Source organism: Pelobates fuscus, chromosome 6 (genome assembly GCF_036172605.1).
Source record: "Pelobates fuscus isolate aPelFus1 chromosome 6, aPelFus1.pri, whole genome shotgun sequence".
Classification (NCBI taxonomy): domain Eukaryota; kingdom Metazoa; phylum Chordata; class Amphibia; order Anura; family Pelobatidae; genus Pelobates; species Pelobates fuscus.
The window spans coordinates 281,700,944-281,818,250 of record NC_086322.1 but is presented as its reverse complement, the minus strand read 5'-3'; the positions used below and the strand labels follow the sequence as shown (position 1 = coordinate 281,818,250).

General features: G+C 40.4%; 2 protein-coding genes across 2 annotated transcripts; one reads left to right on the top strand and one right to left on the bottom strand.

The window, feature by feature from the left end:
• Nucleotides 1-2,314: 2,314 nt before the first annotated feature.
• On the top strand, nt 2,315-58,152 carry SGCA (sarcoglycan alpha). Its single transcript, XM_063425891.1, has 11 exons — nt 2,315-2,377; nt 35,446-35,659; nt 41,003-41,134; nt 41,791-41,939; nt 42,054-42,126; nt 43,518-43,716; nt 45,842-46,004; nt 49,605-49,813; nt 52,443-52,469; nt 54,267-54,499; nt 58,008-58,152. The coding sequence occupies exons 1-10, from the start codon at nt 2,315-2,317 to the stop codon at nt 54,454-54,456; spliced, it is 1,419 nt and encodes a 472-aa protein (XP_063281961.1). The 3' UTR covers nt 54,457-54,499; nt 58,008-58,152.
• A 15,848-nt stretch (nt 58,153-74,000) lies between these two features.
• Nucleotides 74,001-95,839, bottom strand: COL1A1 (collagen type I alpha 1 chain). Its single transcript, XM_063459278.1, has 51 exons — nt 95,623-95,839; nt 93,157-93,342; nt 92,869-92,909; nt 92,722-92,754; nt 92,111-92,203; nt 91,940-92,008; nt 91,490-91,534; nt 91,322-91,375; nt 90,586-90,639; nt 90,176-90,229; nt 89,792-89,845; nt 89,634-89,687; nt 89,499-89,543; nt 88,865-88,918; nt 88,699-88,743; nt 88,446-88,499; nt 87,984-88,082; nt 87,844-87,888; nt 87,531-87,629; nt 87,177-87,230; nt 86,977-87,084; nt 86,293-86,346; nt 85,878-85,976; nt 85,397-85,450; nt 85,218-85,316; nt 84,993-85,046; nt 84,169-84,222; nt 84,021-84,074; nt 83,866-83,919; nt 83,333-83,377; nt 83,032-83,130; nt 82,311-82,418; nt 81,969-82,076; nt 81,649-81,702; nt 81,503-81,556; nt 80,984-81,091; nt 80,846-80,899; nt 80,202-80,255; nt 79,834-79,995; nt 79,467-79,574; nt 78,916-79,023; nt 78,520-78,573; nt 78,309-78,416; nt 77,652-77,705; nt 77,464-77,571; nt 77,126-77,179; nt 76,878-76,985; nt 76,332-76,611; nt 75,998-76,188; nt 75,617-75,859; nt 74,001-75,348 (listed from the first exon to the last, which is right to left on the bottom strand). Exons 1-51 carry the CDS (start codon nt 95,705-95,707, stop codon nt 75,202-75,204), a joined length of 4,356 nt encoding a protein of 1,451 aa, XP_063315348.1. The 5' UTR covers nt 95,708-95,839; the 3' UTR covers nt 74,001-75,201.
• Nucleotides 95,840-117,307: the final 21,468 nt, after the last annotated feature.

Genomic DNA, 117,307 nt, shown 5'->3' with positions numbered 1-117,307 from the left:
GGCAGGCAACCTTTGGCACTCCAGATGTTGTGGACTACATTTCCCATAAGGCTCTTAGCCAGCCAAAAAAGCTGGCAAAGCATCATGGGAGATGTAGTTCCAGTATGTGGAGTCCGAAAGATTGCCTACCCCTGATCTAGAAAGTAGTTAACTGAGATTTATAGACTTGTTGTTTTTGAATTAAATATCAGGCTAATGTATTAAATCTAGCACAGGCACGTTATCATTGTCAATAATCTATGCATTTGGTGTGGTTGTAGTATTTTTTTTTTTAACTTCATATAAGTTCATTTGTCATATTTCTGAGAATTAACATCATTGGCCATTCTTTAGTAATGATCTTCCATTAATGGAAACGAGATGGTGGATATATTAGAATAAACCAGACTGTGACTATTGGTCTGTAAAGGAATACATTAAGCACAATACCCACTTCAGCACACTGTAGTGGTTATGGTGCCAGGAGTGCATTAGTGCTTTCCTATTGTAAGTAGTCAAATCATTTTAGAACGTCCTAGCCTCTTATCTGGGGTCCACCAGGCACCACTCCTCGCTTCCACTACTTCCTACAGAGAGTCTGAAGCTCTGTCTGAATGGATAAGCTCATTGGGTGAGAGTCATCAGCTCAGGGCCAATCTGGGGCAGCTACACAGAGTGCACGCACCTAGGTACCAGAAGGTGGGGGCGCTGAGAGGAGCGGGACAATGGCCTGTCACAGGGGGGCCAGGAGGTGGCTGGCTGGTCACCTTAGGGCTCCCCCGAAGTGGGTGCTTACTCGCTAAAGCACAGAGTAGGCACCTGCTTACCTGGATGGCAGATACCTACTCTGCCTAAATATTCCAGGAGGGGAGGAAGCAGGCAGGTGGCGACGGAGTGCTGATGCTCTTCCATTTCCTCTCAGGGAGCAGCAAGTAACTGAAAGAATTCAGGAGCCAATGGAACCCGGGGATAAAATGTCCACTGGGTCCCAGGGAGAAGAACCACATTAGCAATACCATAGGTAGGGAGGCTGAATGTGAAAAAAAAAAAAAAAAACACAAGAAATACAATTAATCTGTGAGTGTGTGTGCAAGAATTTGTAAATATGTGAGTGTCTGTTAGTGAGTGTGTCTGTCTGTCAGTGAGTGTGTCTGTCTGTCAGTGAGTGTGTTTTAAATCAGTGAGATTGTGTGTCAGTCATTGAGAGTGTGTGTCAGTGTGTCTGTCTGTCAGTGAGTGTGTTTCAAATCTGTGAGAATGTTTGTCTGTCATTTAGAGTGTGTGTCAGTGTATCTGGCAGTGTGTGTCTGTCAGTGACACACACAAACTGAGATTGTGTCTGTAATTGAGAGTGTGTGTCAGTGTGTCAGTCAGTGAGTGAGTCTGTCTGTCAGTGAGTGTGTTTCAAGTTAGTAAGATAGTGTGTCTGTCATTGAGAGTGTGTCAGTGTGTCTGTCAGTGTGTGTGTGTCTGTTGGTGAGAATGTGTTACTGTCAGTGAGTGTTTTAAATCAGTGAGAGTCTCTGTCTGTCATTAAGAGTGTGTGTCAGTGTATATGTCTTTGAGTGTGTGTCTGCCTGTGTTTGTGAAATCAGTGAGTGTGTGTCTGTCGGTGAGAGAGTGTGACTGTCAGCGAGTGTGTCTGATTACAATAAGGGGTGGGGTTTATTGATAGAGAGGTGGAGTCTTGCCATTGAAACATGCATGTCAGGATTGGACATTTTCAAGAGGGTTAGAAAGATGACCACAACCACCTGGGGGCACCCAAAAAATAATTCTGCACCCAGGAGTCGGTGCCAACAGGACAGACTCTGTATCAGCTGATATTCTAGAACAATGAGCTAGCTGTGCACTATGGGGCTTGGCTCTAAGAAGAAGCTGCTGGCTCTCTGTAGGAAGTAGTGGATGCTGGGAGTGACACCTGGAAAACCGCAGCTAAAAAGCTAAACTGTTGACTACTTACAATGGGGAGGGTGTCAGGGCACTCCTGGCACCATAACTACTGCAGAATGTTTGCCATTTTCTTCTAATCTATCTCTCTGTGAAGCTCCTTTCTTGACATATTGCTATTGAAAAAAATGCACTTCCACAATCACAATGTCAATTACATTCACGTTCAGCCAAAGGCAGACAAAATTGAAAACAGTCAAGTTACTGAAGTCAAGAGCAGCTTGATGTCACATACATATTGTCTATTCAGTTACTAGAGAGAATTGTGGCTGTAGTTCAGTCTGGGTTCCAGGCACCAGTAAGGTTCTCTAGAATTCTCTAAGAAAGTGATCTATATTCACAAATTAATTGAATCAGTTCTATAAAATAATTGCCAGGTGAGATGATGTCAGACAGGATTCCCAATGATTTAAACAGCTTTTCAAATGAAAGCAGCAATAAAGAACTAGTAAGTTGAATATTTGCAAGTTCTAATGAGGTGGACCATGCAGCTCTCTTGTGAATAAGTGATAACACCAAACTTAGCTCTCCATCCGTCTAACGTAGAATGGAAGGGAGTTCCACAGAAAAGGTGCAGCCATGGAGAGGTCTTAGAAACATAGAAACATAGAATGTGACGGCAGATAAGAACCATTAGGCCCATCTAGTCTGCCCAGTTTTCTAAATACTTTCATTAGTCCCTGGCCTTATCTTATAGTTAGGATAGCCTTATGCCTATCCCATGCATGCTTAAACTCCTTTACCGTGTTAACCTCTACCACTTCAGCTGGAAGGCTATTCCATGCATCCACTACCCTCTCAGTAAAGTAATACTTCCTGATATTATTTTTAAACCTTTGTCCCTCTAATTTAAGACTATGTCCTCTTGTTGTGGTAGTTTTTCTTCTTTTAAATATAGTCTCCTCCTTTACTGTGTTGATTCCCTTTATGTATTTAAATGTTTCTATCATATCCCCCCTGTCTCGTCTTTCCTCCAAGCTATACATGTTAAGATCCTTTAACCTTTCCTGGTAAGTTTTATCCTGCAATCCATGAACCAGTTTAGTAGCCCTTCTTTGAACTCTCTCTAAGGTATCAATATCCTTCAGAAGATATGGTCTCCAGTACTGTGTACAGTACTCCAAGTGAGGTCTCACCAGTGTTCTGTACAATGGCATGAGCACTTCCCTCTTTCTACTGCTAATACCTCTCCCTATACAACCAAGCATTCTGCTAGCATTTCCTGCTGCTCTGTTACATTGTCTGCCTACCTTTAAGTCATCAGAAATAATCACCCCTAAATCCCTTTCCTCAGATGTTGAGGTTAGGACTCTATCAAATATTCTGTACTCTGTCCTTGGGTTTTTACGTCCAAGATGCATTATCTTGCACTTATCCACATTAAATGTCAGTTGCCACAACTCTGACCATTTTTCTAGTTTACCTAAATCATTTGCCATTTGGCTTATCCCTCCTGGAACATCAACCCTGTTACATATCTTAGTATCATCCGCAAGAAGACACACCTTACCATCAAGACCTTCTGCAATATGACTAATAAAAATATTAAAGAGAATGGGTCCAAGTACAGATCCCTGAGGTACCCCACTGGTGACAAGCCCAAGCTTCGAATATACTCCATCGACTACAACCCTCTGTTGCCTGTCACTCAGCCACTGCCTTACCCATTCAACTATATTGGAATCCAAACTCAAAGATTGCAGTTTATTGATAAGCCTTCTATGTGCAACAGTGTCAAAAGCCTTACTGAAATCTAGGTAAGCAATGTCTACTGCACCACCCTGATCTATAATTTTAGTTACCCAATCAAAAAAATCAATAAGATTAGTTTGGCATGATCTCCCTGAAGTAAACCCATGTTGTCTCTGATCTTGAAATCCATATGTTTTTAGATGTTCAACAATCCTATCCTTTAACATGGTTTCCATCACTTTCCCCACTACTGAAGTAAGGCTTACTGGCCTATAGTTGCCTGACTTGGAGACGAGCATCAGATGTGGGAGTATGGACAGAGTATGGACAGAGGATAGACATAGGTCTTCGGCAGAGCGCAGGGGCCTCGACGGGACATATTTGTGTATTAGGGAGGATAGGTAGCTTGGAGCAGCATTATGTAGGGACTTGTAAGCAAGCACCAGAATCTTAAACTGAGCCCTATATCTAACTGGAAGCCAATGTAGGGACTGACAGAGGGGAGAGGCGTGGGAGGTGCGGGCGGACAGGAAAATGAGCCTTACCGCTGCGTTCATAATAGATTGCAGCGGTGCAATCTAGGAACACGTAAGAACACTGAGAAGGGGATTGCAGTAGTCAAGACGATAAAGAACAACGGCATGGACCAGCACCTTAGCAGCGTCTGGTGTTAAATAGGGGCGGATGCAAGCTATGTTTTTGAGATGAAAGCGGCAGGATTTGGCGATCGACTGGACATAAGGGGTGAAGGAGAGGTCTGAGTCAAAGACAACACCTAGGCAGTGAACCTGCGAGGTAGAGGTGATGGCGCCGCCGTTGACTTGGAAGGACATTTGAGGGAGGAAAGACCTGTTTTGAACAGGTTGAGTTCAAGGAAGTGAGCAGCCATCCAATTGGAAATCGCGGAGAGGCAGTCAGAGACACAAGTCAAGATTGGCGGAGAGAGATGAGGAGAGGACAGATAGATTTGCGTGTCATCTGCATATAAATGATAATGGAAGCCAGAGGAGCTGATGAGTTTACCAAGGGAGGCAGTATAGATGGAGAACAGTAGGGGACCAAGGACTGAAACTTGGGGGACACAAACAGAGAGGGGTTGGGGAGAAGAGGTAGACCCAGAGAAAGAAACACTGAAAAAGCGCTGGGAGAGGTAGGAGGAGCACCAGGAGAGAGCAGTATCTTGTAGACTGAGATTATGGAGAATGAGAAGAAGCTGTTGATGATCTACATTGTTAAAGGCAGCAGAAAGATCAAAGAGAATTTGGATAGAGTAATGGCCGTGAGATTTAGCAGTGATTAAATCGTTGGATACGTTGGTCACAGCTGTTTCAACAGAGTGATGAGCGCGGAATCCAGACTGAAGCGGGTCAAGCAGAGAGTTGAATTCGAGGAAGTCTGTCAATACACAACTCTCTCAAGGATCTTGGAGGCAAACGGCAGTAGCGATATAGAGCGGTAGTTGGATGGGGAGTTGGGGTCGAGGTTGGTTTTTTTCAGCATTGACATTATAGTTGCATGCTTGAAGGAAGGATGAAGGAAATGTGCCGGAGGAAAGGGAGAGATTGAAAAGTTTAGTGAGAGGAAGAGAAAGAGAGGAAGACAGAGTGCAGATGAGATATAAGGGAATAGGATCGAGGGAACAAGTGGTGGGGCGGGAGGATCGGAGCAGAGCGGAAACCTCTTCTGTTGTAGTAGGTGCGAATGAGCATAGAACAGTGGAGTGAGTGGGGTTGGGTGATGTATTGGAAGATTTATTGGAAGGGGAAGGAGAAAGATTCGAGATCTCTTCCCTGATTGTAGAAATCTTCTCAGTGAAGTGAGTTGCAAAGTTTGAGGCAGACAGGGTGGTAAGAGGAAGGAGAGCAACAGGGCGAAAGAGAGTATTAAAAGTGTGAAATAGGCATTTGGGTTGGCGGGATACTGTGCTTATGAGGGTGTTGAAGTAATTTACTTTTGCAGAGGAAAGAGCCGGAGCGTAGGAGCGCAGCATTAAGTCAGGTGCAGAGTTAGACTTTCTCCAACAGCATTCAGCAGTTCTAGAACATTTTTGGAGATATCAGATCAGCTTGGTGAGCCAGGATTGTAATTGGGAATGCTTGATGCATTTAAATGTAGGAGGTGCCATGATGTCTAGTTGAGAGGAGAGAGTAGAGTTGTATAGTGAGGTTGCAGAGTTAGGGCAAGTAAAATTTGAGATGGGTAAAAGGACAGTTTGGAGTTTGGTGGAGAAATGCTGGAGATCAAGGCAGTGGAAGATTTCTGCGAGATTGGAGAGTTGAGGGTGGTGAGATTTGGGTATGGGATATGCCGATGTCAAAGTTCAGCAGATGGTGGTCAGATAAAGGAAATGGAACAATGGATAGATTAGAGGTGGTACAGAGATTGGTGAAGATGAGGTCAAGAGTGTTTCCTGCTGTATGAGTTTCTGAAGTAGACCACTATGTGAGGCCGAAGGAGGAGGTTACAGAGAGCAGACGGGAGGCATCAGGGCAGTTGAGGTTGTTGATTGGGATGTTAAAGTCTCCAAGTATGAGGTAAGGAGTGCTGGAGGAGAGAAAGTGGGGTAGACAGGAAGAAAAGTGTTCAATGAATAGCCTAAGATGACCGGGGGGTGGGGGGGGTAGATGATGGCAATTCTTAAAGGAGTGGGCTTAAATATGTGGACAGTGTGAACTTCAAAGGAAGTAAAGGATAGGGCAGGGGCAGGGAGGATAGGTTGAAAAGTACATTGAGGGGAGAGAAGGATGCCTACACCGCCGCCTTTACAGTTGAGTCTGGGAGTGTGGGAGAATTGTAGTCCACCGAAACATAAAGAAGCTGGTGTAGCGGTATCAGAGAGGGAAAGCCAGGTCTCAGTGAGTGCTAGTAGTGTGAGGGAATTAGAGATGAAGAGGTCATATATGGCTGTTGATTTAATATTGCTACAGATGGAACAAACTACCATAGGTTCTGACTACAATGGATCTCAGAGCTTTCCTGACTCGCTGAAGGTTTCTTGCTTTCCTGGCTTACTGAAGGTTCTGAGCTTTCTTGATTTGCTGAAGGTTTAAAAAATTGACCACATCAGTGATTTGAAGTGGTAATGGTTCATGGAGTCTGTATGTGCAGCATTTTTTGTATGAAAATACACATACAGAGATTAACTCCTTAACTACCAAAGGTGTAACTCCACCCCTGCCAGCATCATAGGGGTGTCATCAGCAAGTTCGGAACTAGAGTTTCAGGCTGGCTAATGTCAATTTTGTGCAACGAAATGTCAGTCGTTGGCTAAAAGTGGTCAGCTAATGTTCTCAGGCAATGAAGGTTGACAACTGCTGCTTCCTCAGCTCTGCAGAATCTTGAATTGCATCAGTGGACCACCAAGGAGCATCAGAACCTGGCAAGGACACAAGAAAGGGGGAAAACTGTTTATAAATGGTTTGCCCCATAACTGGGTAACTGGTTCCGGGATCTCCTGGCATTATAACCACTACAACAGATGAATACCTCATGATACACATTCACCCTTGCCTGTAAGACCCCAGAGAACCTTAGCCCAGTGACTGGTTATTCTGCAGACCTGTTGACAGAAGCCCATCATTTAGTTCATGATTCACCTATATCCCTGCTCCATATTCCAGCTTTTGTGCCCTACCTTCTACCTTCTGATAAGTTTGACTCAAGGATTTCTGACCTTCTGCTTTTTCATTGAACCTACAAACCTTGACTGCCTGTCCTGACTCCTGGACTTGGACTTGGACATCACTCCTTCCTTCAATTGCTAACAAAACAGATTTAATTATGTGATTTAATGCAGCCTCCATGCCACTTCAACCTTCATTGGAGTCTGTTTCCACCATTAGGTCTCCCCTGATAGTGGTAAATTGCAAGGATGTGCTACCTGCCAGCAATCTGATTTCAGCACTGCAACTTAATGGTCCAGCCCAAACAATATATATGCTGGGCTGTTGTTGTATTATCGTGTGTGTTTCAGGTCTCTTGTTGTATCAGTGTGTGTTTGGAAGCTGGTGGTGTTTGACAGCTGTTGTTGCATAAGTGCATGTTTGGGGATTGTTAATGAATCAATGGGTGTGTAAGAATGTTGTTGCATTAGTATGTATTAGGGGTTGTTGATGTAAGTATCATTGTGTGTTTGGGGGCTCTTGGTGTATCACTGTGCCTGGGGGCTGTTGGTATATAAGTTCAAGTTTGGGGTTGTTGTTGATATCAGTGTCTGTTGTGGCTGCTGGCAAATCTGTGTACAATTTGGAGCAGTTGGTGGCTGAAAGTGTGTTTGATGTTTGTTGGCGCATCAGTGTTTTGTAGTCTGTTGGTTAATCAGTGTGTGTTTGGGAGACGGTAAGTCACTGTGTGTTTGAAGCTATTTTGTGTCACTGTGTGCTTGGGGCTATTCATGGATAACTGTGTATCTGAGACTGTTGGTGGTTCACCTTGTTTGCATTGAGCTATTGGTGGGTTCACAGTTTGTATGATGTTGTTGGTGAATGACTACGTGTTTGGAGTCTGTTGGTGAATCATTGTTTGTTTGGAGCTGTTGGTGGATCACTGTATGTGTTTGAGGTTATTGGTGGAACACTATTTATTTAAGGCCTGTTGGCACATCACTGTGTGCATGCAGCAATGGTTCAGTTACTGTGTGTTTGATAGATACTATTGATATGCTATTACTGGTAGATGTTTGAGGGCAGCAAGTGTATTGGTCTTAGGATTCCCAGACCCACCATGTTTCGTTGGATGCAATATTTTTTCAGTATAATGGGTAAAACAAGAATAATGAACCTCTGTAGTATGTAGCATTCATATGTTCATTTGTTGTTGGAAGGAATTGTTTCTTCCATGGAAGTTCCTCATTCCCTCACCCCAACAAATACTATTGAAGTGCTTCCTGTTCTAAGGAGATCGAAGGAGGTAAGCATGCATATACTTTCACAACAAAGCACTAACTTCAGGGTCTCTGTTTGGAGTGGTGGAAGCAGGCAGTGGTGCCAGGCAAACCCCAGGTAGGAATTCATACCGCTCCAAAATGAAATGTAGTAGTGGAAGTAGTGGAAGCAAGGAGTGGTGCCAAGTAAATCCCAGGAAGGAAATCAAACCGCTCCAAAATGAAGTGTAGGAGTGGAAGTAGTGGAAGCAAGAAGTGATGCCAAGCAAACCCCAGGTAGAAAAAACAAACCGCTCTAAAATGAAGTTTAGTAGTGGAAGTAGTGGAAGCAGGCAGTGGTGCCAGGCAAACCCCAGGTAGGAAATCAAACCGCTCCAAAATGAAGTCTAGTAGTGAAAGCAGTGGAAGCAGGCAGTGGTGCCAGGCAAACCCCAGGTAAGAAATCAAACCGCTCCAAAATGAATTGTAGTAGTGGAAGTAGTGGAAGCAAGAAGTGGTGCCAAGCAAGCCCCAGGTAGGAAATCAAACTGCTCCAAAATCAATTGTAGTAGTGGAAGTAGTGGAAGCAAGGAGTGGTGCCAAGCAAAGCCCAGGTAGGAAATCAAACCGCTCCAAAATGAAGTGTAGGAGTGGAAGTAGTGGAAGCAAGAAGTGATGCCAAGCAAACCCCAGGTAGAAAAAACAAACCACTCTAAAATGAAGTTTAGTAGTGGAAGTAGTGGAAGCAGGCAGTGGTGCCAGGCAAACCCCAGGTAGGAAATCAAACCGCTCCAAAATGAAGTCTAGTAGTGAAAGCAGTGGAAGCAGGCAGTGGTGCCAGGCAAACCCCAGGTAAGAAATCAAACCGCTCCAAAATGAATTGTAGTAGTGGAAGTAGTGGAAGCAAGAAGTGGTGCCAAGCAAACCCCAGGTAGGAAATCAAACTGCTCCAAAATCAATTGTAGTAGTGGAAGTAGTGGAAGCAAGGAGTGGTGCCAAGCAAAGCCCAGGTAGGAAATCAAACCGCTCCAAATTGAAGTGCAGTAGTGGAAGTAGTGGAAGCAAGGAGTGGTGCCAATCAAACCGCTCCAAAATGAAGTGTAGTAGTGGAAGCAAGAAGTGGTGCCAAGCAAACCCCAGGTAGGAAATCAAACCGCTCCAAAATGTAGTGTAGTAGTGGAAGTAGTGGAAGCAAGGAGTGGTGCCAAGCAAACCCCAGGTAGGAAATCAAACCTCTCCAAAATGTAGTGTAGTAGTGAAAGTAGTGGAACCAAGGAGTGGTGCCAGGCAAACCCGGGGTAAGAAATCAAACCGCTCCAAAATGTATTGTAGTAGTGGAAGTAGTGGAAGCAAGGAGTGGTGCCAGGCAAACCCAAGGTAGGAAATTAAACCGCTCCAAAATGTAGTGTAGTAGTGAAAGTAGTGGAAATAGGGAGTGGTGCCAGGCACATCCTAGGTAGGAAATCAAACTGTTTCAAAACGGTTTTACAATGGGAGGGCACCTGGTCATTCCTGGCATCATACAGTTCTCTGTTGTGGTTCTGATGCTTGGAATGGTCCTTTAAAATAGTGCAGTTGCTTTGGAATATCTGTTGACACAGAACTACAGGAGTCAGGGAGCAGGCACGAATTGTGCTGACCCTATCCCAGCATTTTATAGGTTTGTGCAATGACTGGTGGTCTGTTGTTCGCAATCCTTGCCAGGACTGGACTGGGTCACTGGGATATTTTCCAGTGGGCTGCAGAATCTGGAGTTGACTATGTATGATATCCCTGGAGTTGTAAGTTACTGTAAGTGACTGTCTTACACAGTTAGACAAGCATGTATCTTGTACAGAGGTTGCAAGGATGTATGATGATGTCACAACTAGCAACTCTTGCATTCTCCATCTGTCAAACCCATACACAACAGATTTGTGAGAAAATAAAATGCCATTCCTTTGTACTTGCCCACGTGCCAAATTGTGCCAGCCCTTCCATGGTGTTGGCATATTTCTGTGATTTTTGTTGTGTTTGGAGTATTTATTGTTGTCTACAGGAGTGTTTTTACTGTTGTGTTTGGGGTGTTTTGGAGGTGTGTATTTATCTTTGTGTTGAGGAGTGTTGGTGTACACTTATTGCTGCATTTGAGGAGTGTTTGTATGTATTGTTCTGTTTGGTGAGTGTTTAGTGTATTGGTGTGTGTTTACTGTTTTGTTTGGGGAGTGTTGTTATGTGTCTACTGCAGAGTTTTTAGAGTGTTGGTGTATTGCTATTTGTTCAGTGCTGAATGTGGGAAGAGTATTGGTGAGTGTTTATTGTTTTTATTTGGGAGTGTTGGTGTATTCGCGTGCATTATTGTGTTTGGAGCGTGTTGGTGTATTTATTGTTGGTTTTGGAGAATGCTGGTGTATGTGTTTATTGTTGTATTGAGAAGTGTTGATGTATTAGTATATTTACTGCTGCATTTTAAAACTGTTGGTGTATTGGTGTGTGTTTATTGTTTTCTTTGGGGAGTATAGTATGTGTTTACTGTTGTGTTTGAAGAGTGTTGATGTATTGGTGTGTTTTTATTGCTGCATTTGAGGAATGTTTGAGTTTCGGTTTGTATTTATTGCTCTGTTTGGTGAGTGTTGAGTGTATTGGTGTGTGTTTACTGTAGAGTTTTCAGAGTGTTGGTGTATTGGTATTTGTTATTTGCAGAATTTGGGGGAAGTTGGCGTATTGATGTGTGTTTACTGTTGTGTTTGGAGAAAATTGGTGCACTAGTATGCGTTTATTGTTGTGTTGTTTGTTTTAGGAGTTTATAGCTATGCTTGTTGATTTATGTTTATTGTTGTGTTGGAGTGTGCTTATTGTTTGCTTTGTATGTGTTTATGGTTATGGTTGTGATTTTTATTATTGTTGTGTTTTGGCATTGACGTGTGTTAATCTTTGTGTTGGTTTTTCTGTGTTTATGGTTATGCTTTTTTATTGTTGCATTGTGGTATTGACGTATTAATTGTTGTGTTGTTTTTTTGGTATTATTTTTATTTATTGTGTGTGTTAAATGCCATGCAGTTTATTGTGTGTGATTATTGTTGTGATATTTACTGTGTACATTTAATGCCATGCAGTTTATTGTGTGTGATTATTGTTGTGATATTTATTGTGTGTGTTTAATGCCATGCAGTTTATTGTGTGTGTTTATTGTTGCGTTCCTTATTGTTTATTATAATGCCATGCAGTTTATTGTTGTGATGTCTATTGTGTGTGTTTATTGTTGTGATATTTATTGTGTGTGTTTATTGTTGTGAGGTCTATTGTGTGTGTTTATTGTTGTGATATTTATTTGTGTGTTTATTGTTGTGATGTCTATTGTGTGTGTTTATTGTTGTGATATTTATTGTGTGTGTTTTATTGTTGTGATATTTATTGTGTGTGTTTAATGCCATGCAGTTTATTGTTGTGATGTCTATTGTGTGTGTTTATTGTTGTGATATTGTGTGTGTTTATTGTTGTGATATTTATTGTGTGTGTTTATTGTTGTGATATTATGTGTGTTTATTTTTGTGATATTTATTGTTGTGATATGTATTGTGTGTGTTTATTGTTGTGATATGTAGTGTGTGTGTTTATTGTTGTGATATGTATTGTGTGTGTGTTTATTGTTGTGATGTTTAATGCCATGCAGTTTATTGTTGTGATATTTATTGTGTGTTTAATGTCATGCAGTGTATTGTTGTGATGTTTATTGTGTTTGTGTAATGCCATGCAGTTTATTGTTGTGATATGTATTGTGTTTAATGTCATGGGATGTTTATTATGTTTAATGCCATGCAGTTTATTGTTGTGATATTTATTGTGTGTTTAATGTCATGCAGTGTATTGTTGTGATGTTTATTGTTGTGATATTTATTGTGTTTGTGTAATGCCATGCAGTTTATTGTTGTAATATTTATTGTGTGTGTTTATTGTTGTGATATTAATTGTGTTTATTGTTGTGAGGTCTATTATGTTTAATGCCATGCAGTTTATTGTTGTGAGGTCTATTATGTTTAATATCATGCAGTTTATTGTTGTGAGGTCTATTATGTTTAATATCATGCAGTTTATTGTTGTGAGGTCTATTATGTTTAATATCATGCAGTTTATTGTTGTGAGGTCTATTATGTTTAATATCATGCAGTTTATTGTTGATATTTATTGTGTGTGTTTATTGTTGTGATATTTATTGTGTTTGTTTAATATCATGCAGTTTATTGTTGTGATATTTATTGTGTGTGTTTATTGTCAGGGCCGCCATCAGGGGGTGACAACCGTGACGGTTGTCACGGGCCCGGCGGTCCTGGGGGGCCCGGACTGCTTTGGCAGTCCAGGGCCCCACAATTACACTCTGCACATATATATAGCGATCATCGCTATATATATGTGCACCCGCGGGCCCCCCGGCTCCCTGTATTTGCAGAGGGGGCCCAGCGGACTGCAGGAGCACTTTCCAGCATTTGCCTGTCTCTAACTCCCGCGAGATGTGCGGTCGGTAGAGCGTTGCCATGGGTTACCATGGCAACGCTCCGCGCAACGCGCAAACCACGTCTCGCGGGAGTTAGAGACAGGCAAATGCTGGAAAGTGCTCCTGCAGTCCGCTGGGCCCCCTCTGCAAATACAGGGAGCCCCAGAATGCCATCGGACCACCAGGGATCAAAGGATCTTCCCCCCTCCCTGAACCAGGTAAGAAACAGGGAGGGGGGAATAACTTTCATTACATTCATACATGCACTACTAAACACACTAACACACACTGCATCCACTACACTAACACACACACACACACTGCATCCACTGCACTAACACACACACTGCATCCACTGCACTAACACACACACTGCATCCACTACACTAACACACACACTGCATCCACTGCACTAACACACACACTGCATCCACTGCACTAACACACACAGCATCCGCTGCACTAACACACACTGCATCCACTACACTAACACACACACTGCATCCACTACACTAACACACACACTGCATCCACTGCACTAACACACACACTGCATCCACTGCACTAACACACACACTGCACCCACTGCACTAACACACACACTGCATCCACTGCACTAACACACACTGCATCCACTACACTAACACACACTCTGCATTCATTACACTAACACACACTCTGCATTCATTACACTAACACACACACTGCATCCACTGCACTAACACACACACTGCATCCACTACACTAACACACACACTGCATCCACTACACTAACACACACACTGTATCCACTGCACTAACACACACACTGCATCCACTGCACTAACACACACACTGCATCCACTGCACTAACACACACTGCATCCACTACACTAACACACACTCTGCATTCATTACACTAACACACACACTGCATCCACTGCACTAACACACACTCTGCATCCACTACACTTACACACACACTGCATTCACTACACTAACACACACACTGCATCTACTAAACACACTGTATTCACTACACTAACACACTGTATTCACTACACTGACACACACACTGTATTCACTACACTAACACACACGCTGTATTCACTACACTGACACACACGCTTTATTCACTACACTGACACACGCTTTATTCACTACACTAACACACATGCTTTATTCACTACACTAACACACACACTGCATCCACTACACTAACACACACATACTGTATTCATTACACTGACACACACATACTGTATTCACTACACTGACACACTCTGCATTCACTACACTGACACACACTCTGCATCCACTACACTAACACACACACTGCATCCACTACACTAACACACACACTCTGCATTCACTACACTGACACACACACTCTGCATTCACTACACTGACACACACACTGAATTTATTACACTAACACACACTCTGCATTCACTACACTGACACACACTCTGCATTCACTACACTGACACACACTCTGCATTCACTACACTGACACACACTCTGCATTAACTATACACACAGCATCCACTACACAAACATCCTGTATTCACAGTACACGCACTACATCCACCACACATTTAAACATTAAACCACATTCTGCATTCACTATACAGAGACACTGCGTCTAAAACACACACTACATCCACTAAACACATTGCATCTAGTACACACAAAAACTACATCCACTACACAAACACACTACATCCACTACACACACTGCATCCGCTACACAAACACACACTTTGCATTCACTGCACAAACAGTATCTAATACACACAAACACTACATCCATTACACACATTCTAATTCACTTCCACTATACACACCACATTCAGTCCTGCATCATTGTCTGCGGACTAGGTAAGAGTCCTGTGGGCGGACTCGTGGGCGGGCCTGGGGGGATGGGGCGGGGGGGCCCAGACCTTGTGCTTTGTCAGGGGCCCCAAAATGTCTGGTGGCGGCCCTGTTTATTGTTGTGATATTTATTGTGTTTAATATCATGCCGTGTATTGTTGTGATATTTATTGTGTGTGTTTATTGTTGTGATATTTATTGTGTTTGTTTAATATCATGCAGTGTATTGTTGTGATATTTATTGTGTGTTTATTGTTGTGATATTTATTGTGTTTGTTTAATATCATGCAGTGTATTGTTGTGATATTTATTGTGTGTGTTTATTGTTGTGATATTTATTGTGTTTGTTTAATATCATGCAGTGTATTGTTGTGATATTTATTGTGTGTTTAATGTCATGCAGTGTATTGTTGTGATGTTTATTGTTGTGATATTTATTGTGTTTGTTTAATATCATGCAGTGTATTGTTGTGATATTTATTGTTGTGATATTTATTGTGTGTGTTTATTGTTGTGATATTTATTGTGTTTATTGTTGAGAGGTCTATTATGTTTAATATCATGCAGTTTATTGTGTGATATGTATTGTGTTTATTGTTGTGATATTTATTGTGTTTGTTTAATATCATGCAGTGTATTGTTGTGATATTTATTGTGTTTGTTTAATATCATGCAGTGTATTGTTGTGATATTTATTGTTTGTTTAATATCATACAGTGTATTGTTGTGATATTTATTGTGTTTGTTTAATATCATGCAGTGTATTGTTGTGATATTTATTGTGTTTGTTTAATATCATACAGTGTATTGTTGTGATATTTATTGTGTTTGTTTAATATCATGCAGTGTATTGTTGTGATATTTATTGTGTGTTTAATGTCATGCAGTGTATTGTTGTGATGTTTATTGTTGTGATATTTATTGTGTTTGTTTAATATCATGCAGTGTATTGTTGTGATATTTATTGTTGTGATATTTATTGTGTGTGTTTATTGTTGTGATATTTATTGTGTTTATTGTTGTGAGGTCTATTATGTTTAATATCATGCAGTTTATTGTGTGATATGTATTGTGTTTATTGTTGTGATATTTATTGTGTTTGTTTAATATCATGCAGTGTATTGTTGTGATATTTATTGTGTTTGTTTAATATCATGCAGTGTATTGTTGTGATATTTATTGTGTTTGTTTAATATCATGCAATGTATTGTTGTGATATTTATTGTTTGTTTAATATCATACAGTGTATTGTTGTGATATTTATTGTGTTTGTTTAATATCATGCAGTGTATTGTTGTGATATTTATTGTTTGTTTAATATCATACAGTGTATTGTTGTGATATTTATTGTGTTTGTTTAATATCATGCAGTGTATTGTTGTGATATTTATTGTGTTTGTTTAATATCATGCAGTTTATTGTTGTGATATTTATTGTGTGTGTTTATTGTTGTGATATTTATTGTGTTTGTTTAATATCATGCAGTGTATTGTTGTGATATGTATTGTGTTTAATGTCATGGGATGTTTATTATGATGCCATGCAGATGTTACTGCTCTCCCTGGCCATGGTTAGTGTATAGCTATACATATGGTGTGACTATGGCTGTGTCAGTTCATTATTTTGTATAATGTGATCAGTCAGGCGCGTTTTTTACTCTTTTGTGTGTTAAACGGTCACCCAGGCATCACAGGAAACCAGGAACTACATCACCCAGAACTCTGTGCGAGCAGAGACCAGCCGGAGGGGGCGGGGCCAGAGTGGGTGAGCGGGAGGACAGGTGGGCGTGGTTGTAAGAGGGCAGGGAATGAAGGCGGAGTTGAATTGAGCATGTGTGGAGAGAGGAGGGCGGGGCTGCGTGGGCGTGTGGGAGAAGATGAGGGCGTGAATAGTGCGGGTGTTGGAGGGGCGCTAAGTGAATGGGAGGAGGGGCAGAGAGGCGGAGAGCTGTTGCCTGGTAACAGCACCAAGGGTGATTCTGAGAGTAGATCATTAAAGCCAGTGCTGTGCGTGTGTGGGTGTGTGTTTCAGTGCTGTGTCTGTCAATTATGTCTGTGTGTGTCAGTACTGTGTGTTTGTCAGTGCTGTGTGTGTTCTTTTCAGAGCTGTGTGTGTGTTTCTCAGTGCTGTCTGTTTGTGTCAGTACGGTGTGTGTGTCAGATCTGTGTGTTCTTGTCTTGCTGTGTGTGTTTCAGTGCTGTGTGTGTGTTTGTCAGTGATTTGTTTTTGTGTCAGTACTGTGTGTGTGTCAGTGCTGTGTGTTTGTGTCAGTACTGTGTGTGTTCTTGCCAGTCCTGTGTGTGTTTGTCAGTGCTGTGTGTTTGTGTCAGTACTGTGTGTGTTCTTGTCAGTCCTGTGTGTGTCAGAGCTGTGTGTGTTTGTCAGTGCTGTGTGTTTGTGTCAGTACTGTGTGTGTTCTTGTCAGTCCTGTGTGTGTCAGAGCTGTGTGTGTTTGTCAGTGCTGTGTGTTTGTGTCAGTACTGTGTGTGTGTGTTAGAGCTGTGTGTGTTCCAGTGTTGTGTGTGTCAGAGCTGTGTCTGTCAGTTCTGTGTGTGTCAGTTCTATGTGTGTGTGTCAGTACTATGTGTGTGTCAGTGCTGTGTGTGATTCAGTGCTGTGTATGTATCAGGGCTGTGTGTGTTGTTTCTGTGTTTTTGCAGAATTTGGCCATGTGTCTCTTTGTATGGCTGTGTGTTTGTATTTCACTAGGAGATGGAATCCTGCAAATCTATATTTGAGGAAAATTCCCTGTACATAGATTAGTGAACTAGGAACTACTAGGACTTATTTTGGGGGGATGTCTTATTTATTTTTTGGGGGGAAACGGTTCATATGACTCTGCATCGGACTTTGTCCACTATAAATTTATGCTGCGCTCCTACAGCATGGCTCTTTCCTCTGCAAAAGTAAACTACTTCAAAACCCTCATAAGCACACTGTCCCATTAACCCAAACACCTGTTTCACACTTTTGATGCTCTTCTTCGCCCTGTGACTACCCCTCCTTCCACCACCTTGTCCGCCACACACTTTGCATCTCATTTCACTGAGAAGATCTCTACAATCAGGAAAGAGATCTCTAATCTCTCTCCTTCCCCTATCATTATATCACCCAACCCCACTCCCCCTGCCATCCTATGCACATTTGCACCTGCTACAGCACAAGAGGTTTCTGCACTGCTCCTGTCCTCCCGCCCCACCACCTGCTCTCTCGATCCTATTCCCTCGCATCTCATCCGCACTTTGTCTCCCTCTCTTGCTCTTCCTCTCACTAGCATTTTCAATCTCTCCCTTTCCTCTGGCACATTTCCCTCACCCTTCAAACATGCAACCGTAACCCGGATTCTGAAAAAGCCCAACCTTGATCCCAACTCCCCATCCAACTACCGCCCTATCTCGCTACTCCCATTTGCCTCCAAGATCCTCGAGAGAGTTGTGTACGCCAGATTGACAGACTTTCTCGAATCCAACTCTCTGCTTGACCCCCTTCAGTCTGGATTCCGCGCTGGTCACTCTGTCGAAACTGCTGTGACCAAAGTATCCAACGACTTAATTGCTGCTAAATCTCACGGCCAATACTCTATCCTAATCATCCTTGATCTTTCTGCCGCATTTGACACTGTTGATCATCAACAGCTTCTTCACATTCTTCGTAACTTTGGTCTACGGGATACTGCTCTCTCCTGGTGCTCATCCTACCTCTCCCAGCGCTCTTTCAGTGTTTCTTTCTCTGGTTCTGCCTCTTCTCACCAACCCCTCTCTGTCGGCGTCCCCCAAGGATCTGTCCTCGGCCCCCTATTGTTCTCTATCTATACTGCCTCCCTTGGTAAAATCATCAGCTCCGTTGGCTTCCAATATCATTTATATGCAGATGACACACAAATCTACCTGTCCTCCCCTGATCTCTCTCCGCCCACCTTGACTCGTGTTTCTGACTGCCTCTCTGCTATTTCCAACTGGATGGCTGCTCACTTCCTTAAACTCAACCTGTCCAAAACAGAACTTCTAGTTTTTCCTCCCTCAAGTGCTGCTACTCCTGTTGTCTCCATCCAAGTCAACGGCGCTACTATCACCTCTACCTCGCAGGCTCGCTGCCTAGGGGTTCTTTTCGATTCTGACCTCTCTTTTACTCCCCATGTCCAATCGATAGTCAAATCCTGTCGCTTCCAACTCAAGAACATAGCGCGCATCCGCCAATATCTAACGCCGGACGCGGCTAAGATATTGGTTCATGCTGTTGTTCTCTCTCGCCTCGACTACTGCAATCCCCTTCTGACCGGTCTTACATGTTCCCAGCTTGCACCGCTGCAATCTTTAATGAACGCGGCTGCGAGGCTTATTTTCCTGTCCGGTTGCACCTCCCACGCCTCCACGCTCTGTCAGTCCCTGCATTGGCTTCCAGTTAGATATAGGGCCCAATTCAAAATTCTGGCACTTGCTTACAAATCCCTACATAATGCTGCTCCAACATACCTATCCTCCCTCATACACAAGTATGTCCCGTCGAGACCCCTGCGCTCATCCCAAGACCTACGCCTATCCTCTGCCCGGATCCCCACCTCTGACGCTCGCCTTCAAGACTTCTCTAGGGCTGCACCTATTCTGTGGAACTCCCTTCCCTCCTCAATCAGACTTTCACCCAGCCTCCACTCCTTCAAAAAATCTTTGAAAACTCACTTCTTTGTTAAAGCGTATCAATTAAACTGTCAGCAGGCTTCTCATCCCCCACCCCATGACTCCTTTCCTGCAACTGTCAAAAATGACCTACCAAGCACTCAATAAACCCTTCTCTAACAAACTATTTAATTCCCCTACTTTAACCCGTTTGTGTCACTATACCCCACTCCCTCTAGCATGTAAGCTCATTGAGCAGGGCCCTCAACCCCCTCTATCCTGTACGTCCAGTGGTCTGATCTCAATTATGTGTCTGTTAGTCCACCCATTGTACAGCGCTACGGAATTTGTTGGCGCTATATAAATAATAAAATAATAATAATAATAATAATAATATGTATGTGTGTGACCATGCATGTTTTTTGTACCTGTTTTGCTGGATTGGTATAGATGTGTGTATGTTGTTTGTCTGTATCAATGTGTGTTTGTGTACTGTAGACATATGTATATATGTATGTTTGTGTACATGTATGTGCAAATATGTGCATGTATGTTTATCAACATGTATGTATAAATGCATGTTCCCCCAATCGTGTCTATAGATGTTTGTATGCATTCATAGATGTGCTTATAATACATGTGCTTGTGTATACGTGACATTTGACATTTGGTGGTGTGCATTGATCTCAGACACTTCCTGGTCTCTTCAAACTTTGAGAATTTGCAGCAAGTAATGGTCATTCAGAGCTGAATATCACTTTGTTCAATTTTTATTTTTTATTTCTTACATTAACATCAAAATTCATTCCAAAATGGTGTTGACCTTATCATGGAGTGCATTTAATAACTGATGTTATTACAGATCAGGATTTCCATTGGGTTCAATTTCATATGACGATTGGTCCATAATCCTAGAAAGTGTGTCAAACATCAGTAGCACTTATTCAAAATGACACTTCCTGCCACATTGTGTTGCATCACTAACCAAATTCCTGTGCATGCCCTCTAGAAACAGCTCTCTCTGCACATTTGGAAGAGGCAACCAGAGAGAATCACTGGCTGAGGGACAGCATTTAATTAAGCAGATTTCCCCTCATCCTTTCATATAAATCCTGGAGTTGACATTATAGTTGCTTGACCTACCAAACTGACCTAGAAGAAGGACCCAAGGCTAGAAAGGACCCTACATTTCTGTTGCCTAAAAGAGAGATGTCCTCATCTGAATTCAGTGTTGGCTGATAATATAAATTGTATATGGTAATAGGAATAAGCTGCTGTGCTGAGTGGCCATAGCATACCTCCAAAGTGTCCCTATTTAGGAGGTACAGTACCTACTTTGGGCCCAAATGTCCCTCTTTTCTAGGAGCTCGATATTGTTGGTGTGTCTGAGTGTATAACAGAGCTCCACAGCAATAATACTCCCAGTAATGTGTCTGAGTGTATAACAGAGCTCCACAGCAATAATACTCCCAGTAATGTGTCTGAGTGTATAACAGAGCTCCACAGCAATAATACTCCCAGTAATGTGTCTGAGCGTATAACAGAGCCCCACAGCAATAATACTCCCAGTAATGTGTCTGAGTGTATAACAGAGCCCCACAGCAATAATACTCCCAGTAATGTGTCTGAGTGTATAACAGAGCTCCACAGCAATAATACTCCCAGTAATGTGTTTGAGTGTATAACAGAGCTCCACAGCAATAATCCCAGTAATGTGTCTGAGTGTATAACAGAGCTCCACAGCAATAATACTCCCAGTAATGTGTCTGAGTGTATAACAGAGCTCCACAGCAATAATACTCCCAGCAATGTGTCTTTAAACTACAATAAATGTGTTTAGAAATCAGTCTTTTTAAATAAGATACATTGTTCGTGTTCTAAATTACATTTTAGTTACATGAATTATTAGGAAACAAAAAACTCAAATTTCTCAGCACAGCACAAAAAAGTAGCATTTGGCGAGATAGCAGTATAAGTGATGTATCACAAATTTTCCAGGGATGCTAATCTGTATCCAAGGTCAGTGGGAGATCGCATAATCGCAATTCAATTGGTTCTCTAAATAAACATTTGTCGGAATGAGTGGATTACTTTTTGTAGCCTTTAGATACAGTACTTATTATTATAATTATTATTATTATTATTATTATTATTATTATTATTATGTTATTATTTATATAGCGCCATCAAATTCCACAGCGCTTTACAATGGGTGGACGAACGGACATGTAGTTGTAACCAGACAAGTTGGACACACAGGAACAGAGGGGTTGAGGGCCCTGCTCAATGAGCTTTAGACATGTGCACCAATGAAATTTTCGTTTTCTACGAAAGATTTCTTTTAAATAAAAATGTAATTAGTCAATCCTGAATTTCGTCTTCAAACCATTCGTTTTCTGACAAAAATCGTCTGCCCAGTCACTGGTGCAATAAATGGGGGGGAGGGGGGGGTAGGGGGGCGCTGGCACAGGTACCCCCCCTACCTGTGCCAGCCCCCACCCCCCTCCCTGCAGTAGGGGCATGTCACCTTGACAGCGAGCAGCCAGCCTTGACTGCTCGCTGTCATTTAAATCAGTATTTTACATAGAAGTGAGGGTGAGCTATGGTGAGAGAGAGTACATGTAACAAAATGTTATAGTAAAACTATAACAATGTTGCAATAGGAAAAAGTAGCTATTTAGATCTAAATAGCTACTTTTCCCACTGTACTCTTACAAGCTCTCTCAATTCTATGTAAGTTTAAATGACAGCGAGCAGCCAGTGTCTGCTCGCTGTCATAAAACTAAATATAAATCAATATGGGGGTCAATAGGACCCCCATATTGATAAAAAGGAGGTTAAACCCTCCCCAATGTCCCTACTCGCGGTATGCCCACGGGGTGGGGACCCTAACATAATTGTGGGGGGGACCTAATGCTCCCCCGGTCCCCACCCATTGCCCGCTGGTGGGGACCTTAAAATAATAATGAGGGGGGGACCTAATGCTGGCGGGTGGGGACCCTAATATAATAATAGTGGGGGGGACCTAATGTCCCCCCCGTCACCACCAATGAGCGGCGGGTGGGGACCCTAATTTAATAATGATTGGGGGGACCTAATGTTCCCCCCGGTCCCCACCCATGAGCGGCGGGTGGGGACCCTAATTTAATAATGATGGGGGGACCTAATGTCCCCTCCGGTCCCCACCCATTGCCGGCGGGTGGGGACCCTAATATAATAATTGTGGGGGGGACCTAATGTCCCCCTGTCCCCACCCATGAGCGGCGGGTGGGGACCCTAATTTAATAATGATGGGGGGGACCTAATGTCCCCCCCCCCCGGTCCTCACACATGAGCGGCGGGTGGGGACCACAAATAAAGTGACTAGGGGTGCCCAGCCCCTAGTCACCCCACCCCCCACCCCCAATAAAAAAAATCCTACCCACCCCCCTCACCCTAATAATAGTGAGGAGGTGGGCAAAAAACTAACATGTAAAAAAAAAATATTTCATACCATTTGATGGCTTCTTTTTTCTTTTTCCTATTGCAAAATTGTTATAGTTTTACTATAACATTTTGTTACATGTACTCTCTTTTACCATAGCTCTCACTCACTTCTATGTAAAATACTGATTTAGGTGACATGCCCCTACTGCAGGGGGGTGGGGGGGGGGCTGGCACAGGTAGGGGCAGCAGGATTTTACCTGTGCCAGCCCCCAGCCCCCCCATTTATTGCACTAGTGACTAGGGGCATTCAGGAGGATTTAACCTCTCATTTATTAATATGGGGGTCATAGTGACCCCAATGGATTTTAATGCAGGGGGTGGGGGTGGGGGGATAGTAATAATTGTTTTACACGGAGGGAGCTGGTAGAGTTGCCGGCTCCCTCTTTGCTTTTTTTTTTGCGCATGCCAGTGCTGTTTTCGTCCTAATGGAAACAAAAATGGAAACGAAAAGGTAATCATTCGGCATTTCCGAATACGAAAACCACAGGAATTTCAGCCGAAAACGCTTTCGTTCGAAAACGAATGCACATGTCTAATGAGCTTACATGATAGAGGGAGTGGGGTAAAGTGGCACAAAAAGGTAAGGCTAGTATTACACAGTTGCAAGAGAGGAATCAGTCAGGGGCTATTAACAGTTTAATTGATACGCTACTTGTCTTTTCAGTTATCTCAGAGACATCAAACATATCTTTGAGGAATTTAATATCAGTATTACTCTGATTTTGTGATATTAGATGTAACAGCGTTATATTCGGTGACAGCTCATCGATTTGAAGGACAAACTTCGGAATATCATTTAGATTGCTACGGTACTTACACCATTAGCTTAATCCGGTTCATTCTAGTGGAAGTCCGGTATCTATTGGAACATAACTTCTTATGTTTGCTATCTCCAGAGGCATGAGACTTAAATGGGGGCCAAATTTGCCCGCTTTATGAAACAGAACAAAGGTTTTATAGATTGTAAAACCGTTTTTTAAGGTTTTTTATTTTATGGATAGATTTTTCCTTTCTTTAGCTATTTGGAAACCGGCATTATGTTGGGTAATTATTGGTTTGAGTGCATATGTTAATATTGCTGTAGTAGCTAAAGTCATTTAGCCCCCTCTTCCCCCCCCCCCCCCCCCACAGGCACTGGACACTCAGCAGAACAGTCACTGTTGTCACCCAGGCAGACAGCGACAAAGCTGAATTAACGGGTAACTCTTGTAACACTTGTTTTGGTTAGAGTAACCCTTGCTGTGCTGGTCTGATCCAAATAGTAAAAAAAAAAAAGCTAAAAATCACCAGTGCAAGGACCAGTTCTCCCTGCAGCCTGAGCCTCCCTGGTTGACATAACTTCCCCTCGCTGGATGGGGAGGATAAGAGCGACACGGAGGGCACTGTGTGTGCTGGCTTATGTAAAATCTGTACAGGATTCACATTAGCCACCCAGAACTCTTGTGATATTGTGGCTAGAGGTGGGGTCACACATCCGTCAGCAGAGGGGCTAATCTCTGTACCTTCAGCACTTCATAGCGAAACACTACACATACAGACTCCAGGTACCATGAACACTTCATATAAACAAAGTGGTCATTGTGCACGGAGTAATCCTTTAATCCATATGAATAAGTTTAACACAATAGTTATTTAAAAAAAATTAAAAAAAATTAAAGTACCATAACCACTACAGCTCCTTCTTCAGGATGTGATGCTAGTAAGTTACTGGTGCCGTTTCCTCATTCTGTGTCAAATCATTTTTGAGGGGTGTAACTGAAAACCAGAATCCCGCTGGTATCTGTGACCGGGCCTTGTGCTTGTTGAATTGCTAATGCAGAAGTTACATCAATTTTGCCCAAATTTAGACAGCGCTGATTGGCTGAGAGTGTCAGATGACCTGCTTATCCAATCAATGCCATCAGAAACTGGATGCAGTTTTTCCCAAATCAAATTTTTTCTCCATACAATTCACTATAATTCTGTGCTTAGTGAAGAAACCCCTCTGTTTTATTTTTATTCTGTGAGTTTTATTTTTATTCTGTGATCTGTGTAGTGGTTTGGGGAAATATTACCCATTAAAAGAGATACAGCTTTCACAAATGGACCAATCCAGAATGCCCTTGTTTCCAATCACAAAATCTATATTTCCATTCCCTCCTGCGTATAACCTCCCCCCCATTCCCTGCTCCAGTCCATGCTGTCCATGCTGTGTGTTCTGTCTTTGTTTATGACTGTCTCAGGTCACATGCCGGCTAATGTCACATTGCCTGGGGACATTGTCACTGTAAAGAGATTTTATGTACAGTGCACACCAGGGGGTGATGCTAATCACTGTGTGTAGTGGGGAGGGGGAGATTGAGGGTAGTTGTGTCTTGTAAGTCAGACAGTAGCAAGCTTGAGGGTGCAGGTACTCTGAGATGGAGGTAGATAGGTGTTCAAAAAATATCCACACACAATGAACTTGGTGATGATGTGGGTTTGAGCATGTAGTTTGCCGTGTCGGTGTGTCCCAGTGGTTCTATATATTTGTTGTCCTTTACGTCACTGATACTCAGTTTGTGTTTACATTTGTTCGTGTCTATGGAGGCATATTGGGATATAGAATATGATACCTTCTTCTACGTATCTACTGTGAGAAAGTAAACTGAAATTGAGGTTAAAAAAAGCAAATTGAGATTGCTACAAATCCTCGGCAGCTCTCTGATAGGCAGGGCTTGCAAGAAGGACTGCAGCAGGTGGACTCTGGAGTCTCCTGGGCTGCCTCTTCACTATAGAAACAAACAGTGGCCCATGGGCCGTGGGTGCATAAATTTATATATTGATTTTCGCTATGGATATGCACTTTGAGAGTATAGGTCCCAGACCCCCTAGTTAGCTTGGGCCCTGTACAGTTATATAGGCAGCCCTGTGTGTAAGGGATGCAGTCTGTGTTTGTATAGAGGATGCAGTCTGTGTATGTGTATGGGATGCAGTCTGTGTATGTGTATGGGATGCAGTCTGTGTTTGTATAGAGGATACAGTGTGTGTGTATGTGTAAGGGATGAGGTCTGTGTTTATATAGAGGATACAGTGCGTGTGTGTATGTGTAAGGGATGCGGTCTGTGTTTGTATATAAAGGATGCAGTGTGTGTGTATGTGTAAGGGATGAGGTCTGTGTTTGTATAGAGGATACAGTGTGTGTGTATGTTTAAGAGATGAGGTCTGTGTTTGTATATAAAGGATGCAGTGTGTGTGTATGTGTAAGGGATGTAGTGTGTGTTTGTATAGAGGATGCCATATGTGTTTGTATAGAGGATACAGTGTGTATGTATGTGTAAGGGATGCAGTCTGTGTTTGTATAGAGGATACAGTGTGAGTATATGTGTAAGGGATGAGGTCTGTGTTTGTATATAAAGGATAGTGTGTGTGTATGTGTAAGGGATGTAGTGTGTGTTTGTATAGAGGATGCCATTTGTGTTTGTATAGAGGATGCAATGTGTGTGTATGTGTAAGGGATGCAGTCTGTGTTTGTATAGAGGATGCAGTGTGTGTATGTGTATGGGATGCAGTCTGTGTTTGTATAGAGGATACAGTGTGAGTGTATGTGTAAGGGATGAGGTCTGTGTTTGTATATAAAGGATAGTGTGTGTGTATGTGTAAGGGATGTAGTGTGTGTTTGTATAGAGGATGCCATTTGTGTTTGTATAGAGGATGCAATGTGTGTGTATGTGTAAGGGATGCAGTCTGTGTTTGTATAGAGGATGCAGTGTGTGTATGTGTATGGGATGCAGTCTGTGTTTGTATAGAGGATGTAGTGTGTGTGTGTGTAAGGGATGCAGTCTGAGTTTGTATAGAGGATGCAGTGTGTGTGTATGTGTAAGGGATGCAGCCTGTGTTTGTATAGAGGATGCAGTGTGTGTATGTGTATGGGATGCAGTCTGTGTTTGTATAGAGGATGTAGTGTGTGTGTGTGTGTGTAAGGGATGCAGTCTGAGTTTGTATAGAGGATGCAGTGTGTGTATGTGTATGGAATGCAGTCTGTGTTTCTATAGAGGATGCAGTGTGTGTGTGTGTATGTGTAAGGGATGCAGTCTGTGTTTGTATAGAGGATGCAGTGTGTGTATGTGTATGGGATGCAGTCTGTGTTTGTATAGTTGATGTAGTGTGTGTGTGTGTATGTAAGGGATGTAGTCTGTGTTTGTATAGAGGATGCAGTGTGTGTGTATGTGTAAGGGATGCAGTCTGAGTTTGCATAGAGGATGCAGTGTGTGTATGTGTATGGGATGCAGTCTGTGTTTGTATAGAGGATGTAGTGTGTGCGTGCGTGTGTGTGTAAGGGATGCAGTCTGTGTTTGTATAGAGGATGCAGTGTGTGTGTGTATGTGTAAGGGATGATGTCTGAGTTTGTATAGAGGATGCAGTGTGTGTATGTGTATGGGATGCAGTCTGTGTATGTGTATGGGATGCAGTCTGTGTATGTTTATGGGATGCAGTCTGTGTTTGTATAGAGGATGCAATGTGTGTGTATGTGTAAGGGATGCAGTCTGTGTTTGTATAGAGGACGCAGTGTGTGTATGTGTATGGGATGCAGTCTGTGTTTGTATAGAGGTTGTAGTGTGTGTGTGTGTGTAAGGGATGCAGTCTGAGTTTGTATAGAGGATGCAGTGTGTGTATGTGTATCGGATGCAGTCTGTGTTTGTATAGAGGATGCAGTGTGTGTGTGTGTATGTGTAAGGGATGCAGTTTGTGTTTGTATAAAGGATGTAGTGTGTGTATGTGTATGGGATGCAGTCTGTGTTTGTATAGAGGATGAATTGTGTGTGTGTGTGTGTGTGTATGTAAGGGATGTAGTCTGTGTTTGTATAGAGGATGCAGTGTGTGTATGTGTATGGGATGCAGTCTGTGTTTGTATAGAGGTTGTAGTGTGTGTGTGTGTAAGGGATGCAGTCTGAGTTTGTATAGAGGATGCAGTGTGTGTATGTGTATCGGATGCAGTCTGTGTTTGTATAGAGGATGCAGTGTGTGTGTATGTGTAAGGGATGCAGTCTGAGTTTGCATAGAGGATGCAGTGTGTGTATGTGTATGGGATGCAGTCTGTGTTTGTATAGAGGATGTAGAGTAGAGTGTTTGTATAGAGGATGCAGTGTGTGTGTGTATGTGTAAGGGATGCTGTCTGAGTTTGTATAGAGGATGCAGTGTGTGTATGTGTATGGGATGCAGTCTGTGTATGTGTATGGGATGCAGTCTGTGTTTGTATAGAGGATGCAGTGTGTGTGTGTGTGTATGTGTACAGGATGCAGTCTGTGTTTGTATAGAGGATGCAGTTTGTGTATGTGTAAGGGATGCAGTCTGTGTTTGTATAGAGGATGCAGTGTGTGTGTGTGTGTGTGTGTATGTGTAAGGGATGCAGTCTGTGTTTGTATAGAGGATGCAGTGTGTGCGTGTGTGTGTGTAAGGGATGCAGTCTGTGTTTGTATAGAGGATACAGTGTGTGTGTGTGTGTATGTGTAAGGGAAACGGTCTGTGTTTGTATATAAAGGATGCAGTGTGTGTGTATGTGTAAGGGATGAGGTCTGTGTTTGTATAGAGGATACAGTGTGTGTGTATGTGTAAGGGATGAGGTCTGTGTTTGTATATAAAGGATGCAGTGTGTGTGTATGTGTAAGGGATGTAGTGTGTGTTTGTATAGAGGATGTCATGTGTTTGTATAGAGGATACAGTGTGTATGTATGTATAAGGGATGCAGTCTGTGTTTGTATAGAGGATACAGTGTGAGTGTATGTGTAAGGGATGAGGTCTGTGTTTGTATATAAAGGATGCAGTGTGTGTGTATGTGTAAGGGATGTAGTGTGTGTTTGTATAGAGGATGCCATTTGTGTTTGTATAGAGGATGCAATGTGTGTGTATGTGTAAGGGATGCAGTCTGTGTTTGTATAGAGGATGTAGTGTGTGTGTGTGTGTGTAAGGGATGCAGTCTGAGTTTGTATAGAGGATGCAGTGTGTGTGCATGTGTAAGGGATGCAGCCTGTGTTTGTATAGAGGATGTAGTGTGTGTGTGTGTAAGGGATGCAGTCTGAGTTTGTATAGAGGATGCAGTGTGTGTATGTGTATTGGATGCAGTCTGTGTTTCTATAGAGGATGCAGTGTGTGTGTGTGTGTATGTGTAAGGGATGCAGTCTGTGTTTGTATAGAGGATGCAGTGCGTGTATGGGTATGGGATGCAGTCTGTGTTTGTATAGAGGATGTAGTGTGTGTGTGTGTATGTAAGGGATGTAGTCTGTGTTTGTATAGAGGATGCAGTGTGTGTGTATGTGTAAGGGATGCAGTCTGAGTTTGCATAGAGGATGCAGTGTGTGTATGTGTATGGGATGCAGTCTGTGTTTGTATAGAGGATGTAGTGTGTGCGTGTGTGTTTGTGTAAGGGATGCAGTCTGTGTTTGTATAGAGGATGCAGTGTGTGTGTGTGTATGTGTAAGGGATGATGTCTGAGTTTGTATAGAGGATGCAGTGTGTGTATGTGTATGGGATGCAGTCTGAGTTTGTATAGAGGATGCAGTGTGTGTGTATGTGTAAGGGATGCAGTCTGAGTTTGTATAGAGGATGCAGTGTGTGTATGTGTATGGGATGCAGTCTGTGTTTGTATAGAGGATGCAGTGTGTGTGTGTGTATGTGTATGGGATGAAGTCTGTGTATGTTTATGGGATGCAGTCTGTGTTTGTATAGAGGATGCAATGTGTGTGTATGTGTAAGGGATGCAGTCTGAGTTTGTATAGAGGATGCAGTGTGTGTATGTGTATGGGATGCAGTCTGTGTTTGTATAGAGGATGCAGTGTGTGTGTGTGTATGTGTAAGGGATGCAGTCTGTGTTTGTATAAAGGATGTAGTGTGTGTATGTGTATGGGATGCAGTCTGTGTTTGTATAGAGGATGAATTGTGTGTTTGTGTGTGTGTATGTAAGGGATGTAGTCTGTGTTTGTATAGAGGATGCAGTGTGTGTGTATGTGTAAGGGATGCAGTCTGAGTTTGCATAGAGGATGCAGTGTGTGTATGTGTATGGGATGCAGTCTGTGTTTGTATAGAGGATGTAGTGTGTGCGTGTGTGTGTGTGTGTGTGTGTGTGTGTAAGGGATGCAGTCTGTGTTTGTATAGAGGATGCAGTGTGTGTGTGTATGTGTAAGGGATGCTGTCTGAGTTTGTATAGAGGATGCAGTGTGTGTATGTGTATGGGATGCAGTCTGTGTATGTGTATGGGATGCAGTCTGTGTATGTGTATGGGATGCAGTCTGTGTTTGTATAGAGGATGCAGTGTGTGTGTGTGTGTATGTGTACAGGATGCAGTCTGTGTTTGTATAGAGGATGCAGTTTGTGTGTGTATGTGTAAGAAATGCAGTCTGTGTTTGTATAGATGATGCAGTGTGTGTATGTGTAAGGGATGCAGTCTGTGTTTGTATAGAGGATGCAGTGTGTGTGTGTGTGTGTGTGTATGTGTAAGGGATGCAGTCTGAGTTTGTATAGAGGATGCAGTGTGTGTGTGTGTATGTGTAAGGGATGTAGTGTGTAAGTGTAAGGGTTGCAGTCTGTGTTTGTATAGAGGATGCAGTGTGTGCGTGTGTGTGTGTAAGGGATGCAGTCTGTGTTTGTATAGAGGATGCAGTGTGTTTGTGTATGTGTAAGGGATGCTGTCTGAGTTTGTATAGAGGATGCAGTGTGTGTATGTGTATGGGATGCAGTCTGTGTATGTGCATGGGATGCAGTCTGTGTATGTGTATGGGATGCAGTCTGTGTTTGTATAGAGGATGCAGTGTGTGTGTGTGTATGTGTACAGGATGCAGTCTGTGTTTGTATAGAGGATGCAGTTTGTGTGTGTATGTGTAAGAAATGCAGTCTGTGTTTGTATAGATGATGCAGTGTGTGTATGTGTAAGGGATGCAGTCTGTGTTTGTATAGAGGATGCAGTGTGTGTGTGTGTGTGTGTGTGTATGTGTAAGGGATGCAGTCTGAGTTTGTATAGAGGATGCAGTGTGTGTGTATGTGTAAGGGATGTAGTGTGTAAGTGTAAGGGATGCAGAGTGTGTGCGTTGATTTGTGGGGTATGATAGGGGCACGGGGGGATTGAGAGTGGAGCAGTTTGATATATTGTGTTTTTATACCCCACCTCCTCTAGACTGTAAGCTCGTTTGAGCAGGGTCCTCAACTACCTATTGTTCCTGTTAAATTTTGTTGTTCTCTCATTTGGTAAATTCCCCCACCCATTCTTACCTTACTTTGGCTAAGACACTACATTCCCTGGTTGTCCGGTGGTACTCTTGAGGGTCCAGCTTGCACCTCCACCTGGGGCCAACTCTTCTCACGATCCCCATAATTGTGCAGCATTGGAGCGTTGCCATGGTAACCTGTGGCAACACTCTTAAAGGCGTACAGAGATCTCTGTCACCGTCTCAGATCGCGGCTGAATATAGATATAGCGGTACTCGAATGTAGGATGCATTTGACATAAAGGATGCAGGCAGTATTTTTTTACCCCAGATGTTGGGGTAAAAGACTGTATCCTGTATTCCAAAAAATCCAGTAGTTTCTCAAAGCAATAATGTGACAATGGTTGAGTTTGATACATTTTTTAAATAAGCTGCTTTGGCCTAAATCTTGTAATTCTGTTTTCAATTCTGTACAGTTTACTTTTTATTGAATAAACCCCCTGTCTTTTTGTCCTCGCAGTCTTACGATATGTCTTTTTGCCACAACTGTTTTTTTCAAACAGACGAAGGGCTGTGCTTGGTGTTGTGGCCAGTGGCGGGGCTGTCCTGAGTAATTTGAGGTGATTTACTAATAATTTGTGAAACTAAAATGTAATTTAGAACAGGAACCATGTATCTTATTGACACAGACTGATTGCTAAACACATTTATTGCTGCGGAGCTCTGTTATACACTCAGACACATTACTGGGAGTATTATTGCTGTGGAGCTCTGTTATACACTCAGACACATTACTGGGAGTATTATTGCTGTGGAGCTCTGTTATACACTCAGACACATTACTGGGAGTATTATTACTGTGGAGCCCTGTTATACACTCAGACACATTACTGGGAGTATTATTGCTGTGGAGCTCTGTTATACACTCAGACACATTACTGGGAGTATTATTGCTGTGGAGCTCTGTTATACACTCAGACACATTGCTGGGAGTATTATTGCTGTGGAGCTCTGTTATACACTCAGACACATTACTGGGAGTATTATTGCTGTGGAGCTCTGTTATACACTCAGACACATTACTGGGAGTATTATTGCTGTGGAGCTCTGTTATACACTCAGACACATTACTGGGAGTATTATTGCTGTGGAGCTCTGTTATACACTCAGACACATTACTGGGAGTATTATTGCTGTGGAGCTCTGTTATACACTCAGACACATTACTGGGAGTATTACTACTGTGGAGCTCTGTTATGCACTCAGACACATTACTGGGAGTATTATTGCTGTCGAGCTCTGTTATACACTCAGACACATTACTGGGAGTATTATTGCTGTGGAGCTCTGTTATACACTCAGACACATTGTTAGGAGTATTATTGCTGTGGAGCTCTGTTATACACTCAGACACATTACTGGGAGTATTATTGCCGTGGAGCTCTGTTATACACTCAGACACATTACTGGGAGTATTATTGCTGTGGAGCTCTGTTATACACTCAGACACATTACTGGGAGTATTATTGCTGTGGAGCTCTGTTATACACTCAGACACATTACTGGGAGTATTATTGCTGTGGAGCTCTGTTATGCACTCAGACACATTACTGGGAGTATTTTTGCTGTGGCGCTCTATTATACACTCAGACACATTACTGGGAATATTATTGCTGTGGAGCTCTGTTATACACTCAGACACATTACTGGGAGTATTATTGCTGTGGAGCTCTGTTATACACATTACTGGGAGTATTATTGCTGTGGAGCTCTGTTATGCACTCAGACACATTACTGGGAGTATTATTACTGTGGAGCCCTGTTATACATTCAGACACATTACTGGGAGTATTATTGCTGTGGAGCTCTGTTATACACTCAGACACATTACTGGGAGTATTACTGCTGTGGAGCTCTGTTATACACATTACTGGGAGTATTATTGCTGTGGAGCTCTGTTATACACTCAGACACATTACTGGGGGTATTATTGCTGTGGAGCTCTGTTATACACTCAGACACATTACTGGGAGTATTATTGCTGTGGAGCTCTGTTATACACTCAGACACATTACTGGGAGTATTATTACTGTGGAGCCCTGTTATACATTCAGACACATTACTGGGAGTATTATTGCTGTGGAGCTCTGTTATACACATTACTGGGAGTATTATTGCTGTGGAGCTCTGTTATGCACTCAGACACATTACTGGGAGTATTATTACTGTGGAGCCCTGTTATACATTCAGACACATTACTGGGAGTATTTTTGCTGTGGCGCTCTATTATACACTCAGACACATTACTGGGAATATTATTGCTGTGGAGCTCTGTTATACACTCAGACACATTACTGGGAGTATTATTGCTGTGGAGCTCTGTTATACACATTACTGGGAGTATTATTGCTGTGGAGCTCTGTTATGCACTCAGACACAGTACTGGGAGTATTATTACTGTGGAGCCCTGTTATACATTCAGACACATTACTGGGAGTATTATTGCTGTGGAGCTCTGTTATACACTCAGACACATTACTGGGAGTATTACTGCTGTGGAGCTCTGTTATACACATTACTGGGAGTATTATTGCTGTGGAGCTCTGTTATACACTCAGACACATTACTGGGGGTATTATTGCTGTGGAGCTCTGTTATACACTCAGACACATTACTGGGAGTATTATTGCTGTGGAGCTCTGTTATACACTCAGACACATTACTGGGAGTATTATTACTGTGGAGCCCTGTTATACATTCAGACACATTACTGGGAGTATTATTGCTGTGGAGCTCTGTTATACACTCAGACACATTACTGGGAGTATTATTGCTGTGGAGCTCTGTTATACACTCAGACACATTACTGGGAGTATTATTGCTGTGGAGCGCTGTTATACACGCAGACACATTACTGGGAGTATTATTACTGTGGAGCTCTGTTATGCACATTACTGGGAGTATTATTGCTGTGGAGCTCTGTTATGCACTCAGACACATTACTGGGAGTATTATTACTGTGGAGCCCTGTTATACATTCAGACACATTACTGGGAGTATTATTGCTGTGGAGCTCTGTTATACACTCAGACACATTACTGGGAGTATTATTGCTGTGGAGCTCTGTTATACACTCAGACACATTACTGGGAGTATTATTGCTGTGGAGCTCTGTTACACACTCAGACACATTACTGGGAGTATTATTACTGTGCAGTTCTGTTATACACTCAGACACATTACTGGGAGTATTATTACTATGAAGCTCTGTTATACACTCAGACACATTACTGGGAGTATTATTGCCGTGGAGCTCTGTTACACACGCAAACACATTACTGGGAGTATTATTGCTGTGGAGCTCTGTTACACACTCAGACACATTACTGGGAGTATTATTGCTGCAGAGCTCTGTGATACACTCAGACACATTACTGGAAGTATTATTGCTGTGGAGCTCTGTTATACACTCAGACACATTACTTGGAGTATTATTGCTGTGGAGCTCTGTTATACACTCAGACCCATTACTGGGAGTATTATTGCTGCAGAGCTCTGTTATACACTCAGACACACCAACAATATGGAGCTCCTAGAAATTAGTATAGAAAAGAGAGACAAATGGATTTGGGCACAAAATAGGGACTGTATCTCCTATATAGGGACACTTGGAGGTATGATTTCTCATTGTCCTCTGTCTCACTCAGTATCTCTCTTTTGTATGTCGTATCACTCCTACTGTCTAACTTGGTATCTGTTTCAATACTCTCACTGTCTCACGGTGCACCCATCGCATCATTCCACTGTGTTACTTGGTATCTCTTTCCTTGCTCTCAATGCCTCACTCTGTATCTGTCTCATTGCTCCCATTGTCGCACTTTATATGTGTCATTGCTCCCACTGTCACACTCTGTATCTGTCTCAGTGCTCCCACTGTCTGACTTGGTACCTGTCTCTTTGCTCCGACTGCTTTGCCCTGTGCCTGTCTCATGTCTCACCCTGTCTCACTCTGTATTTGTGTTTTGTACCTAATGCTTCATTTTGTATCAGTCTCATCACTCCCTCTGTCTCACTTTGTATCTATTTAAGTATCCCTGTGGTCTGACTAAGAGTTTGTCGCACCGTCCTCACTGAGTCACTTGGTATCTATGTGATTATCCGCACTCTCACACTTGCTATCTTTCTCTCTGGTGGCCCCCTGGACATTCTTTCAATAAAGCGTCTTTTCCTTTCATTAAACCTCTTCTGCACTTACAGGGTGCACTTGACAAAAAGTTGTCACCGCCTGACTCTTACCTGTCTCAAACTTTGTCTATCTGTCCACCTCTTGTCTATCTTTTTCCCCTCTCTGGGCTGTCTGGCTGTGGGTTCTCCAATTAACAGAAGGCCCTGGGCAAATGCCAACCCTGGATTAAGTGGCCCTTGCCCGTTGTGTATCCTTCTAATTGTCCCTTACTGTCCCACGCCGTGTACGCCTCTCCTCCTCCCCTCGCAGCTGTTCTTGTCACTCTGTCCCCGTCCAGCCCTTCTAAGAGACACAGCAGCTATGGCATCCCCGACAGTGGCTCGTCTTGCAGGCAGGTCCCAGCTAGACTCAGTGTGTGAATGCATGTCTTGTTTGTAGTTTTACCACTGCTGCTGTGTGCATTTCATTTAAAATGTCTGCTCATTCCTGACCCCTTCCTAACGTTTTAAACTTAAATTATTTTTTTTTATCCCACCCAGTCTGGTCATCAACCCCCGATCAGTCTAACATAAGTCCTATTACTATTGCCCTTTCTATTTCTGTCTTACTTTCTTGTTTTTTTCCTGCTCTTAGTCTTTCCTCCCCTCTCTTTCTCTTTCTCTCTCCTCTTTATTTATAGTATCTGCTTTTTATCTCGCTGATTTTTTCTGTCCCACTTTGACAGCTCAGCTCTATATATAACTCAAAGACATAAATACTTGCACGCTTGGTGTGTGAGCACGTGGAATATTTATAATTGTATGTGGGTTTTTTTTGCGCCTGTGTATATTTTTTATAACGTCACGAGCTGAGCCCCCAAGTTACTGCGTTTTTTGTAGGGTATTGGTAGCCAGATCTGATATGGATGTAGAAAAAAACATTAGATAGGAAAGCTATGTATTGGATCCTCATCCCGTCGTCCCTAATCAACAAACTGTTGAATTGGGGACCGGGGCATAGGGTCAGGGCGGTGGTACCAGTTCCACCTAAAGTGTGGGCTTGAACCCTTATAATTACGTAAGATTTGCAGAGAGATATGTAGATTGGATAGTTCCCCTTTAAACAAGGATAAGGGGAAACTCCCAATCAACCTGGTGTTTAGAAAAGAACACTAGTTGTACAAATATATACCTTTAGGTATGTCCAAAAAGAAGTAAAGAAAGGTATTTATAGGGAAAGCATAGAGACACTAGATAAGTATGTATCCTGGCATAGACAGTGATACACTGTAACTTTATTGAACAAACTGTAGATAGGATACAATATAACCATGTCCAAGAGATGCTTAGAGCCCTTAAAAAACGTCCCCCTTTGGAGTGGATAAATCTCAGTATCCGAATGACAATAAAGGCATATTAATGCTAAGATATAGAGATGTATTACTATTGAGTAATCCACAGAGAAGAGAGGAAGACAACCTAATACCTTAAATACATATAGAAGTTAGATAGATGGGGTAGTGGGGACAGTATAGCATAGTCTAAAAAAAGGGGACCCAAACTGTCCGTGAGTAGAGAGTTTGGGGTTGCTTGTGGCGGAACTGAGGGATGGTAGGATAGAATATATACAGTGGTATCCACAGTTAGATAAAGGACAAAATCCCTAATAATCGCCACTGTTCTAAACTCCTGTCAACTCCCCCCAACACCTTCATGGGTGTTCTATTCTTAATAGATAGTTAGGGTTGCCCGGCAAAGCTGAGGATTGGTAGGATAGGGTAAAAGCAGTGGTATAAAAAGTTAGATAAGGGATGAAATTCCTAATAATCACCACTATGCTGAACTCCTATCAACTCCCCCCAACACCTTCATTGGTGTTCTATCCTTGATAAATCGCTATGCTCTGTCCCCTTAAACTGCCATTATTCAACTAGTCCAGTTTCTATAGAAAAACCATCAATCATTTAAATTAACGAAAAAAATAATAAGTGAATAAGTGTCAAAAAAAGGATTCCCTCGTGCATCTTAATGTGCTCAGTGAATGAGGGGAATAGAAAAAAAAAAACCCGACGTGCGTTTCGGAGTACTGGACTCCTTCGTCAGGGGACTCCTTCGCCAACCCCTGACGAAGGAGTCCAGTACTCTGAAACGCGCGTCGGGTTTTTTTTTTTCTATTCCCCTCATTCACTGAGCACATTAAGATGCACGAGGGAATCCTTTTTTTGACACTTATTCACTTATTATTTTTTTCGTTAATTTAAATGATTGCTGGTTTTTCTATAGAAACTGGACTAGTTGAATAATGGCAGTTTAAGGGGACAGAGCATAGCGATTTATCAAGGATAGAACACCAATGAAGGTGTTGGGGGGAGTTGATAGGAGTTCAGCATAGTGGTGATTATTAGGAATTTCATCCCTTATCTAACTGTTTATACCACTGCTTTTACCCTATCCTACCAATCCTCAGCTTTGCCGGGCAACCCTAACTATCTATTAAGAATAGAACACCCATGAAGGTGTTGGGGGGAGTTGATAGGAGTTCAGCATAGTGGTGATTATTAGGAATTTCATCCCTTATCTAACTGTTTATACCACTGCTTTTACCCTATCCTACCAATCCTCAGCTTTGCCGGGCAACCCTAACTATCTATTAAGAATAGAACACCCATGAAGGTGTTGGGGGGAGTTGACAGGAGTTTAGAACAGTGGCGATTATTAGGGATTTTGTCCTTTATCTAACTGTGGATACCACTGTATATATTCTATCCTACCATCCCTCAGTTCCGCCACAAGCAACCCCAAACTCTCTACTCACGGACAGTTTGGGTCCCCTTTTTTTAGACTATGCTATACTGTCCCCACTACCCCATCTATCTAACTTCTATATGTATTTAAGGTATTAGGTTGTCTTCCTCTCTTCTCTGTGGATTACTCAATAGTAATACATCTCTATATCTTAGCATTAATATGCCTTTATTGTCATTCGGATACTGAGATTTATCCACTCCAAAGGGGGACGTTTTTTAAGGGCTCTAAGCATCTCTTGGACATGGTTATATTGTATCCTCTCTACAGTTTGTTCAATAAAGTTACAGTGTATCACTGTCTATGCCAGGATACATACTTATCTAGTGTCTCTATGCTTTCCCTATAAATACCTTTCTTTACTTCTTTTTGGACATACCTAAAGGTATATATTTGTACAACTAGTGTTCTTTTCTAAACACCAGAAAAAAACATTTACTTATATATCCAAATATCATCTTTACTACAAGGTGGAATTCTGCAAACTAATCTCCCAAATATCAATTATCCCAGGCTATAATTGGCCTTTGATGCTAAGCAGACTTTTTTTGTTTGTGCCAACAACCACCTCAAGGTAATGGGATTTATAAGACAGCATCCTTCTATATAGTCATTGTCATAAGAAAAGTTATAAGTCGAGCTATATGTAAATAGATGACAATAATAATATTAATCCGTTGGTGAATATAGTTCTAAAATATTTTACACAAAGACATTTTAAAGGCATGAAACCAATAAAATTTTATTCTGCTATTTACTAAGTCAGGGATGTAAGTGGTCACTAACAGTAAAATAGCTTCTGTGATGACTTTCTGGGGTAACCCATATCACCCCATGTTGATATTTATAGATCCTGTTTCAAATTTCCCTTATTCGATAGAATGTTTGATAAAACACTAACGATAACATGATTCTAGTCTAGACACGAGCAATAGTTGACTGACCATCAGAACAAATTTGCAAAGAAAGGAAGGCTCACCTGTACCTAGAAATAGGACAATCTGTTCACTTTCAATGCATCTCGAATTCTTTCCTCATTTTATCTCTTAAATCCCATATACTCTTCCTATACTTCCCAACAATTTCAGGTCAGATGGGACAGTTCTGATTTGGAACTCTTGATCTTCCTGTGCTCTTCTGATGATGTCCCATCTGAGGACACCTTGAAAAAGTTCCAATAAATGTTCCTATATCACTTCCTGTCCCGATTTCCTACTTCCTGTCCTTATTCCAACCTTCCTAATTTTTGATAGGAAGGTTTTCAATTCAATAGCCTCTTCTTTGATCTGTTTAGTTAAATCTTGTAGTCTGAGAGGTTCCCACTAACTAGATTATCATGCGTTGAGCTGTAATTACAGTTGCGATGGCCATCCCACTAGTGTGTCATGTTTTTCACATTCCGAGACCTTTACGTATGGTTAAGACACTATTGGGAGCATGTGATACTAGCAGCCAATCAGCAACTAGATGTGTTAAAGGGACATTGTAGGTACCCAGACCACTTCGACTAACTGTGCATCTAGTGCTGCAATGTTAAAGGGACACTATAGTCACCTGAACAACTTTAGCTTAATGAAGCAGTTTTGGTGTATAGAACATGCCCCTGCAGCCTCACCGCTCAATCCTCTGCCATTTAGGAGTTAAATCCCTTTGTTTATGAACCCTAGTCACACCTCCCTGCATGTGACTTGCACAGCCTTCCATAAACACTTACTGTAAAGAGAGCCCTATTTATTGCAAGTTCTGTTTAATTAAGATTTTCTTATCCCCTGCTATGTTAATAGCTTGCTAGACCCTGCAAGAGCCTCCTGAATGTGATTAAAGTTCAATTTAGAGATTGAGATACAATTATTTAAGGTAAATTACATCTGTTTGAAAGTGAAAACAGTTTTTTTTTCATGCAGGCTCTGTCAATCATAGCCAGGGGAGGTGTGGCTAGGGCTGCATAAACAGAAACAAAGTGATTTAACTCCTAAATGACAGTGAATTGAGCAGTGAAATTGCAGGGGAATTATCTATACACTAAAACTGCTTTATTTAGCTAAAGTAATTTAGATGACTATAGTGTTCCTTTAAACCCTTAAGGACCAAACTTCTGGAATAAAAGGGAATCATGACATGTCACAAATGTCATGTGTCCTTAAGGGGTTAAACATTGTTCTACCAGGCCCAGAGGCTGTTCTACCAGGCAGCCACTGGGGGCGCTTCTGGAATCGTAATGGACTTTTGGTCCGTTATCTGATGATGGATGTCCTCATGCAGAGCAGCGTTAGATTTTTCCCGTTTGCCACGCATGCGCACTAGACCTCGCTCGTTGATGGATGGAGGAGGGGGTGGTAGTTTTTAATCCTTTATTTACCAGATAGGAGGGGGCGCGAGGGAGGGGGAGGCAGAGGGATCGCTAGTGCCAGGAACACAGCTTTGTGTTCCTGGTGCTACAATATCCCTTTAAGTTTAACTGATTAAGTACAGCATTGTATCTGACAATAATAAAATGCAGTATCTGATCTGGGATGATTCAGAATGGCCAGTCTTCCAAGAAAATCCCCAGTTTAGCTAGAACCTGTTTTTAAAATGTCATTGTGCTATTAAGTGGTACATAGAATAAGTTATGAAAATAATTTACAATCTGTCAGTTTTCTGTAAGTTGTTTTTTTTGGCATAAAACCATTATAGTATACTTGAAGCAGGGTTCAAAACTTCCACTAACTACTAGCCATTGGCTAGTGAAAATGTAGCTGTGGAGAGTAGAAATACACTACTGTGGCTTGCAGTGGCAAGTAAATTTTAAGGCCCGGCTGGTAGCATAGAAATAATATTATTTTACGCGTAGAAGAATCATTAAACATGTGCCCTCACTAGCTATGAAGTCGTCCTTATGCAGAATTATTAAAAGAAAACTTATTTATTTATATAATAAATCAATCTATCAGTCTAATACACAAACTCTCTTTCCCTTCTTTCTTTTAAGTCATACTTTGTCTGTCTCTCTCAAGTGGTCTCTGTGACCAAATTATCTACCCTTTCGTCGGAACACTCTTTGTTCACGAGTTGGACACCGAATATTTCCAGCACCAATTTCCGTCCATTAAGAATAATTATGGTGAGTCAAGTGCAGGTGCTGTCAAAATATATGTAAAAGGAACACGTAAGAAACTCATTACTGACCGAGAATGTAATGGGGTCCAACTCTGTTTCTTGTGGACCACACATGATTTTCAGTAATGTTTGTTTATTTTGAGTGGGTTGAGAGGAGGATATCCTTGGCTCAAACTGAGATTGTTCTCATATATAGTAGTCAGATGGTTGGAAGATCAGCAGATGTTGGTATTTATTAATAAGATGACTGTTAATTGAACCTTATATTACTCCAAGCATAATTCTGACTGCTGGGAATACTGAACTTGATGGTTGCACGTTGAGGTCTGCTGGACAATGGTTAAATCAGCTTAATGAATGACCAGCCATTTCTGATATTTCCAAGTTTGTTTAACACAAATTATGGTCAACAATATCAAAACCCATGGTCAATATTCCATACATTAGCTCCAGTAGGTCACATAGCTATGCTGATGGAACAAAACAAACTTAGACTGATCCATGCTCAAAAGGTTGGGCAGTTGATAGTGCTGGCACAATTTTGTGTGGACACATTTTGTTTTAGTGATTTTGTCAGTTCCTATATGTTCATAAATTAGGCTTCTCACAGGGCCATCTATTTTTTATAATGTCTTTTCCATTCATTATCTCATTTTCTAGATGTGGATCAGATTGATTCTATGACTTTTCGTGCTAACTTGGAAGGATTCCCAGATCTGCCTCGATGGTTGCGTTACACCCAGCGATCCCCTACTCACAAAGCTTATCTTTATGGCTCCCCAACTGAGACAGGGAAACAAGTAATAGAGGTATGTAGGTTGAGAAATACTTTCACATCATGAGGTCTGCTACAAGAGGTCACAAGGTCTATATCGTTCCACACTGTATGCCAATGATGCTCCATCTGTCTCTCTGTTTCCCAGGTGACAGCCTATAATCGCCAGACATTCGAGACTGTAAAACAAAGGTTTATTTTTAACATTCTTCCTTCACCTGGTGAGTACCAAACTCCAGATTTCATATAATTCCCATCCCCCCCCCATCTCCCTTACCTTTTTCAGAATAATACATTTACTATCAGATAGTCTCCAGCCTTTGTACTCTGCAAATCAAACCAACTAATTATATTTCTTTTTACAATATAGTTTTCTTTATTCACCAACCAGCCATTCTTTCATCTTTAATTTATCTGTTGCCTCCAATCCCATTACTTCATCATACATATTTTCATAAAATGTTAACTTTACACTTTCTCACTCCACTAGCCTTTTATGCCTGTTGTCCTCTGGTGGTGGTTAGCGATGAGTATATCCATTGTTGAAAAGGTATTGTTATAAGATGTGTCAACTGGCAATTTTATACACTACTATCCTGTGACAGACCACCTGGTCACCTAGGACGTGTACATGGTTCCCAACCACCACCTTCCCCTAAAAAGACAATATTCATCCACATTTACACCTCCAGCCCATGCCTCCCAGCCCAGCAACCTATCCAGCATGCCAGGAGACATTATAGCCCTGACCGGGAGCAACCTACAAACTCTCTGGAACTCTGATTGTTTTGCGGAATTGCTGCGATCTGGTAAAACGTAATTGAGGGAGTTCTCTGTCCCAGGACAACCAAACACGGCACTATTTTGAGGGGTAATAGGGGAGGTGGTGAGGTGTCAAACGATACCAAGGACTTGCGGAGCTCAACTTGCAAATGGAAATGCCATTGTTAAAAGTGACCTGGATTTCCCACCCTGCGCTGTGCCAGAACAGAGGATGTTTGCAGCCTGGTTAAAAACTGTACACCCATACTATTTCGGCTAGGCATCCAAGTGCTTTTTACACAGAATGGGCCCTCCAGCGTGAGCTATCCGGGGTGACTCTATTTTGGGGATGCGGGCTTATGTTTTTGGGTGAAATTGTTATATGGTGCCGAAGTGTCTAGCCGTTAACAACGTTAATTCACCAGGTGCCAGATATTGCAAAATACCATTGTTCCCCTGAGTACACCGTGTTGGGGACCCAGGTATATATGTGTGACAATCACAACAGTGAAGCTGTCTTTTGTTAACCCTTACATTAAACCTCGGCTAATGTTTACGGAATACGCTATAATCACTCCTGAGCTATCCACTAAAAGGGGGGGATAGAGAGTCCTTGGCAGCGACAACCAGAGTACCTGCGGTTAGGCCGCCACATATCCCTAGTCTGCATTGTATTTTTTCAAAATGGCTTTCAGTTTCCTTAATGAATGTAGAAATTTATATCCTTTTTTTTTAATTAAAGCATGGATAAAGAAATTAAGCCATTTTGGTGTCTGGATATTGTGCAACGACCTATCAGCTATTGCCATATATTTTAATCAGTTAAACATATCTATTTCTCCTCTTCCAGCATTGCAGACTCCATACCAGGCGGAATTTTTGATTGCCAACTTGGACGTGGAAGAGATGCTACCTCCAGAAGCTCAGCTTGATTTCCAGGCTCCACTGCAGGCCGTGTGGGGTGCCCAACGAACGACCATCCTTAACATAACGTCTGCACTAGACAAAGGTGGGCGAGTACCACTACCACTGCCAGGATATAAAGAGGGGTATGTACCAAGAGCGTTTTTCTAATATCTATAATATTTTATTGACAACATGTTGAAATTTCCTATATCATAACCAGGATAGATGCAAACTATGGCGAACCTAGCCAGTAATTGTTACATTAACACTGCTATAGCATTCACACACATCCTCTAACACTATTCACCTCAAACTGTGGTGGTCTAACACTGCTCTTCTTAACTTCTGGTGGTCTAGGACTGGTCACATCATTATCCAAATGCTCCAACACTGCTCCACCAAACATGAGAGGCCCTAACACTGCACCCAGTGGTGGACTAGGGTCTTGGAGCTGAAAAGTGGGGACCTAATTATGAAACCTAAATTTGTGATTCCGTAGTCTGAGTCTGTAATTACAGTTTGGAACCATATGTAAAACCATCCCGGCATACATACATAAACTAGAAATTTCAAAGCAGACTGAGGGACAGAGAAATTTGCTGGGAGAGCAATGGGTGCAATAGGTCTCTGTCTGTGGGTCTCATGGGACACATCCTATCAGTTATGGAACACAGAGGGACTCTTTGCAATGGGCATGGAGCAGAGATTGGCCATGCGCAAGGTGCAGATTTGTATAGACAGTGCTAAAACTACCTTTGGCCACTTATTTGTTATGAGTGGTGTTTCCAGTGTTGCTCACTCCCACCAACATCTAGTATTCTGTCGGACATAGTGACCATTTTAAGCAAGAACTAGGAATCCCACCAAAATTTGATGCTCTAACACTACTTCCCTCAACATCTGGTTGTCTAACACAACTCCCCTCAATGTCTGGTGATATAACACTACTCTCCTCAACATCTGGTGGTCTAACACTGCACCCCAGCATCTGGTGCTTTAACACTGCTCACCTGAACATCTGGTGATCTAACACTGCTCCTCTAACATCTGTTGCTGAACCTCTGCTTCCTCAACATCTGATGCTCTAATACTGCTCCCTTGACATCTGGTGCTCTAACACTGTACCCTCAACATATGGTGCTCTAACACTGCTCCTCCAACATCTGGTGGTCTAACACTACACCCTCAACATATGGTGCTCTAACACTGCTCCCCCAACATCTGGTGGTCTAACACTGCTCTGCTAAACATTCTGTGCTCTAAAACGGCTTTCATCTGGTGCTCAACCACTGCTCCCCCAGCATCTGGTGGCCAAACCCTGCTCCCTCAACATCTGGTGGTCTAACACTGCTCCCCTCAACATCCTGTGCTCTAACACTGCTCCCTCAACATCTGATGCTCTAACACTGCTCCCCCCAACATCTGGTGCTCTAACACTGCTCCCTCAACATCTGGTGGTCTAACACTGCTCCCCCAACATCTGGTGCTCTAACACTGCTCCCCCCAACATCCTGTACTCTAACACTGCTGCCCCAACATCCTGTGCTCTAACACTGCTCCCCCCAACATCTGGTGATCTAACACTGCTCCTCCAACATCTGGTGATCTAACACTGCTCCCTCAACATCTGGTGGTCTAACACTGCTCCCCCCACCATCTGGTGGTCTAACACTGCTCCCTCAACATATGGGGGTCTAACACTGCTCCCCCAACATCTGGTGGTCTAACACTGCTCCCCCAAAATCTGGTGCTCTAACACTGCTCGCTCAACACCTGGTGCTCTAACACTGCTCCCCCCAACATCTGGTGCTCTAACACTGCTAGCTCAACATCTGGTGGTCTAACACTGCTCCACCAACATCTGGTGGTCTAACACTGCTCCCCCAACATCTAGTGCTCTAACACTGCTCGCTCAACATCTAGTGCTCTAACACTGCTCCCCCCAACATCTGGTGGTCTAACACTGCTCCCCCCAACATCTGGTGGTCTAATACTGCTCCCTTAACATCTGGTGGTCTAACACTGCTCCCTCAACATCTGGTGGTCTAACACTGCTCCCTTAACATCTGGTGGTCTAACACTGCTCCCGCAAAATCTGGTGGTCTAACACTGCTTGCTCAACATCTGGTGCTCTAACACTGCTCCCCCAACATCTGGTGGTCTAACACTGCTCCCCCAACATCTGATGCGCTAACGCTGCTCCCCCAACATCTGGTGGTCTAACACCGCTCCAATTTCATTGAACAATTTTCCTTTCTCCCACACTAGGGTTTTTATTAAGTTGGGCTCTGATGTACCCTTCTCAGATTGCCTCCTGGAGTCCCTGGCAATTGAAGCTCGACAGTTGTGTCAGAAGAGGGGCCAGCCAATTCTGTCATGTAATGACCAGTTTGCAAATCGATTCCAAATAGACTGGTGCAATACCAGTCTGGTGAGTATTTCTGCAAGCAGTACTGTATACAACCACTAGATGTCAGCAGAATATGACAAACAATTAAAAGTATCAATTGCAAGTATTAATTAAAAAAAAAAAATCTGACAAAGATAAATGGATTATTGGACGTGTTTGTGAAGCAATAACATCTTGCATATTTAGATTATTCAAATACTATTAATTATTCGTGTTTGGATCTGCAATATTGTTTTTAATATCCCCCCCAAAAATAAAAATAAATAATGACTAGCATTGATTGGGTTCGTATAATAAGTGCTTAATAATTAAAAACAAAACAGGAACAAGAATGAAAAAAATAAATAAATATATAAATAATAATTAATAACTTAAGAGATATCCTCCTTCTAATATGACCGATCTGCCTTGAAGTTAGCAATATTGTAGGTATTTAATTAAAAATACCATTGCTGTGGTCTTGATTCTTGCCATTTGCAATCGTTTTTAGCACCTATGTTTTTCTGACTGCTCTATCTCATTCGGGGTTAGCTTAAATTATTTAACAATATGGCTCCGTGCATGCACAAATAATCTTCTAATGCTATTTTAAAAACACAGATATCATATTTAAAGATGAATATGAACTAATGGCCCGGCAATGCATCATGGGTAATGTAGTTTATTATTGTTTACAGTTAGATGTCACTAGTTAGCCATGCTGTTACTGCACTAATCATGCATATCATTTATACTAATTAAGGGGCAACATACGGAAAGTGCTGCCCTGCAGTATGTAGAAGTCAAATGCTGCAGTGAGTAAATCAGATGATAAATAGAAACATAGAATGTGACGGCAGATAAGAGCCATTCGGCCCATCTAGTCTGCCCAATTTTCTAAATACTTTCATTAGTCCCTGGCCTTATCTTATAGTTAGGATAGCCTTATGCCTATCCCACGCATGCTTAAACTCCTTTACTGTGTTAACCTCTACCACTTCAGCTGGAAGGCTATTTCATGCATCCACTGCCCTCTCTGTAAAGTAATACTTCCTGATATTATTTTTAAACCTTTGTCCCTCTAATTTAAGACTATGTCCTCTTGTTGTGGTAGTTTTTCTTCTTTTAAATGTTTCTACCATATCCCCCCTGTCTCGTCTTTCCTCCAAGCTATACATGTTAAGATCCTTTAACCTTTCCTGGTGAGTTTTATCCTGCAATCCATGAACCAGTTTAGTAGCCCTTCTCTGAACTCTCTCTAAGGTATCAATATCCTGGTATCAATCAGAAATCCTGCATCATATATTTTACCCATAATACAGGGCAGTATATTCAGGTACTGCCAATCAACATGATGAAATTATCTGTGTCATCACGTTATTCAGCATCTGGTTATTGGTTGGACTATTTCAGAGCAAAACTGGCATTTCTTCTTTAGAATTGAAATATTTGCCAACCAAATTTTATCAGCCAAAATAGTAATAGCCACGCGTAACTGCAAGTACAAAATATTACCGTACTAAACTATAGGTAAAGATGGTAGAATTTTTCTAGTATATTAATACCGTAGTAACAAAGATAAAATAAATCAGGTATCAAAATTTCAGTCCATACTTGGAAGTTGAAGGGAGAGGTAGAAATGGTATCCGTGAAGATAAAAAAATTAAATACCAACCAGGGTAGAAAAATATAAAAGAATATGTTAAGAAATACAAATATCTGGAATACACAACACAATAGTTCAAGAGATGCTGTAATTGTGCGGGTTCCCCTAAAAAATAGGAAGGGTGACAAACTGAAAGAATCAGGAAAATATCCGGAACTAGATAAGGGGGTGGGGACACACACAAAATACTATGTGGAATATTACTATAGTAGAAGATTAATTAATTATATAAAAAGATACATTGACGGTAGCAAATAAATAAACACAAAATTATTAAGTATAAGTAACAAACGTGTATCCGGTGCATGAATACATAAATGCTTGATAAACTACTCATGCAAAAAACATTAGATACAAAAAAAAAAACCAATGTGCACAATATAAACATAAATCAGAATTGATAGAATATTCTTAAATGGTTCAGACACAATAAAAGGAATATAATTTCAGGGCATCGCTATTTCATGTGCCCATGCGGTCCATGTGTGGATTATTTTTCACCCACTGTTATATTTTCTTGTTTTGTTTTGTTTTGTACGTGAATAGTGTTGCCCTGAATGTATATTCATTTGATTGTGTGTGAACCCTTTAATTCTGATGTATTTTTTTCACTGTGCATTGTTTTTTTTTTTTTTAATCTAACATTTATTGCATCGGTGGTTTATAAAGTATTTATGTATTCATACACTTTGTACACATTTGTTACTTATATCGGATACTTGTGTGTTTATTTATTTGCTACTGTCTATGTTTTTTTTTTTATATACAATTAATGTATCTTCTACTATAGTAATATTTCACATAGTATTTTGTGCTGCCCCCCCCCCCCTTTTATGTGGTTCTGTATTATTAAAGGTAAAAATTAAATGGCTTTGTTGAATTGTGTCTAAAAGTTGATCCATAAAGTTTACTGAAAATGTGTAGATCACACCACATTTATATTTAATAATCCCAGTTTCCATTTTATTGTGGGAAAACGGTGTGTCATTTCTGATTCTATAGATTTGTAGAAGTGTCATCATGTGGGGTGGGGGGGGGGGGGGGGGTTTAAACCAGACTCCATTGCTATAAATGAACATATGATTATTTCAGGGAGCTCACTACCCATTCCTGACTTTCACAGTGTGTGGTTTTAAGCAGTATGGTCTTGGTGGCCAACAAAGTCCTGCAGAAAAAGACTGGAGACCTTTCTGTTGCGTCTTTATTTGAATAAGGGGTCTCCTCATCTGATCACCTACCAATTCTTACAATTCTAAGTACAATATTTCACGTAAACATTGAGTGCTTCCCTACAAACCCTTACTGATGTCACAAGTAAGACACATGTCAGATTCAGTATATGATGGGTGCCAATCTGTAGGGTAAACTATTGCGATATTACATATTATTATTATATATTATTCGCAGGCTCGAATCCCGGCAGGGTTGACTCAGCCCTTCATCCTTCCGAGGTAGATAAATTAAATTGGGTAATAGTAACAACCCCTGGATGTTGGGCTAAGGTAACATCCCCAGTACGTACTTGAAAACCAGAGTAATCTGAATGTACCTTTCCTGGTTAAATACTTTGTTATTATTATTATATTACATTTTATAGTACACGGGAAAAGATAATATTTCTGTATAATGTTGTAATGTAATCACACAACTCTAGGGTTCGAGGTGCATATTCCTTGCTACCTTGGGATCTATGGCCTGTACTAAATTAATTGAAATAAAATGGTTGGCTTTTTCCCCTTTGTTCTTTGACTTCCTATCATTGTATAGGACTGTAAATAGCACACAGGGTTTCACTTTCTTTAGGACATGGTTAGTTGCAGTGTGGGGACACCTAGTGGCAGAAGTTATGTTTACCACTGATTTTCAGGATTTAATTTATATTTTGCTTAGTAGATATTAAATAGACACCTTTCTTTATTACATAGGGGTTTGTTTTGCAGCTCTGTGCTTTATTACCTGATTTATGTCTTCTACAGATATACTATTCAGCACCTCCCCCTACACAGCCTCCTCAGCTGTATTCCGGGATCATGGATGACGAAAGCGAGTTTAATCCTCCCTCAGAGACCCTGGAGGAAACCTATTACCTGACCGATTACCTGCTTACCCTGCTGCTTCCTACCCTTATTGCTCTGCTCCTCTGTGCATTACTTAGCTACATCATGTGCTGCCGCAGGGAGGGGATGTAAGTATCACTAGGTGGCGCTACAACATATATAAACAGTTTAACCCCTTAAGGACCAAACTTCTGGAATAAAAGGGAATCATGACATGTCACACACGTCATGTGTCCTTAAGGGGTTAAAGATACACTATAGAGACCAAAACAACTTTAGGTTAATGAAGCCGTTTTGGTGTATAGATCATGCCCCTGCAGTCTCACTGCTCAATTCTCTGGCATTTAGGAGTTAAATCACTTTGTTTATTCAGCCCTAGTCACACCTCCCTGCATGTGACTTACACAGCCTTCCTAAACACTTCCTGTAAGGAGTCATCTAATGTTTAAACTTTATTGCACAGTCTATTTCATTTAGAATTTCTTATTTCCTGCTCCGTTAATAGCCTCCTAGATGCCGTAGAAGCCTCATGTATATGATCCAAGCTCAATTTACAGGGCAGGAGATAAAAACTTCTAAAGAAAGTTAAAATCTTATTGAAAATGAAACCATTTATTTTCATGCATATTGTTTTGGTGCCTGTCGTATCCCTTTAGGACCACTGGTACCAGGCGACTTCATTAAGATAAAGTGTTCTGGGTGCCTAAAGTGTTCCTTTAATGATGTGTCAGCTTCAGCTCTTGAGATCAGGGAAAAGGCATGGGGCCGATCCCCAGAGTCAATAATCTAAGACATAGACCACAAAATACAGCGGGATTATGGAAAGAGAGCAATTCTGGGGCAAAGTCACTGTAAGCATTCCATTGGTTTCCATGGTAACTGCAATACTTGTTGACCTTTTATTTTGAATTGCTCTCCCTGTATGCCGGCCCCTTTTTTATTTTATTGTAAAATGCTCTATTTGGCCTGTAAAACAATATATACCTTACCTGCATGGCCAGATTTACCGTTTCTGCTGCCCTTCTTCTGGTATGTGATTGGAAGGATGAATGTGACTAGTTTGGGGTATGTGATTGGAAGGATGAATGTGACTAGTTTGGGGTATGTGATTGGAAGGATCAATGTGACTAGTTTGGGGTATGTGATTGGAAGGATCAATGTGACTAGTTTGGGGTATGTGATTGGAAGGATCAATGTGACTAGTTTGGGGTATGTCTGTATGGTAATTATGACTAAGTAGGTGGCTGGATGGAAATAAGTGCAAGGTGGGTGGTGTCGATAGGGGAATATGATTATTTCAGTGTATGTGGCTAGTTGGGTGGCTGATTGGCAATGTGTACGTAGTAGGATATATGTGTGTGGAGTGTTAGTGAGTGTATGTGAATGACACGTGTGTTTATGTAGAGTGCCACTTTGTGAATTTAGTGGTATGGTTTTAAAGAGTGCCAGTGTGTGCATGCAGCATGCATGAGCTTTTTTGTGTGTGAAGTTGTAGTGTGCATGTGTGGGTATTTAGTGTGTATGTATATGTCTGTTAGTGCACTTTTTTTCCAATTCTCATCTGCATCTTTTTGTCCCCTTCTTATTTTTTCCCTTCTTTTACATGTCCTCCTCTTCTTTCTTTCAATCCCACACTTCTTCTCCTCCCCTCACGTGGTCTCCTTTTTTTCATCCCTTAAAATACCTGTTACGTTCTTCTGTCCCCATGTTTACACAATTCTTCATCACTTTTCTCCTCCACAGACAGCCGGAAATACAGTAGGTCACGCTGTGTTATGACGCTGATGTCATTTCCACGTGTTGTACAGCAGTTCCTTTGGCTGCCTGAGGGGAGAGAGAACCTGCCGCCGTGAGAGCTGGGCAAGAAGGATAAAGAACCTTTCTCCTTCTAATCCGAGCACTCTTGCTGCACCGCCAACATTACAGGGTCCAGCAGTGCCACCCTACTCCCCCTTGGTGGCCTTATGGGAAGTCCGGCCCTGCGTGCCTGGAATCTAGCGCCGGTTGAGGTTCTTCCACTCCTCATCCAACATCACTCCTGCCCTCTCCCTGGTTCAATCTCATAAAGAAGCATTTTATTGGACTGTTTTCACTGGCTCAGAGGGCATGCGTCTGCTCCAAGCCGAGGGGGAGTTGGGGGTGAACAAGACAGGGAGGGTATTTTCACCATAAATATATAGCTCTCAATGTAGGGAGGTAGGCAGAGAGAACTAGGAGGGAGGAAAGGGAGATATAAGCTTTCTGTAGTCATTGTGCAGAGAGCTGACAACAGACATGTGTTTTGCACAGATTTAACATTAGTCTAGGACAATAACAATTAACATTATTGCAACTAGCCCCTGGCACAAAACTCAAATATCTAGGAGCGCAGTTTGCTACTAGTGAGAGAGGCGGCCAGCGAGAGAGCAAAGGGAGGTACGTCACCCTGGAGTGCGACCAGTGGTAGCTAAAGATGAGCAAAGCCAAGTCTAAAGACTGCGGGCAGAGTGAAATACGCTTTCATTTCCAGCAACCAATACTGAGAAAGAAAGCAGGAATAATGCCAAAGCAAGGAAAGCCACTGGGCAGGGACAATAGCCAGGACAGAGGCAGGTCCAATGGGTCATTTACTACAGGGAAAGGTGTTTGGGATCAATTCAGTGAAGGAGTAGGAATGCGATATGGGCCGTGTACTGTCCACATACTGTGCAGCAAGTGACTGCGTTCTTCATATAATATACGGTAAATGCTAATTCCTGTTTTTTTTTCTTCTTGTAGAGAGAAAAGAGATGGCGAAACGTCTGCGTAAGTTCTGAGCTATGGAAATTGCACATGTTGACATATAGCATTGCGTATAATGTTAGTGTGTCCATTCGTAGAGTGCTTAGCATGCAACCCTGTGTTGATTTCCATCTAGTGTGCTTTTGGAAAAGTCACTGCCCCGTCCCCTCCATATCATCAGTTGGGAAACTGGCCATGCAGAGTAGGACTGTCTAACTGACCACACCACCCCAAGGGGACTTTTTATTTTAACAATACCAGCTTAATGCCTTGCTGCTGCTTGCATTACATGTTGGACATGTAGGACAGAGGAGGACTTTAGAACGTTCTGTTACTGACATTGCGTTCAACCAGAAAGAAACGCCAATAAGGTAAAGTAACTTCTACATTTATTCAACATTTGCCTTGAAATGGGAAAGTAACCAGACAGACTATAGATAAAAGTTCCAAATTATTTTTATTACGCAATAAACAAAGTATGACAGAGCCACCTTTAAGAAACATTCCACAGATGACCTGGAGCTTAAGTTCAAGCTCTCTAATATTGTCCCTGTTTGTGTCCTCCTTCTAACTTACTAATGTATTTATTATGCTTGTACCCAGGATTACATTTTTCTAAAATATCCATGTCACTTATTATATACCTTGCATGTTACCAACCTGTTTACTTATATTATTAAGTTATGGATATAACTTTTTGTTTTATATACTGTTTTGTATTCCCTTTGTCACTTTGTATAATATTGTGTTGCCTTGAGTACTACATTAAATATATGGTCTGTCTGATATTGTGAAGGTCATGCCTGTATGTGTGTATGTTATTCAGAGATCTTCAAATCCCCAAAAACCATAGATTCGAGAATTGTGTCTCTTTAGAAATATTGAGATAGGATATACCTTATTATATCCTGACTCCTGCCAAACTATCGCCCCTGACCTGTGTTCATAAAATGCTAAAGGGCAGGTTATCTCTGTCACCAACTTCTCTCTTTGCATTCCGAGCAATATATTGACTAAGAGTGATTGTAGGATGAGATATGTACTCAGGAGTACCAGTGGGCTTGAAGAACATGGAGGCTCCTCTGCCAAAAACAGCTACTCTCCTCGGGCAGAAAAGAAGGCAAAAAGTAGGGTTGCTGTGAATGTCACCGATGGGCAAATATAAAAAGGGAACACCCTAAACACCATAACCACTGCAGTATCTAGGAGCAGGCATTCTCTCATACCATGTGGAACAGATGTTTGTGGAATTTCATTGTGTGACATGGTCTAGGTGGATCTTTCATGAAAACTATTTTGTATTTTTACTCATGGCTGTGAGTGCAAAGGTAATGGGGTTCCTAGAACCTTAATCAGAAGTTAAAGACCCAAAGATGGTGGTGTGTGGATATACACATTCCTCCTCACCTTGTGGACACCACCATGGCAGCATATATGTCGCACAAGGTCTTTGAAAATAAAATAATGACTATATCTCCCCCCCCACCACAAGTTACCGTATTGCTATCTTAGTTACAGAATCTTTTTTTTTTTAAACAATTTTTCATTTGCAATAAAATTGTATTTTTATAAACTAACCTCCAGACTGTGAAAAGGTTGTTCTGTTTCATTTTTCTCTCCATTTCTCCTTCATAATCTTAATAAATACAGATAGGGTTGTATTGTTTGTATAATGCGTCACTCAGTGTGTGTTTCGATCCTTTTCGTTAACCTTGGGAAACACTCCTGCATTTTTGTTATTGTTTCTGCTGCCCATCCTTTGTCAAAATCTGAAAATACTGTTCATATATTTGGGTGAAATATTATCTTTCATTCTTTTAGTATTCAACTAGTTCACCAGCAGTCCATCTTTTCCAACACGGAGGAGCTACGACACATGGCAGGAAACCGGGATGTCCCGCGTCCTCTCTCCACTCTTCCCATGTTCAATGTCCGAACAGGAGAAAGAGCATCTCCCCGTCAACTGCATGACGATAGCGCACGTGTACCTCTTATCTTGTCACAACATTAAATGTCCCTTACTTTCCACATTCCTGTGGGATTGGGACAATAAGGTATTTACTGTGTTGACTACCAGGCTTTAGGATGTTCTTCATGTATGTTACATAACTAAATTTGTTTAGGTGCACCAAAGCAATGGAGCATTGACATGTCATGTTTTTTTTTTTACTGCTATTGTCAACACGTTATTGGGAAAATGTACATGTCTATGGGGACTGTTTGGAAATGGCTGAATTGGCCCAAGAGCGATAGAGAGATTAGTACAACCCAGTAATTGTGGGTTTTCACTAGATTTTACTAGGGCATTGTCTGGCTGAAATAAACAGCTTAGCTCAACAGTGTCCCTTGGCACACAAAAGTCCACCCATTCTCATAGAAAGTGCATTGTAAGATTCAGCTAGTAGATATACCTAAAGCATTTCTCAGAAATATATATTGCTAAAAGGAAAGGGAGGAGGTGATGAACATGGAACGCATGTATGATGGATGAAATAATGTCATGGGGGAGTAAGAAAGATGCTGACTGGGGAAGAACGAGGGGAGTTAGGCATTGATTGGGAAGAGGTAAGCCCTTAGGATAATGTTAAAGAAAAAAGATAGCAAGCTGATTGCAAATGGCTGATTTGATGGCATTTAAAGGGTACCTGTCATGGTACTCCTTACTTTATCTATACATTGTGCTGGTGAATTCACTAGTCACGGGATAGATTTTAAAAGAAAAACAGCTTTGAAAATCATGCCTCCCCCCCCCACCCGTTAGTCATAGACTCTTGCCTGCAGACTGTTCTCTTGCTTGGTGGGCTGTGCCTGGCTTAGGGAAGATTTCCAATGTTTTCCAAAGAAGGGCAATGCCAGAGAGGAGGTTGACCCGGACAATCAAGACGCATAAAAGGTGGGTTAGAAAGCATTTCTTTGGACACGAGACAGGACAATCAAGATAATTGGTCAAACTAAAAAAATGATGTCACATTCACTTTTAAAATGGTTTTGAAGAATAAAGGCATTTTTGCTGAGGTGACAGCACTATATTGAAGGGCAGGGGATGGGTTGCATTCGAGGGAATGAGAAATAAAGGTTATCATAATTAGATCATTCCAGAGGACAAATTAGCTAGTTTTCTGTAGTCTGTGTGTTTTATTCTATCGGCGTTCTCCTGCCGGCTTCTAATGAATGTTTTGTATCATTCCCTACTTCCTCTCATTTGTATTTCACATTTATTCTGTGTATTATTCTGGGTATTATTCCCTGCTTCCTTCCATATGCATTATTCTGCTTATAGTCCCGTTTCCTTCTGTTCTATGTATCATTCTGTGTATTATCCTGTTTTCTTTCATTATATGTATCATTATGTTATTATACTTTGCTTCTTTTTGCTCTATGTATCATTCTGTGTATTATCTCCTGCTTCCCTTTAGTTATATCTATCATTCTGTGTATAATTCTGTTTCTTTCCATTCTATGTATTATTCTGCATGTTATCCCCAACTTCCTTCCATTCTATGTATCATTCTGCATGTTATCCCCAACTTCCTTCCATTCTATGTATTATTCCACATGTTATCCCCTACTTCCTTCCATTCCATGTATCATTCCGCATGTTATCCTCTACTTCCTTCTATTCTATGTATCATTCCGCATGTTATCCGCTACTTCCTTCCATTCTATGTATCATTTCTCTTTATCCCCTACTTCCTTCCATTCTATGTATCATTACACGTTATCTCCTACTTCCTTCCATTCTATGTATCATTGCACGTTATCTCCTACTTCCTTACATTCTATGTATCATTTCTCTTTATCCCCTACTTCCTTCCATTCTATGTATCGTTGCACATTATCCCCTACTTCCTGCCATTCTATGTATCATTACACATTATCTCCTACTTCCATCCATTCTATGTATAATTACACGTTATCTCCGACTTCCTTCCATTATATGTATCATTACACGTTATCTCCTACTTCCTTCCATTCTATGTATCATTACACGTTATCTCCTACTTCCTTCCATTCTATGTATCATTGCACGTTATCTCCTACTTCCTTCCATTCTATGTATCATTACACGTTATCTCCTACTTCCTTCCATTCTATGTATCATTGCACGTTATCTCCTACTTCCTTCCATTCTATGTATCATTCCACATGTTATCCCCTACTTCCTTACATTCTATGTATCATTGCATGTTATCCCCTACTTCCTTCCATTCTATGTATCATTGCACGTTATCCCCTACTTCCTTCCATTCTATGTATCATTCCGCATGTTATCCCCTACTTCCTTCCATTCTATGTATCATTCCGCATGTTATACCCTACTTCCTTCCATTCTATGTATCATTCCGCCTGTTATCCCCTACTTCCTTCCATTCTATGTATCATTCCGCATGTTATCCCCTACTTCCTTACATTCTATGTATCATTGCACGTTATCCCCTACTTCCTTCCATTCTATGTATCATTGCACGTTATCTCCGACTTCCTTCCATTCTATGTATCATTCCGCATGTTATCCCCTACTTCCTTCCATTCTATGTATCATTGCACGTTATCCCCTACTTCCTTACATTCTATGTATCATTGCACGTTATCCCCTACTTCCTTACATTCTATGTATCATTGCACGTTATACCCTACTTCCTTCCATTCTATGTATCATTCCGCCTGTTATCCCCTACTTCCTTCCATTTAATGTATCATTCCGCATGTTATCCCCTACTTCCTTACATTCTATGTATCATTGCACGTTATCCCCTACTTCCTTCCATTCTATGTATCATTGCACGTTATCTCCGACTTCCTTCCATTCTATGTATCATTCCGCATGTTATCCCCTACTTCCTTCCATTCTATGTATCATTGCACGTTATCCCCCACTTCCTTACATTCTATGTATCATTGCACGTTATCCCCTACTTCCTTACATTCTATGTATCATTCTGCATGTTATCCTCTACTTCCTTCTATTCTATGTATCATTGCACGTTATCCCCTACTTCCTTACATTCTATGTATCATTGCACGTTATCCCCTACTTCCTTCCATTCTATGTATCATTGCACGTTATCCCCTACTTCCTTCCATTCTATGTATCATTGCACGTTATCCCCTACTTCCTTACATTCTATGTATCATTGCATGTTATCCCCTACTTCCTTCCATTCTATGTATCATTGCACGTTATCCCCTACTTCCTTCCATTCTATGTATCATTGCACGTTATCCCCTACTTCCTTCCATTCTATGTATCATTGCACGTTATCCCCTACTTCCTTCCATTCTATGTATCATTCCGCATGTTATCCCCTACTTCCTTCCATTCTATGTATCATTGCACGTTATCCCCTACTTCCTTACATTCTATGTATCATTCCGCATGTTATCCCCTACTTCCTTACATTCTATGTATCACAGTGTGCATTATCTCGCTTCCTTCCGCTCTATGTATCATTCTGTGTATTATCCTGTTTCTTTCTGTTCTGTGTATATTGCTGTGTATTATCCCCTTCTCCCTCACATCTAATTGAGCCATCTCAAGACTCTTTCGTGTGTCCCTTCTAGGCAATGATATATGTTCCCAATGCTAAGGGCTGGCAAGATGCTCAGTATGGCAATGGCTCTAAATCCCAAGGACTGAAGGAGAGAATTACTTTATTACACTGTTTGAATCTTATATTACTAATAAAAAGTTATTGAATCAACGGAACAGTGTCAGGATTCGAACTATACCTTTTTTTTTTCATCACGCACAGCATATAACGCCCATGAGAAACACAACTTCCATCTTCCTCTATTACAGTCCCCCTCTGTATTGTCTCTGTATGACCGTGTCTCTCATATTATAGTTCTATTCACTAAACATTGAGTTGTGATGTGTTAACAGATGACATTTAATGGTTAATGGGCCAAAAACCTAAGTTGAAGTACATCTCCAACACTGACGATTTTGTTTATCTCAACTTGTCTCTTTAGGTCCAATTGTTTTTAAGTCATTTGTAAACTCACAAGAAAAAAAATCCCCAAATTCTCCCTGCATTCCTATGTGTGTGTGTGTTTTCAATTCACACGGTCAGTCTCCACATACAAGTTACAATATACAAAAAAAGAGAGCGCTAGTACTAAATTGGTAACTGTCTAACGTAATAACCAATGAATAATATCGTAAAAATATACAAAAATAATATAATGACAATATCTTAAGTAGATAAGCTGCTAAAACAAAAGAAAATCCCAATTTCTATTTAAAAATACATATGTGAATTTCAGCGCTTAATAGATAATCCCCGTATTCATAATAAGGGTCTAAAAATAAGAAACAATAAAAAAACATAATAAAAAACAGTAAACCATATATGGAACAAAATATAAAGACACAAGAAAAAATAATAAAATCCAAAAATAATCGTCCAGAGTCAATTGTGGAAAGATACCACTATAGAGAATCCAAAGTACACTAAATTGGAGTGTGAGTCCTGCACAAAAAAATCCAAAGGGGTACTACAAATGTGGCAATTGCCACATATGCAAATTAAGCACTACAGGAAAAAACTGTACCACCTTCCAGTCCTCAATAACTAAACAAACATTCCAGATCAAGGACTGTATCACATGTAACACAAAACAAGTCATATATAAGTTGGAGTGCCCGTGTGGCCTCCAATATGTAGGTCAAACCAAAAGAACACTTAAAACCAGGCTCAGGGAACATGTATACAATATAAAAAGAGGATTCGAAACGCATACACTCTCAAATCACTTTAATATACACCACAACCGCGATCCCACACTCCTGTCATATTGTGGTATTGAAAAGATAGAAGTACCATGGAGGGGAGGAGAACTAAGCAAAATTTTGACATATCGAGAAATGTTCTGGATCTACAATCTGAAAACCCTTGTCCCCTCGGGCCTGAATGCAGAACTAGAACTAGTGAATATACTATAGTGATCTATCCGTGGGCTTCACTTTCTTATCACACACTTTTTTCTAATTACACATAGTTTTACAATTTATTCTGGTTATAAAAGGGTTAGCAGACATACCCCTTTCACCGTTGGGATTATTAACTATATAATCTATTTGGGTTAGGTGTAAAATATGGCCCAATAGATGTTACGATTTATACAACATCTGACACTGCTATGTCTAAAATATAGTGTCTTAGGTCCCAGTTCTGACACAGGACAAGACATTTTATATTTTCGATAAGATATCTTATATTGTTGGTGCGACCTGGGCACAACATTTAACAGTCACCCCTTAAGAGTATAGACAAATTGTTGTCCTTTAAGTAAGGGAAAAGAAGGGGGATTTCTGGTTAATCTATACTTGCATCTCTATTAATAAGATAACCTCTGAAATAAGACTGGCTCATTTTGATATTTTTTATATACAAATTTATTGTTTTATTTAATATAGTAGAGAAATGTGTATCTAAATATGTAGCAACTATATAGAAAATCCACTAAGATGTTGCAACATTAGAGAAAGATACTCAGATGTAGCATTTATTGTTACTATTATGTATTTTAGATCTTATATGTTAAGATGCATGGACATCACAACTTTAATTATTTTTACAATTATTTGTACATTATATAAGCTTTTTTTATGCCACTGCCTTTTAAACTGAATTGAATTGTTGATATGTATGGTGGTTGAAAATGTTTTATCCGTTTGAAGTCATAGAAAGGTCTATACCTTTAAGAACTTAAATGATTTTTGCCCGGCAAAGTATTTAACTGCCAAGCCAGGCATGAGACACCTATCTTGAGAAAGCCCTCGGAGAAAGGGCGAAACGCGTTGATCAGGTGTCCACCGAGATCTTGTCTGCAGCACGTCCTGCTTTACCGGCTTCCAACTAAAGCCGCATTTGCCGCAAGTTCGTTTTTCCCTGCCAGTATCACAGACAGCTTTCCCGAGTGCACCGGGCAGCTCTTGTCTTCTTGGAGGAATTGCAGCTTCATCTAAACGCACAAACGACTGGGCATGGAAGTGTTCTGCTTTATGAGGAGTATCTCTTTTTTATTCGTGTAAGAGTATTTATGTAGGGGGGGATTTTTATATCTGGAATACATTTTTGTTACGGATTTACACTATATACCGTTTCTGTTTCCCTATTATCCAAGGTATTCTCGTATATAATTGGACCCCTACCTTCCATTACACATTTGAATTTTTTTGTGCAGGACTCACACTCCAATTTAGTGTACTTTGGATTCTTTATAGTGGTATCTTTCCACAATTGACTCTGGACGATTATTTTTGGATTTTATTATTTTTTCTTGTGTCTTTATATTTTGTTCCATATATGGTTTACTGTTTTTTATTATGTTTTTTTATTGTTTCTTATTTTTAGACCCTTATTATGAATAAGGGGATTATCTATTAAGCGCTGAAATTCACATATGTATCTCCACATACAAGTGTTCACATTTTAAGTCGAAATAGACAAACTGGAAAAAATATAATCTAAAATATAAAAAATATAAGTCTGCTACGATTTCATTTTGGCAATTTGATCCTAAAAATTTGAAATTTACTTTAAAAATCACATTAAATTCACTGTGATTTTCCAATAATTTACAAATTGATAAAGTTTGTTACATTATGTGTATCTGTAAAATAGCGTTATGTACTCGTTCTAATTGCTCAAGCATTCTCGCTTTGCTTCCTTCTCTCAAATGTTCTATATCTCTCTCTTTTTTTTTTTTTCAAACCATCTGTTTTCCAAACATTTCCACCCCTTGTTTTGCTGTTTACATAAGAGCCCACTCTCTCTCTAACACACACAATAGATACTTTATTCAGTGGATAACAAAACCTCATATTTTACCAGTTTTATTTCACAATTCAACACGTGCAAGATCTTAAAGCATTCAATATCAATAAATTCATATTAAGATTTCCACACTGAATGCTCCCCACAGACCAGCGAACGCTGGCCTTATTTATGAGTCACATGTACCATTACCATACAATTTAAAGGTGCACTCTAAGTACCATAACCACTACAGATCAGTAGTGGTGGTCATGCGTCAAAGAGCCTGTAGTTACTTTCCTCATTTTTGGTCAAGCCATTCATGAGAGATTGACTGGGTTGGCTCAATTCCTATCACTGACGCCCAGGGTGGACCAAAATTATAATAATAATGCAGAGTGTAAATTCTGCATTACCAATGTGCAAGATGGCAAGGAAACTGTTTGGATTGTGCTCGTATGCTCTTGGCAGCATGTCCTCATGAGTGACGACTGACTCGCGGTGGTTATGGTGCTTAGAGTGTGCATCTTTAAAGGGAAAGTGTGACTTCCCTGAAATTTACATTATTGAATAAAACATTGAAAACCACCTGCTATAAATCACCAGTGTTGTAAAAGCTGGTCCTTGATTTAATAATTTTGGAATAAGCTTTTTAAATGATATTATATTTCCCTCTCTGCATCGCCGGGTGCATTAGTTTGGAAGACCCTGACACTCAGATCGGGACACCGGGCGCTGCTGAATGCATGAGAACGTTGTGCTGGTTCGTATCAGAGCATGGGGCTGGTGGGGCGATCACCTTTGGTTGACTGGACTCATTTTTCCCATTGGCTATGGCTTGCCCCTTCGCAGGCACCGGCTGAGTAAGCCGCAGACCCTTTATGCAGCAATGCTTATTATATTTGATTTTTTTCTTTGTCAATTCCTTTAGTTCTGAAGGCCTATTATTTTACCAATATGATCATGTAGTATACCTGCTGTAGTGCACTCTTACTATTCGGTGGTTATTCTCTATTGAAATTATTGCGATCCAGCTCCCGGTAATTACTTTACATAAAGGGACACTATAGTCACAAAAACAGCTTTAGCTCATTAATATTTAGGAGTTAAATAACTTTGTTTCTGTTTATGCAGCCCTAGCCACGCCTTCCCTGACTGTGACTGACACAGCCTGCATGAAAAAAAATGGTTTAATTTTCAATCAGCTGTAACTTACTTTAAACATTTTAATCTTCTGCTCTGTAAATTTAACTTAATCACACACAGGAGGCTACTGCAGGGTCTAGCAAGCTATTAACAGAGAAGGAGATGAGAAATTCTAAATTAGACAGAATTTGCAATAAAGTAACTCTTTACAGGAAGTGTTTATGGAGGCTGTGTCAAGTCACATGCAGGGAGGTGTGCATAGGGCTGAGTAAGTGATTTAACTCCTAAATGACAGAGAATCAAACAGTGAGACTACAGTGGCATGAGCTATACACCACAACTGCTTCATGAAGCTAAAGTTTTCTGGTGACTATAGTGTCCCTTTTATTTTGCCTATGGTGTATTGAGCTGAAACCTGCACTTGCCTAGCACCTTAGCATATATATCTCTACTCCCTCTCATAATGCAAGTTGTTAATAGCATTTATGGTTCGTTTTCACTTTTGAGTTACCTTACTTGACAGTTTACATAATACAAGTGAGGCATTATTCATCTGTGTCAGTGGCTGATCCAGGGGGGGGCAACGTGGCAATCATATTCCGGCTACGGCATCACTGCGGTGCGCGCGAGGGAGCTGAACAGGAGGATTAGTGCTCCCTCGCTGCCTGCCCAGAAAGTGCAGCTGCTGCCAGCCTGGGGGGCCCTGAGGTGGCCACCCGGCCAGCTCCTGGGCCCATAGGACAAGAGACTGACAAGGCATTTGCCAGGGTGATTGTGTGGCAGCATTTTTTTGCTGCCCCCCAGAAAGTGCCACTCAAGGCAAATGCCTTGTTTGCCTCGCGGTAAACACATCCCTTACTTTATCCCTCACACACATATTGCACCCCTCACACACACTGTATCCCTCACACACACATTGCACCCCTCACACACGCTGTATCCCTCACACACACTGTATCTCTCACACACACATTACACCCCTCACACACACACTGCACCCCTCACACACACACTGCACCCCTCACACACACTGCACCCCTCACACACACTGTATCCCTCACACACACATTGCACCCCTCACACACACTGTATCCCTCACACACACTGTAACTCTCACACGCACTGTAACTCTCGCACACACTGTATCTCTCGCACACACTGTATCTCTCGCACACACTGTATCTCTCGCACACACATTGCACCCCTCACACACACACTGCACCCCTCACACACACACTGCACCCCTCACACACACTGCACCCCTCACACACACTGTATCCCTCACACACACATTGCACCCCTCACACACACTGTATCCCTCACACACACTGTAACTCTCACACACACTGTAACTCTCGCACACACTGTAACTCTCGCACACACTGTATCTCTCGCACACACTGTATCTCTCGCACACACATTGCACCCCTCACACACACACTGTATCCCTCACACACACATTGCACCCCTCACACAAACTGTATCCCTCACACTCACTGTATCTCTCACACACACATTGCACCCCTCACACACTGCACCACTCACACACAGAAACACACACACACACACACAGACACTACTGCCCCTATCCCGACAGACTCCAGGTAAGTTGTCAAACTGTTCTAAAATGGTTTGACTACTTATTCTGGGAGGGCACCACAGCACTCCATGCACCATAACAACTACACAGAGCTTTAAATAATCTACCAGAGCCCTCCCAAGATTAGGTTCTGGATCCGCCACTGATCTATGCTAAAATAAAATAAAAACCTTCTTATTCGAATGTATTTTCCTTTATGCCTCAATACAAATTAAATCACATAAATAAATAAATATCCAGTTCCAAACATGTCATACCCTGATTAGTTGTACCATTTTCCGTACAAATAATCTGTATTAGTATGGTGGATGAAACAACAAAATTATTTATATTTTCATTACATCATAGAAACATTGAAACGTGACTGGAAGGCTGAACTTGATGGACACAAGTCTCTTTTCAGCTAATGTAACTACGTGACGGCAGATAAGAACCATTCGACCCATATAGTCTGCTAGTCTGCTAAATACTTTCATTAGTCCCTGGCCTTATCTTATAGTTAGGATAGCCAGGGCCGTCTTTAAGGAGGGGCAAACGGGGCAGCTGCCCTGGGCCCAGTTACTCATGGGGGGCCCAAAGCAGCTGCCCCGTGGGCCCCGCTGCCTGCAATAAAATTTGTTGTTTTTTTAAATATATCCCTACCTAATGGGCCCGCGGTGCTAGTATTGCGGCTGCACCGGGGCCCGCACACTAAGGGGGCCCACCGGGTGGCCCATACCCTTAGGGCCACCCAGTGAGCATGTTCCAGCAGGGGTCCGGTTGGCGCTGTGGCCCTTTAACAGCGCGACCGGGCCCTTGCTTAACGGCTGCATGGGAGGAAGTGACGTCCGCAAATCACTTCCTCCCACCTCACAGACATCGGGCCGCGTAGGAGGCTGCTGAGCCAGCATCCAGTGAGGAGGAGGAGCAGACCCCCAACTCCCAACTACCCCAGCCAGCACACTGGACCCCAGGGAAGGAAGCCTCTTTCAAAGGTAGGAAACTGAAGATTGTCTGTCTGTGTGTGTCTGTGTGTCAGTATGTCTGTGTGTGTGTGTGTGTGTCAGTTTGTCTGTGTGTGTGTGTCAGTATGTATGTCTGTGTGTGTCAGTATGTCTGTCTGTGTGTGTCAGTATGTCTGTCTGTGTATCAGTATTTATGTGTGTCTTTCAGTATGTCTGTCTGTGTGTCAGTATGTATGTATGTGTGTGTGTCAGTATGTATGTCTGTGTGTCAGTATGTCTGTGTGTGTTGAATGCAACACCGCTACCCCACACTGCCACTGTCACAACTCACCGCCACTGTCACCCCACAATGTCACTGTCACCCCACACCGCCACTGTCACCCCACACTGCCACAGTTTCACATAAAGTAAAATATAAGGGGAGTTGGAGGCTTTCCATGTTAATGCATTCTTTGCTGTGTTATAAATGGTTTGTTTTTCTGACAATCAGATGAGAAACACGGAATTACCAAGCCAGGAAACGGGGTAAACTGAGAATAAATTGCAAAGTTTAGGCTGAAATACCCAGACCGCGTAAAAATTCTATATCTCAGTTACATAATTGAGTGTGTCAGTATGTATGTCTTTGTGTGTGTCAGTATGTATGTGTGTGTGTCAGTATGTATGTATGTCTGTGTGTGTGTCAGTATGTATGTGTCAGTCAGTATATGTCTGTGTGTGTGTCAGTATGTATGTGAGTGTGTCAGTATGTATGTGTCAGTCAGTATATGTCTGTGTGTCAGTTTGTATGTCTCTGTGTGTGTCAGTATGTATGTCTGTGTGTATGTCAGAATGTCTGTGTGTGTCAGTTTGTGTGTCTGTATGTATGTCGGTGTGCCAGTCAGTATGTCTGTGTATGTGTCAGTATGTATGTCTGTCACAGTGTCAGTATGTCTGTCACAGTGTCAGTATGTCTGTCACAGTGTCAGTATGTCTGTCACAGTGTCTGTGTGTGTGTGTGGCAGTGTGTATCTGTATGTTGTCAGTATGTATGTATCTGTGTGTGTGCCAGTGTGTATACCTGTGCATGTATCTGTATGTAGCCAATGTGTGTATCTGCAGGTGTGTCAGTGTTTGTATCTGCATTTGTCATGTTATGTATCTGTGTGTCTGTATGTTGTCATTGTGTGTGTCTGTGTATCTGTATGTTGTCAGTGTATCTGCGTATGTGTCAGTGTGTGCATCTGTGTGCATGTGTGCCAGGTTGTGTGTCTGTATGTGTGTGTGTCAGTGTGTGTAAATGTGTCTGTATAGCTGCATCTGTATGATTGCGTATATCTGTGTATCTGCAAGTGTTTCTGTGTGTGTATGTGTATCACAGTGTGTGTGTGTGTTTGTGACAGTGCATGTGTATTTGTGCATACATCTCCGCATTCAACACTACACGCAAATACACACCTGCATTCAAATTTCAACACTACATATAAACACACCTCTTTTTTTAAACAACAAAATTATATATAAACACACCAGTGTATTCATAAACCAACACTACACATAAATGCATACTTGCATTTAAATGCCATCTCCACATACAAACACACCCCTACATTCACACAAACATACTCCATACAAAAACATGCTTACACTCAAACACACAAATACTGCTCAGTGCTAAATACAACCCTGCATGCATGGGAAAATGGTAGCGCCCCAGCTGTCAAAGCATTGTTGGAGTTGCATGACAGATGGGGATCTACCTTTTGCCCCCTCTTACCCAAAATAATTCATGCACCAGAGCCCTCTCTACTTTACGTCCGCCTCTGCGTTGGGGTGGGGGGCATGATTGCATGCCAGGGAGGGGACGACAGGGTTCAGGGGGCCCAAGCAAATGTTTGCCCAGGGTCCAATCCATATTAAAGACGGCCCTGAGGATAGCCTTATGCCTATCCCACGCATGCTTAAACTCCCTCACTGTGTTAACCTCTGCCACTTCAGCTGGTTAACCTCTACCTACTTCATGTATTTAGTATTGGTCTTGTTGTCATATATTAAATCACTCCATCCGCTATCACTTTCATTTCACTTTAATAATAGTTTTAGGACCCATTCAAACACGCCATAATTCCACATTTTCTATGTTATCTTCTAATTTGCAGGATTTTACTTTTATGAAAGCCTCAATGTTTAAAATTGAAGATTACTATTGACGCTGATCTCCATGGCAACATATTTTCCCTTCTGTGCAATAGGTCTACTTAGCATTTTTTGTGCTTCCCTCATTCGCAAAAGCAAAAAAACATGAATAAAGCTGCTACCTAAACTGACATTGCTTGGGGCGGGAATTTATGGAAAAAACTCAGTTCTCCATTTGAGGATAGTGGGAGCACCAGGATTGGGTGGAACCTTTCAGCCACTTCCTAATAAAGGGAGAGCTCACTGTATAAACCGCAAGTTTTGAAAACAAACACGAAGTGCAACGATAAGTATATATTTTTTTTTTTCAAAATATATATTTTCATATAATTATCTTTACAATATGTAATAAATGGGGGACAACAGCCTGGTGTGTCCCTTTCAGTAATTTTTTAAAAATATATCTATAAATTCAGGAAGTATAAAGATTGTGACATATTAATAATAACAGTCAGCTTGTACACAGTGTATAGTAGCAATTTAATCCTTTTACATACCTTTCTTTATTCTCGTTTGAGAAATGCAGTATACATTGAGTATGCCTCCCCGGGAATTCTTGGGGGCTATCCAATTTCATTTTTGCTCCTGACTGCAGTCTGAACACCAGGAATGATTTACAGGACTCAGTATAAATATCCCAAACTCCAATTTATTGTAAAAATAAAATATATAAAATGCAGCTGTGCTACATGTTTCATCCAATGGTTGGACTTCCTCAGGGACCAAAAGTGCAATTAAAAACATCAACAATTCCTAATAGGAGAAAGCAGCATATCTGCCCCCTTCCTAAGTCCATGTTTATGTAGGGCTAGTCGTAGGTGGACTAACAGACATGTAATTGCAACAAGTCGAGTTGGACGCACAGGAACCGAAGGTGTTGAGGGCCCCTGCTCGAACGAGCTTACATTCTACGGGATACACCACTCTCTGCACAAACACACTGACGCCGACAATACAGACTGACAAGACAATTCTATACACACGAACACACTGATAACAGCAGTCCTGCACATACATTATTGATAAGATTGCAATGGAAACACTTACTCTCTAACACAAAGGCACACACAGCTATATAGAGTCAAACGGCTTATTCGCTAAACACATTTGCAGTGAAATGCAAACTTAGGCCAAAATAGCTGATTTGGACAAAACCTTCAACTTACCTACAGGCATTGCGAAGGTAGAGAGAATATGCACACACCTACATACAGTCATAACAATTTGGTTTCCAAGTCAGAGTTTAATGAATAAACCCTTATGTATGATTCTACACACACACACACACACAAACACGCATGAAAATACAGTTCTTCATGCATATTGCATATGCTTTGATGCATTTTTTGCACACAAATGTACTCTGATGGATACAGTTCTAATAACACATATTTCAGTGTAGACAAATAATACAGTTACATGTGGTCACTTACAGAAACACTGATACACTGGTGAACATATACAAGCAGTCATAAAGACAGAATATTAGACATCCACAAACAATGAGACACTCAGGAATATTGATACAAATAATCCTGCACATACACATTGACACAAAACAAGACAATACTCACAGACACTCAGTGGCAGAAAATATACACATTCACACATTGATACATTTTAAAGAATGTCAGTGGTCCACACAGAAAGCTGTGTACAAACAATCACCGACCAGATCCATACAGAAACAAACACACACAATCCTGCACTGAAACCCGATCCTTACAAAAACAATTCCACATAAACACAAACACACAGACTCCCTTGGGGACCATTCTGCACACACAAATCCACTGATAATTGTATAAACAATTCTGCAAACTCAAATACACTAATATATATATATATATATATATATATATATATATATATATATATATATATATATATAACAAACAAGATCGTTCTACACACGCAGATACACTAATATATATATATATATATATATATATATATATATATATATATAAAATACACATAGAAGAGATAATTCTGCACAAGCAGATACACTACTACATTGATACAAATACAATGATACTTATATAGAAAATCACACACACACACACACACTGATAGATATACAATTTTAAAAACTGACACACATATAGACTTATTTATACACTTCCTAAGCTTAATATGCATATTGCACACACTCATTTACATGCCATATACAGCCTATTTTCCATTTGTAGTACACAAAGAAAAAACTGTACGTGCATAAACACACATGTTCATGCAATTTTGCATGTACATCTATACACTTTTTGACACACACAGGCGTATAATGAATTAAATGCAAAGTTCTGCTCACAGATACAAGTATACACATAATTACACACATATCCGCAAACACACTAACACAAATACAGAGAATACACAATGGCACATACAGACAGTTCTACAGATCCAATGGTTCACATGTATAGATAGACAGCTAGCTCTACACATCATTGCATTGATACACATATACACCATTTCTGCAAACACAGACACACTCTTACATATCATGTGGACAGTTTTGCACACACAGTGATATACATATAGGCAAACACAATGAGATATGCTTGTACTATACATACAGTATGCATAAATACACTCTATATATACAACTATATATATATATATATATATATATATACACACACACACACAACATGTTGCACACACATATGTCACACATATAAGAATTCTATAAAAATTCTACAAATATATAGAGTAACAATTCTACACACAGGATTTTTTCACCAAACACAACATTTTAGTTGACTGTAAATCGAATTGCAAACTTTTTGATAAAAAACGTATTGATTTAAAAATATTCTACAACCACCTATAGTCGCAGCTCATCTATTTTAACATTTATATTTTTTCCATTTTTCACTACGAAACTATTTTACGTCAGTAAAGAGTGATCGTGGTGAACTGCAAACCAAATTACAAAACTCAGACAAAAACAGAATAGCTGTGACTGTGGTTGAGTTGGGGAATTCTAAAATGTAACTACTTCAAGCTTTTCATTCCAATGCTTTGTTTAGTGGATAAACCCTATATATACTACAAACACTAACATTGACACTACAACGATACTTACCTTTAATTAACCAAATGTAAAATGCTCTGACGTTTGAGGGGGGACTTTGCAAAAAAACAAATATTTTGTGCCCCTGCCATTTTCTTTTTATATAAATATATTCTGTCACATTGCCAGACTATAAACAGCATTCACAGACTATGACGCATGTTAACAAATTTATACGCTCTGAAGATATACAAACACAGAAAGTAACAATACTCTTCTACTGAAACACTAAATTTTATATGTAAAAAGTGCCCAGCCAGCCAAAAATGGGGGAGATATACAGGGGCAGTGGGACCAAGACTGCTAAAACAGAAGGGGGTGCCAAAGATTTTCCTATGCCCCTATCCTAAACTCACCATAAGCTTAAATATATCTTTATTTTGTTTATTCTGTTCCTTGAAAAGAGTAAGAGGGTTATTAAAGTGAGAATTTAAAGTGAATTTCAAATTAAGGCAAAAATAGCCGAACGGGAAAAAAAAAATCTAATTCAGCTGTACTTCCAATTCAACTACTACTTTGGCCTGAAATATGAAATTCACTTTGAATTCTCGCTATAGCGAATAACCCAGTTAGAAGTTTGGATCAACAGAAATGGTGGTAAAATGTACATCAGAAAAGATTTAAATGATGCAAAGGGGCCGGCATCTACTCTGGAGGAAAATAATCTGCTCGTTGTTTACATAATTCCTTATGATACAAAAAAAAATATTGGACTACAAATCTCATAAGGCTCAGCCAGGCGAAAAAAGTGCATCGAGGTACTTAGACAGCTACATTCTGGCTACAAAAAGAGATGTAGGAAAATAAAATTAAAATTCCAAACAAAATGCTAAATAATCTGATCAACACCCCAAAGTAACTTACCTCAAAATTAAACCAATTTTTTTTTGCTGTGGAGGGTAGGTACTGCAATAATTTGTATATCCGTGCATGCAGAAAGCCCTATGAAGGATAAATGAGGATGCAGCCATAATTTGGCACTGCAAAGCATTGTGGGAAGATGGATAAAAAGGCCTCAGAAGGAGGCACTGACAACCAGAGACAGGGGCGTGTTTAATTAAATCACAAAATGATCAATCCAAATGAAAAGATCACTGCTACTGGGGGTTGCCAGCTACGCAGACTAAACATAAACTCAATATTCAAAATAAAGCATCATTTAAAAAAAATAAAAAAAAAATAAAAGTTCACCAAAATGTATATAGAAGACTCCAGCATGTGGGATCCACAGGACAGGATGGTGATATAAGTCCTGCCAACTGTTAATATGTGGCAACTGTTAATATGTTGGTATTTCAAATGTGCATGTATTTGCACTAGGTCTGGTAGGAAACTCCAAATAATACGATCTGAGGCAAATCCTTTGTCACCGTCTTTTTCCATCCAATAGCACTGTGTAACTTTCTACATCCACTCCATCCTGTGGACCCTAAAGCAACCTTTCTCCATCTAAATGTTCTGTGGGTATTTTCATCGATCCAATGGGCCCTCTTGGTACCATTTGACATTCAAATGGTCCTGTGGGTACCTTTCTCCAACCAATGGACCCTGTAGGTACCATTCAACATTCAAATGGTCCTGTGGGTACCTTTCTCCATCCAAAGGGCCCTTTGGGTACCATCCTCCATCCAATGGACTCTGTAGGTACCTTTTGACATTCAAATGGTCCTGTGGGTACCTTTCTCCATCCAATGGACCCTGTTGGTACCATTTGACATTCAAATGGTCCTGTGGGTACCTTTCTCCATCCAATGGACCCTGTAGGTGCCATTGAACATTCAAATGGCCTTGTAGGTACCCTTTTCCATCAAATGGGCCCTGTGGGTACCTTGCTGTAGCCAATGGGCCTTTCTCGATCTAGTGGACCATTTGGGTATATTTCTCCATCCAACTGGACCTGGCCCTTTCTCAATCCATTTGTGAAGAACAAACTTTATCCACTCCATTCAGTGTAGTCTTAACTCTATATACTGGGCTTCTATTTCGATCTACTAGGCCCTGTGTCAGTCATTTTCCATATTGTAGGCACTGATACCTTTCTCAATGCATTTTTTTTTTCATAGAGTTCCTTTCTTCTGTGTGATACCTCTCATGATGAGGTGATTGGCTTCCTTTCTCCTGTAGTAACTTGGGTAACTTTTCTCCATCATGTGGACTTTTCGTGTGACTTTTATTTCATAGGTGAACTAGTTTCATGAAATCCATGATCCCTGTGTGTTTTGGAACTGGGTTCATCTATGCAATATGTAGGTCCTGCTGGTGCATCTTTCCATCCAATAGGCCTTGTGGGATCTCTTCTCCATTTGTTAGGTCCCTTTCATTCTCCACCACCACAACCTATCTCCACGTGATGTATTATGTTCTATAGGTGCCATGTTCAGGTTGCCTTTTACAGATTCCTTCTCCCAATGCGTCCTTCGATTATGTGCATGGTTTTCTCGTAGCAGTGGCTCTCGCTCTGTACAGAGTGTGTATTTTCGCTGGCTCCCTTGCTGGCACTGGCTTTTCTCAGATGTTCACAATCTAAGTCTATTTCACCTTCTGATGTCGTCAAAAGGGGAGGAGGGACAAGCACAATGCTCCCTTTATACCATGTGCTATGTACCAAAGAAAAACACACAGAGAGGAAGGGGGAGGGAGACACAAGAATGAGGGAATGTGTGTGTGAGGGAGAGAAATGTATGCTATATATGTATACCTAGATATATTTAAACAGATTACAATGTCGAACTGTGTAGATATCACAGAGATATCTATATCTATCTATCTATCTATCTATCGATCTATCTATCCATCTAATCAATCAACTTTTTTGTTTACATAGTAGCTGAAACTCTCTTTGTTGTATTTAAACAATCAGTCCCTTGTAACCCTTCTATGAAATAAAATAATTTTAATCTGAAGATCATGATTTTAGCGAAAGCTGTTATCAGAATAATGTAGTCACATTGTGTACAATGTTTCAATATGGGTGTGAATGCGAGATGGACTTTGTTGGGGTACAAATGAAGCAGAGCAATACAAATACCCCAGAGTTTGAGCAGAGTTAGACTGAGACCGGAAATATAGTGGTCAAAGGAATGTACCCCTAGCATGGGTCAAACTATAAAAAATATGGACTTGAGGTGGAAGTGTCATGTCTTTTGTTATACCTTTAAACCTGCCACCTCTTTCGTATTTATAGAATTGTACATTCTCATAAAATAATCATATGAGAGTGTACCCCCAATTTAAAATAAGTACATATGTGGTTATTAAAACGTATTAAAAATGCAAAAATATAAACAAAAAGTGCCAAAGTACTATAAAAGTTAATGAAAGATTAAGTAATATTACTTTTCAGTTTGTCACCTGTGGCTTAAGAGACAAGATTATAGTCACATTCTGCCCATGTACCAGTCTTTTTAAATATTAATTTACCATAGGTTTACCAAATTATGTTTACCTCCATTTTTTTTTCAACTTGAGCTTTGTAGTAATTATTATATACCATATAAGTAATTAAATTACATGTTAGGTTCCCAGACATTTTACTGTTACATGTTTAATAAAAGGGATTTTTAAGGCAAAGACAACTTTATCTCCTATTTTTATGAGACTCAGGGCAGGACAAACCCAGTCCACAAATACCACCGCAAAGCCATGTTTTATTGATAATGTATCTATATAAAAGAAGCCGAGCGAGGAACCTATGTCGTATTAGAAGTATTTATAAAATATGGTTGGTCAGTGTGCCTCAACCAGTAGTGATTACCGGTCATTAGTTAAGGACTTCCTGTGTCGGGTGCATGGTTTTGAGACTAAAGTCAGGATAACGTCGGGTAGAGAAGGACCACTGATCACACTGACTGTTTTGGACCATATCACATGCTTTATTTCAGCAATCAAAATAATTAAAACATCTCAAATTATTATACAATAAAAAAAAAAAAATCAGGTACAGATCCTTGGTTTCAGTTCAAACCCCATGGCATCGCTGTCTAGTTTTGAGTTGAACAAAAGAAGTAGAACAGAAATAGGAGAAGGAATGAGACAAGAGAAAGGGCAGTGGAAGGTAAGGACAAGATGAGAAGAAGAGGAAAAAGCACAACGAGAAGATGGAAAGACTACCAATATAGACAGGTCCTTATCAGCCTGTGTTCACGGGAAAGAGGACTAGGGAAAGTGAATGGAAATAGCACCAATAATTCCTCAAGCCTATGGAATACTGGGATACATTGATTAAGGAATCCCTTGTAATGATTATTTTAGCACCAATGTCTGTAGCATTTGTAAGGAAGATAATGTGATGAAGCAGTGAGACTTTAGCACCAATGAATGGGGAAAGACAGTGAGGTAGTCTCAGGAAAAAAAAATATTAATTCTCTACACTGCACCACTGGAATACTGAGCCCCTCCTCACTCTTTGACACTGGAAGAACATTCAAATCAAATACTTGGATGTCTTCCAGTATGGAAAAGATGAAGAAAAGTATGAAAGAAAAACGTCAAGAATGGTTAAGGAGGACATGTAAGGAGACATTCACACCCAGAGGACAAACTCAGCCCTATCATAATTCCAAAACACTCTCCACACACCTTCAATTTTATTTTTTTCATATTTATTTTTTTGCCACCTGAACAAACAAAAAACAAAAAATGTTTTTAAAAAAGTTGCATTACATGAAATGATTTAATTTACTCCTCTTCTACACAGGGACCGTTGGGATCGTCGATCCTGCTTTCTTATCTAATCCAGGAACAGTCATTATTTAAGGACATTCCCATTCTTTTTTTGGTCAAAGGGGGCATCTTCATCAAGGTCGTAGGAAGGCCAATTCATGTATGCAGGGGGCACAGTTGATTGAGGAGTTGAAAAATTCCCTCCCGTGAACACAAGCACACACATACAGGCATGGTCTGTCCTTTGAGAGATGTTCTTCAAAGCATGACTTTAGGTTTGCTTTTTCGTGTAATGCTTACGGAAACAAGAAAAGTTTTAGAGATGAGAGGAACAACAATTTCAAGTCCGCATGAGATATTCTCCTGTCCTGGTATTTTTGTTTTGTTTTTACACAAAGCAGACTGGTCCGATGTCAATTCCGAATTCCTGGTCTGCGGCTCCAATATCCATGGGTGCCACGTCCGTGATTGGCAGGCGTGATGTCTTTGTTGTCTTGTATTCAATGACAGTTTTGCCCCATTCTCCTGTGTGTTGCTGTTGAAGAAATATACATCATTAGTACCAGGTTTTGGTCTGTCTGCTATCCCCCAATAAATTATAAAATAATCAGCTCAGCCCATCTTTATGTAAAAAGAAATCTATTGTCTTTTCCAGACTAAAAGTCACAGTGCCATTACACCCCTCTTTCCATATGATACAGTTTCCCAAAACTTTATTCTCTAATAAGGACACTATATCTTGGATAGGTTTACCTGTCTAGCTGGATAACTTAGATAGAAGACCCAAACCAAGAACTACATACCGTGCAGCCATCCTCCATGACAGTGTATGTGAAGCGGCTGTTGCCCTCAGGTCTGAGCTCAATATCGTTGGAGCCTTGCAGGAGCATGGCCTTCTTCAGGTTTCCATTTGCTGCATCCATGTAAGCAACACTGTTCTTGCAGTGGTAGGTGATGTTCTGAGAGGCTTCAGTGGCCATGAGGCGGAGGAAGGTGAGTTGGATGTTAACATCAGCTGGGTCAGATCCCTCACTACCATATTCGAACTGAGGAAACGAAAGGCAAAATGTTACAAATTTTACACGTCACCAACTCATGTCACATATGGAACCATCTTATTGTAAGTGGTGATGATCAAATGAGATTTCCGATTTTTTTAGCAGCAAACCTGCTAATATCCTTACCTGGAATCCATCGCTCATTGTCTCGCCAAACCAGACATGCTTCTTCTCGCGTGGGTTCTTGCTTGTGTACCAGTTCTTCTGAGGAATGCTGCTCTGTGTTGGGTAGACACAGGTCTCGCCAGTTTCCAAGTTACAATAGACCTTGATAGCATCAAGAGTGCAGCCCTGGTTGGGGTCAATCCAGTATTCACCTAAGAAATAAGAGTGTATGCTGTCAATGGAAGGGAATGCAATACAGTAAATAGTAGAATAAGCTAGATAGGAGACTGGAAATAGGGAAATTATCTATAACCACTGGAGTCAATAAATGAGATTTGGTGAATTCCAATCTTACCGCTCTTCCAGTCAGAGTGGCACATCTTCAGGTCACGGCAGGTACGGGCTGGGTTCTTTCTGGTACCCTCGGGGCTGCGGATGTTCTCAATCTGCTTGCTCAGGCTCTTGAGGGTGGTGTCAACTTCCAGATCGCGGTCACGCATTACATTGGCATCATCAGCACGGTAGTAGCGGCCATCACCAGATTTCTCCTGAGGAGGCTGGGGCATGAAGCTGAAGTCAAATCCACCACTTGGGGGGCCAGGAGGACCTGGTGGGCCGGGAGGTCCAGGGGGACCCTAAAATGTATGAATGATGGTGGTCAGATAAGCATTGGACATAAACATGGAAGACAAATTTCTGATAGGAAGAGACTACCAAAGATTCCACAGATTTACTATTAACCAATTTCTGAAACCATTGAGAATCACCAATACTAACTAGCGGAATATAGGAAAGAAATCAAGAGAAAATATGTCTCAAGAGTGATCAAAATTAATAGGCAACAATAAACAATAATACTTGGGTTGACAGAATAATTAAATGAACAAGTGGAAATACTTACAGCGGGACCAACATCACCATTGCGACCACGTGGACCAGGGGGACCAATAGGACCAGGCAGACCGTTGGAACCATCTTTGCCAGCATTACCAGAAGATCCAGGGGGTCCCTATAAAGGGCAAATAACATGAGTTTTTAACAGTGGCAGAAGTGTGGCAGTAAGAGTTTAACTCAAAGAGTTTGACTCACTTGATTTGTACAATTCTGTTTTCAATAATCAGTCAATTTGTGACACACGATAATACTTACTCTTGGACCAGCAGGGCCAGATGCACCAGATGGACCTTGCTCACCAGGGGAGCCCTAGAATAAACAATATGTATTGTTATTTTCAAGTAGAAAATTAGGAAATAAGAAGTAAAAGTGAAAATGGGTCTTCATGTGTTCCATGGTGAAACTCATGAAGTTGAGGGCAGAAGAGGCAATAAAATTGTATAAATATGAAAAGAATAAAGCCTTAAATATAGGGAGTGGAAAAATGGCAACAAAAACACAGAAAGAGCATTAAAATGACAAGTTGAGGGGGGCTAGAAAACACAACTGAAAACATTAAGGATAAAAGAACAATTATTTTGTATGATACTCACAGGGGAGCCAGGTGGTCCGGGAAGACCATTGAAACCTCTGTGTCCCTTCATGCCTCTTTCTCCTTGTTCTCCAGCCTCACCTTTGTCACCACGTGCGCCTTGAGGTCCCTTTTAGAAAAGAATGGTTGGTTTAGATAAGGAGATTGAACCAACATTTTATATTCATAAAGGGCAAAAGTGGTACTTACAGCAGGTCCACGAACACCAGCAGGGCCAGCGGGGCCGGCAGGACCAGCGGGACCCTATAAGATAAAAAGAAAAAATACAGGTCATCATCAAAATGTATCATCACATGGATAAACCTATAGCTAAATCTGCACTGTGATAGATAATGTTTTTTTCAATCAGAAAAGGAAAGCACACCACTAATCTTCCTAGTACCTCTTTACTAAGCAGTAAATATCTATGTGCACGGTGTGAATTCTTAATTCTCTCTTACAGTGAAAGTCCTACATGTTCCTTCTGTTTTCACCCAGTAGTAGAAGGTGATGGATGAAATGTAACAATAATATTAGCGGGCAACTTATACACCTGCAAGGCTTGGTATTATTAACAAAAGGATTTAGCTGTAATTTACAAATTATGTATAAGGTTATATTTTGAATCGAAGTTTCCTATCTAACAAATAAAAGTGATTGCTTTTGTGGATTATTTTAAAATGCAGCTACAAGAGGTCACCGGTTAGAGACAATTTATCAAACTAATTTAAGTTAACCACTGGCAATTCACATCTCCCCTATGAGGACCTCAAATAATTTCTTGAAACCAAGATTCTACAATGCCCTAATAATTAATATGATGCCCATAATTAAGAATTTCAGAGACATAAAAACTGGTAAACTTACAGTCTCACCACGATCTCCACTCTTTCCAGCAGGACCAGATGGGCCAGGAGCACCAGGGGCACCAGGAGCACCAGGAGGACCAGCAGGTCCACTCTCACCACGATCACCCTATCAGACAGAATTTAATTATAAGTATGGTGACATACATGGTTTACAAGATGGATACATGTTCACAATAGGTAAGTTAGTAGATCATAATGGTGACACAAACCTTGGGTCCAGCAGAGCCATCACGACCAGGAGCACCTTCAGAGCCAGGGGAACCCTGAATGCAGAAGAAGAGGCAATCTTAGATATATTGCATTTACTGTCTTGAGAGTATGAAGGAATTAAAACACTTTTCATGTGGATACCGAGCTCCATACAATACAATGTTTATTGTGGACATTCTTGGGCTTTAATCATATGGGATCAACATTTTGTTGTTTATCTTATCACTATAAAATGTGTCCATGTTTCTGTGAAATTAATTGTTCATAACTTCACATTGTATTTATTAAAATAATCGTTGATGCTTCCACCATCTTTTTTCACGTGACACTTTTTAATGTCCTCAACACATTGAGCCATATTTTTTTATTCTACTGGTAATTCTAGGATCACTCACCTCACGACCAGCTTCACCAGGAGGTCCAGCTAAACCTGGAGGACCAGATGGGCCAGGGGGACCGCGTTCACCACTTGGGCCACCGGGACCTTGTTTGCCGGGTTCACCCTAAAATGATGGAAGGTTGAAAACAGAGTCAGCAAAATTACAGAACAAAAGAACTGTGTAGTGTATTATCTCTCAGCAACCATCATCTATAAAAATCACTAGTGCAAGAGAAATGACTGCCCTCTGAATAGCAAAACTGAATTACTAGTTAATAAAGATTATGTAGGAACACCTAGGAAAATTATACTATTTTACTCTTTCAGGGACCTATTGTGTATTTAATTTCCTGCTGTACAAGGGCTTAAATTTGTTCAATTCCTAAAAGGCCACTCGAGGCAAAGTGAAACTTTTACCTTTTTTTTCTACTTCCATTCTCATGTTTAATGGAGTACAAGAAATTGTTTAATCCCTTATGTCCTCTCTTTAATTGTACCATTCTATTTGCTAAACTGGCATCACTTCAAGTGGTATAAGTTAAGCACCCATTTTAAGGTTCTACTTACAGAAGGTCCAGGAAGACCGGGGTATCCTCTTTCTCCTCTTTGTCCAGGAAGACCAACTGTACCACGGGTTCCAGCAATACCTTGAGGTCCAGGAGTACCAGGGGCACCCTGCAGCAGGTAAGAAAGACAGCCAGGGTTATAAACATAATAATGCATTCACTTTTAGTTATATGTGGTCTTTATAGTTTAATTCTATGTTGAACACCACCTTTGGAGGTATAACATGTTCACTGGTGGCTGCAAGAGATTTATCAATATGTAATTTACAGTGATTATAGGTAACAAATAAAGGGTGATATTTTTGGATGTAAATAAATAAGTGGGAACTAGTCTTTGGGTTCTAGGTGCATCTGTTGGGGGTACTTACAGATGGACCATCGCTACCAGGGGATCCTTTCTCGCCAGGAGGTCCAGGTGGGCCAGCAGCTCCGGGTTCACCAGGGCGTCCAGCAGGGCCAGTCTCACCACGTGGTCCTTTTTGTCCTTCCTTTCCAGATGGTCCAGGTGGTCCAGGGGGTCCAGCATTGCCCTAATGTGTAAGAATGGATTTAGTATGAAGCAAGTCATGGATAGGCACGCACCAAGAATTTATAAGCCATGTGGTTGTTAACAGGGCTGCCATGAAGTAATTTTACTAAACCAAGTAGTGTGGAAGCTAGAGCTTCAAAATCAATAACTTTAGCACAACACTTTCACAAAGAGATATATTTGCAAAGTTAATCAAGAGGTACTTACAGATGGGCCAGGGGGTCCAACTCTTCCTGCAGCTCCGGGGAAGCCAGTAGCACCCTGAAAAAAAGAGAGGCACAGGTCAGAACAATTGTATTCAATAAAGTAGACCATTTATGAATAAGCTACTACTTAATAGGCAAGTGCACCTCCCAGTCTATAAATGTGAAATAACTAATGATTCTGCTATCTCTCAGATAAAAGTCCACTCACCCACCGTAGTTGTAGGCTGACATAAAGGACTGCATCCTGTTTGCAGTAATTATTAATTATATAATAGCAAGTGCAATGATGACAGTTACTATATTTCAGAATAAGATTATTGTGGCCAGTTATAGAACTCTAAGGCGCTATAGTCTATACAAAGCAATAGCTGGGGAGGAAGGGGTGGTATTGATTGGAGAGGTATTACAAACCAGAGAGGTTTGTAATAATACAGTGGGAACGGAGAGTATGAATGAGTATATGTAGTACATTCTGTGTATATAGGTATTCTTATGTATGAAACATTCTGTGATGTTCTAACATACTGTGTGTCCCCTGCGCAGTTCCCATGCTCCTAAATACTCCTACAAGAGTTGCACTGACAATCTCTATCATGGCAATTTTGGATATTATGAGTGAGTTTGACTCTTCAGGTTTATACTTACAGGGGGACCAGCGGGACCACGAGCACCTTTGGGTCCAGGAGCGCCAAGAGCACCCTAAAAAGAGAAAGTGAGAACATTAGCCCAATTTTCATATACGTTGAAAAATTAATAAGGAGAACCAGTTGGTATAATACTCACAGCAGGGCCAGGGGCACCAGTGGGACCAGATGGACCTTGGGGACCAGCATCACCTTTAGGACCAGCATCTCCTTGTTCTCCCTTAGCTCCAGGTTGACCATCAGCACCCTGTATGGATAGAACATGGAAGTTAGGCACAAGCAAGCAATATGTGGCTGAGACAAATACACAAGAGCAATTTAATCATCCTATTATAGTGCATGTCAATGATTAGCAAGGCCTAAAGTGTGTTCTTCAAGTCCAATTAATTGTCCTTGTATACTTATAACTTGATACAGATATCTTTATATTTATAATTTGAATATTCCATGTCTGAACACATACTGTATAACTAACAGCAGCATCAGGTTTTGCAATCCCATTACATTTTCAGGATAAGAAGAAGCAAGTTGTAGCAGAAGGTCATTAAGGAAAATGTACATAACGTTTTAACTGAACTTTATACATGTAGGCCGGTGTGGGAAATACGACCTAAGTTGCTTAATGTGGTGTGAAGAGATCATAATTAAGTATACTTACAGGAGGACCAGCAAATCCAGCAGGGCCAGGTGGACCAGGCTCACCACGCTCACCCTATGAGAGATAAAGAGGAGAAATGTTTGTTGTGATCCAGCTTCAGATAGGCCGAGACAATAGCTCTGATTGAATTCACATAAGATACTTACGGGAGCACCACGGGCACCAGTGGGACCAGCAGGACCAGCAGGGCCAGCTTCACCCTGTAAGGAAAGGATATAATGTAAGTAATTTAAAAAAATGTGATCTTCTTGAAGTCTTGATAGTGGTCTTGATATAAGGCCTTATTAGTGTCTCGATATTTTAAAATTTGGATCTACTGAGAACTTAATTCTAAGAAATATTTTTTAAAGTTTTTAGAGCAAATACATATTTTATAATTATTTTGTTAGCTCCTCTAACATATAGAGCTATTAAAGCTGTACCTTAACACAAACAGGCATGCCTGTCACAGGTCAACAAAACCTACCTTGTCACCAGGAGCACCAGATGGACCAGGTGGACCAATGGGACCAGTTAAACCTCTAACACCATCTTTACCAGGGGCACCATCGCTACCTTTAGGTCCTTGGTCACCCTAATTCAAAGGAGAATGAGAATTGTGAGTTAAAAGTTCTGCAAAAAGGGTTTGTTTTCAACAGCAACTAAGAGGAAGAATCCACAGAACCCAACACAAAGGAGGAAGTGGAAGTAATTCCTGAAAAGTGAACCTCGAAAGGAAGGAAGATACATGTGGAAGATATAAAAATTCATGTAGTGAGTAAGAATTTTAATAAAGATGTATCCCCTTGAAATAAGAACTGGTACTCACTCTATCACCCTTAGCACCAGGGAGACCACCTGCACCACGTTCACCGGGCATTCCTTGAAGGCCGGGAGGTCCTTGGCCACCAGGGGCACCTGGAGCACCAGCTTCACCCTATTGTTGAAGAAGTGTAGATTATTTAAGGAGGAGAGAAACACAGTTATGTATCATACTATAGTAGTTCCTGGGTATCATGGCATATCAGAGACACCATAAGATTTAATTGGAGTAGGCCAAAGGGCCATACATAATTTCTGCACACTTCAATATAAGCCGATTGAGCCATAAATAATATTATATCAATTTAAAAGTAGGCCATACACATTAGATATTTTCTATAATTCTCAAGAGAGTACAGTAGAAGTATGCATAATTCCCACAAATTCAAGAGTAGGCCACAGAGCCTTAAATAATTTCTGTAATCTTTAAGAACCGGTAAAAATAGAGCAGACATAGTTTCTGTAAATTTTAATAATAGGACATAAGTTAAAGCACTGTATATAATTTGTGTATATTTCAAGTACAGGCCATACAGCCATATATAATTTCTATAACTACTCAGAGTCATCATTCCAATGGATCTTTATGTTACATTACCCACTATGAGGGTTCATGAATCCCTCATGATATATTTTAGATGACATAAAACCTATAAACATAAAACCCAAATACTTTCACTCTCCATTTGCCCTCCTGTGAAAATATCTACGGGAACAGGTGTACTCACCTTAGCACCATCGTTACCAGGAGCACCATTAGAACCACGAGCACCCTGTGGACCGGGAGGACCTTGGGCACCACGCTCGCCAGGGAAACCTCTTTCACCCTATATAGAAGGTGTGAATAAAATACAATGGGTCAGGTACAAGTTAGCAAGCAGAGCAATATGATATCTTGGGTAAACCAATGCCATAATAAGGTCAACTTATTTGTAATGTATAATTACTTGGTAGTGTAACTAAGTATAGATCAAGTGCAGTATATATATTTATATTAAGTTTTTTGTAGTAAGAGAATATGGTACTTACTCTTGAACCAGATGGGCCAGGGGGACCGACATCTCCAGGAGCACCCTATGAAGAGATAGATAAATTTCAGTATCATTACAGACCAGAGTAAACAGTCCTTACATCTCAGTCAATGACATGGGACTGGCACCAACATGCCTATTTAAATGAATGTTTAATATAAGTGAGTTGGGTATGGCTGGCCTGTTATATGAGCAGACATTTCAATTACTCTAAAATGCAACTTCATATACATAACCACCACCCTTCATTGCTAAATCCTCAAACTCCTTTTCATTTGCCCCAGTGAATTGTTGTAATGCATACGATCATAAACAGGACTTTATCTAGGCCTGATTCTTCATATAAGTATGTTCCAGGAGCAGACTGTTAGCTCACTCTAAGTTCTCTGAATTCCTACTATATCAATATGTAATAATTTGCTTTGTAACATATTGTTATTTACCCTGCAATTAAATGGTACAGTGCTATGGAATATATTGGCTATAATTAATGGATAATAATTACCCTACACTGCTATTGATTTTGCTCACCTGTTCACCGGGCTTGCCACTCTCACCAGCGGGACCTGGGGGTCCAGGAAGTCCCTATAAGAGAAAAGACAATGCTGTAGACTTTGTGGAAAAAGTATCAAGAGTGGTTAAGTGTTGCTTGAGCCATGATAACCCATCATTGGGCATTTACTTACTTGGAATCCAGGGGGACCACCAGCACCTTGTTCACCTCTCTCACCAGCGGGGCCCTGTAGAACAGCAATGGGAAGAGTTCATGATAACTGACAAGCAATTAAATATGAATGACAATCAACATCAAAGGCGATAGTAGTCAATACTTACAGAGGGGCCAGGGGGACCTTGAGCACCAGCTTCACCATCTTTGCCAGGGGCACCCTAATTAAGGACAAGAGAACATTGTTATCAGTGTTAATTAAACTCAAGGAGCAACTTTGTATATAATAAAGTGTGATGAAAATAAGCTGCCACTTTACTATACTAGTTATATTTTAAACTGCCATCGAATGAACACAGATATATTAGCCCTCTAAAGATAGCTAACATATTCAAATTGTGGGAAGGCGTCTGATGAAGGCGTCTTTCTTATCATCAAATGTTGAAATAATAAGATTATTCAATGGTTTTTAATGAGCGAGCATGACTTCCAAATCATTGAAGTTGCTGCTAATCAAGATTCAATGTAAGTCACTGTAGTGAAATATCAAGTAGTAAGTGATAATGTCTCAAGAGCGCCATCGAACGGCTGATAAGAGAAAAAGCATCACAATAAAGGGGGTTGATTTCTGAGCAATGTACTTTTTACACTTGACCTTTCAGCTAATAGATACATAATACCACATACATATAATTTGCTAATTGATATTTTGTTGTTGTTTTATTTAACCATAACTATACAATATCAAACAGCTATCCCATCAGAAAACACGTTAACCTTCCAAATAACTTTCCAATTTCAATCATTCATGAATATTCTTTCTTCCCTAACTCATATTTGTAAACAAACATTAGATTAGACACCTTAAACTAGGCCCAGAATCTATAGCTTACTCTCCAGCCTCCTTTTCCTAAATCAGGGTTCTAGACTGCAACCAGGCCCGAAGCCTTATTTTCTGACCCATTTTAAGGACAATTATCAAGATACTCACATTAGCGCCAGGGGGACCAGCAACTCCTCTCTCGCCAGGCTTACCAGGTTCACCCTGTGAAAGAGATAAAGAAAGGCTTCAGCAACTGCAATTAGGTAAACAAAATGGCTGCCACATTGATTTGTTATGCACATAATAATGTCTTCCCATGACTAAACTCACAGAAAGAGATTATGTTGTGTCACCAGCTTACAAAGAATAGCATTGTGTAAAATATATACTTACAGCAGCTCCCTTAGGGCCAGGGAATCCCATTACACCAGATTGGCCTCTAGCACCAGGTGGGCCAGGGGGTCCAGGACGTCCATCTTGACCAGGGGGACCCTGAGTTAGAAAAATTCCAAGAATTAGAAAACTGAAATGAGCCACATGGAGGCTAAAGAAGCCAAAGGAAATCAACTTACAGCAGGGCCAGTCTTGCCATCAGGACCAGGGCTACCAGGGCTACCAGTCAGACCCTGGAAGGTAAAAGAAGAGAAGATGAGAAAAGTCAAACTTTGTTGGTTATTACATACATTATATTTAATGTAGACTATATATTGAATTATATATGCTGTAACAACATCAACACAACCAGACTGCAACCTTTACATTTTTTTTCTATATCATAGGCTAAGTGAATTTGGTGGATTAGAGCATGTAGAAATACTACCACCACCAATACATCTTTCTATAGACTTCTCATCAGATATTGGTGTGGTTTTACTAAGATATTTTTTATTAGTGTTGTACACCATAGAATGGATAATCTCAACATGACTACATAGTAGTTGATTGAAAGCAATCTTCAGTTATTTTTCTTTTTTTTATATACCCTGCTTCCATGACCGAAATATATTTTATATTAAGCCATATTTATTTTAAAATATCGGGGAGCTTCCTTACTTTAGCACCGGGAAGTCCAGGTTCGCCAGGGCGGCCAGATTCACCAGCAGATCCTTTGGGACCAGCAGGGCCAACGGGACCACGCTCACCAGGGGGACCCTGGGTCAAAGAGAGAAGGAGAATTGTTTGAAATATTAAGACATTAAGAGCAAAAATGAATTGTTATGAGAGCCAGTCCACATCCCTAGAACATTGTCCAAAAATGCCATGTCGACAATTAGTGATATTAGCCATCCTAATTGAGCTTGTGTGACAAATTGCAGGTGTATCACACAGCACTACATGACAAAGGGTAGCATAACACACAACCCTTTGTCACTGACATGTGGCATCAGATACAATGTCACCAGTGAATGTGATGAAATGACCGTCCATGGTTTAATATTTATTGTTAAAATTGTCACCAAATTCTCACCTTGGGTCCAGAAGCACCATCAGATCCAGGAAAACCACGGCTTCCAGGAGCACCCTATTGAGGTAGATGAGAGGAGATATGGTTATCAAAAGTTAAGCTGTAGATAGATACGTAGCAGGTGTTGTGTGATGATTGTGGAAATACACATGGGCTTTAAATTAATTGTGATACTCTTTTTAAAAAAAAAATACTGCAATTAGGGAGCTTTGTTATACACATAACCAATAAAATGGAGCATTGGGACTATTTATCTGATATAATTATCCTCCCCTAAAACTGAAACAAGTCAAAGAGGAGTTTGTTTAGGGTTGCATTTTTTTGGTATCTGCTGTCCCATAGCAGATATATATTTGCTCATCTAACTGTTTTGTAGGATGCAGTGGGTTCAGGACAGAATGAAATTTTTAGAGGATTAAACTGTTTTGGTTATGAGAAGATGTTTATCTGCTTTTGCAAATCCGTGTGATAGGTTACTACTTGAGGCTAAGTATTTACAAATTAATTAGACACAAAGCTCAGAGATAGAGATGAACTAGGTTCTAGATATTGGGTTGTACATGTCTAGAGGTCCAATACCTATTACCTATGCTGACTATAATTTACCTTTCTGCTTGTGACTGACTATTTGGATTACTTGTAAAAGCTTCGATTGGCATTAGAGTTGATTTTTTTTTGTTTACTTACACGTTCACCAGCAGGGCCAGGAGGACCACCAGGTCCAGGTTCACCACGGGATCCTCTCTTTCCTTCCTCACCAGAGGGGCCTGGGGGTCCTTGAACGCCAGCTGGGCCCTAATGATAGAAAAGATGTCATGAAATGAGGCTTGCTCATTATTAGTCCAGGGGTAAATTAAGCTTAAGCTTGTACCTAGATGGCTACTTACAGGTTCTCCCTTAGCACCGGGCTCTCCTTTGTTTCCTTGAGCACCGGGTTCACCCTAGGAAGAGATAAAATACATCAATTAGGTGAATCATTATCTCCTGAATATTCCTTATAATGGACAACCTTTAGGCTAGATGGTGTTGGTTTAAGGACATGGGGCTCGTCAAGTAAGAAGGGCCTTAATTACATTGGTACTTTTTTTTTTTTTAAATCTTTTGCTTAAATAGCCACAGAATGCATCTTGGATCGAAGAAACAGTTGCCATTTTTTTTTCTCAACAAGAAACAATACTAGTGTTTTTATAAAACACTTTGAAGTAACCACAGGCATTCTATCTGCTGAAGGTGATACTTACATTGTTACCCTTAGGTCCAGGGGCACCTCCAGGGCCTTGAGGTCCAGGAGCACCACGGGCACCAGGGAAGCCAGGGGCACCAGCAATACCAGGAGCACCCTATATGAGGAAATAAAAAGGCATCAGTTAGACAAAGAGATACAGCTATTGTGAAAAGAAGAAAGTTGGAAAGAGAAAATAATGTTCTGGGTAAGAAGTTATAAAGAAGTGGGACAGCTAATCGGAGAAAACAAATGAAGCAGTGACTTTGTAAGGAGACAAAAAGAGAAATTTCAAAATTTGGGGAACAGAATCCAAATATGTAGCTACTTACATTGGGGCCCTTAGCACCAGGTTGACCATCAGTACCAGGGTTTCCCTGTAATATAGAAAAGAGGACAATAGTTAGTACACTTCTCTTTTCAGCAAAGATGAAAACTTGGGTGGCAAGAAGAGAATGCTTGGGCCACTTACAGAAGCACCAGCAGGGCCAGCTTGACCAGGAGAACCGGGTTCACCACGAGCACCTTGGGGTCCATCAGCACCACGGGATCCTTGGGGACCAGCATCACCCTGAGAAAGAAGAAATGGTGTGAGGTGAAGTCCATGTATAATATGATCTAATGTTTGAGAGATTTATAAAGTAAAAACATTTCATCTATGATAGAAAAGTGGAGACTATATTCCTGTGCTTAAGCATGCTTCATCATGAAGAAAAGCTACCACAGCAGGCTAGAGTTGTTCTGTTACCTACTAGAAAGACTGTCCTTTAATTAAACACACTGTATGATGGTAGATAGAGTACAAATTGTCAAGACTTTTTCACAATTTTTATATTCTCAATCTTGGGAAAGAAGCAAATGAGTCATTGTGTCTCACTCTCCATTTTTTTTGACCCTGCATGTAGAGTTCTGAGCTTAGAATTCCAATTCTTACCTTGGGGCCAACACCGCCGGGGAATCCAGGTGGTCCACTTGGGCCAGTAGGACCCTATAGAAGGGGAGAGAATGAAACAGAAAGGACTATATAAATGTCTGTATCAGGTACCATTTAAAAAAAAAATATTATTATGTAACTGCGCAATAAGTGGACTCCATTAGTTTTGAGCTTGAGTAAATAATAATGATCGGCTCAAGTGTCTGACTTATGAAGACCACTTTAAAGCTCCTTAGATATGGAGGATACTTACAGGGGGACCAGCAGCACCAGAAGCACCATCGTTACCACGAGCACCCTACAGGAGAGAAGGGGAAAAGATTCCCAATCAGTATTCCAATATATTTGGTGACATTTACTTTGGAAATATGCCCCCAGAACCTATGCAGCATTGGGAGTAGAATCAGAAATATACTTACAGCTGGGCCAGAGGGTCCGGGACGACCTCTCTCACCAGGAAGACCACGTGGACCCTAAGAATGTAAAAATGGTGTAAACATTTAAAATCTTTCAAAATGTTGCATAGCAAAAGTAAGACATCAAGGCCACACATACTCTTTATTTCTTAGAACTTAAATATATATTACATGATGACTTTCCATCAGCTAGGAAGTTTAAATGTACCACTACTACCTTCAGCATAAAGTACTAATTTGTTATATATAACAAAGTGTTTCTAAATTTTAGTGAATAAATAATTAGTACTATGTCCAACCATTGTCTTATCCTTGTGCATGCTCTTAAATCATTCTGCAATAAGTGTCTTTTTTAAGTGACCAGTGCTTACGTTAATAAATATATATTTAAGTCTATTTTCTTAATCCTGATAACTTATTCCTATCAATAGTTTTATACTGGCCAAAATCGACTTGTTGGATTAGGCCGCAGTATACATACAAACATATTTATGTACAATATTAACTTATCTATATTGTGTATCATTCCTACACTTTTGCTCTATAGTTGTCACCATTCTTAATACAGGCTGCTAGCTATCTTATCAAGGCCTCTGTGACTGGTGGATCCAATATTAACTACAATTATATCACTTACCACTTGTCCAGGAGCGCCATTCTCACCAGCACTACCAGGCTCGCCCTATAAGAAAAGATAATTTAAAAAGGTCATCAATAAACCAAGGATATAGGTTTGTGTACCATGCTTTTGTTTTCTATGCAGAATACCTACCTTGGGGCCAGCTGGTCCAGTATCACCCTTAGCTCCATCAAGACCGTTGAAACCCTGGATGCAAAGAAAAGAAAAGTTGGATAGAATTGTGATGAATTGTTACTAGATTCATATTTTTTTTGTGACGGGTAGGGTATATTGTTGGGTCTAAGACTCACTCTGTGTCCTTTCATGCCTGGAAGACCAGCAGTTCCTGGAAGACCACGGGCACCCTGTAAATTAGATGTTGGAGTGAAAAGAATGCATATAACAACATAATTTATAAATTAAAATTGCTTGGAAATCTATATACATGACATTGACCAAATTGACCCATAAATGTCCTAGTTGGACAATAGATCCTAACTGCCTATGATTGTTTTCTTTACTTCAAGTGTACTTAAAGTATTCAAAATACTTTTACCTTAAGCCCCACCACCCCAAATTGCTCTGCTCTTGCTTAGTTTGTAACATTATTTCCCAACCATACAGGATACACCAAAGAGAGGTCAGCACCTCAACTTTTATCATAATACCTTTAGGTTTCAGAAGAACTATCTTACCTGAGGTCCTGGGGCTCCACGTTCACCGGGGCGGCCTTGTTTGCCAGCCTCACCCTTTGGAAAAGAGAAAATAGAAGCCATACATTATTATAGTTTGCAGGAGTACAGTAATAGATCATCCCCTTGTCTTTTGGTAAAGTGTATCTAAACTAATTCCCCTTTACAGTTGAGTGGTAGCATCATGCTTTTGGAGTTAATGGGGCTCAATTAATGGTTTGAGCATTAGAATGAAGGTTAGATGCATAGGTAAATAAATTGATGGTTGTTGTCAGATTGTGGGGGCAAAATCAGCTCTACTTGAAGCATTGGAGATTCTGACAAGTGACTAGTTTTGAAATTGACTTTCCTTCTTAATTGATTTTTATAATGATCTATTTAATGAGTTGGAATGTATTTTGCCAGCTACTTACATCATCACCATTCTTTCCAGGAGGTCCTGGTGGGCCACGGGGTCCCATAGCACCCTAAAACGCAAGAAGATGCAGATAGCAATTAGTAAAACTGTGTATGAGATGTCATCCTAAAGAAAATACAATATGCAACTAACTAACTAATTACACAATGTGAAAATTAGCAATATACTCTAATGAGATATGCCATCCCATGCTAGCTATCTAACATTGTGCTGATTAATAAATATAAAGGCAATTAAAGCCCTTGAAAAGCCTAAAATCTTTCTGGGATTGCTACAGTTAATTCAGAACTGAGCATCTGTGTTCCATTATACTGTAACTCAACTTCAGTCATCATCAAATGTATCACACTCAGGGATAGAAAGAATGAAATATCTTCAGCATCGACAAGGTCCTCATAGTCCATATGGAAAAAAAACATTTATTATATTATTGAATATTGAAATGGCCAATTTGGTGACTTCTTGGACTCTTTCAGAGGATTGGCGCTTAGTAATTTTGTTGTCGTTGATAATACATTAGAAGTAGATATTAAATGTTGGTTGTTGCAATATGACTCCTACTAAGAGGATGATGTAAGTTTAGGACCAACAAAAGGAAGGTGGAGAGCAACTTATTGGTCTGAACTAGGCCTTCAGTTTGACCAGGATATTAGGAATTTTACTCAACAGTTACTTATGCCATAGGCTGGCAAATGATGAAATACGGATATATGCCATCTTGTGGTACTTACAGCAGCACCAGGTTCACCGGGTTCGCCAGGGGGGCCTTGGAAGCCTTGGGGTCCCTGAGAAAGTAAAGTAAATAGTTAGTCACTAACCAGTCTGTATGCCATTTCCAAGTGTAGGGTAGACTAAAACCAGCAAAATGTTATTTCAAGATATAAGATGAAGGTACTTACAGGAGATCCAGCTGGGCCAGGGGGACCACGGGGACCCATTGGACCCTAAAAAAAGAGTGAATACAAAATGAATGTGATTGGCAATGAAGAGACCCTTTACCTGCAGTGTAATATAAATCAGTAAATCCACCTAACACTGGTGGAACTCAAAAATCATTGTTGTTTTGGTATGTTATGTTTGACTAGTCCCTGAGTCAGAGAACTTAACATTGTTCCTTTGATTTTAAAAACTGCCAGTTTCTGAATGGATCCTGAAGTTGTCCATGAGAAGGCTACTCATGGATAACACAAAGTGAAAGCCCAAAGTGAGAGTTAGATAGTTTATGTGATATTATATTTTTTGTCAACATATTTTCTTTATTGTGTATAGAACCAACCTTAATATATCTTAACGGCTTACAAAACGCATCCCCCAATAACCAAAACAAATATCCAACACAAGCAACTTACCATTGGGCCGGGCATGGAGATGCCAGCAGATTTCTCATCATAACCGTAAGACATTTGAGAAGCAAAGTTCTGGAGAGGAAAAAAAATATGTCAGTCAGTTTAAGGGTCTAGTTGTGCAGGTCTAGAACCAGTAAAGTATCATCATATGTCCAGGTTCCAGGGGGCACTTACTCCGCCAAGGCCAGGTGGACCAGGTGGACCAGGGGGCCCAGGTACGCCAGGTTGTCCGGGAATGCCATCTCTGCCAGGTGGGCCGGGAAGACCCTGAGAAGAACACATGATCACATTGTAATTTACATATAGTAAAGCAGATGGGTTATATCACTGTATCTTAAACTGTGTACTTTACTTTGCAGCCCTGAACTGACACATTTATTACAAGTTGTTAACCCATATATGTTAGGAAGATCACAAATTAAATTATAATGAAATCATATTTTGCAGCTCACTTAATCCTTTTCAGGGAGCGGATTAAATGCACAGAAGATTAATATATATTTAAAAAAAACTAAATACTCTTGCTCTATAGGAGTAGGCTACCTTTGGCATTTATAATGTTGTGGACTAGATCTCCACTGATAATTTGCCAGCATTATGGATTTAAGAGCATTATGTAGTTCACAACATCTGAAATGCTGGAAGTTGCCTACTCCTGCTCTAAGGTATGTACTTTTAATCTATATGTAGCCCCCCGCTTCCTTTAAGTGTTTATTGTACAGGTGAACTATCTGGTCACCAACTATAGCTAGGTTATAGGTGTAAAGAAAAAAAATTAAACTTACTCTATCGCCTTTAGGGCCTTCGCTCTTTGGACCCTGGGAACAGGTAAAGACAAGAGATTAGCACACAGAAGCACTTTCATTTGGTGGCATATTTAGACTGATATATTGTGGTTTTAGTTTTTTGTTTTTTTTTAAACTTCAACTCACCTCTGCTTTAAGACGAAAATCTGAGTATTGGGGTTGACCGGCTGAATAAGAAAATATTTGAATGTTACATGGATGTATACATCTTAACAGATAGTTATATGACAGCACTTAAATGAATATACACATATCACCGAAAGGTTAAAATATAATGCTTTTTTTTACAAGAGAAATACACACACACAAAAAATGATCCTTTTGGGAATTGTTCAACTGGTGTGTGAAATTCGACAATTAATATTGCATGTGCTGCTGCTCAGGCCAAAGACCACTCATTATCAACAATTTTACCTTCAGGGCATGTAGGGCAGCATTCTCCAAATGGAATTTCAGCGTTGGGACAATCTACGTCTTCACAGATCACCTCGTCGCAGAGGATGTTTCCATTGTCACAGACGCAAATCTGGCAGGGATCGGGTTTCCATACATCTCTGTCGTTGTACTGTTGGCTGTTCTGGATGCACTGGGAAGAATAAGCTGGTGGGAGGAAAAAAAGAGAAAAAGACAAACAGGATTATAATATGTCGAAAAGCTGAATGGAACAGGGAGCAAGGCATAAACTCAAGACACCTATGTTTTGTAAATATGGTAAAACAGCTATTAAATCCGAGCCTAATCACTCGACATCACTAAACATCATAAAATTCTTCATAACCAGTCTTATTTCAATAATACGCATTACAACAAAATATGAAGAATGCTAAATAAATTCCAAATAATTTTAACTTCTGTATCAGTTTTTAGGATTCTATTTTCTGAAAGTGGAAATCTTTTTTTTTTCCAAACCAGTTTATTGGAGTACGTCACATAACAAAAGGGTTAAGATGCTGCCGAAAAAACATCTCCTACCCCAGCTGTATCTTTGTTTTTTTTGTAATATATTATTTTAACATCTGGTGTAAAAGAAAAAAAAAAATCATCTGGTTCTCATCAGCCAGGAACACTGACAAGGGGAGAAGCTGCCAAAAGCACGGGGGCGGGAGGAGGGAAAAAAAAGAGCTAAATGTTTTGGAAGTCTCCAAGTTTTTCCAGGCTACAGTCTATTCCAAGCCCATGTTCATCTTAAGTTGCGGCTTTTGAGAGGGACAAAAGGGGGGAGCATATGCAGTTTTTTTTGGACAGGGGCAAGAAAGAAGGAGGAGTATAAATTTGAGAAGGCAGAAAAAATAGTGGGAGTATCCATTGGAAGTGTGAGCCCCTGGAGGAGGAGGGGCTGCAGGATGCCACAGTTGTTGGGATACAGGATGAAACATGTTCAGGTACCAGTGGAATGTGAAAAAAAAAAAAGATAGAATGTGTTTGAAAGCAAGATATATGACACAGAAGCATTGAGTCTCACAAGCCACGGAAATTAGCCTGAAGGAAGAAAAAAACGAAGGCACTTAAAATAAATCCTTACTAGCACATTTAAAGCCAAGACTTGTAGGTGCTGAAAGTTAACTCTTTAAGTGCAAGTCAGGTGAGCATCTCTAACTTTTGAATTGGTGAGTTAGTGGTGGGTTTAGTTGACAAGAAAGCAAAAAATAAATAAATTCAAAAAAATATTGAAAATTACAGCATGTGAAAGATGTCATTTTAAAATCCCCTGCAGGTGTTATGTCAATGTTTGCAAACATAATTAGGGGAAACAATAAGTGTTAATTGCCACACCCCATATACTTGGCTGCCATACCTGCTTTTACCACTAGATGGCTTTGCTACATAATTGGAAAGTTGAAAAATAACAATTGGGGGGAGAAAAAGCTAAAATAGATGAAAATTGCTTTTCATCTTTTATATATCTGCTTTAATTGAGAATACGAACAAAAGAAATCATTTTCCTTAATTTAGAATTTCTTAAGGATAAACTACAATTGCTTTTGTTAATGCTGCTGCAGTTTTTTTGACCGCCACAAGGTGGCAGTAGAGCGAACTGTTCTGGACCACTATGTAAAGTGAGCATCTTCAAGCTGCAGTTCTAAATGTCTAGACATTTTTTTTTCATTTTGGAATCTCTTGAAAACTTCTGCTATGAATCACTCCTTAGCATTTTTTTATTATCCAGACCCCCACTTGATGACTTTAGCAGAGTGTAATGAAACCCACATGCCTGTGTGTATTCCTTAACCCTTCTCAACTTTTAGTTTCTCAATGCAACCATGAGATAATTTGTTTTCACGAAAAACAACCCATATTAAATCATACAGGAAAGGGGGAGATTAAAACAATTCCCACCCACTTTTTTTCCACGCTCTTCCTAACTCCCAACTCGCTCGTAACATCTGTAAAAGCCTCAAGGACTACATTTTGCAGACTTAACCCCATTTCTTCCATAAAACGCATGCATTTATTATCTGCAACATGCAATCTCTGGGTGTCATACAAACAAAGCACTATAGAACATTACATTAACAAAAGCATAAAACAAAATTCACGATGCACAGAAAAGGATAAAATAACTTTTCCAAGTATATGTACCACAACAAAACAATTGCATTGTTACTTTGTTAAGTACATATAGCATACTAGAAGAATTAAAACTCAAAATGCATTACTTGGCCAATTCTACATCTATTGTCTATTACAATAGATGAGAAGGTGCATTTGTTTTTTTGCAAATTAAGTGTCTGGCCAATTTTTACTTAGCCCAAGTTACTATAGCAGGGCTTTAAAAAAAGTACAATCTATTCAAGAATACTTTAAGAACACAATGGATCTATCTGACACCAAGGTTAACTGCGAACAATGAATTGGTGTTACCAATGGAAGTCTACGTACCATCATCATCTTCTCCTTGACATCTTGTTACTAGGATTGTTGCTGCTATAACGAGCAGTATCCGTGAATCCACAAAGCTGAACATGTCTAAATATCAGACATGTAGACTCTCTGTGGCCCTGTCTAATTCGTTCTTAGGTCCTAGTCATACAGGGGTAGATTTAGTGGTTTAGTTCCAGTGCAGACCCCAGCAGAAACTTCCTACTGTATCCCAGCAAGTTGGGTTCCCTTTTTATATCCATCCACAACTCCAGAGAGGTGGGGTCCTTTCTCTAGTTCACAAAAAAAAAAAAGTTGGAACAACACTGGTCCAGCCCTTTCTCCAATACCAGAACCCATGCAAAGGCTGACACACATGCAAAAAAAAAAAAATACTTTTAACAAAGCCAGCCCCTCCCTCTGTAGAAATGAACTGTGCTTTCCGATCATTGCAAGCAGCTTGAGACCAAAGGCATTCTTCACTGACTTAAAACACTCTTAAGTATAAGACAATGGGATACATTTTTTCGCAAAATGTAATAATATTATTTTTTTTGTATAGTAAACGGAAAGTCAAATTTGCCATATTCCAAAAAATAAATAAAAATAAAATGTTGGCTTTATAGTAATTAGATAAAACGATTGTTATATTAAATCTATTATTTTTTTTATTTTTGGTATATTGCTTATTGGGTTATTTGGATAACCATTCAAATAATTATTAGTGTTTTAGTTTTTTTCGTAAATGAACAAGTTCACAATGCTTTTAATAATAATAATAGTAAACAACATAAAATCAAGCATAACAAAAGAAATTTGTTAGATATTAAATTGTCTTTCATTAAATGATATTTAATTGTAAATGTTTTTTTAATATTTATGCCACACACACACATATATATATATTTATTAAAAAGTATTAAAACTATATCACGATAATACCTTTGATTCCACTTGTATAATGAATTGAGTTAAATAACTGGAGACATTTTTAAATTATTTAAAATATAATGTAAGTGCAAATACATTTATTGAATAATATATATACATATATATATATATATATATATATATATATATAAAATATATATATATATATATATATATATATATATATATATATATATATATGAAAATATAGACGAAAACTGTACTTAAATGTATAATGTTTTCAGCCAACATTCTTTTTTTTTTTTTTCTGAAATGTCTTTATGGCAAAAATCCACATTTGTTCCTGTTTAAGAAAGCCACGTTGGAAGAACGGCTGTGATATATGTAATATGTCATTTAATTTCTACAGGCAGCAATTATAGCTCAGCCATATGTGTTTAGCAGACAAGGAAGAATATACAGGTTGGTCAATGAGCCATCTTTAAATCATTACAATAATATAGAATTAAGATAGATTTTTGTTGCGTTTGTTATTTTTGTAAGTACACTATAGTCTTAAGTTTAAATGTTTGCAAAAGTCTTTTTATTTTGAGAAGATCTGGATTAGTCAGACATAGTGGTACTGGGAGTTTGTGGTTTATGAATGAAAAACATAAAATGTATTTTTGAATATGTTTCTGCAAATTATTTAAGTAGAATTAAGTTTGGCATAACGTAAGTGTTCTGAATATGACCTTAAAAATGAATCTTACATATCGAGAAATGTTTACGGGCAAATACTTAATACAAAGAACGCGACAGGTTAGTGTCCCCACATACCGTATAACCATGTGACTGCGCTTTGAAAATATATTCAATTCAAATATTAGTGATAAACATGTGGAAAATAAAGTGTGATGTCACGTGTTATGGAATAAAACCTGTGCATCAGTTACGGAATCGAACGCTGAATTAATGGGTCAAATGTCAAAGTCCTTTGGGTTATTATGTCCAGACAGTGTACACAAAGGCCCGTATCCCAAAGTGAGATCATTAATGATCACCGTTAAAGAGAGCCAAGGAAAATAACTTACATTTCAAACTAAGATTTGCATTTAAAGAAAGCTAAGCACCAGAACTGTCTTGATGTGGTTATGGTGCAAGAAGATTCACTGTCTCTTCACCTCTGATTTAATATACTTGTCAAGCACTTCTACCCGTGGAGAGGTGTAATAGACTGTGAGAACTGGGAACGACTTATCCTGGTGTTCACAGCCTCTCATTGCTGTCCAAGGCTGGACATCTTTGGTCAGATAATGTGGAAGTGAAAATTAGATTTTATCTCAGCAGCAGGTGAGGGACTGGATTTGGGGTATCTGGGTGAGTCCCTTTTTGTCACACCACATAATCGTTTGACGGAGCACGATGAAATGCCAACCACAGACGTCTTTCAGCACTACAATTACATTAAGCTGAAGTGGGTATGGTGCTTAGAGCCTTCCTTTAAGATTAACATTTGGAGAGCCTGTGTTGCGTCACGTCCATGGCATAATAACTCTTAATTCCTCCAGATTGCCCAGAAGTAAAGCTTATTACCTAAGTTGGGAATTGCCTGGGATAGACAGGGGAAATTTAGGTTTTAGGCAAAAACGGCAAAGATAAAAAAAATGAGTTCAGCAAGATTTTTCTCAACTTCCAATTTTTGGTCTAGAATTTGGCATACTCTTATTAATTCCCGACAATCCGAGTTTATCGAGCAAACCTGAAATCGTCTCTTTCTTGTGAGCTCTGTATTTTTTTTTAAAAAGCGACTCTTTTGAACTACGGTAAAATCCATTGGAAGGAACCAGAAGGATTGATAAGTGCCTGTAGGTCCAACGGGAAAATGAATGATTTTGAAATGTTCTCGAATGAACTCTTAACATTGGTGAATCTCTTTTCTAGCGCAAGCAAGATTAGAATCATCCATTGGATGACAATTTTGCACATGCACACTGTAATTAGGGAAATGTTTGCGGTGTGAATGAAATTTGATCAGAAGAGCTTGCAATTTATGGTTGTCTAGTGATATTTGCAATGGAATGATATAGAGAGCGATATATGGATGGACAGACTGGATGAAAGTGGACGGATGGACAAATGGATGAAATATAAACATGTCAACAGGATCCTCGCCACCTTCTGTCCCTGTACGACCAACCTGACTTGTTGCAACTAGATAGACAGACAGATAGATAGGTATATAGATAGACAAATAGATAGATAGATAGACAGACAGACAGACAGATAGATAGATAAATAGTTAGATAGACAGACAGACAGACAGACAGATAGATAGATAGATAGATAGATGATAAATAGTTAGATAGATAGACAGACAGACAGACAGATAGATAGATAGATAGATAGACAGACAGACAGATATATAGACAGAAAGACAGATAGATAGAAAGAGAGAGAGAGAGATAGAAAGACAGACAGATAGATAGATAGATAGATAGACAGACAGATAGATAGATAGATAGATAGATAGACAGACAGACAGACAGATAGATAGATAGACAGACAGACAGATAGATAGATAGATAAATAGTTAGATAGATAGACAGACAGACAGACAGATAGATAGATAGATAGATAGATAGATAGATGATAAATAGTTAGATAGATAGATAGACAGACAGACAGACAGACAGATAGATAGATAGATAGATAGACAGACAGATATATAGACAGAAAGACAGATAGATAGAAAGAGAGAGAGAGAGATAGAAAGACAGACAGATAGATAGATAGATAGATAGATAGACAGACAGATAGATAGATAGATAGATAGATAGATATACAAATTGACAGAGTGGCAGAAAGACATACATACAGAAAGACAAATTGATAAGGCTGGATAGAGAGATAGATAGTCAGACCCAGAGACGGACACATAGGTAAACCCTAAACCCTTAGTCATTATTTAGGTAGATGATGGAGAGCCAGATTTAGTTCTCCCCTCTGTGTGACACGTTGTATTTGGGGGGATGGTGATGGTTGCATTGACTATTGTGTGATCATATAAATTGTAATTAGAACCACAGCACATCCCAGAAAGCATATCCAGATATAGCTGAGTTCACATATCCATGCAGACACGTTGCATGATCATTTCTCCGTCCCTCCCTGAGATTTTTTTTTCATGGTTGGAACCTGTTCAGAGCCGAGATGTGTCTTTAATTTTTGAAGCATGACAGAAAAGAAAAGAATGCAATTTTTTTTTCTATATGTAGAAGCAGAAAACAGACGTTGCCACCTCACCACTTCTAACAGCCTGCCTGGAAAGGGGCTGGATAACTGTACAATCAATTCCTCATTCCTGCTGTCTATCTAATAACCCATTCTCCAAGTAGCTGTGTTTGCACCTACATATGCTTTTGTATTTTTCACTGAGTTAAAGTACAGATTGCTAGTGTGTGTCGTGTTTCTGTTAATGGTTGTGTTTCTGGTTCTATATGTCAGTGCGACTGTGTGTCATGTGCCTATGTTTTACTGTGTCTGTGTATGCTTCTATTACAGTCAATGTATGTGTCTCTAATACAGTGTATCTGTATCTGGTACAGTGTGTCTGTATGTGTCTCTGTTACAGTGTATCTGTATCTGTTACAGTGTGTCTGTATGTGACTCTGTTATAGTGTATCTGTATATGTTACAGTGTATCTGTATATGTTACAGTGTGTCTGTGTATCTGTATCTGGTACAGTGTGTCTGTATGTGTCTCTGTTATAGTGTATCTGTATATGTTACAGTGTGTTTGTATCTGTATCTGTTACAGTGTGTCAGTATGTGTTTCTGTTACAGTGTATCTGTATATGTTACAGTGTATCTGTATTTGTTTCTGTTACAGTGTATCTGTATCTGTAACAGCAAATCTGTATCTGGTACATGGTATCTGTATCTGTCTCTGTTACAGCAAATCTGTATCTGTTACAGTGTATCTGCATCTGTCTCTGTTACAGTGAATCTGTATCTGTTACAGTGTATCTGTATACGTCTCTGTTACAGTGAATCTGTATCTGTTACAGTGTATCTGTATATGTCTCTGTTACAGTGAATCTGTATCTGTTACAGTGTATCTGTATCTGTCTCTGTTACAGTGAATCTGTATCTGTTACAGTGTATCTGTATCTGTCTCTGTTACAGTGAATCTGTATCTGTTACAGTGTATCTGTATACGTCTCTGTTACAGTGTATCTATATGTTTCTCTAACATTGTGTGTCTGTATCTGTTACAGTGTGTCTGTATGTGTCTAGATTCCAGTGTGACTCCAGTGTGTCTTCATCTGACTCTGTTGCACTGTATCTGAATATGTCTCTGCTACAGTGCATCTGTGTCACCATGTATGTATCTATATATGTCTGAGTTACAATGTGTGTAAATATGTCTGTACTATATTGTGTCTGTATGTATCTGTGTCTGTAGGTGGAATGGGAGTGGAACATCTTCCTAAGCATTAGGTTAGCTTGGGATGGACATTGGGGACCCCCAGTTTTGGTCAAACTGAAAAATGGTTTGATCCAAATAAGGGGACAACATCAACTAATTGTATTAAAATCACTTCTACTGCATGCAGTAGTTATGGTGCCTATACTGCCTTTTTAATTTAGGGGCTGGAGAATTAAGATGCAATGTGAGGAGAAACTATTACCTTGCAGAGAGGATAATAATGAATTGGAGCAGCCTTCAGCCGATGTAGTAAAGGGTAGAATGAATTAAAGGGACCATGTAGGCACTGTAACTGCTTCATCTAGTTGAAGTGGTTATAGTGTTTGTCGTCCCCTGGCACTGTCCTTCCATTCAGAAGTTAATACATTTTTAATGTTTTAATGCTTAACAAGAGTCCTCAGCAATGGATGGCTTTGTTTGGCTCAGAGTGTCAACGGACCACTTTTATCCTATCGCAGCGCCCATTGGTGGGATGAAATGGTATGACTAGAAGGAAGTGCGTAATATCTGCCTCCAGTGGGGGCCAGGCTGTGAGTGCCAGGGACCGTTATTTAGTGTTAAACTGCTCAAAAATGGTTTAACCCCTTAAGGACAGATGACTGATATATTCCGTCATGATTCCCTTTTATTCCAGAAGTTGTGTCCTTAACCCCTTAAGGACACATGACATGTGTGACACGTCATGATTCCCTTTTATTCCTGAAGTTTGGTCCTTAAGGGGTTAAGGGGTTAACAATGAATGGAAGGACAGCAACAGAGGACTCCATGCATTATAACCAATGCAATCAGATTAACCCCTTAAGGACACATGACATATGTGACATGTCATGATTCCCTTTTATTCCAGAAGCTTGGTCCTTAAGGGGTTAAAAGAATAGAGTGCTTTAGTGTCTATTTAAAGGGACACTATAAACACCATGATCACTACAGTTGATTGAAGTGGTTGTGGTGCTTAGTTTCTTTGCATGCCGTCCCCCTATTTATTTCATACTACTTTTAGGTCCCTATCAATAATTGTTTTAAGCTCCGCCCTTCGCACCTGCAGTCAGTATAGAGGAAAGGCTGCCAAGTTGGTGGGCTGCCAGACTGGACACAGGAATTTGACTTTGTGTGTCTTTTTTGTATTCAGAGAAAAAAAAAAAAAAAAGGAAACAGATCCGAGTTAAAGCAGATTATGATTTTATAACATGTTTCTCGGTTTTTCAAGAAAGTTTTTAAGGAATTCAGAAAAAAAGTCTTGAGTGGAACACATTTCAAATTTAAGCTTTCTTTTAGAATTTGTTGACAGAGCGCCAGAGGGGACACGATATGCTCTGCATTCTTCCGACACACAGAGGGTTTCCATACACCTTTAATCATCGCAGTAATAAGGAGTCCTTTTCATTGCTCCCCTCCAATGCTGAAAAGTCCGGTTTTGGAAGTGGACAATATCAATGTTCCACACGATTAAACATAGTAAAGTGTTAAATTGCAACAGACATTAGCTAGAATAGCTTGTTTAAAGAAATCGCCATTATTTAAACATTTAACACATTATAGGTTTCTTCATGTCTTGCTCCATTAAATGCATAAGGAATAGATCTAAACGACCCTGCAATTATGTCATTGGAGAGAAAGAAGGAGAGAGCGGAAGAGAGAGAGGGGGGGGGATAAACAGAGGGGGTAAAAGAGAGGGAGAGAGAGAGAGAGAGAGAGAGAGAGAAAAAGAGATAGGGAGAGGTACAAAGACAAAAGCTGGAATTCACATCACTAAGGAATCCTCCTTAAGGCAAGTTTAACCCATGAATGTCTTGCTTCTATCTTCAGCGTTGCACAACCATGTGGACAAATTATTAAGCTGGATTTTTACTGGTGCCTCGGGCTGTGTTTACAGACTCCCACCTGCTGTAAAAGACTTAAATCAGGTTCTCAAGTCTTCACTCCTTCGTTACCATTATTATATCCCTGCGCAACTCCTCCCTCCAAACCAGCATATTTCCTAAAATTATTACTGTAAACAAACATATTTATTTATATTGTCTACTTTTAATCTGTAAAACCTTCCCACATAACTTTTTATAACCTCGTCTCTTATAAATCCTGTTCAATAATATAGTCTTTACCTATAAATCCTCCTATTACTCCATATAACTCCTCCTATTACTCCATATAACTCCTCCTATTACTCCATATAACCTCTCTCTATAACTCCTCCTATTACTCCATATAACCTCTTCCTATTACTCCTCCTATTACTCCATATAACCTCTCCCTATAACTCATCCTATTAGTCCATATAACCTCTCTATAACTCTTCCTATTACTCCATATAACCTCTCTCTATAACTCCTATTACTTCATATAACCTCTCCCTATAACTCCTCCTATTACTCCATATAACCTCTCTCTATATCTCCTCCTGTTACTCCATATAACCTCTCCCTATAACTCCTCCTAGTACTCCATATAAGCTCTCTCTATAACTCCTCCTATTACTTCATATAACCTCTCCCTATAATTCCTCCTATTATGCCATATAACCTCTTCCTATAACTCTTCCTATTACTCCATATAACCTCTCCCTATTACTCCTCCTATCATTCCATATAACCTCTCTCTATAACTCCTCCTATTACTCCATATAACCTCTCCCTATAACTCCTCCTATTACTCCATATAACCTCTCCCTATAACTCCTCCCATTACTCCTTATAACCTCTCTCTATAACTCCTCCTATTACTCCATATAAACTCTCTCTATAACTCCTCCTATTACTCCATATAACCTCTCCCTATAACTCCTCCTATTACTCCATATAACCTCTCTCTATAGCTCCTCCTATTACTCATATAACCTCTCTCTATAACTCCTCTTATTACTCCATATAACCTATCTATATAACTCCTCCTATTACTCCATATAACCTCTCACTATAACTCCTCCTATTACTCCATATAACCACTCTCTATAACTCCTTCTATTACTCCATATAACCTCTCTCTATAACTCCTCCTATTACTCCATATAACCTCTCTCTATAACTCCTCATATTACTCCATATAACCTCTCTCTATATCTCCTCCTATTACTCCATATAACCTCTCTCTATATAACTCCTCCTATTACTCCATATAACCTCTCTCTATAACTCCTCATATTACTCCATATAACCTCTCTCTATATCTCCTCCTATTACTCCATATAACCTCTCTCTATAACTCCTCCTATTACTCCATATAACCTCTCCCTATAACTCCATATAACCTCTCTATAACTCCTCCTATTACTCCATATAACCTCTCCCTATTACTCCATATAACCTCTCCCTATAACTCCTCCTATTACTCCATATAACCTCTCTCTATAACTCCTCCTATTACTCCATATAACCTCTCTCTATAACTCCTCCTAATACTCCATATAACCTCTCTCTATAACTCCTCCTTTTACTCCATATAACCTCTCTCTATAACTCCTCTTATTACTCCATGTAACCTCTCCATATAACTCCTCTTATTACTCCATATATATCCATGTCAGGGATTTCTTGAAGGCCTATGTAAGATTTGTGGTGGTGTGGTGGTATGTTTAAGGTAGACGTGATATCTTTAGTAATTGAACGTGAGATCGTTACGGGTATAAAAAGTAAGTTTCACGGAAAAGTTTGGTTTTCGGAAACATTTACAACTGTTTAAAGTAGAGGCGAGTCTGACAGAGTGAGGTAAATATTTCCAGGGTATGACCAGAGCAAGGTTAGAGCTATAGGAATACAGTGTCATGAGTTGAGGGATACGTAGAATGACGAGTGAGATAAGTGAATCTAGTAGAGGTGTTCATTATATAACGGAAGGTCGATCTCTTAGGGTTGAGTTGCACTAATACAGGCAGACATAACAAGTGAGTGGACTGGCATTTTAGTTGATTTAGGAATTAGATATGGACAGATCCTGGAGATGTACTTTTAAGGAAAACAAATGACTAGATATGGAGAGTTTAACGAATGACTAGATATGGAGAGTTTAACGAATGACTAGATATGGAGAGTTTAAGCCCAAGCAATAACATAGGTCACAAATGCATCTCATTGTAGAGCGCTACGGAATTTGTGGGCGCTTTATAAATAATAATAATAATACTATAGTTAGTCTCGCTCCATTAGAATGTTGGCACATTCCAGTAGAAAGTTGCATATCCGAAAATGGTTTAGTAGACTTCTGGCTTAATAGTGCTTAGAGGTTATCAGCAGCACCTCTACAAGAAGAATTTCGATGGTTTGGATTATTGATTAGGATTCTATGGGTTTTTTAGATTGGCCATGTGAGTGTGACCTGTTTGAAGACACATGTGAGTTTAATGCTTTTCAATGTAACTCCATTAGTCAAACTGTTGTTCGTTATCCTGTTATTGCTGTTCTCTTTCACTATGTCTGTGGGTGTGCGTATACGTATTTTTTTTTATTTTTTTTACTTTATTCCATTTTTGATATACTATCTGCATGAACAGACTTATTCTCTCTGTCTGTCTTTGGATGATGTCTCACAGTGATGTCACCCATTTTGATTGCAGCTGTTCTGACAAAACAAATGGAATTTACAAAGAGGTATTATAAAAAAGGGACACTCCACTGCCCAAATGCAAAATAAATAAAAATCACTGTTTAGTATTTATACCCCAAATGAAAACTTGCATGCATTTAATTATGCATTTTTTCATTGGCAGTAAATATAAAAACAGTTTGCAAAACCTGCAGTTCTCCTGTCTGCTGCCTCTGCAAGCCCTCCCCTTCTAACCCGCCTAGACTTTTTGTGGCTGTCCAATCACAGACTGCCAATGCTGCTCAGAAAGAAGTCTTTGTACGACAGGTGCTCTGAGTAATTACTGCCTCTTAAGTTTAGCTCCACTGCGTTAACCAAACCAGGAAGTAAAATGAATGTCTTCTTGAAGGTAAAGAGGGAGTTACCAGGTTATTTTATAAAAGTGTAAATTTTTATTGAGATCTGCACTGTTTGCAAAATAAATAAAAAGGACACACTCTTCACACATAAAGCCGTCCACTTCCAAGAGTGGTCATGGAGGATGGAATAAGCCTTTAACGCTTGCTTTACGTTACAAAATGAAACATCAGAGCTCCAAGCTAAACCTCGGTGTCTGCTCCCACAATCTACATAGTATTTTGTAGGTTAAACTTCAAGTCTACATTGTAGCAACCAGAGAGGGAGGTAGCAAATTAAACACACTGTGCACAATAGGGATTCTTTGCAGGCTGCAATAACAGCATGCAAGGCCCTATGTCATACGAATGATTGGCACAACTCTACACAGCTAACAGTTCGCAAGCATCATCTCTACATACAGTTATTATGTTTCTAGTTTGGTAGCAAGAGATGCCATGGATTCCTTGTAGATATTAATTATTAGGGTATTTTACCTTTGTATTGCTCTATTTCTCTCACACTCTCTGTATGTGACAAAAATGTGTTTTGACTGCTGTGTAAATATTTCAAACCCAATTTGAAATATTGCTAGACAAGGTATAAAAGACTCCAAAAACATTTAGGTCTCAATTTAATAAGCTTTCATAATTATTTATATATAGAAGACACTTCTAAAGTCTATGGGTATTATTCTAGCACTATTGAATCATTTGGAAAGCTTATATACAGTATCTCACACAAGTGAGTACACTCCTCACATTTTTGTAAATATTTTATTATATCTTTTCATGTGACAACACTGAAGAAATGACACTCTGCTACAATGTAAAGTAGTAAGTGTACAGCCTGTATAACAGTGTAAATATACTGTCCCCTTAAAATATCTCAACACACAGCCATTAATGTCCAAACCGTTGGCAACAAAAGTGAGTACTGCCTCGTGACACTTCTAGTGGCTGTCACTCAGATGGCCACTAGAGGTGCTGCCTGGGTCAGTGCTGCACAGTGTGAAGCACCTATATTTAGCGTCTCCACGCATGCTGACTGTGAATTCTTCCCTTAGAGTTGCATTTATTTAATGCATCTTTATGAGGGGATGCTGATTGGCACAATCGACATTTTGCCATGCATGCATCATTTCCTCCCAATCACTGCATTGGCTTAGAGCATGCCAAAAAGCCAATGTGTATTACATTTAATGAAGCTTAATAAAATGACATTTAAAAAAAATGGTATAGATTGATTTTTCTGAAAACGTTTCTTGTATTATCTAGCTGAGCAGCCATGTTGGGTCACATTCTACTGTTATCTGACCAGCTGCTGCTCAAACTAACTTGCCGACTGCTGCCATTGCTCTGGGTGAAATTGCAGTAGCAGGCATGTTAGGTTGAGCAGCAGATGGTCAGATAACAGCAGATTCTGGTCTAATATGGTTGCTCAGCCAGATAGTAAAAAAGTCAAATTTTCTCAAAAAATCAATATACACCATTTGAAAAATATCATTAAGTTTCCTAAAAATGAAGTAAACGTTTTAAAAAAAGAGACGTGAAAATTTGATTGGCCTTTAAAGGGACACTGTAGGCACCAGAACAACTACAGCTTAATGTACTAGTTATGGTGTCTATAGTCAGTCCCTGCAGACTTTTCAATAAAACACTGACAAAAGGCAGTGCTTACATTGTCCCCTAGTTACACCTCCAGTCGCTATCACTTTGACAGCCTCTACAGGTGCTTACTGGGTCAGTGCTGCACACTCAGTGTCTCCACCCTCTGCATTGAGATGCTGAACATTTTTATAACACTATAGGGTCAGGAATACACGTTTGTGTTCCTGACACCCTAGGATTTTCTTTTAGGCATAAAAAAATAAGATCCTTCTAGAAAGAGGGAGAGGACAAAGGCGACCACATCTGAAAGACAGACAGCTCTGCACAAAAAGTCTATTGGGCTACTATACAATGTAGGTGTGTTTAAAACAATTGGTAATAATCTCAAGATATTATGTAAAGTGTCATTAATTCAAATGGTATAAACAAATATTTTTAAGAACTAAAGTTTATAATTATCCTACTTTCCAACAGATCTGTCTTTTCACGGCTTATTTACAGTTCTTGGCTTCGGCCTAAAAAAAAGCCCATTCCAGGCTATTTGTTGACATAATGTCTCTAGAATGTGTTTATTTAGATAATGAATTTTTCATCAAAGTGCTTGGGTGAGTGGCTATTTCCACTGTATGTGGAAGTGTGTATCTAGGCCTTTATCAACTGATCTCTTGAAAGAAATATCTAGACATCCAGTTAACCCCTTAAGGACCAAACGTCTGGAATAAAAGGGAATCATGACATGTCACACATGTCATGTGTCCTTAAGGGTTAAAGGGACTTTCTGGGCACCAATACAACTTTAATGCATTTGATAGATTTTAGCCTCATTAATGTGCTGTTTTTTTTTTGCATGCTCAAATCTTTATAGTTTTTGCACAAATTTCTTTAAATAATCTCAGAATTTTGCAGCTTAGGCCTGCCTCCTTAGCCACGCCCCCTCATGCTACAAATACTTCCTTGTAAATGATATCTACACAGCTCAGCCACTATTGAGTATTGAGACAGTATTGAGTGAGAAGCTTTTAATTTAAAACCTGGCTGCAGACGGTCAAAACAACTGCAGACAGGTAGTGATGTACTTATTATATATAGATATGGGTGTTCTCTCCTCCTAATGCAGGTTGTTTTGCAGTTCAGATCACTCAGTACTGTCAGTGGCTGAGCTGTGTACATACATTTGATAAGGAAGTATTTTTCTGGCGTGAGGGGGTGTGGCTAAAGAGGCTGGCTCATGGTGCTACATTCTTCAAAACATTTATTTATTTTAAGCAAAAACTATAAAGATTTGAGCATGCAAAAAATACAGCATATTAACGATGCCAAAACCTATCAAATGCATTCAAGTGGTATTGGTGCCTCTGAGTGTCTAAATAGTTAAGGTGACTAATGATCACATAATGCTTTTATGATATCGGTAGGCATGATAGGTATTATAGTTTCTTTGGAAAGCAGAAGATAAAATATAAAAAATTACCTACAACTTGTGTTAACCATTTTTAAAAAAAATTTTTTTAGCTTGTAATGTGAGTGTTTACTAAATTGTCAGGAGTTCAGAGGGATTCTCACAGTTAAGGCCTAAGTAGCCAAACTGGAAGCATAGCTGACTTGGAGCATTTTTACATTTGGGCTACTTTGACTTTTAATTGACGTTCACTATAACATCCCTACAAATCTGGCTTTAGTAAATAAAACTGTTAGCAATTGATAGAGCACAGGGCAAGCAGGCCATAGCCAGGTGACACTTTGCATTAAAGGATAGAACAACAGAACCATTTTTTCTGTGTCTCCTTCACATTCTCTGCTGTCTGAGTTAAAAGTAGATGTGTGGATTTTTATATTCAATTTCATTTTTCAGACTTCACAAACACATATTTGTTGTCGATACGGATATGCTTGTATAACATGAGAAGTCCTCGGATGTATTGGTTCCCCTTTAAATCTATAATCTTTGCTGGATATAACCCAATTTTCCAATGCAGTCTGAAAATTGAACATCAACACTTAAAATAAAATCCCTTGGAATGTTCACCGTTTGCTGTTTCATATCTATAAATTCTGCAAGAACAGGAAAGCAAAAAGTTACAATTCACCACCAATTCTGCTCATGACTGCTGAGCCATCAAACATTTAACCACCGTTGCCCCCCAATAATACACCGGACACCTTCTTAGTGAATAAGGGCAACAGTCACAGCTTTATTAAATATTAACCTTTAACATGATCCAATAACCCTGTCAGCTGTTGAGCAAATGTCCAATAGACAGTTCTCCAACCTTTTTTCCCAAGAGCCTAAACAGCCGGCACTTGCCATCAGCTATTGTGCAGGCTGTCATCTCCCCAAAGCGACTCTTCGTCTTATCCTTTTTCCCTCTGCGCTGTCCAGATTACCGCCACTGTGATGTCCCTCTAGTGTGCCCTATGCTGCGCCGGCATCTTATCCCCTCGCCGACAGCGCAGCCTCCATGCCTGACTGGTGTCCCACATAGAATATGTCCTATCGGTGAAAGGTTAACCCCATCCCTTCGCATGACATTAGAGTTGTCCCCTTCCAATTCAAAGTGGCGAACTACTAATCCACCCACGCGGCAAATTAATTTTGAAACCGTCATGTTGACTTTCCTCCTACAACGTTCCCAACCCTTCCCATTCGAACCCGCCCACCACACTGGGTGAGGAATGATTTCTGACCAATCTAGAGTCAATTCCTTAAATAGGGTGAAGCGACGCATCATATCCTGTTTCATATCATGGATGAGATTGACCGACCTCCGTCGGCCGATATTATTCCAGCCCTCATGCAATACTAGCATGATCGGCCCTGAAACGCAGCGACTCAATTGCACACATTCCGAATAAATCTGATCCCAGCTTAACCCCCTTAATCCCCTCCAACGTATCCGAACAAACTTATAGGGAAAACCCAAGTTATGACCATACACTCTGTCCTCCGCACGCCTGGCTGCCCAGTACACATATGAATGTCCCAACCTCTACACGAAGCACGGCCCTTACCTGGAAAGAAACAACAGGTACGGGCACATCCTTACCACGCTCACTGGCGTCCTCCGACCAAGGAACATTGTCTCTGGCCGGACGCTGGCCCTGCTTACCTTTTCTGAAGCATCGCAATGCTGGGTGTGCTCATCCACAATGAGAGCACTCGTGCCTAAACCTGCAAACGCCGTACCACTTGCAGTGGCTTTCATTAAAGAGTCAGCAAACTCCCTTGCATTGTCCTGCCGATGCACCGGGCTTTGCGCCGGCCCCACCACAAATTCACCCCTCAGGAATTTTTCCCTGGCCTCCAGGGGAAGATGCATCCCCAACAGTGACAGCTCGCAGCACAGCAGGGGGGGAACGTCCTGTCCTTTGCACACCCACACTACTAAGGACAGTAACCTGGGCCATAGGAGGGAACCCTGGCTGAGCAACACCCCCTGGTAGCCTGTCCAACACCCCCTGGTAGCCTGTCAAAGAAACCATGTGCCCCTGCCCTTGTATAAAACTATCCCCCTGTAGCTAATGCGCTCCTTGCCCCTTGAATGCACACGCTGGCGCAATACTCACTGTTAGAAGTCCCAGGCACCACCACTGGAACTGCAGCCATCTTCTCCTCCGATCCAGACTGGACACTGTAATCTTCTGATGGAGAGTCATGGGACCCGCGGCTGCCAGCCCAGTCGGGTCGCTGTCTGTTCTTGCTGCTCCTTCCATCTTGTTTCGGGCCGTTGCGCCAAAGCCTGGGACTGGCACGTTCCCTGTACGCGCCTTGCGTTCTGACGTCCACTTCCGGTGTACGAACGCCACGCGTGTGATGTTGTTACTTCTCGTCCCGCCGGGAAAAAGCGTGTGCTATCTTCCGGCGAGCCCTCCGCCATTACCTTGACCACTATCTTGGGTCTCACCCGAGCCACCTCGTCCGGACCGTCTCCTGCACCCCACAGCCACTGCCGGCGATGCTTCAGCCCCATATCCGCTGCTGGTGATCCCCTGGCTCCGCTGCCGCCTCTATTCACCGTGCCTTACCAGAGTGGAGGATAAGCGCGACAGAGGCCTGGACTGCCTGCCCCTCCGCCTGCCCGGAACCACAATGCCACCTGCCATAGCTCCCACTGCCGTCCTCGAAGTCGTCTCCACTCCAGACACCAGAGCCTCCAGCGCCCCAGGCCCATGGGATGCCTGTTAGGCCTGCAGTAGCCTAACCAAGTCGGTGTCCGAGACACAGGGTAAGGTAGACATCTTGTAAGAGGTGTCACAAGGGGTCCAGGAAGGCCTTTCTTAGTGTTAGAATGTCTTTTTTATTTTCTGCATTCCAAGGAGAGTCGACAGGCTACAGAAAAGTCAGTCTGCTCCTGTTCCCTGCCTCTGCTAACTGGTAAGTCTTCTCCCCTAGCATCTTTCAAAAAACATCCATTTTGCAACATTGGTATCCATTTTAAACCAGCCCACTAGGCATGGGCAGCAGTCATGCTCCCCCTTCCCCAGTTGTCCAGGGGGAAACTTTCCTTTTTTATGACAGATTAATGATTTACAAATCGTACAAATTGCTTCCTAGCAGGGGTTTATGGCATATGTGGTTCAGCAGTCTTAAGTAGGTTACTTCATGAAAAGTCATCAATGGAACGTAAAGAAAATACCTAACAGAGGGACATCTATTAGCTTACAGGATAGTGCTCTTCATGCCGACAAATTTAAAATACGAAAAGTGAGTTTATGATAGCCGTATTTGTTATAGTTAAAGGTTAATTATATGATAGAAAATGTATATGGTTGAAGGACTAAAAAAATGCATTTATATTTTCTTTGTAAATCCCTTTAAATCTCATAAAAACTAAAGTTAATTTAAACAATATTTTTCCTCCTTCATTGTTCCCAGCATAACCCCCTTATCATCTGGTAGTCTAATGCTTCTTAAACTGAAGCATTGAGAATGAATTATGCATATACATCAATCATCACAGATGATTAGGCAGTCATACTGAAATAACACAAGTCCAGGGACAGTAACTAAATTCCGCTAAAGGGACGCTAGAAGAACTATAGAGCATGCTGCAGTGGTTATGGTGCCAGGCTAAGTGATCAAGCTGATTTGAAATGTTTTGACAACTTAACAGGGTCTGCTGGTACCGGTTACCTCCTCAACAGATTAAGAGCCAATTGGGCCTGGTTCTGACAATTATGATGGGCCTAATTATAGAATCTTATCGAAAGAAAACACAAAAACAGTTATACCTCCCAAGAGTCATGTATCTGGTAGAGGTGGTGCTGGAGGGAAACTCACTGGATATAGGTATAATAAAACACATACCCTATGCTAATCTCTTAAGCTTAACTAATTTCATTGTCTGCTAGTCCACATACGTTTTGTTCCCTCCTACGTTTGCTTACTTAAGCAAGAGCATATAAAAAGTAATAAAAAAGCCCAATTAATGGGCCTATTCCATAGGCATGGGCCTGGAGCTGCAGCTCCATCAGCCCCTATGTTAATCTGGCCCTGCTACTCAATGAGATCTAGAAGCTTTCTGCTTTGAGCTAGTCTGGCAGTTTGGGTCTTAATACATTGTCTGAGAGAGCTCAGCTGGCTCTCTCAGCCAATCTGTAGGCCATGCACGGCAGGACTTTGGTCAGGGCAGCTAACAGAAGCTCCGCCCCGAAGCTTTCGGCTCTTCTGAGTGTTGTGACTGGAGAAACCTTTGACTTTTTACCATGGTAGAGCTCTGGGATACTCCTAGCACACTGTAGTGATTATGGTGTTTGGACTGTTCTTTAACCCCTTAAGGACCAAACTTCTGGAATAAAAGGGAATCATGACATGTCACACACGTCATGTGTCCTTAAGGGGTTAAACCTGATGTGGCCATGATCCTTTACCTTTTATGTACCTGCCTCACTTTCCATTTGCCCATAGACATTTTACTCCAAAGACACATACCCTATCGTACGTTACTTATGGATTGCAGCCTGAAGTCTCTGCTATATCTAAATGATGTCTAAGATTTGACTCTCCAGTTGTTGTGGACTAACTTTCCCATAATGCTTTCCAAGCCCAGTCCCTAGTCAACAACAGCTGGGGGTCTGTATGATTGATGATATTACTGCCTCATGGCGGTTTGTGCATTCTCCTGTCAAGTTGTGCAATTTGAGTGACACACAGTGATTCCATTGCATCATTTAAAACTCAAAAACAATTAAAAAAAAAAGCATTGCCATAACTCTTTAACCCCTTAAGGACCAAGCTTCTGGAATAAAAGGGAATCATGACGTGTCACACACGTCATGTGTCCTTAAGGGGTTAAACAAAACAGTGATTTATTACACATTTAATCTTTGCCGTGTCAACAAGTGATGCAAATTTACCGAAGGCCAATATTTAATTTCGCACATAAATTTTCATTAAAACTTTCTTTTTATTACATTAATTTCTGTGTCAAATTCAACCAATTGTTTTGTAGAATAAGAACTTGGTGCAAAGCTGCAATCTTCACTCATTTATATCTTACACTTTCTCCAGAAGTAATATTAATGTTATGATTATATTTGTTTGTGAAGGATTTAATTACTGCCTAATGAGCTGACCTCTACATTCTATGATATTGGCATTCTACAGAGCCATGGTGGTGGGGATTCCATTTTCCAGCATACTTGGCCATGAAGTCTTTGAGATGCATCATTAGGCGTGCTTGTCTGGACAAGACCTTCTCAATTTAGGAAACTTGAAACATATAACCACAGTATAATATATTTTTTTCACAAAGAACCAAACATTCCACTGATCACTGCAGTGGTCAAACAAGAAATACAGGTAACTGGTGAGAAAGATTTAGACATCCAGAGAAAAGTTGATGGGGGAGCAGTTCAACAGAGATTATAGTCTAAAGCAGGGGTGTCCAAACCTTTTTCAAAGAGGCCCAGATTTGATCCTAAACGATGCTCGGGGATTCACTGGGGGCCACAACAGGTAGATTAACCAAACTACCTGTGGGGCCGTATTAAACCAAAACGCAGGCTACAATTGGCCCGCGGGCCGGACTTTGGACATGACTGGTCTAAAGAAAGCACAAGTAAAGTTACATGGAAGGCAAAATTGAAATAAGTCGAGGTGACCCAGTAAGGCCAGTTGACACATTGTGACCACTATTCCATGCAAAGCAAGTGAATGGTTTTATGCTGCACTACAGTGACCTCTGCCCTTTGGGTTCACCAATTTAAATCTGCAACACATTATAGCTCTAGGCTATAAATGCACATTTAAGGCTATGCTCCAGCATCCACACTTGGTTGGCAAAGGTTCTCTTCAGAGAAGTCTGATCGATAAGCATTTGCCAACTTGCAGAAGTTTCTACTCTTCTCTTGCCTTCTTATTTTCTATCTTTATTAGATCTTTCCTGCTGCTGTTTTTAGATCTTTATAACATGTTTCTGTTTTTCTGTATTTATGCATTGTTTCTCAGAAATGTTATCCTTTTTAATTTATTTTATCTTTTCTCAAAAGATACCCAAACTGTAGTTCCCACTCACTTGACTCACAGCCAACTAGAAGGTCTACAAAGTCTTGCACTTTACATGGACTTCAGGGACTTCGAATTGTCTTTTTCAACCCAGACCCTGCATCTACATTTCCCACTACAGTCTACATCAGGGTTGTCAAGATGTTGTTGAAATACAACTCCCACCCATAGTTCTTAAGCCCATCTTCTACATTCTTACAGTTTGAAGGACTGATGTCCTTCAATATCTAGGGGACTGGAATTTGCCAAGTCTGGTCTATACGATAAATCCAAGTCAGCTGCTCAGTCCATATAGCTCTATTTCTAGCTAGTGACATTTATTGGCAGACATATAGGTGGCTACTAGAATAAAAACTATGGGCCCATTGAAACGATCTATTTTAAAAATCTTAGAATTATTTTACGTATGTGTTCTTCAGAACCACCTTGTATAAATTCAGGGCATTTCTTGAATTCCTTAACTTTAGCAGGCTTTTCCACGTTCTCTGTAAATAAGCATCACGGTTTTGTATGTAGTATGTAGTTTGTCGTTCAGTTTTTCCTGCTGGTCTTTTCTTGGTACTCATTCCCCGCACACATCATAAAAGCTCAATTTCTATCCTCTGTCTGAAGCCACAACGTGACCACACCTCTGCTATTCTGAGCTAAGTAGGCCAGCAATATATTTAATGTCTGTAACCAGCACTCATTATAGGGTCCTTTTTCAAGAAAACAGCTATTAACCTCCCAACCCCTTCTATTATATTTAAAAGAACACATAGTTTCTATCCTCTTTTCTCTTCCTAAATATTAAATGCCGTGGGATTGGATTCTGTGATTAGAGATATGATTTTCGAGCCATAGAAAAACTATTTCCCAAAGGATTCTAATGAGAACATTGCTAAATTATTCCAGAGACTATCTTATCTCAAGCAATCAAGTCCAAATCTAAGAACTGTACCTCTCCTATTGCTATTAATACACAGATTTTGTGGCATGTATAGGATGTATATAATATCGGGTGACTATTAGCTAGCCTCCTCCTAATACACAGATATCAGGTAACAATCATCTAGGTTCTTCGTAGTACACAGACATCAGATGGCGTACCATTTGCCCTCTTCTAATATACATATATTGAGCCACAGATCTCTCACCACCATCTGAGAACAAATACAATGAGTATCTTAGCTAAGTCAAGCCCACTGGTGAAACCTAAATTTATTAGAGGACATATATTTTAATTTGAAGCAAATGGATGATTTGTTTCCTCATATTTAAAGGAGCACTGTAGTGCCAAGGAAACAAACTCGTTTCCCTGGCACTATAGGGTCATTAGGTCCCCCCCCCCACCCTCAGGGCCACTCTCCCACTAGGCTGAGTGGGTTAAAACTCCTTCAGCCACTTACCTGTCTCCAGCACTGGGCTCCCTCTGTGCTGGGGAACCCTCCACTCCCTGCCGATGTCAGATCCGAATGCGCATGCACGGCAAGAGCCGCGTGCGCATTTAAACAGCCCATATGAATTTAAAATGCTTTCCTATGGATGTCAAGCGCCTTCTCACTGTGATTTTCACAGTGAGAGTCGCGGAAGCGCCTCTAGCTGCTGTCAGTGAGACAGTCACTAAAGGTTGGATTAACCCTCAGTGAAGCATTGCTATATTTTCAGCTGCAGGGTTAAAACTAGAGGGACCTGGCACCCAGATCACTTCATTGAGCTGAAGTGGTCTGGGTGCCTAGAATGGTCCTTTACGAAAACTACGTATTCCTGAGTCAAAAATGCCACAATAAACACTCATATTAAGAATTACAAAAAATCTCTTAGGGATTTTAAGGGGAAGTTTGTTTTCACCCATTTCCCATTTAAAGGGCCCAATTTGTAATTTTTTCTTTAGAACAATGGTAAAACAGGCCTTAATGGTGAATAATGGAACAACCATTCTCCTAACAGGTCCTCTAAGCACAATAACCATTACAACTCATTGTAGTAACTTTAGGGGTTTAAGCGGAAGCTGTACGTCATTTTATTTGTCTGTTTTGGAGATGGGCTGACGCACCCCCAGAATTCTCCCCCTGTCCTTAACATCCAAGATGGACAGAATTGCACTTGGTCATTAGAAAATTTTAATTTCTGCATTATCGGTGCATTTGGAGAGAGACTGTGGAGTGGCTCATTTTTTTTGCAAACTTCTCTAAAACAGTGTGACAAGAAAATGTAGGATGGCTCCCACAGACATATTTCACCATAATCACTAGAATGAACTGTTATGTTGCGTATATTGCTCCGTGAACTTTGACACCCTCCCCCATCTTTTGACACAGTTCTGGTAAAGGTGGGATA

Excerpts from the sequence above, each read along its gene's own strand:
- COL1A1 (XM_063459278.1), bottom strand. The coding sequence starts at position 95,707 with ATGTTCAGCTTTGTGGATTCACGGATACTGCTCGTTATAGCAGCAACA. Across the intron at positions 89,688-89,791 it reads CAGGCATGAAAGGACACAGA|GGTTTCAACGGTCTTGATGG; the intron begins GTGAGTCTTAGA and ends CTTTGCATCCAG. Across the intron at positions 83,920-84,020 it reads GTGGTCCCCCTGGATTCCAA|GGACTTCCTGGACCCCCAGG; the intron begins GTAAGTAAATGC and ends TTTCTCTTATAG.
- SGCA (XM_063425891.1), top strand. The coding sequence starts at position 2,315 with ATGTCAGACAGGATTCCCAATGATTTAAACAGCTTTTCAAATGAAAGC. Across the intron at positions 2,378-35,445 it reads AAAGCAGCAATAAAGAACTA|AAGGCCCTGGGCAAATGCCA; the intron begins GTAAGTTGAATA and ends TCCAATTAACAG. Across the intron at positions 42,127-43,517 it reads TAACATTCTTCCTTCACCTG|CATTGCAGACTCCATACCAG; the intron begins GTGAGTACCAAA and ends CTCCTCTTCCAG.